Source organism: Dermochelys coriacea, chromosome 23, assembly GCF_009764565.3.
Source record: "Dermochelys coriacea isolate rDerCor1 chromosome 23, rDerCor1.pri.v4, whole genome shotgun sequence".
Classification (NCBI taxonomy): domain Eukaryota; kingdom Metazoa; phylum Chordata; order Testudines; family Dermochelyidae; genus Dermochelys; species Dermochelys coriacea.
The window spans coordinates 16,744,789-16,852,553 of NC_050090.1; the positions used below are offsets into that span (position 1 = coordinate 16,744,789).

The window sequence follows — 107,765 nt, forward strand, 5'->3', positions numbered from 1 at the left end:
TCCCGACCCGCAGCCCCCAGCCCTGCCAGCACCCCTCGCTCCTAATCCGCAGCCCCCAGCGCCGCCAGCGCCCCTCACTCCTGACCTGCAGCCCCCCCAGCTCTGGAAACAAGCCCCCCCAGAGCCTGGAGAGAACCCAGGAGTCCGGGCTCCCGGCCCCTGCCCAATTCCCTAGAAGCTGATACCATCTTCCTAGCATGAGTCTCTGACTAATGGGGCGTTGAATGACGTACAAGAAACATTGGGGGGGGGACACGGGGGGGGTGAATTCCTGGGCGGGGGGAAGCTGCTATAACAGCCCTAAAGTCCCTAAATCTCCAGGGTGCAGGCTAGTGGTTAGGGGGCGGTGGGGGCTGGGAGCCCGGACTCCTGGGTTCTCTCCCCGGCTCTGGGAGGGTCGTGGGGGCTGGTTTATTAGAGCAGGGGGGCTGGGAGCCAGGACTCCTGGGTTCTCTCCCCAGCTCTGGGAAGGGAGGGGAGTGGGGGTGATAGCACGGGGGGGGCCAATCACCCTCCCCATCCCGCTGGGGCTCAGAATCCAGCAAGATCTTTATTTATTCTGGCCGGACTCCAGGATCCGCCTTCTCTCTTTTACCTCGCCTGGGTGGTGGGGGGTCCAGCCACCTGCTGATTTTAAGCCCCACCCCAGACCCCCCATTACTCTGCCTGTCTCTCAACAGAGCCCCAGCTGTCATCTCTTGGGGGTCTGGCGCTTGAGCCTCCACCTCTCCAGGAAAGGGGGGGCTAGGGAAAGAACCCAGGAGATCGGGAGTGGGGGTATCTGTGGCTGGGTTTGTTCTGGGGGGTCCCAGACCAACAGGGGGTGAACCCCGAAAGAAAACTTCACCTACACCAGGTGGGTGTTCTGAGCACAGGTGAGTGCAGGGACCCTCTTTATAGGTTTGGAGGAGAGAACCCAGGAGTCCTGGCTCCAGCCCACTTGCTCCATCCCACCAGCCCTCTCCCAGAACTAGGGGTATCAGCAGAGTTGGGGGGACCCAGGGGGGCTGTAAGACAGGTGCAGAGCTGGGGGGGTAGGAAACCTAGTTGGAGGGGAAGGGGGCTAGTGGTTAGAGCAGCGGGGAGGGGGGACTGGGAGTCCGGACTCCTGGGTTTTCTCCCTGACTGTTACTGACTCACTGGGTGACCATGGCCACGTTATTTACTCTCCCTGTGCCTCAGTTTCCCTGTGTGAATGGGGGTCTCTGGCCCTTCCAGGGGCCCTGGCCGGGGTTCCTCCATGTCTCTGCCCAGAAGGGTCCAGTCTGGGGGAGCAGCCCCAGCTGACACCCCAGGCCCGGTTGCACTGGCAGACCAGTGGGTGGCTCAGCTGCACAACCAGGGGCCTGGCCGCGTCGTGCGGCGACACTGCTGGGGGTGACAGGGGCCCGCGCCGGCCGGTGGCTTTGCCGAAGGGCTGGTTGTGGTGGTGTGGCATTGGCCGGCTGTGTTCTAGTTCTCACCTCGGTGCCCAGCCCTGCATTGTGTGTCGCATTCGTAATTTCACTGTCCCCCAACCCTGCAGCGTTCGCTCCCCTGGTACCGGCGCAGCCCGGGCTGCATCGTGAGCTTGTGTCGCACCCTTGGGTTGCCTTCCCCCAGGTTGTGTTTCCTTGCGGTGCCACGCTGGGTTCGCGTGGTGTGTTGTGCGGCTGAGTTGTGCCTCTGCACAAGGGTTTCGCTGCAGCGTTCCCTGGCATTCCACTGCGGTGCTGCATTGTTGGCTGGCCAGTGTGTGTCGCATTCTGCCCTTGCACTGGTTGTTTCTGCATTGTGCTAAGGTGTTGCCGTGTTCCCCAGCATTGCACTATTGTGTGGCACTGGATTGTTGCATGGCTTTGCACAGTTGATTCCCACCGTGTACCTCTGCTGCGCTATTATACGATGTTGTGGCGTGGAATTGCACCGTTACCTGACCGCGCAGGGTTGTTTGCACAGTTGTGGTGAGTTGTGCTGCATTGCTGTGTTGCATTCCTGCACAGTGCTGCATCGCAATGTTTAGTGACGTGGCACCGGGGGGCTCGCTGCCCCCCCTCTCTCCCTCCAGCCCGCCATGCCCAACGCCTCCCTGGCTCCCAACGCCTCCTTCCCAGATGCCCGCGACCCCGCCCTGGCTGCTGCCGAGGTGACCGTCTTGACCGTCATCTTCCTGATGGCCACGCTGAGCAACGGGCTGGTGCTGAGGGCGCTGGGCCGGCGCCGGGCTCGCTCCGCTCCCATGCACCGCTTCATGAGCCACCTGTGCCTGGCCGACCTGGCGGTGGCCCTCTTCCAGGTGCTGCCCCAGCTGCTGTGGGACGTCACCGACCGGTTCCTGGGCCCCGACCCCCTGTGCCGGGCCGTCAAGTACCTGCAGGTGGTGGCCATGTTCGCCTCGTCCTACGTCATCCTGGCCATGACCTATGACAGGCACCGGGCCATCTGCCGGCCGGCGGTGGCCTTGCGGCGGGGCCGGGTCAGCTGGAAGGCCCCGTTGGTGGCAGCGTGGGGATCCGCACTGCTCCTCAGCCTGCCCCAGCTCTTCATCTTCTCCAAGGTGCGGCTGCCTGAGGGAGCCAGCGACTGCTGGGCCACCTTCGCTGAGCCCTGGGGGGCCCGGGCCTACGTCAGTTGGGTCACCCTGATGGTCTTCGCCTTGCCCACCCTGTTCATCGCTGCCTGCCAAGCCCTGATCTTCCGGGAGGTGGCCAGGAGCCTGGGGCGGGGCCCCCGGGGAGCCCAGGGCAGGGGGGTCTCGGCGGCCGTGGCCAAGACACTGCGCATGACACTGGTCATTGTGTTGGTCTATGTGCTCTGCTGGGCCCCCTACTTCTGCGTCCAGCTCTGGGCCGTGTGGGACCCCTGGGCGCCTGTAGAAGGTGAGACACCCCCCCCAGGGCTGGAGACCAACCCCCCTGCCCCGCAGCCCTGACCTCTCCCCCAGGCCAGAGAACGACCCCCCACATCCCCCCAAATCCCCCCTGGCCCGGAGACCTCACCCACCCTGCATCCCACCACCGCCCCCAGGCTGGAGACTTTACCCCCCCACCCAGCCCAGACTCCAGCACACCCCCGAACCCCACCCAGTTCCCAGCCCAGAGACCTCACCAGGGGGCTGTGGGTCGGGAGTGAGGGGCACCAGTGAGACTGGGAGCTGTGGGTCGGGAGTGAGGGGCACTGGCAGGGCAGGGGGCTGTGGGTCGGGAGTGAGGGCACCGGCAGGGCAGGAGGCTGTGGGGCGGCAGTGAGGGGCACCAGTGAGACTGGGAGCTGTGGGTCGGGAGTGAGGGGCGCTGGCAAAGCCAGGGGCTACGGGTCGGGAGTGAGGGGCACCAGCAAGGCAGGGGGCTGCGGGTCGGCAGTGAGGGGCACCAGTGAGACTGGGAGCTATGGGTCGGGAGTGAGGGGCACTGGCAGGGCCAGGGGCTACGGGTCGGGAGTGAGGGGCACCGGCAGGGCAGGGGGCTGCGGGTCGGGAGTGAGGGGCACCAGTGAGACTGGGGGCTGGGGGTCGGGAGTGAGGGGCGCCAGCAGGGCAGGGGGCTGTGGGTCGGGACTGAGGGGCACCAGTGAGACTGGGGGCTGGGGGTCGGGAGTGAGGGGCGCCAGCAGGGCAGGGGGCTGTGGGTCGGGACTGAGGGGCACCAGTGAGACTGGGGGCTGGGGGTCGGGAGTGAGGGGCACCGGCAGGGCAGGGGGCTGCGGGTCGGCAGTCAGGGGCACCAGTGAGACTGGGAACTGTGGGTCCGGAGTGAGGGGCACCAGCAGGGCAGGGGGCTGTGGGTCGGGAGTGAGGGGCACCGGCAGGGCAGGGAGCTGCGGGTTGGGAGTGAGGGGCACCAGTGAGACTGGGAGCTGTGGGTAGGGAGTGAGGGGCACTGGCAGGGGGCTGTGGGTCAGGAGTGAGGGGCGCCAGCAGGGCAGGGGGCTGTGGGTCAGCAGTGAGGGGCACCAGTGAGACTGGGGGCTGTGGGTTCGGAGTGAGGGGCACCAGCAGGGCAGGGGGCTGTGGGTCGGGAGTGAGGGGCACCAGTGAGACTGGGAGCTGAGGGTCCGGAGTGAGGGGCACCGGCAGGGCAGGGGGCTGGGGGTCGGGAGTGAGGGGCACCGGCAGGGCAGGGGGCTGCGGGTTGGGAGTGAGGGGCACCGGCAGGGCAGGGGGCTGTGGGTCGGGAGTGAGGGGCACCGGCAGTGCAGGGGGCTGTGGGTCCGGAGTGAGGGGCACCGGCAGGGCAGGGGGCTGCAGGTTGAGAGTGAGGGGCACCGGCAGTGCAGAGGGCTGCAGGTTGAGAGTGAGGGGCACCGGCAGGGCAGGGGGCTGCGGGTCGGCAGTGAGGGGCACCAGTGAGACTGGGAGCTATGGGTCGGGAGTGAGGGGCACTGGCAGGGCCAGGGGCTACGGGTCGGGAGTGAGGGGCACCGGCAGGGCAGGGGGCTGCGGGTCGGGAGTGAGGGGCACCAGTGAGACTGGGGGCTGGGGGTCGGGAGTGAGGGGCGCCAGCAGGGCAGGGGGCTGTGGGTCGGGACTGAGGGGCACCAGTGAGACTGGGGGCTGGGGGTCGGGAGTGAGGGGCGCCAGCAGGGCAGGGGGCTGTGGGTCGGGACTGAGGGGCACCAGTGAGACTGGGGGCTGGGGGTCGGGAGTGAGGGGCACCGGCAGGGCAGGGGGCTGCGGGTCGGCAGTCAGGGGCACCAGTGAGACTGGGAACTGTGGGTCCGGAGTGAGGGGCACCAGCAGGGCAGGGGGCTGTGGGTCGGGAGTGAGGGGCACCGGCAGGGCAGGGGGCTGCGGGTTGGGAGTGAGGGGCACCAGTGAGACTGGGAGCTGTGGGTAGGGAGTGAGGGGCACTGGCAGGGGGCTGTGGGTCGGGAGTGAGGGGCGCCAGCAGGGCAGGGGGCTGTGGGTCAGCAGTGAGGGGCACCAGTGAGACTGGGGGCTGTGGGTTCGGAGTGAGGGGCACCAGCAGGGCAGGGGGCTGTGGGTCGGGAGTGAGGGGCACCAGTGAGACTGGGAGCTGAGGGTCCGGAGTGAGGGGCACCGGCAGGGCAGGGGGCTGGGGGTCGGGAGTGAGGGGCACCGGCAGGGCAGGGGGCTGCGGGTTGGGAGTGAGGGGCACCGGCAGGGCAGGGGGCTGTGGGTCGGGAGTGAGGGGCACCGGCAGTGCAGGGGGCTGTGGGTCCGGAGTGAGGGGCACCGGCAGGGCAGGGGGCTGCAGGTTGAGAGTGAGGGGCACCGGCAGGGCAGGGGGCTGCGGGTCGGCAGTGAGGAGCACCAGTGAGACTGGGGGCTGTGGGTTCGGAGTGAGGGGCGCCAGCAGGGCAGGGGGCTGCGGGTTGGGAGTGAGGGGCACCAGTGAGACTGGGGGCTGTGGGTTGGGAGTGAGGGGCACCAGCAGGGCAGGGGGCTGTGGGTCGGGAGTGAGGGGCACCAGTGAGACTGGGGGCTGTGGGTTGGGAGTGAGGGGCACCGGCAGTGCAGGGGGCTGTGGGTCCGGAGTGAGGGGCACCGGCAGTGCAGGGGGCTGTGGGTCGGCAGGGAGGGGCACCAGTGAGACTGGGAGCTGTGGGTCCGGAGTGAGGGGCACCGGCAGGGCAGGGGGCTGCTGGTAAGGAGGGAGGGGAGCCGGCAGGGCAGGGGGGAGTGAGGGGTGCTGGCAGGGCCAGGGGCTATGGGTTGGGAGTGAGGGGCACCGGCAGGACAGGGGGCTGTGGGTCCTGAGTGAGGGGCACCAGTGAGACTGGGAGCTGAGGGTCCGGAGTGAGGGGCACCGGCAGGGCAGGGGGCTGGGGGTCCGGAGTGAGGGGCAACAGCAGGGCAGGGGCTGTGGGTCGGGAGTGAGGGGCACCAGTGAGACTGGGAGCTGAGGGTCCGGAGTGAGGGGCACCGGCAGTGCAGGGAGCTGTGGGTCCGGAGTGAGGGGCACCGGCAGGGCAGGGGGCTGCGGGTTGGGAGTGAGGGGCACCAGCAGTGCAGGGGGCTGTGGCTCCGGAGTGAGGGGCACCGGCAGTGCAGGGGGCTGTGGGTCGGCAGTGAGGGGCACCAGTGAGACTGGGAGCTGTGGGTCCGGAGTGAGGGGCGCCGGCAGGGCAGGGGGCTGTGGGTCGGGAGTGAGGGGTACCGGCAGGGCAGGGGGCTGTGGGTCCGGAGTGAGGGGCACCGGCAGTGCAGGGGGCTGCGGCTTAGGAGGGAGGGGCACCGGCAGGGCAGGGGGCTGTGGGTCCGGAGTGAGGGGCACCGGCAGGGCAGGGGGCTGCTGGTAAGGAGGGAGGGGCACCGGCAGGGCAGAGGGGAGTGAGGGGCGCCGGCAGGGCTGGGGGGCTGCGGGTCGGGAGGGAGGGGCGCCAGCAGGACAGGGGGCTGTGGGTCGGGAGTGAGGGGCACCGGCAGGGCAGGGGGCTGTGGGTAGGGAGTGAGGGGCGCCGGCAGGGCAGGGGGCTGCGGGTCGGCAGTGAGGAGCACCAGTGAGACTGGGAGCTGTGGGTCCGGAGTGAGGGGCACCGGCAGGGAAGGGGGCTGTGGGTCGGGAGTGAGGGGCACCGGCAGGGCAGGGGGCTGTGGGTCGGGAGTGAGGGGCACCAGTGAGACTGGGAGCTGTGGGTCCGGAGTGAGGGGCACCGGCAGGGCAGGGGGCTGTGGGTCGGGAGTGAGGGGCACCGGCAGGGCAGGGGGCTGTGGGTCGGGAGTGAGGGGCACCCGTGAGACTGGGAGCTGTGGGTCCGGAGTGAGGGGCACCGGCAGGGCAGGGGGCTGTGGGTCCGGAGTGAGGGGCACCGGCAGGGCAGGGGGCTGCGGGTTGGGAGTGAGGGGCACCAGTGAGACTGGGAGCTGTGGGTCCGGAGTGAGGGGCACCGGCAGGGCAGGGGGCTGCTGGTAAGGAGGGAGGGGCGCCGGCAGGGCAGGGGGGAGTGAGGGGCGCCGGCAGGGCAGGGGGCTGCGGGTCGGCAGTGAGGAGCACCAGTGAGACTGGGGGCTGTGGGTCGGGAGTGAGGGGCACCAGTGAGACTGGGGGCTGTGGGTTCGGAGTGAGGGGCGCCAGCAGGGCAGGGGGCTGCGGGTTGGGAGTGAGGGGCACCAGTGAGACTGGGGGCTGTGGGTTGGGAGTGAGGGGCACCAGCAGGGCAGGGGGCTGTGGGTCGGGAGTGAGGGGCACCAGTGAGACTGGGAGCTGAGGGTCCGGAGTGAGGGGCACCGGCAGGGCAGGGGGCTGGGGGTCGGGAGTGAGGGGCACCGGCAGGGCAGGGGGCTGCAGGTTGGGAGTGAGGGGCACCAGCAGTGCAGGGGACTGTGGGTCGGGAGTGAGGGGCACCCGTGAGACTGGGAGCTGAGGGTCCGGAGTGAGGGGTACCGGCAGGGCAGGGGGCTGTGGGTCGGGAGTGAGGGGCACCGGCAGGGCAGGGGGCTGCAGGTTGGGAGTGAGGGGCACCAGCAGTGCAGGGGACTGTGGGTCGGGAGTGAGGGGCACCCGTGACATTGGGAGCTGTGGGTCCGGAGTGAGGGGCACTGGCAGTGCAGGGGGCTGTGGGTCCGGAGTGAGGGGCACCGGCAGGGCAGGGGACTGCGGGTTGGGAGTGAGGGGCACCAGTGAGACTGGGAGCTGTGGGTCCGGAGTGAGGGGCGCCGGCAGGGCAGGGGGCTGTGGGTCGGGAGTGAGGGGCACCCGTGAGACTGGGAGCTGTGGGTCCGGAGTGAGGGGCACCGGCAGTGCAGGGGGCTGTGGGTCCGGAGTGAGGGGCACCGGCAGGACAGGGGGCTGCGGGTTGGGAGTGAGGGGCACCAGTGAGACTGGGAGCTGTGGGTCCGGAGTGAGGGGCACCGGCAGGGCAGGGGGCTGTGGGTCCGGAGTGAGGGGCACCGGCAGGGCAGGGGGCTGCTGGTAAGGAGGGAGGGGCGCCGGCAGGGCAGGGGGGAGTGAGGGGCGCCGGCAGGGCTGGGGGGCTGCGGGTCGGGAGGGAGGGGCGCCAGCAGGGCAGGGGGCTGTGGGTCGGCAGTGAGGGGCACCAGTGAGACTGGGAGCTGTGGGTCCGGAGTGAGGGGCACCGGCAGGACAGGGGGCTGCGGGTTGGGAGTGAGGGGCACCAGTGAGACTGGGAGCTGTGGGTCCGGAGTGAGGGGCACCGGCAGGGCAGGGGGCTGTGGGTCCGGAGTGAGGGGCACCGGCAGGGCAGGGGGCTGCTGGTAAGGAGGGAGGGGCGCCGGCAGGGCAGGGGGGAGTGAGGGTCGCCGGCAGGGCAGGGGGCTGCGGGTCGGGAGTGAGGGGCACCCGTGAGACTGGGAGCTGTGGGTCCGGAGTGAGGGGCACCGGCAGGACAGGGGGCTGCGGGTTGGGAGTGAGGGGCACCAGTGAGACTGGGAGCTGTGGGTCCGGAGTGAGGGGCACCGGCAGGGCAGGGGGCTGTGGGTCCGGAGTGAGGGGCACCGGCAGGGCAGGGGGCTGCTGGTAAGGAGGGAGGGGCGCCGGCAGGGCAGGGGGGAGTGAGGGGCGCCGGCAGGGCTGGGGGGCTGCGGGTCGGGAGGGAGGGGCGCCAGCAGGGCAGGGGGCTGTGGGTCGGCAGTGAGGGGCACCAGTGAGACTGGGAGCTGTGGGTCCGGAGTGAGGGGCACCGGCAGGGCAGGGGGCTGCTGGTAAGGAGGGAGGGGCGCCGGCAGGGCAGGGGGGAGTGAGGGTCGCCGGCAGGGCAGGGGGCTGCGGGTCGGGAGGGAGGGGCGCCGGCGGGGCTGACCTCCCCCCCTTTCCCCCCCAGGACCAGCCTTCACCCTGCTGATGTTACTCGCCAGCCTGAACAGCTGCACGAACCCCTGGATTTACGGGGCTTTCAGCAACAGCGTCTCGGGGGAGCTGAGCCGGCTCGTGTGTCCCCGGCTGTCCCGGCGCCGCGCCGGGTCCCTGCCCAGCCACTCCCCGCTCACGGGTACCTCGGCCTGAGAGCCCCCCGCGGGCAGCCAGGGAGACGGGGGGCTCTCTGGGGACAGAAGTGGTGTCCTACAAGGTGGAGCAGCCTGGCGGGGGGGGTCTGGCTTTGGGGGGGATTGTTCTGGGGGTCTCGCAGTGGGAATCTGGGTGGGGGGGGTCACTCGGGTGAGGCCTGCATCCATTTGGGGGAGCAAAGGGAGCCCCCCATTTACCCCCACTTCCTGAGGGTCCAAATCTGCCTCTGTCAAAGTCACCCCAATAAAAATTGGGGAAGGAGAGAGAGGGTCTGTGATCACTGGGGCAAAGGGGGGAGCCGGGGGCTGCGGGTCGGAAGTGAGGGGCACTAGGGGCGGGGGGGGGGTAGGCGGACGGGGTGCAGTTTGCGCCGATCACCAGTTGACGGCGTCACAAATCAATTGACTTCGACCCGCTTTTGGATAAACCCACCTGCCCCTGCCCCCGGAGGCGGGAGGGAACCCAGGCGTCCGGGCTCCCAGCCCCCGCAGTGGGATCCCTGTCCGCCCTGCGCCCCTCGCCCAGGCCTCGGGCCTGCTTCTTTCACATCTGGGCAGGTGTGTGGTGGGGGGCCCAGCACCCTGAAAACCTTCCCCTGCCCCCGTCCCCGTCCCCACCCCCACCCCCCGGCTCCGTGCCCAGGCGCTGTCCCCACGAACTCGCCATGGGAGGGGCCCCCTTTGCGCGGGGCTGGGGACGTTAGGGACACCCCCAGCTGTGACAGCCCCATCCCCAGGAGCCACGGGGAGGGAGGGTTGGGGGCACTTCTATAGGGAAGCTCACAGCCTTAGCACATGGCCCTAGCTGCGCCCTCATGGGACCATGCCGCTGTCACTCTAGGCCACTTCGGCTTCTGATTGGCTGCTGGCAGGAATAGGCGGAAATCTAAGGGGGCAGGCGCTGACCGGCTGGTTAGAGGCCGGTGAAAGCGTCAATCGCGCTCATCCTGGCCTGTTATTGGTTGTGTCCACTCTGCCCCCGAGAGGGTGATTGGACAGCTCCTGTGCATTGTGCTCTGTGACTGGTTGAAAGGTGTGGAGGGGCAAGATCATAAGCAACTTCGGGGAATGAGATTGGTGGGGAGGCGGGACATGCGCCCCATCATTGTGTCCAATTGGCCGGCAACACCCGCCCGGCCTCGCGACATCAACCTTCCTCCTTCCGGCGGATTGGCTGAGCCTGCACCCAATGGACGGGGCGCGTGCTGCGATCCCGCCATACGATTGGCTGATCCTGGGGACGCGTGGGCGGGGCGTGACCCCTGCTCCGCTTCTCGATTGGCTGCAACCACCCTCTGCCGCCCCCCGACCCCTCGCACGGCCAGGGATTGGCCGGAGCCGCCCGGGGAGGCGGGTCCTGCCCTGGATCCGCCCCCTGGGTCTCGGCAGCCGCGCGGAGCCGCCGCCGAGAGACGCGGAGCCGGAGCCGGAGCCGGAGCCATGAACATCCGGAACGCGCGGGTGCGGGGGCGGGGCCGGGGCCGGACGCCTGGGTCCCCGGGGGGCTGGGGGCGGGGCCGGACGCCTGGGTCCCCGGGGGGGCGGGGCCGGACGCCTGGGTCCCCGGGGGGCTGGGGTGTGAGGGGGGGCAGTGCAGTGTCGGAGTGAGGAGGGGCTGGGGGCGGGGCCGGACGCCTGGGTCCCGCGCTGACCCCGCCCCCTCCCCCCGCAGCCCGAGGACCTGACGAACATGCAGCATTGCAACCTGCTCTGCCTGCCCGAGAACTACCAGATGAAATATTACTTCTACCACGGGCTGTCCTGGCCGCAGGTGCGCCCCGGACGCCTGGGTTCTCCCCTGGGGGGGCCGGGACGCCTGGGTTCTCCCCTGGGGGGTGGAGGGAGAGGAGGGGGGCCGGGACGCCTGGGTTCTCCCCTGGGGGGGGCGGGACGCCTGGGTTCTCCCCTGGGGGGGCCGGGACGCCTGGGTTCTCCCCTGGGGGGGCCGGGACGCCTGGGTTCTCCCCTGGGGGGTGGAGGGAGAGGAGGGGGGCCGGGACGCCTGGGTTCTCCCCTGGGGGGGCCGGGACGCCTGGGTTCTCCCCTGGGGGGTGGAGGGAGAGGAGGGGGGCCGGGACGCCTGCGTTCTCCCCTGGGGGGGCCGGGACGCCTGGGTTCTCCCCTGGGGGGGCCGGGACGCCTGGGTTCTCCCCTGGGGGGGGCCGGGACGCCTGGGTTCTCCCCTGGGGGGTGGAGGGAGAGGAGGGGGGGCCGGGACGCCTGGGTTCTCCCCTGGGGGGGGCGGGACGCCTGGGTTCTCCCCTGGGGGGGCCGGGACGCCTGGGTTCTCCCCTGGGGGGGCCGGGACGCCTGGGTTCTCCCCTGGGGGGGCCGGGACGCCTGGGTTCTCCCCTGGGGGGTGGAGGGAGAGGAGGGGGGCCGGGACGCCGGGTTCTCCCCTGGGGGGGCCGGGACGCCTGGGTTCTCCCCTGGGGGGTGGAGGGAGAGGAGGGGGGCCGGGACGCCTGCGTTCTCCCCTGGGGGGGCCGGGACGCCTGGGTTCTCCCCTGGGGGGGCCGGGACGCCTGGGTTCTCCCCTGGGGGGGCCGGGACGCCTGGGTTCTCCCCTGGGGGGTGGAGGGAGAGGAGGGGGGCCGGGACGCCTGGGTTCTCCCCTGGGGGGGCCGGGACGCCTGGGTTCTCCCCTGGGGGGTGGAGGGAGAGGAGGGGGGCCGGGACGCCTGCGTTCTCCCCTGGGGGGGCCGGGACGCCTGCGTTCTCCCCTGGGGGGGCCGGGACGCCTGGGTTCTCCCCTGGGGGGTGGAGGGAGAGGAGGGGGGCCGGGACGCCTGCGTTCTCCCCTGGGGGGGCCGGGACGCCTGGGTTCTCCCCTGGAGGCTGTTCCAGGGGAACCGCGGTTACAGGCAGGCAGGAAGGGACGTCTCCTGGGGCTAATTCCTCCTGGGCCCCCGATCTCACCCTGGCCCTTCTCCCCCAAGCTCTCCTACATCGCTGAGGACGAGAACGGCAAGATCGTGGGCTATGTGCTGGCCAAGATGTGAGTCATGGGGCCAGGGCATCAGCAGCCCCCCAGTTCCTCCCCCACCCTGGCCTCCCTTGTCCCTCCCCTGTCTTGGCTCCTCTCGTCCCCTGCCCTCTCAAACCCCCCACTCCTCCTTCCTGGTGCCTCTGCTTACTGCCCCTGCACCCTCCAAGCCCCCCACTGCCCCCCCACACTCCCTCTGCTCCTCCCTGCCCCGGTCCCCGTCACGCCCCGCCTTGTCTGCCCGTGGGGCTGTCTCGCCCCTCAGGCTCTGCACTGACCTGTTTCCTATTACCTTAGGGAGGAGGACCCCGACGACCTGCCCCATGGACACATCACCTCCCTGGTGCGTGGGGTGCTCCCTGGTGTGTGGGGGAGGGGCTGGAGGAGGGGTGGGCGCTGCCAGACTTGAGGGGGGTCTGGAGCGGAGGGGTGCCTGGGAGTTATTGGGGGGCTGGGCTGACTGGGGTGGGTGCTCCCTGTTCGAGGGGGGGCTGGGTGCAGGTTGAGATGCCCCCTCACTCACCTCTTGGTCCCCCTAGGCTGTGAAACGCTCCCACCGGCGCCTGGGGCTGGCACAGAAGCTGATGGACCAGGCGTCCCGCGCCATGATCGAGAACTTCAACGCCAAGTACGTCTCCCTGCACGTCCGCAAGAGGTGAGCCTTCCCCCCCGCGGGACCCCAACCCCCTGCCTGGCACCCCCATCCCCTACCCTGGGACCTTCCTGCCTCGGATCCCCTTTGTCACACTGCCAACCCCCCTGTAACAGGTTCCCCCCGGGGTCCCACTGAGCCTGTTGGTCCCACCTGTGCAGCGCCATACACGTGCTGAGATCAGCTCTGCCTGGGGGAGCTCGGCTAAGGAACTGCCCAGTTACTCAAGTGCCCCCCCCCCGACTGTAAACCCCCAATGGAACTGTCAGGCGCTGCCCCAGGAATTGCACAGCGCAAGCTCGTGACGGTTCCCCCTCCCGTGATGTGGAGAGGGAGGTGCCTGGCTTTCTGCCCCCAGGCAGGATTTCCACCCCCTGGTTTTAGAGCCAAACCAAGTGTATTAACTACAACAGAGAGTTTATAAGTGACTCTAAGGGAGAGCAGCAGATGGAAGCAGATCACCCAGCAACTAAACAAAGCCCCAAACTGAGCGTCCCACTTGCTAGGTGGGGTGTAAATCAGCCAATTCTCATCTGGGGCGATGAACCGGCCGGCAGGTTCTTATGGCACAAGCTGCCTTGGCTTTCCCAGGTTTTCATGCACAAGTCCCCTGGGCCCAGCACTTGCCCCTCAGGCGTTTCCAGGGGTGGTGGTGTAGGGAGAGCGAGGTCCCCCTATGATGTTACTGTTCCCCTGTCATGGGGTCCCCGAGCGATGCTCTGGAACTGCTCCCTACGAAGCCGGGCAGGACTCTGGGGGAGTCTCCTCTCGGGGAGCAGCCTGTCTGCAGGACACACAGCTCACCTGGCTCCCCCCTTCCTGGGTCTGACCCCGGAGCATTCAGCATCCACTGCCCCTCCGTGCACTTCCCACCGCAAGTCCGCCCAGGCGGGGTCCTGGGGGGCCAGAGGGTACTGCCCCCCAACTTTACAGTCAGATGGGACTCTCAGCCTGCCGGGGAAACAGAAGGTTTATTAGACGACAGGAACATGGTCTAACACAGAGCTTGTAGGTGCAGAGAACAGGACCCCTCAGCTGGGTCCATTTTGGGGAGCAGTGAGCCAGACAACCCCATCGGCACTTCACTCCATGTCCCCAGCCAGCCCCAAACTGACTCCCCCCCCCCAGCTCCCTCTTCTGGGCTTTGTCCCTTTCCTGGGCCAGGAGGTCACCGGATCCCTTTGTTCTCCAACCCTTTAGCTCTCACCTTGCAGGGGGAAGGGCCCAGGCCATCAGGTGCCAGGAAACAGGGTGTCGGCCATTCTCTGTGTCCAGACCCCTGCACCACCTGCCCTCTAGGGCTCTGCAAGGATCACGCACCCTTATCCCACCCCCTAGATACTTGAGAACTGCATGGGGGAAACTGAGGCACCCCCACACTATTCAGAGGAAGCATTAAGAACAGTCCCGCTTCGTCACACTCCCCTTTTCTATCTTCTCCCCACTTGCTGGAAAGCTCTTACCTGGGTCCCACACTTCCCATGGTGTAAGGCAATCGCGGAGAGGTTTCTAGTGGACCCAGTCCCTGGGGTGACACTGGTGTGTGGGTGCGTTTCCTCAACGAGCCTTTTTGCTGTCCTACCTGAAAGGCGGCTTGTCAGGAGATTGAAAGCAGGCGCGCACACGCACACGCACTCTGACGTGGAGAATGACACCCCCCTAAGGTGCACTGTGCACAACATCCGAATTCCATGACAATGGTGAATATTGGGGTGTCCCACCGCCAACCCTGTCTCCCACCCCCTGCCCTGCCGGTGACAGCTCAGCCCCCTGACTGCTGGGTCTGGGTCACCCCTGGAACCAGCTGTGTTTCCTCACCCAGCCCCTCAGAGCAAGTCTCCCCCACCCAGGTCTGAGCCCCTGTGTACCCCACCTCTGCCCAGAGAACCTGCATAGCTGGGTAATGGCCCCCTCCCCTACTGGTCCCTGCCTCCCTTTTTCTCCCTGCCCTCTCTCCCGGGGGGGGGGCCTGGACCAAATGACGCCTCATGTCCCCATTTACTGACACGCCCCCCCCCCCCGCTTCTCTTGCAGTAACCGGGCAGCTCTTCACCTCTACTCCAACACCCTCAACTTCCAGTGAGTGTGGGCTGGGGGGGTGGCTGGCAGGGGACAGAGGGAAGCGGGGGGGGCTGCCAAGAGGCCAGCAGCGGGGCTGGGGGGGGCAGGACAGTGTCTACCTGGCACCCCCCCATTGATAATGTGCTCCCCACACGCCCCCCAGGATCAGTGAGGTGGAACCCAAGTACTATGCTGACGGGGAAGATGCCTACGCCATGAAACGGGACCTGACCCACATGGCGGACGAGGTTCGGAGAACGTGTCCCCCCCCAGCCCCTCCCACCACAGAACCCCCCACCCTGCAGGGGCCCCTCACTCCCGACCCAACACCCCTGCCAGCCCAGCCCTGCCCCCCCACAGCACCTCCTGACCCAGAACCCCCCACCCTGCCAGGGCCCTGCCAGCCCAGCCCTGCCCCCCCAGCCCTGCTGGGGCCCCTGCCAGCCCAGCCCTGCCCCCAGCCCCTCCCAACCCAGAACCCCCCACCCTGCCGGGGCCCCTGCCAGCCCAGCCCTGCCCCCCCCACCAGGGCCCCTCACTCCCGACCCACCCCCCCCCAGCCCTGCCAGGGCCCCTCACTCTTGACCCACAGCCCCTGACAGCCCAGCCCCTCCCGATCCAGAACCCCCCACCCTGCCAGGGCCCCTGCCAGCCCGGCCCTCCCCCCGCCCCCCCCCCCACCCCAGCCCTGCCGGGGCCCCTGCCAGCCCAGCCCTGCCACCCCCCCCGCCGGGGCCCCTCACTCCAGACCCACAGCCCCCACAGCCCTGCCGGAGCCCCTCACTCCTGAGCCACAGCCCCTGCCAGCCCAGCCCTGCCCCCCCAGCCCCTCCTGACCAAGAACCCCCCAGCCCTGCCGGGGCCCCTCACTCCCATCCCACAGCCCCCACCCCCCCAGCCCTGCCAGGGCCCCTCACTCCTGACCCGCAGCCCCTGCCAGCCCGGCCCCGCCCCCATCTCCAAGCTCTGCCGGTGCCCCTCACTCCTGACCCACAGCCCCTGCCAGCCCAGCCCTGCCCTCCCAGCCCCTCCTGACCCAGAACCCCCCAGCCCTGCCGGGTTCCCTCACTCCCATCCCACAACCCCCACCCCCCAGCTCTGCCAGGGCCCCTCACTCCTGACCCGCAGCCCCTACCAGCCCGGCCCCACCCCCATCTCCAAGCTCTGCCGGTGCCCCTCACTCCTGACCCACAGCCCCTGCCAGCCCAGCCCTGCCCTCCCAGCCCCTCCTGACCCAGAACCCCCCAGCCCTGCCGGGGCCCCTCACTCCCATCCCACAGCCCCCACCCCCCCAGCTCTGCCAGGGCCCCTCACTCCTGACCCGCAGCCCCTGCCAGCCCGGCCCCACCCCCATCTCCAAGCTCTGCCGGTGCCCCTCACTTCCGACCTGCAGCCCCTGCTAGCCCAGCCCTGGGCTCCCCTGCAGCTCTGCCGGTGCCCCTCATTCTGACCCACAGCCCCTGCTGTCAGGCTCCCCTGAACCCTCCTCTCCCCACAGCTGAGGCGGCAGCTGGAGCTGAAGGAACGGAGCCGACAGCCGGCGCTGGAGCACAAGGCCAATCATGGGGGTGACTGCTGCCCGGGGGTGCCGGGGGGCCCCGAGGACAGCGGGGGAGACAGCAAGGACGTGAGCGAGGCCACAGAGAGCACAGATGTGAAGGACAGTTCTGAGGCCTCCGACTCGCCCTGCTAGGGCCCCGCTGTGGGGCACCCCGGCAGCTAGCTCAATAAAGGTCACTGCTGAGCCATGGGGTGTGTGTGGTCTCTGCCCTGCTGCTGGGAGGGTGCCTGGCAGGGAACAGCCCCTAGGGACCCCACCAATGGGGCAGCCTGTGACGAAGCGGGACTGTTCTTAATGTTTCCTCTGGATAGTGTGGGGGTGCCTCAGTTTCCCCGATGCAGTTCTCAAGTATCTAGGGGGTGGGATGGGGGTGTATGGTCATTGCAGAGCCCTAGAGGGCAGGTGGTGCAGGGGTCTGGACACAGAGAATGGCCGACACCCTGTTTCCTGGCACCTGATGGCCTGGGCCCTTCCCCCCTGCAAGGTGAGAGCTAAAGGGTTGGAGAACAAAGGGATCAGGTGACCTCCTGGCCCAGGAAAGGGACAAAGCCCAGAAGAGGGGGCTGGGGGGGAGTCAGTTGGGGTCTGGCTTGGGACGAGAAGTGAAGTGCAGACGTGGTTGTCTGGCTCACTGCCCCCCAAAATGGACCCAGCTGAGGGGTCCTGTTCTCTGCACCTACAAGCTCTGTGTTAGACCATGTTCCTGTCGTCTACTAAACCACCTGTTTCCCCTGCCGGCTGAGAGTCCCATCTGACTGCAAAGTTGGGGGGCAGGACCCTCTGGCTTCCCCAGGACCCCGCCTGGGCGGACTGGCTGTGGGAAGTGCACAGAGGGGCAGAGGATGCTGAATGCTCCGAGGTCATACCCAGGAAGCGGGGAGCCGGGTGAGCTGTGTGTCCTGCAGACAGGCTGCTCCCCAAGAGGAGACTCCCCCAGAGTCCTGCCCGGCTTCATAGGGAGCAGATCCAGAGCGTCGCCCGGGAACTCCGTGACACAGCCCCCCTTGGGGTCATGTGCCCCTGCTCTTGCAGCCTGTAGCTCCCTGGACTGGACCAGGGGAGCCCCAGCCCCCCAACTTCCTTGCTCTGGAGTGTCTCTACTGGCAGCATGAACACGGGGGCATGGGGGCGTCTGGACACAGCCTGGCCCCTCCTGAGGTATCAGAGTTGTGGAAGGTCCGCAGCCCCCTCACCACAGAGAGTCCTGCCTCCACTTCCCCCCATAACCACCCTGGGACCCCCTGCCCCAGGTTCCTGAGGAGGGGGCGTGGCCCAGGGTGGTTATGCACTGGGCACTGCAGGGCTAGGGGTTGTTGGCCCTCCCCAGCCGCCTTAACCATCTTCCATATGAGGGAAACTGAGGCACACACTGTATTCATACCCCCTATTACAGGAACTTCCCAGTCTATTGCTGTGGCACCCTAGAGCCCCTTCTCCAGCCCCCCTGCTGACTCCCCTTTTCTAGGACCCCCTGATCCAGCCCCCTGGGATCCTGTCCCAGGGCCCCCTGGAGATCCCGCTGTGGGCCTGGGCGACGTGATTGGCCAGCACCTTGGCATGTGGGCGGGGCTACGTTCCCTTCGCCCCGCCCCCGCGGCCCCGCATTCGCCCCGCCCACATGAGGGGCCGTGCGCGTCTCAGTGTCCCATTGGCGGGCGCTGATTGGCCGCGGCGCGCCCGCCCCTCCCGCTCCCCGCAGAAAGGGGCGGGGCCCTGCAGGAGGCTGGAGGCGGCGGCGATGGGCGAGTCCCGGGTCCTGTCCCGGGCCGAGGCGCTGCAGCTCGGGCCTGGCTGGAGACACGCCTGCCACGCCCTGCTCTACGCCCCCTGCCCTGGCCGCCTCTTCGGCCGCGTCCCGCTGCGCCACGCCGTGCTGGTGAGGGCTGGGGGGCTGAGTTAGGGGGGCCCTGGGAGCTGGGGGGCTCCTGGGGGGCTGAGCGGGGGGCTGGGGGGGCTGAGATGGGGAGTTCCGGGGAGCTGGGGGGCTGAGTTGGGGGTGTCCCCCTGGGGAGTTGCGAGGCTTGAGGGCCTCGGGGGGGGGCGAGCCTCAGATAGAGGCCCTTGTGGGGGGGCTTCAAGGGCAGAGAGAGACCTGGGTGGACGAATCTACGGGGAACTGTCTCAACTCCCCACCTCCCAGAGCCCCCCGTTAACCCTGCCCCCCAGATGCAGATGCGCTTCGACGGGCGGCTGGGGTTCCCGGGCGGGTTCGTGGACCCCCGGGACAGCTCGCTGGAGGCCGGACTGAACCGGGAGCTGCGGGAGGAGCTGGGGCCCGGGGCGGCCCCCCTGAGCCTGACCGAGGGCGACCATCTCGGGGCGCGCTTCGCCGAGACGCCCCAGCGCCTGGTGGCTCATTTCTACGCCAAGCGGCTCAGCCTGGAGCAGCTCCGGGCCCTGGAGGACGGAGCCACGAAAGCCGAGGACCACGGGCTGGAGGTGGGGGGCCCGCTGTGGGGAGCTCGGCTCGGCACCGCACTGTGGGGTTTGGAGGGGCTGGGCGGGGAGGGGGGCGCGGGGGGCTGGTGGCTGGGAGGGAGGTGCTGTGGGGTTTGGGGGGGCGCTGGGGGCCTGGGAGGGGGATGCTGTGGGGTTTGGGGGGGCTGGGCGGGGAGGGATCGCTGGGGGGCTGAGAGAGGGGTGCTGGGGGGTTTAGAGGGGCTGGGCGGGGGGGCCTTGCTGTCGCCGCTCATAGCCGGCCCGTCTCGTTGCAGGTCCTGGGGCTGGTGCGTGTCCCCCTCTACACGCTGCGGGACGGGGTGGGGGGGCTCCCCACTTTCCTCTCCAACAGCTTTGTCGCCAGCGCTCGGCAGCAGCTTCTCCAGGCGCTGGGGGCCCTGGGGCTGCTGTCCGAGGCCGAGCTCCGCCAGGCCGACGCCGTGTCCCGGAAAGGACTCTGACCCCCACCCCCGCAAAACGACTCCTGGTGGGGGGGCTGGACTCTGTATCCAGCCCCTGCCCCACACCCAACCTGTCCTGCGCTTGGGAGATGGGTGCAGGGCTGGGGCTCGGAGCCCCCAAAGGGAGCAGCCCCCCTACTTTTTGCATGGGGAGAGCGACCCAGGTGTCCGGGGGGGGATGGAAGTACAAGGGGGGAAGCTCTGACTGGGGAGGGGTTCAGGGGACAGCAGGTTCAGCCCCCCCCAAAAAAAATCCTAACGGGGGGCTGTGAAACTTCCCTTCCAGGCAGGAAGAGGTTAAAGCAACAAAGATACCCCTCTCACCCCCCCGGCTCGGTTTGTGGGTGAATCAAGGGGGGGGGGTCAGGTGCTGCGCGCGGGCGCACACACACACACCGCACAACTCCCCTGCTGACCCTTGGTGTTTCTGGGCGAGCCAACGCTAATAAACCGGCTGGGGGTGGGGGGGACAGTGCTGAGACAGGAGGGAAGTGGAACAGGTGGGGGGCAGGGATCCCTCCCCAGCCCTGCCGGTGCCCCTCACTCCCGACCCCCAGCCCTGTGTCAGTCTCTCAGGCTGGGGGTCTGTGGCTCTGTCCATGTCATGCGGAGAGAGTGGGGGTGGGCAGAAGGGAAGGGGGGGCCCTTCCCTCACCCCGAGCCCTGCGGGGGTGAGATGGGAGGGGTGTATCTGTCTAGGGAGTCTGTCTAGCCCCCCACAATCCTGACACACCCGCGTGGGGGAGGAATCATGGTGAATTCCTGTCCCCCCGTGGGGAGTGGAGTACAGGAGGGGGCAGGCTGGCGCGGGAGGCTGCAGCGCGCAAGGGGTTAAGGATGCTCCTTGACTTCCTCCTCCCGCTCCCCCAACAGGGTGGGGCTGGACGCGGGGGGCGGGGCGGACCGGGGGCGGGGCCAGGCGCATCCGCAGCGTGGGGCACTGAGGGACCCGCTGTTGAGCACCCAGAGGGGGGCGAAGGATCCTCCCCGCTCCCTTCCCCCCCCCAGCCCGGCTCGGCTCCCGCGCTCGGATCGGGCCCCCCGCGGGGCCGCCCCCCACGGCGCGGGATGAGCGCGCTGGGCAAGGCGCGCAAGGAGCGCTGGCCGCAGGCTGAATATGAGGCGCAGGCGAAAGGTGAGGGGGGGCCCAGGCTGCGCCCCCCTGGCTCTAGGACCGGGCTGCGGGGCGTGGCGGGGAAGGGGGCAGTGAGCTGGGGGGCGGATGTTGAGGGCGCTGGGGGACTAAAGGAGGCGCGGGGTGCAGGGGGGCGGAGACCAGAGGCGTTATGGGGGGCTGGGGCGCAGGAGGGCGGAAACCATAGGGGTTATGGGGGGCTGGGGCGCAGGGGGGCCGAAGAAGGCTGCGTTTTGGGGGGGCTGTAGTAGATGGGTGTTGAAAATTGGGGTAGAGGTGCGGGGGAGGGGCTCAGCCACAGCATTGGGAGGGGGCTTAATGGGCTGTCCCGAACCCCCCCCGCCCTACCTGGGCCCCCCCACTTCCCCCCACCCTGTGGCTTGGGGGGTCTCCTGATGGCTAGGTCCCCTCCCCCTGCTGAGGTCTGTTGGGTTACGGCAGGGGGGCAGGGAGCCCGAACTCCGGGGTTCTCTTCCGGCTCCAGGAGGTCAGTGGGGCTAGTGGGGGGCAGCCCACACCCCGGCCTCTCCCCGCAGCCAGGCAGATCGCATCAGCAGGTTTTACTGCAACTTCCCCCGCAGGTTCCGGCCTCTCGGCTCGGTTCAACTTCCTCACCCCCCCTTCCCCCTCCCCCCACATAACCCTGGGGAATCCCGGCAGAGTTCAGGGCCAGGAGAGAACCCAGGAGTCCTGGCTCCCAGCCCCCACTCCCCTCTCAGCGCCGGGGAGAGAACCCAGGAGTCCTGGCTCCCTGCGCCCCCTGCTCTAACCACTAGCCCCGCTCCCCTCCCAGGGCCGGGGAGAGAACCTAGGAGTCGGTTAGTTCTTCACTGTGGGGTGTGACCTGGTGCACGTGGCTGGGTGGGGTTGGGGGGAGCCCGGACTCCTGGGTGGGGGTGGGTGAGGGCTGGGGGGTGGCCCTGTGTGGGGTTGCAGGCGCCAGTCCCCTCCTGCTGTATATGGGGGTTGGAGTCTTTTGGGCAGGATGCGGGTCAGGGGAAGGTTACCCGGGGGGGGTCCCCAAATGTGGCCACAGCCCTGTGCCCCGAAGGGCAGGGGATGGACCACAGGCAGGGCCACCAGTGCCCGGCCTCGGCTCTTCCCCCCATCAGTGGGCCAGCTGCTGCCCGTGGGGAAAAAGGAAGGCAGGGGGGCAGGGAAAGGGGAATGTTCCAGCCCCTCGAGCCAGCCCCTGCCCCTGGGCCACATCCCGGCCAGTGCCCGCCCCAGCGAGGACAGTGCCCTGTGCCCCATTCCCTGCCCCCTGAGCCAGCCCTGGTGCCATGGGGGGCAGGTGCCTGCGGGGCTGGGCTCTTCCACTCCCATCAGCCAGCCAGCTGGGCTCGCAGACTTTCCTACTCCTGGGTCCCTTCCCTGCCCCTCCGTTCCTGGACTCCTGGGTCCCTTCCCTGTCCCTCCAGCCCTGCACTCCTGGGTCCCTTCCCTGCTCTGTCCTGCCCACTGCTGGCCCTGGACTCCTGGGTCCCTTCCCTGCCCCTCCGGCCCCAGACTCCTGGGTCCCTTCCCTGCTCCGTCCTGCCCACCGCTGGCCCCGAACTCCTGGGTCCCTTCCCTGCCCCTCCAGCCCTGGACTCCTGGGTCCCTTCCCTGCTCCGTCCTGCCCACCGCTGGCCCCAGACTCCTGGGTCCCTTCCTTGCCCCTCCAGCCCTGGACTCCTGGGTCCCTTCCCTGCTCCGTCCTGCCCACCGCTGGCCCCGGACTCCTGGGTCCCTTCCCTGCCCCTCCGGCCCTGGACTCCCGGGTCCCTTCCCTGCTCCCTGGGCTCCTGGGCACCCCCTGCTGACACTGCCCCCCTGCAGAGCTGCGTGGCCAGCTTGGTGAGCAGCAGCGGGGGCGGGAGGCCCAGGCTGAGGCCCGGCTGCAGCTGCTCCAGGACATGGGCGAGTTCCTGCGGCGAAAGTCCGAGCTGGAGCAGGAATATTCCCGGGGGCTGGAGAAGCTGTCGGAGAGATTCACCGCCCGGCTGCGCTGGGCCAAGGAGCACCCCAAGTGAGCTGCGGGTTGGGAGTGAGGGGCACCAGCGGGCTGGGGGGCTGCGGGTCAGGAGTGAGGGGCACTGGGGGGGTTGCAGGTCGGGAGTGAGGGGTACCGGGAGGCTGGGGGGGTTGCGGGTCAGGAGTGAGGGGCACCGGCAGGCTGGGGGGGCTGTGGGTCAGGAGTGAGGGGCACCAGCAGGGTTGGGGGTGCGGGTCGCGAGTGAGGGGCACCGGCGGGCTGGGGGGACTGGGGGGCTGCGGGATGGGAATGAGGGGCACCGGCGGGCTGGGGGGCTGCGGGACGGGAGTGAGGGGCGCTGGGGGGCTGCATGTCAGGAGTGAGGGGCACCGGCGGGCTGGGGGGCTGCGGGACGGGAGTGAGGGGCACTGGCAGGCTGGGGAGTCTGGGGGGCTGCGGGTCAGGAGTGAGGGGCACCGGCAGGCTGGGGGGGCTGCGGGACGGGAGTGAGGGACAGTGGCAGGCTGGGGGGGCTGTGGGACGGGAGTGAGGGGCATCGGTGGGCTGGGGGGGGCTGCGGGTCGGGAGTGAGGGGCACTGGCAGGCTGGGGGGCTGCGGGTTGGGAGTGGGGCACCGGCGGGCTGGGGGGCTGCGGGTCGGGAGTGGGGCACCAGCGGGCTGGGGGGGCTGGGGGGCTGCGGGTCAGGAGTGAGGGGCACCATTGTCCGTTCTCCCTAGGAGAGAGCAGGACCCGCCATCCCCTCTGCAGTGCTGGCAGCTGGTGCTGAAACAGACCCGCCAGGCCGGCCGGGACCACGGGGCCCTGAGCGATATTTATACGGGGCCCCTGACGCTGCACCTGGCCCAGCTCAGCGACGACCTGGGGCGCCTGGTTAAGAAGGTGGGGCTGCTCCCCCTCCCCCGGACTCCTGGGTCCTGTCCCTCCAGCGTGATGCTGTTCCCTCCCCCGTGGAGTCCTGGGGCTCCATCCAACTCCCTGGGTATAGGGGTCAGTGTGGGAAGGGAGGGGTTGATTGGGGCTAAAATTAGGGACCCCCGTCTCTAACTCTGCCCCCCGCCCCCTCCCAGAGCCGAGACTTGGAGCAGCAGATGCAGGACGAGCTGCTGACGATGATTTCCGAGCTGCAGATGGTGAGTGTGGAAAAAACCCCCCCCCGCACGTGGGGCCAGCCCGGGCAGGGGGGTCTCCAGGCTCCCCACTGACCCCCAACCCCTCCCAGGCTATGAAAACCTACCAGACGCACCACGCAGAGAGCCAGAGCGCCGAGAACAAGCTGCGGGACGCCGAGCGGCAGGAGGAAAAGAGGGGGGCCCGGCAGCCCGCCGAGCCAGGGGGCGCCGGGCAGGACAAGACCGGGCGGCGCGCCTCCCTCCGTAAGGGGGAGCGGCTGGTGGAGAAGGTGAGCAGGTGGGGGGAGGCGGCTTGGGGGTTATGGGGTTGGGGACTCGGAGGGGGGGTTTCCGGCTGCCCCCCCAGCTGACAGGTCTCTCCCCCCGCCAGCGTCAGGCCCGGTTCCTGGCAGCACAGTTGAAGTGCACGGCGGCGCGGAACGATTATCTCCTGCACTTGCGGGCCACCAACGCCGTGATCAGCAACTACTACCTGCGGGACGTCTCTGACATCCTCGACGTACGCGGGGACCCAGGCGTCCGGGCAGCTCCCCTGCAACCCTGCAGCATGGGGAATGGGACCCAGGCGTCCGAGAAGGCTGGATGCTCCAGGGGATTGAGGGGCACCGGCCGCCATGCGGGGGAGCCCAGGGCTGGGCTTACAGGGGCTGCGGGGCAGGAGAGAGGGGTGGGGTGGGGTGGGGCAGGGCTGGGCTCGGGGGGCTGCGGGTCGGGAGTGAGGGGTGGGGTGGGGGCTGGGCTCAGGGGGCTGTGGGTTGGGAGTGAGGGGAGGGGCTGGGCTGGGCTCAGGGGGCTGCAGGGCGGGAGCGAGGGGTGGGGCGGGGGCTGGGCTCGGGGGACTGCGGGTCGGGAGTGAGGGGAGGGGCTGGGCTGGGCTCGGGGGGCTGCGGGTCGGAGCGAGGGGAGGGGCTGGGGGCTGAGCTCGGGGGGCTACGGGTCAGGAGTGAGGGGCGCCAGCGGGGCGGGGCCGGGCGGGGGCTGAGCTGGGCCAGCCTTGGGGGCGCCGGGCTGGGGTTCAGGGGTGTGTCTCCCCACAGTGCTCGGACCTCGGTTTCCATCTCTCCCTGGGCCGCCTGCTGCGGACGTACCTGGCGGCCGAGGGCCGGGCCCAGAGCTCCTGGCAGGAGGGGCTGGGGGCTCTGGAGGGGGCCATGCTGGCCCTGGACCCCCCTGGGGACAAGGCCCGGCTGATGGAGGCCAACCCGGCCGCATACTGCCCCCCCCTGCGCTTCGAGTACCACCCCCATGAAGGCGATGAGGTGAGAGGGGGTTGGGGGGAAGGGGACAGGGGAGGGGAAGATGGGGGGTGGGGGGCAGTGGCAGGGGTAGATGGGCGGGTTGGGGGCGGGGAAGTTGGGGGGCTTGGGGAAAGGTGGGGGGTGGGTGTGGTGGCGGGGGAAGATATGGGGGATGGGGACAGCCGCCCCCCCAGCTGCATCGCCCCCTTTGGCTCCCCCCAGGTATCGGAGGTCCAGGCCGTGGGGTCCCTGTGCCCGGAGTTGCTGCTGCATCAGCAGGACATCGAGGCGCGGCTGAAGGACCTGAGCCTGGAGACCGAGGAGGTGGGGCCGGGGGGCCCTGCCGGGGGGACACGCTCAGGGGACCCTTGTCAGCTGGGACACATCAGCGCGGCTCCCTGCAGGGCACCTGTCGCCAGGGCAAGGAGCCTCCCCAGCTGCGGCCAGCCCCAGCCCCCTGGTCACCCCACAGCCCGCATGGGACACAGTTGGGGTATTAGCCTGGTGCCCTGAACCCCCCCCGAAGTCCCAGACCGGAGACTGACCCCTCCTCCAGCCTGTGGCCTCCTTCCTGGGAAAAGGGTCACCAGGTCATCCCCCAGCCAGGCCTTGATGCAGCACACAGGGAAACTGAGGCACACACGGTGCAAAGCAGAGTCACATCCAGCATGACCAGGGGAAAAACCACATTTCATTACAGAGAGCCGCTCACACCAATGGCCACTGCTGCAAAGGATTCTGGGAGCCAGTGCTGGGGTCCCCCCTCACCCTCCCCATGTCCCCCCAGGTGAACAAGACACTGCAGGCCACAATGAGCAGCTTGCGGGAGCTGCTGGGAGCCGAGGAGCCCGAGGTGCTGGAGGCCTTCAGGGGGCCTGGCTCGTCCGAGTCGCTGCGGGGGGCTGGTGCCGAGGGGCGCAGCGGGGCTAAGAGACGGGCCCAGCAGCTGGAGACAGAGACCTTCTATCTCACGGTATGGCCCTCCCCGGTGTGTGATCCCCCTGCCCCATGGCACCCCTCACCCCCGACCTGCAGACCCCCAGCACCCCTTGCTCCTGCCCCACAGCCCCCCCGCCCGTGTCCGTCACTCCCGCCCTGCCTGGCTCATCCTGTCTTCCCCCCGCAGAAGCTGGAGCTGTTCCTGACCCGACGGAGCATTGGGGCGAAGTTACAGTCGAAGCTGGAGATGCTGGGCGAGGCCATCGCGAAGGGTGAGCGGGGGCGGGGGGGAAGGACCCAGGCGTCCGGGTGTTAATTCTTTGTGATGGGTTCGGTCACAGAGATCCTCTGATGTGCTGAGATTACCTCTGGGCCCGTTTTCCCTCCAGCCTGGACTCCAGCACCCTGCCTTGTCGAGCCAGACCCACCAGCCTGCTGCAAACACAGACCCAGGGTCTGACCCACGAGTCCCAGAGCTGCAGACTTAACTGAGAACAGCTTAAGAAGTGCTCCTGTCTCCAGCACCGACACCCAGTTCCCAGTGGGGTCCAAACCCCAAATCAATCCATTTACTCTGTATAAAGTTTATACAGGGTAAACCCATAAATCGTCCGCCCTCTATAACATTGATAGAGAGATATGCACAGCTGTTTGCCGCCCCCCGCCCCCCAGGTTTTAATCACTTACTCTGGGTTAATTAATGAGCAAAAAGTGGTTTAATTAGGTAGGATTTAAGAGGTCCCAAGTAATAACAGACAGAACAAAGTGAGTCACCAAGCAAACGAAAACAACCCGCAAGTCTAAGCCTAGCACGTCAAGGAACCGAATTCAGGGGAATATGGTCCAGGAAGCTTCTTTCCCAGGCTAGACTCTGCCCTCGTCTGGGCCCGTCCTTCCTCCGGTGCAGCCCTTGTTCCTGCTCAGGGGGTAACTCGGGGATTTCTCATAACTCCAGCCCCCTTTGTTCTTTTCCACCCCCTGTTATAGCTTTAGCCCCAGGCAGGACCCCTTTGTCCCTCTCTGGGTCCCCACAACTCCTTCCAAATGGAAAAGCCCCAGGTTTAGGGTGGATTCTGGTACCAGATGACATGGTCCCATGTCCTGGGAGACCCCCCAAGCCTCAGAGCCATCCCCAGTCGCTGGTCCTGCCAAGCCACTGTCAATGGCCCGCACATCACAGCATCGCACCGGGACCTGAGCCACCGTTGGCATTTCTAGCGCCAGACCCCAGAGTGACACGTTCACACAAAGGGGGTGGCCACGCGCAGCGGATCACGAGCTCTGTAGTGACACTGCACAAGAGGCCTTTTGCACGACACATCATCCAGTTATGTTCTATTCACCCTCATTAGTGTATTTCCCTAAAATCCCCCCAAGTCACCCTCTGCCTCTCGCTTTCTCTGCAGCGGCCCCTGAGGACGGAGAGGAGCTCAGGTGAGGGGGGACCGGGGGGAGGCCAGGGGCGGGGGGGAAGATGAGGGTTGGGGGGGTCCCAAGGCTGGCAGGTCTAGCTCTCCCCCCCGTATCCTGGCCCCTTGGCAGCCGGGGGGGTCCCTGAATCCCCCACCTCAGTGTCTGACATGTTCTCCCCCTGCCACAGGGCCCCTCTGCGCGCCTCCCTCCCCCGTGTCCCGGCCGCATTCGCCTCCTTCCCCACAGACCTGGAGGACTTTGTGCAGGTACCAGACCCCCCCCTACATGCTGCCCCCCCTCGCTGCCCTCACCCCCCCGCTGGCCCCCATGCTACCCCCCCCAGCCTCTTGCTCTGCGTCCCACCCCTGCTGGCTCGGCCCCCGTTGGTCCCTGTGGGGTGGGGGGGGTCTCCTGCCCCCCAGCACTGGTGCCAGAAACTGCTCCTCGTGTGCTTTGCTGGAGCCTGGGGGGGTGGATCCAGTGTCCCCCAGCCCCTCCCCCATCTATGGGGCAGAGGCTGTAGGGGCCTGGGGTCTGATCTCTCTCCCCCCCAATCTGCAGAAATCTGGCCAGGCCATCCCGCTGGTGGTGGAGAGCTGCATCCGATTCATCAACCTGCACGGTAAGGGCCTGGGTCCCCCTCCCCTGTCCCGGATGCCTGGGTCCCCCTCCCCTGTCCCGGATGCCTGGGTCCCCCTCGCTCCGTCCCGGACGCCTGGGTCCCCTCCCTGGGGTTCTCTGCTGCCCCGTCCCATGCCGGATTCTCCCCGCAGGTCTCCAGCATGAGGGGATCTTTCGGGTGCCGGGGTCACAGATGCGGGTGACTGAAATCCAGGAGGCCTTCGAGAGAGGTGAGGGGGGGCTGGGTGGGGGGAGCTGGGTGGGAGACCGGAGGGAGCCGCCCCCCCTCACCACTGCCCCCCGGTTCCTCCCCCAGGCGAGGACCCCCTGGCGGGCGGCTCCTACCCCCGTGACCTGGACTCGGTGGCCGGGGTCCTGAAGTTGTTTTTTCGGGGGCTGCAGAAGCCCCTGATTCCGCCGGACGTCGTCCCGGAGCTGCTGGCGATGGCCCGTGAGTCCCCCCCCCCCATCTGTCCCCCTCATGTGTCCCACCCTCCATGGGCCCCCAGCCCCGCCCCACCCCCCCATGTGTCCCTCCAGCTCCATCCCACCCCCCCATGTCCCCCTCCCGGCCCACCTCCCTGACTCCCCTGTCCCCATCTCCTCCCATGGACCCCCCTCTGGCTGTTCTTTGCCCCCCTGGCTGACCCCCCCCTACCCCCCAGAGCTGGAGTGCCTGTCCGAGCGCATCTCCCACCTCCGCGCCCTCCTGGCCCGGCTCCCGGGGCCCGTGGTCGTTGTCCTGCGATATCTCTTTGCCTTCCTGAACCAGTGAGTGGCTGGGGACGCTGTGGGGTGGGGGGCTCGGCAGGGGGTGCCTTGGGGTGGGGGGTCGTGGCGGTTGGTGGGGGGCGCCATGGGGCAGGGGTGACTCAGGGAGGGGCGCCGTGGAGCGGGGGGCCTCGGCGGAGGGCGCCGTGGGGCGGGGGGGCTTGGCAGGCGAGGCGGGGGGCTCGGCAGGGGGCGCCGTGGGGTGGGGGGCTCAGCAAGGTGCTCTCCCCCCCAGCGTGTCCCAGTACAGCGAGGAGAACATGATGACCCCCTACAACCTGGCTGTCTGCTTCGGGCCCACGCTGGCGGCCACCCCACCCAGCCTGGACCCCGTCTCCACTCAGCCCCACGCCAACGAGGCCGTGAAGTGCCTGATCCTGCACCCCGAGGCCACCTTCCCCCCCCCCGACCAGCTGCCTGGCCCCCTGTACGAGAAGTGCCTGGCCCCGCCCGACGAGGACAGGTGAGTGGGGGGCAGGTGAGGGGGAGCCAGGGCGGGGGATGTGCTGGGCGTTTCCGCAGGGTGGGGGGCTCCTGGTGAGGGGCAGGGCCCTGATCTCACCACCTCTCTCGGCCCCCAGCGAGATGCTGCCCCTGGACCCCGCAGCTGAGGAGAGCGAGGGGGATGGGCCCCCCGAAACATCGGCCATGGCCAGCGAGGACGGTGAGCGGGGTGATGGGGGGGGGGTTGGGCCAGGGAGATCCCTTCCCCTCCCTCCCCCCCAGCTCTGGCATTGGAGAGGGTCCCACCCTCCAGGGGTCAGCCCCCCCAGCAGGTCCCATTGTCTGCACACGCCAGCCACCCAGCACCCCAAGGGGGCAGCAATGGGGGCTGCCGGCGGGAGGGGGTGGGGGACCCAAGGGGGCGCTGGCAGGGGCTGGGGGGTGAGGGTGGGAGGAGGTAGGGGGCCCTAGGCAGGTGCTGGTGGGAGGCATTGGGGTCCTGTGGGGGTTGGGGGGCTCTGGTGGGAGGGGCTGGGGGGCTCCGGCGTGGTCTGATGTGTGTCTCCCCCCAGACCCGGAGGCCCCCCCCGAGGCCGTGGCCCGGTTCTCCTACGAGGGGCGCTCGTCCCAGGAGCTCTCGTTCCAGCCCGGGGACCGGATCCGGCTGCTGGCCAAGGCCTCCCCAGACTGGTGGCGCGGGGAGCTGGGGGGCACCCGCGGCCTGGTGCCCCACAAGTACATCAGCCTGATCCCCAGGTGAAGGATGGGGGGGGCTGGGGGAGCGGAAACAGATGGGAGTTGGGGTCTAGCGATGGGGGGGCTGGGAGAGAACAATCCCCCTAACAGAGTCTGCTCTGCCCCCCAGCACCGAGAAAAGCCAGAGTCGCCGAACCTCGGGGTCGGACGGAGACACCGCGTCCCCCCCACCTGAGCCAACATCAGAATTAACCAGCAGGTGAGGGGGGGGTCCCAAGATACCCTGCCCCACCCCAGAGGGGACCCTGGATACCCGGCTTCCTGCCCTGACCCCGAGGGGTCCGCAGATACCTGGGCCCCTGCCCTGCCTCACCTCTGGGTACCCGGCCCCTGCCCAGATACCCATTCCCCTGCCCTGCCCCACCCTGGTTAACCAGCTCCCTGCCCCACCCCTGAGGGGTCCCTGGGTAACCCCCCATTTCTCCCGCAGGCTGCGGGTGAACTCGGAGGGCAGCCGGGGGCGCCAGCGACCCGGTACCAGCCCCATCCGCAAAGTGGCCTCCCCCTTCATCGATTCAGGGCGTCTGCTCTTCCCCCTTAATTCGTCCCCCTGGGCTTTTGACAGGTGAGATCCCCTGTCCTGGGCGAGGGGTCCCTGGGGAGCCAGCCCCACCACAAAGGTGGCTGCCCTTAATGGGGCCCCCCAAATCTCTCCCTTCTGTCTGCCAACACCCCCTTTCCTTCCCCCCAGGATGGAGCGGGGGGCTCTGGGGGTCGGATCTCCCGGTGGAGGTCGCCTGAATAGTGGAGAGAAACAAGGAGCACCAGAGAAGCATATGGAGATGGATAAGGTAAGTTTGGGGGGAAGCACCCCATTCCCTGCCCTTGGGGCCGGCCCCCACCCACTCATCTCTCTCCTTCCAGGCCGTGACGCGAAACATGGACTCCGTGTTCAAGGAGCTGCTCAGCAAAAGCGGGGGAAGGCAGGGGGGGCCCGAAGGTGTCCCCGAGACCCCAGATCCCCCTAGAACCGCCCCAGCCGGGAAGAGGGGCCCTGGCCCCCCCAAACCCGCCTTCGGTCTGCGCAGCAAAGGGCTCTTCAAAGCCTCCGGGAACGGGGAGTAAGCCCCCCCCACTGCTGCCCGACATCCTCCGGGCCACACCCACCCCCCCAGCCCTTGTGCCCATGGGGCTCCCCTCTGCAGGGGGCTCCCTTTGGGGATCCCTGCCCCGTGCTTTGAGCATAGCTTTGTACCCATGGGAGGGAGAAGCTGCTGTCCATTTGGGGGTCTCCCCCCACCCCAAATAAAGTTTGCTTAAATTCTCTTTGTGTCTGTTCGAGCCCGGACGCCTGGGTTCTCTCCCTGGCTCTGGGAGGGGAGTGGGGTCTAGGGGTTAGAGCATGGGGGGTGGGGAGAGTGAGCTGGGAGCCAGGCCTCTTGGGTTCTCTCCCCTATGCCCCGTTCCTAGGTGGGCCCCCCAAGGTGTGTGAGCACCCTTATTTTTTAACCCCTCACCCCCCGATCTGCATTTGAGGCCGCCCTGGAGATGCCATGTGATCACTAGCCCCACCCCTGACTCTGAGCCCCTCCCCCTCTGGCTGCAGCTTGGTGGAAGGGGGGTCCCCCCAACATTGGCCAGCAAAGTAGGAGGGGGGGCCGAGGTGTGGCTGCCAGCCATGAACCCAGTGCTACCGTAATGCTGCTAATAACGTGCAGCAGCAATTGTGCCCCCTCTGCTACCGTAATGCTTGTAATAATGGGCATTCTGTAATGGAGGAGGGGCGCCCTGATGTGTTATCGTAGTGCCCTGCTAATGCGCATATTACAATTGCCTGGCCTGGGTGTTACCGTAACACTTCTAATAATGTGCATTCGATGATTGCTGCCCATGTAGTACCATAATACTGGGCATTCAAACATTGGGGGCCCAGGCTACTGTCATGCTGCTAATATTTTGACTGCCATAATTGGGGCTGTGTCTAGGCTAGGTGCTACCATAATGCTGCTAACAATGCACCCTCTCCCTGCCCCATCTCAGTTGGGCTACCAGGTGCTGCAAGCCTTGGGGGGGAGCCAACTCCTGCCCCCTGTTGGTGGGGCACAGGGAGCGCAGTGCCCCAGGGCTCCTGGTGGTAAAGGGGGCCCAGGGGAGGATGCTTGCTGCTGCCATCCGCTGGCAAGCGGCAGGGAAGCCTCCAGGCCTCTTTTGCATACTGATTAAGCAACACTGGGCCGGTGGGCACCCGGATGTTGCTCTTCATAGCAGGTGACGGAGCTGTGCTGGTAATGCCTTTGCCAGGGGGTCACCCTACGCAAGGAGCAGGCTGGCCCGGCTGGGTCCTGCAGCCCAGAGACCAAACTGAGGGGCTCCCTAGAGTTGGGGGGGGGGAAATGCAAGGCCCTGGTGGGGTTGGCTCAGCGGCCTGTTGGCTCCTGTGGCTGCTCTGGGGCCCTGATCTACTCCATGAAGACCCCTGCAGTGGATCTGGGGAGCTGGGATGGAGCCAGCTCTGCTGCAATCAGCGGTGAGTCATTTCCCCTCCTCCGTAGGGCTGAGACTGGCTGTGCCTCAGTTTACCAGCTTTGCAGCAGGATCTGCAGCTGGCATGGCTGCCATTTCCCCAGGCTGGGTGGGCTCCCCACTGAGGTGGGATTAGTGGGTTTGTCTTTCCTGCAGCGTTGGCCTCAGGATCATGCCCCCTCCCCAGGGACGGGGGAAGTGAGTAGGTGGCTGCCATGCCTGGCGAAGGCATCCCGGGGGTGGCAGTGGGAAGGGCCGCAGCGTCTGGTAACGACTCTAGCTGGGTCGGGGGGCTCGGCCTGGCTGTGAGGGGCCAGAGCAGCATGGGGGGATTTATCTCTCCCTACTGCCCCCTGCTGGAGGGCTTGGGCTGCTCGGTGTGTCTGTTGGGGGGTGGAAGGACTGGGCAGGCAGGGCCCAGGCTGAGCAGAGTGTGAGGGGGGGGGTCGTTTCCGGTGGCGGCAGTGGTGGGTTTGGGGTGTGTGGCTGGGGAAGACGCCGTGTGTTGTAACTGGGCCCCGATCTCAGCGGGGATCTCCAAGCGCTGCCGTAGCACTGCTAATGCATGCTGTAATGGTGGGCCCTGATACCCCCATCACTCTCCTCTCCCATTGCTGCTCTCTGCAGCCCCCCCAATTCCGGTTCTCAGTGGGCCAGGACCGGCGCCCTAGGACCTGTGAGCCGGAGACACTGGGTCCCCGCCCCAGGGCAATCGTCCCACTGTGACTCTGCAATGGGGGTACTAAAGTGTCTTGTTCCCCCACCCCAGTGACCCCTTGTCCTGAGATGCTCCAGCCCCTTGGGGAGGGGGGCTGGCAGACCCTGTTAATAGAGGGGAGATCCCCTCTTGCCCCCCATGCTGGGGAGAGCCCCCTAAGGACAGCTGGGCTGAGCCAGGGCAATGGTCCATCCAGGCACTTCAGTGGAATGAACAGACCAGGGCAACTATTGCACCATCCGTCCCCCCGGCCCACTGCCAGTGTCCGGCACCGAGCGGTTCAGGGACACCTGGAGCAGGGGGCTGCGTCCCCAGCAGGCTCGGGACCAGCCACTGTTGGTCCCAGGCTCCAGGGACTGATTTCCTCCTTTTCTGAACCCAGTGATGCTTTCAGCCTTCACAACATCCCCTGGCAGTGAGTTCCCCAGGCCCACTGGCTGCAGTGAGACGAGGTATTTGCTGCTTCGGCTTGCTTGAAACCGGTTGCCTGTCGAGCTTCTTGGGCGACTCCCTGGTTCTTGCATTAGGGGAAGGAATAAATAACCTTCCCCACACCCCTGCTGATGAGCTGGCCCTCTGGGCCCCCCCCCAGCCCAGCATAACACGGGGAGGGGTTTATCCCAGCGCAGGAAACTCTCTGGCTGGGAGGGCGGGGCAAAGATGAGGCCCCGCCCCCGCCCCCACCCGCTCTCTGCTGCCCCACGCACTGCATGTGCAGTGGGGCGCGGTGCTCCCCCGTTGGCCGGCACTGGGAGGCAGCCAATGGCACAGCACGGCGGGGGGATAAAGCCGGGGGTGGCCGCTCCTCCAGAGCAGGGAAGGAAGGGGCGGGGCTGCCCCGGCACAGGACCCAGGCGTCCGAGAGCCCAACCCCTGCCAGCTCTGGGGTCACTCCGGGTCCGTTAACAAGCGCAGCCTCTCGCCTCGGAGCCTGGGCGCGGTAGGGACTGGACCGGGAGGGACCGGACCCTGTCCTATCGTAGGAACGCGTTTTCCATAGGAAACGTGATGGGGGGGGGCGCTGACAGCGTGTCATAAACTCAATTTACACTGCGGTAAAGGAGAAAACTCTCTGTAGGCACTTTCTTTACTGGCATCCCCGAGAAGAGGGGCGGGTGCTAGGGCTCCTGCAGCAGCTTCTCCAGCATCTCCTCGCACAGGTAGAGGGCACGTGGCACATGGAAGCAACCTGGGGAGGGACAAAGCCGGGTACAGAGTGTGTGAGATGGGCCAATGCTCTGTAAACAGCCCTTAAGCCAAACTCCAGTCCCTGCAACCCAGAGTCTGTATCACTCCTTGGGGGGTCCCCACCCTCAGTGTTCCAGCGGGTGAACAATTGATGAGTTTACCCTGTATCACAAGCTGCTTTCAGTTAAGCCTACAGCTATGAGGGGACGTGGTTCAGACTTGGGTCTGACTCCTTGACATGACGCATGTGTGACCCAATCCACCTCTCTCCCTTGCTTACCCTTGAAGGGCCCCCCCTTGATGGTGAGCGCCACCTTCCCGTCCTGTGCCAGGTAGCCAAACCACTCGCCGTGCTCTGGATCCCGGAACTGCAGCAGGAGGATGGTGATTTTCAGCAAAGCTCTGACAACTCTTCCTCTCCCCCCCCCGGCATTGGGACTGCAGGCGGGGGGGGGGGGGGATGATCCATGGGTCTTACACCAGCTGTGTAGCTCCAGGCTATTGCACTGATTTGGGGGGGGGTCCAGCTGCCGGCTGGTTAAGAAGACGCAGCTGATCTCCCGGAGGGGGCAGCCCACCCCCTGGGCGGCCCGATGAAGACACAGCAGCATGCATGGCCCGAGGACCGGGCACTCACCCGCTGGAAGGCGTACTCAGCCACCTGGTTGAAGAGGTGGAGCAGGGCGGGCTTGCGGCTGTGGGCATAGGCCATGAGAAAGGCCACCATGGCTTCAGCATGGGGCCACCACAGCTTCATGTTCCACTCCAGCTGGGGGGGCGAGAAAGGGGGCTCAGAAGGGTGGAGACCTGGCGGTGGGGTGGGGACCTGGGGCACCCTCCTACCTGTGTGGGGCAGAGCCCATCCACATCCTGGAAGGCGAAGAGCCCCCCGTGCTCAGGGTCCCAGCCAGCCTGGAAGGGCCGCACCATGAACCCCTCGATGGCTTGAGCCGCCAGCGCTGTGTCCCCCTGCCGCTGGGCGTATCGGAGCAGGAACCAGCCGGCCTCAATCGCGTGGCCTGGAGGGGACAGAATCAGCCGCAGAACCCAGGTGTCCGAGCTCCTGGCTGCGCTGCCCCCCCCCAGAAAGAACCCAGGCATCCCTCTGCTGCCCCCCGTCCAGGCTCACCTGGGTTCTGCTGCCGCCCCAGGCAGCCCGGCAGCTCCTTCCCGTCCTCCGAGACGTTCTCCAGCACGGCGCGGCCGTCCCTCTGCGGGGGGCGGGGGTTAGTGGCGGGAAGACCCCGGGGTGTATGTAGGCGGGGAGGGGACTCGGGGGTGCGGGGCCCCCCCATACCTGCAGGTGGTGGAGGAGGCGCTGGGCGCACCACCCCTCCAGCTCGGCCAGGGGGCCCCCGGCGCCGTCCCCGTCCCCGTCCCCCAGCTGCTCCGCCAGGCACAGCAGCATCATGGGCACGGCCAGCGGCTCGTGCGGTGTCGCGCCGGCCAGCAGGGGGCGTCCCAGCTCCGTCGGGTCCTCCCGCACCCAGCGCACCACGGCCTCCAGCAGCGCCCGCGCCTCCCGCTGCGGGGGGAGGGGGACAGGCCGTCAGAACCCAGGCGTCCGGGCAGCCCCCCCCCCCCCCCGCGCACTCACCCGGTAGCGGGGCTCCCCCGTGGCGCGGCCCAGCTCGTCCAGCCCCAGGGCGCAGAAGCTCTCGCTGAAGATGCTGCGCTGGAGCTTGGCGGGGCGCCCGTCCCGGCTCAGCGCGAAGGCGGCTTTGGGGGACCCCGGCCCCACGCGGGCGCAGCGCAGCAGAAACTCCCCACCTGCGGGGAAAGGACCCAGGCGTCCTGGCTCCGCTAGCCCCGCCCCCCGCCGTAGCCACAACCCCCCTCCCCCCACAGGGCTGCTCATGTGACACCGAGTCAGCTGATTACCAAAGATTCCCGCTCCGCCCCCCCGCCGCCCCCCCGCGGGGCTCACCGGCCCGGGCGGCCTCCAGCAGGTCGGGGCGTCGGAACCGGGGCACCGTGCGATACAGCCGGGCGTAGACCCACACCTGGGGGGACGGGGCTGGGTCAAGAACCTGGCAGCCCAGCCCGGCTCCCCCCGTTATCCAACGCCCCCCCCGGGCCCCCCGGCCCCACCTGCCGGCCCTGCAGCCAAACGAATTTCACATCGTCGTAAACGGACCCGTCCCGGCCCAGACAGGAGAAGAACCCGCTGCAGAGAGAGGGGGAGGGGTTAGAGCCCGGACGCCTGGGTTCTCGCCCACCTCGGGGGCGGGGGCAGCCCGGACGCCTGGGTTCCGCTCACCCGTGCTCGGGGTCGTGCGAGTGGCGCGCCCAGAAGCCGATGGCCGCGTCCAGCTCCCGGCCCAGCCGCCCCCGCCAGGCCTCGAGCAGCGCCCGCGTCTCCATCCTCCGCCCCGGGACCCAGGCGTCCGGCCGCCTCCACCCAGCGCTGGCGCTCACGTGACCCCACCAGCTGATCCCCGCCCCCCAGGGGCAGCAGGAACCGCCCCGTGACCCCCCCGGCTGGATAGGGACCCAACACCGCCCCCAGCCCAGCCCCGCCCCCATATCCGGCCGAGGGGACCCGCCGCCCCCACTTCAACTCCCCCCCCACGAAACACTCCAGGTTTCCCTTTACTTCAAAAATGTCTTTAATCGTTGAAAATCGCACAACCCGACAGACACAGCACGGGGGTGGGGGGGCACAGCGAAATACACTATCATACAACGAGGGGGGCTGCCCGTCCCACCTCAGCCTGGGGGCCTGGGCCTAGAGCCCCCCAGCTCCGCACCTCAAACTTGGGGGGTACCCCCATGGAATGTCGACCAGCAGGGCACAAGGGGGAGACGCAGGGGCTCCCCCATAAATGACCCAACGGACTAATTGCTCAGATGGCATTTAAACCTGTACTAGCCCCCCCCCCACCTGGAGGCGGCCCCCATCCCCTGTGGGGCCAGTGGCCCCAGGATTTTGTGTTTTTTTTTCTTGTTTTTCTTTTTTTCCTAAAAAAATGGTTTATACAAAAAAAGTTTTTTCCAAGAGGAGGCAGGAGGCCCCCTGCTCCAGGGGAGGAGACAGCAGCTCCCATTCGGGGGGGGGTCAAGCTAGGGGCCCCCCCTCAAATACCTGCAGGGGGACCCTGCTATTCACGACAGCTACAGCATCCCCTCTCCTCTACAACTCTGACACTACAGGGGAACTGGGGGTCTGTACAGAGGTGAGAGCTGGGAGGGAGCACCCCCAAATCTGCAGCCCTCGCCCCCCGCACGATAGTGGGGAGGACAAAAGAACTTCATTCCAGCAACTGCAACATGTAAAAAAAACCCAATTCCCCCCACCCCCGGCAAATCAGAGTCCAGGGCACCCCAGCCCCCCCTGCCCCAGCCAAGGGTCTGGGGGAGGAGCACGGTTCAGTGACCCCCCGGCCTCACAGTCCAGCCCCAATGAAATGTGCTTTCCTTGGCGAGCAGGGGCGTGGGGAGCCGGTGCCGAGGTGGGGGGCCTCCTTCACTGCCCGTCGGCCTTCGGCTTCTTTGGAGCAGATTTCCTGGGGGCGGGGAGAGAAAAATGGGGGGGGAGGGGTGAGAGCTGACCGGGGCCCCATGGGAACCAGCCCCTCCCCCGACCAGTACAGCACCTGGTGTGTCCCCACCCACCCCGTGGAAAACCCCCCCATGCCCCAGGCCCTGATGCCCCCCCAGCACCACCCACTTTCTCACCCCCTGCCCCGCCGGTCCCCACCCCGGCACTCACATGTCGGGAGAGGAGAGCGGCCGCTTGCTGGCCGGCTTGGCCATGGAGCCGTCCTTACTGGACTCTGGAGCACCGGAGAAGGGGGTTAGAGACTCAAAGAGCATCGTCAGCCCCCACTCCCCTGAGAGAGAACCCAGGTGTCCTGGCTCCCAGCCCCTCCCCACCCCACTCTGCCAGATGAGAATGGAACCCCGGCATCCCCCGGCCCCGGACCAGTCCCCCCGGCCCGGCTCACCTTGCAGCCACCGGACCTGCGTGGCAGGCCCGTAGCCCTTCTCGTTACGGGCGGCGATTCGGAAGATGATAGCCGGCTTGGTGGTGTAGTCGATGTGGGCGTTGGCCAGGCTGCCCGACTGCACGAGGCACGAGGGACTGGGCCCGCAGTAGACCCGCATGAAGGCCAGCTGGGCTGGTGCCGTGCCCTTGGGCTCGCCCGCCTGGGTGCTCTGGATGGCCAGGTACACCGAGTACTCCACGATCTTCCCCGAGGTCACCGAGGGCGGCTCCCATGTCAGGTGGGCCCCGTCGGGGCTCTGCGAGAGAGGGCACCCTGGGGTGAGGGGCCAGGCCCGGGGCGAGGGGGGCAGGCCGGCGGCCGGCCGGGGGCGAGGGGGGCAGGCTGGCGGCCGGCCGGGGCAGGCCCGGGGCGAGGGGGGCAGGGCACCCACCTTGCTGATCTTGATGGCACAGGGCGCACCCGGGAAGCCGGGCAGGCAGGTCTTGAAGGCGGAGATGTCGGAGAAGGGGCCGCGCCCGCAGGCGTTCAGCCCGGCCACCCGGAACTTGTAGGCCGTGCCCGGCTGCAGCTCCTGTTTCTTCAGCTGCGTGTAGTCGGGGACGGTGCCCGAGTCATCCTGGGGAATGAGCCCAGAGTCAGTGGGGGCGGGGGGACATCTGGGGCCGTGGCTACCATGGTGGTGGCAGCAGGAGACACGTCACAGTAGGTGATGGCAGTGGGGGGCAGGGAGATGGTGCCAGAGGCACACGGACACTCAGAGTGGTGGGGCACAGGGACGGCATCAGGTCAGGCCGTGGGGCACAGGGACACTCCCAGGAGTGGGTAGGTGTTTCGTTGGGGGGCAGGCTGTGAACAAGGGGACACTCATGTTGCTGGGGGACTGGCCATGGGTGCAGGGGGTGGGGACACGTTTCACTGGGGGCAGGCCGAGGACAGGGGGGACGACATCACTGAGGGGTGCATTGTTGGGGGGCAGGTGGGGGTGTGTAATGAAGTGGGAATGTTCTTCATGTCTTCTCTGAATACTGGGTGGGTGCCTCAGTTTCCCCTAGGCCTTTCTTAAGGATCTAGGTGGGGGGGGATCAGGGGGGTGATTGTAGCAGAGCCCTAGGGGGCCGGGGTGATGGGGTCTGCACAGAGAATGGCCGACACCCCATCTCCTTGGCCTGGGCTGGAGAACAAAGAGATCTGGTGGCCTCCTGGCCCGGGAGAGAGAGAGAGAGAAGCCAGAGGAGGGGCTGGGGGGAGTCTTGGTTTGGGGCTGGCTGGGGAGATGGGGGGAGGCCCACCCCCAAGAGGGACCCGATTGAGGGGTCCTGTCTCCTGGACCCACAAGCTCTGTTGGGACCTGTGTTTCTGGCTGGCTGAGTGTCCCGGGGAATCACAGGAAGTGGGGGGTGCAGAGCCCTGACTTCCCCACACTATGACAGGGGGACACTCACGTCACTAGGGGGCGCGTCGTTGAGGGGCAGGAAGTAATGGGTCACCATCATGTTGGTGCCTTTGATGACACCCACGTCGAACCACTGGTTTTCCTTCTTCACCAGCAGCTTCTGGGGCTGCACCGAGGGGTCCGGCTTCTGGGGGGAGAGAGGGGTCAGACCCCTTCCCTGGGCTTAGACCTCCATGTGCTCATCCTCCCAGCTCCCCCCACATGGCTCAGTCCCCCAGCTCCCTGCCCCACGGCTCAGACCCCCACGTGCTCATCCTTGCAGCTCCTTCAGCCCCTGCCCCATGGCTCAACCCCCAGCTCCCTGCCCCCTGGCTCAGACCCCCACGTGCTCATCCTCACAGCTCCCCCAGCGCCTGCCCCATAGCTCAGCCCTCCCGCTCCCCGCCCCATGGCACAGTCCCTGCCCGACCCTGCACTCACCATCGGGGCAGGCTCAATGCCATTGGCCACCTCGGCCAGGGTGGCGGCCGCCTGCAGCTTGGCTGGGCTGGGCCCCACCACAGGCTGTGGGGCTACGAATGTGTTGGACGGAGCCAGGCCTGGAGAAACGGCAGGAGGGGCACTGAGTGCGTCCAGCCCCACTGCTGGGAGAGAATCCCGGTGTCCTGCCTCCCCTCCCCCACCCCCGGCGCCTCGCGACCCCCCCCGGCATCCAGCCGCCCCCAGCGTCCTGCGCCCAGCCCCCTGCACCCCCAGGAGAGATCCCGGGCACCCCATGCCCCCCCAGCATCCAGCCGCCCCCAGCCCCCCAGGAGAGATCCCGTGTGCCCCGCACCCCCTGCAATCGGAGAGAACTTGGGCGGCCCCCGGCCAGGGGAGCTCCTGGGGGCCCCCCGGCCTGTCCCACCCCATGGCGCACTCACCCTCGCTGGGCGCAGCGGGCAGGAGGGCGACGGTGCTGCTGACAGCGCTGGCCAGCTCGCTCAGCCCGTTGCTCTCGGCGGCCGGGTCGTTGAGGCTGTCGGCGGGCGCCAGGGCCTCAGTGGGCAGGGGGGCGCCGTGGGGCTGCTGGGCCACGGCCGCCACCTGGGCCTCCTGCAGCTGCTGCTGCTGCTGCACCAGGGCGGCCAGCTCCTGCGGCGTCAGCACGATGGGGATGGCTGTGGGCTGCCCCTCAGCACCCTCGCCCCCCAGTGCCCCCAGCTCCGCCGGCCCTGTGCCCGCCTCGCCCGTCTCCATGGGCTCCCCCGCACCTGCAAGGCACACAGCTCAGCTGGGGGGTCGGGGGCAGCCGGGGAGGGGCAGCAGGGGGCTGGATCCAGCAGAGGAGGGGGATAAGGAGGAGGAGCCAGCAGGGGCTGCAGGGACACTCATGCAGGGGGCAAGGGGCCAGCGTGAGGGTCCCGGGTGGCACTCACCCAGCACGGCCTGTTGGGCCAAGGCCCAGAGAGCGGGTGGGGGGCCTGGGGGGGCACTCACCCAGCACGGCCTGTTGGGCGGCCTGCAGGGCCAAGGCCCAGGGAGGGGGTGGGGAGCAGATGGGGGGAGCGGCGGGACCTGGGGGGGCACTCACCCAGCACAGCCTGTTGGGCAGCCTGCAGCATGGCCTGCAGGGCCAAGGCCCGGGGAGGGGGTGGGGAGCGGGTGGGGGGAGCGGCGGGACCTGGGGGGCACTCACCCAGCACGGCCTGTTGGGCGGCCTGCAGCACGGCCTGCAGGGCCAGGCTGTGGGCCTGCTCGGCGGCTGCGGCGTGAGCTGCGGCCTCAGCAGCGGCCGTCACCGCCAGCTCCTCGGGCGTCAGCCCCGTGACCAGCAGCGCGGCGCCCGCCTGCCCCTCAGCCAGCAGCTCCTGGGGCAGGGCCAGCGGCTCTGCGGCAGGGGCGGGCGGCGGGGGGCCAGGCGGGGGGCCCGGGGTGGGGGGCTCAGCCGGGGGCTCGGGGAGCTGGGGCTGCGCTGGCTCCGCACAGGGGGGCGCGGGCGGCTCTGCAGGGGGGGGCGGCGCCGGCTCCTCCGCGGGTGGCTCTGCCAGCGACGAGATGCTCTGCAAGGGTGGGGGGGGTTAATGCAGCAGCCAGGTGTCCCCCCCGCCCCACATTTCTGAGTGCTGGTTCCAGAGCCCCCCAGTTCCACCCACCAGACCGAACCCCCCCCCCCCGAGCTGAGCAGAGAACCCAGGCACCCTGACTCCCCACCCCTCCCCCACCCCCGGAGAGAACCCAGGTGCCCTGGCTCCCCCCGGCCCCCATCCCGCCCCCGGAGAGAACCCATGCGCCCTGGCTCCCCCCCCCGCCCCCACCGAGAACCCAGGTGCCCTGGCTCCCCCCCTGCCCCACCCCACCCCCGGAGAGAACCCAGGGGCCCTGGCTGCCCACCCCCCGGGGCTCCTGGCTCTCACTGGTATGGCGGGGCCCGGCACAGGCGTGGACTGCGTCACGGTGGTCACGGCACGGCTCTGCACGGTGGAGACGCTGCTGGGGCTGGGGGGGGCCTCGCCTTGTGCCCCCTCGGGCTGCCCCTGCCCGTTAGTACCCAGCGGCTGGTCTGAAAGGGGGCAGAGATCAGAGCCCGGGAGCCCCACGCTCCCCCCATCCCAGAGCCAGCCAGAGCCCCCCTCCCACAGGGACAAGCCCCCTACCCCATTCCCAGCCCGCCCCATCCCAGAGCCCCCCTTCTGCAGGGACAAGCCCGACCGACTGACCCATGTTCAACTGCTGTTCACATGGAACCCTTCTCCACTTCGGCCTTCAAAGTTCTCGTTTGAATATTTGCTACCACCACCACCAAGATCTGCACCTGCGGCGGCTCCACCCGGGCCCGCGCCCTAGGCTTCAAGGCTCGTCGCGGCGTACCCCTGCCCAGCCCGGATCAGAGCCACTGACCCCCACCAGGGACAGGCCTCCTGCCCCAGTCTCAGTCCCCCCCTTGGGGTGGGATCAGTCAGAGCCCCTACAGGAGACAGGCCCCACGCCCTGCCCCCCAAGTCGTCAGCCCCCACCCCTCGTGCTCACCATGGTTGGCACCCATGCTGGAGGTCACGGTAGTGGCTGTGTGGGTTGTGCCCGTCTCGTGTGTTTCGCAGGGGGGGTTGGAGCAGATGCGAGGGACCGGATTTGTGGGAAGCAACTGGGGCTGGCTGGGCCCTGCCCCCCCTGTCTCCTGGGGGGCAGAAGAGGGGGGCTCGGTGCCAGCTCCCCCCATGCTGGCCGCCATGGTGGTGCCGGTGGCTGTGGTCTGCTGTGTCTCGCAGGGCGCGCTGGCAGGGGCATGCTGGGCCCCCTCAGCCTGGCCCATCCCCACATTACATGTGGCCGTGGTGGCAGTGTTGGTAGTGCCTGTCTCGTGCATCTCGCATGGGGGGTTGGTGCACACTCGCCCAGCACCCACGCTGGATGTTGCCATGGTGGCCGTGTTGGTAGTGCCCGTCTCGCACGGGGGGTTGGTGCACACCTGCCCCGCGCCCACGCTGGATGTGGCTGTGGTGGCCGTGTTGGTGGTGCCCGTCTCGTGCGTCTCGCACGGGGGGTTGGTGCACACTCGACCAGCGCCCATGCTGGATGTGGCCGTGGTGGCAGTGTTGATGGTGCCCGTCTCGTGCATCTCGCACGGGGGGTTGGTGCACACTCGACCAGCGCCCATGGTAGATGTGGCCGTGGTGGCCGTGTTAGTGGTGCCGGTCTCGTGCGTCTCGCACGGAGGGTTGGTGCACACTCGCCGGGTGCCCATGCTTGACGTGCCCACGGTGGTGGTGCCCGTCTCACAAGGGTCATTGACGCGTGATTGCTGCCCAGACTCCACGTCTGGCGCTACCATCCTCACGCCACACGGCTGCTCCGTGGGCACATCCGCTTTGGCCGACATTGTTGTGTGAGTGGCACAAGTCTGCTGGGTTTGGCACGGGGGGGCTCTTGGCTGGCCCCGGCCCACCGTCCGGCTGGCCCCGGCCCATGAGCGACCGGGCTGTGGTGGCGGTGTTGGTGGTGTGAGTCTGGTGAGCCTCACAGGGCCGGCCAGCCGGCGCCGGGGATTGTGCATTGGTGCCAGGAACCGCCAGGGGAGGATTCACCATTCTGGCACTGCACGGCTGCTCTGTGGGAACGCCAGCTTTGGCCGACATCGTGGTGCCAGTGGCACTGGTATGCTGTGTTTGGCACGGCGGGTTGGGTGGGGCTACCAGGCTGCCATCTGGCTGTTCCCGCCCCATGAGCGACCGGGCTGTGGTAGCCGTGTTGGTGGTGCCCGTCTCGTGCATCTCACATGGGGGGTTGCTGCACACTCGCCCGGCGCCCAGGTTGGACATGGCCATGGTAGCTGTGTGGGTGGTGCCCGTCTCGTGCGTCTCGCATGGGGGGTTGCTGCACACTCGCCCGGCGCCCATGCTGGATGTGGCCGTGGTAGCTGTGTGAGTGGTCCCCGTCTCGTGCGTCTCACACGGGGGGTTGGAGCAGACACGCACTAACCCACCGTTGGGCTGTCCAGCCTCCTGGCCCTCGCACACGAAGTGCACGGGCTGGGTTAGGCCGCCCACGTTGGCCACGACGGTGGCTGTGGCAGTGTTGGTGGTGCCGGTCTCATGGGTCTCGCAGGGTGGGTTGGAGCACACCAGGGTGACGGTGCCAGGCTGCGGGTCGCCCTGCCCCACGTCGGCGATGGTCACCGTGGCCGTGGGCTGCTCCGTGGTGGGCGAGGCCAGGATGGAGACTGGCAGGTCGTGCACCGGCTGGGCATCCACTCCGCTGGGCGTCGTGATCAGCGTCACCTGCGTGGGCTGCGAGACGGGCTGGGGGCCGGGAGATGGGCTGGGTGAGGGGCCGGGCCCATGCCCCACAGACGCAGCAGCCCACTGCCACCCTGTGCCCGGCACCCCTGCCCCGCACCCGCACTGCCCCCCTTCCTGTGCCCGGCACCCCCCCCCCCGCACCCTTCACCACACTGTGCCCAGCACCCCCCGGCGTCCCACTGCCCCCCTTCCCCGCATCTACTGCTACCCTGTGCCCGGCATCCCCCCTCCGCACCCCACTGCCCCGTGTCCCACTGTCACCCTGTGCTCAGCACCCCCCCCATGCACCCCAGTACCCCCCTTCCCCGCCTCCCACTGCTACCCTGTGCTCGGCACCCCCCCGCCATGCACCCCACTGCCCCCGTGTTTGGCGTCTCCCTGGAGGGGAAAGGCCCCGCATCCGGTGTCCCCCGGTGGCGCAGGCCCTACCTGCATGGTGATGGTGGGCGTGCCCAGCCCGCTGGCGGCCGTCATGGTGGTCTGCGCGGCGGAGACTGTGATGGCGGCTGGGTTGATCACTTGGCTGGACAGGGTGGCGATGGTTCCCAGCGTGGTGATGGGAGTGGCCAGCGAGGCGTTGGTGCTGTGGCCCCCTGCGCCAGCCAGGCTGGTGGAGACGGTGCCCGTCACGGTGCCCAAGGTGGTGACACCTGAGGGAAGGGAGAGCCGGTCAGTGCCGCGAGATGGCTCTGCAGCCCGGCCCCCTCCCGCAGCCCCCCTTACCCGTAGTTCCTTTCACCACCAGCGTGGTAACAGTGGGCTTGACAGCGGAGACGGTGACGGGCGTGACCAGCCGCACGCCGCCCATGGGCACGGTGCGCAGGATGGTGCCGGGCTGGCCAGGAGCTCCCTTCAGGACCACCTGCCGGGGGGGGGGGGGGGGAGGGAAAGAGAGGTGGTGAGAGGCTGGGGCGGTGGCTGGCCCCCTGGCCGTCCCTGCACCCCCAAATCCCCCGCTCACCTGCGTGACGCCCTGCTGCCCGTGGGCTGTGCCCAGCTTGGGCACCGCTGTGATGATCTTGGCGGGGGCACCTGTGCCTGAGGTCATGACCTTGGTGGTGATGATGGTGATGGGGGACTTGATGCCAGGGCTGCTGGTCACACCTGTGGGGAGCCGGGAGGGGTCAGTGCAGAGCTCTGGGACAGCCCCATGGCCATGGAGCCCCCCCAACCCCTGCTCCGCTCCCCAGCAAGGTCCCCCCACGCCCTCACTGCCCCCCAGCTCAAATACTACCCCGTCCCCCAGAGCAGCCAGCCTCGGATGTCTCTGGGTCATTCCCCTCCACCCCCAACAGCCCTTTGCCCCTCCCAATTCAACGCCCCCATGCACCCAGCCCCAGCCTGTCTCGCCCGCAGGCAGCCTCCCAGCCCGACCCCCCACTGGCGGTCGTTACCTGTGGCCCCGGACTGGGTGATGATGGCCGACATGGGGATGGTTTTGATGATGGTGGTGGTGCCCGGCTTGGTTGTGCTGGGCGAGACGCTGCTGATACCCAAGATGGTGGGCTTGGGGCCGGCGCCGCCCGCCTGCGTGGTGGTGATGATGGTGGTGGGCTTCCCGTCCGCTGACGTCACCAGTTTTAGGATGGTGCCCGCCGGCAGGGGGCCCTTGGTCTGGTGGAGCACAGAGCAGGCAAGAAAGGGTTAACGCAGCTTGGCACTCGCAGAGAGCAGAGCGCTCAGGACTCCTGGATCCTACTAAGAAGTGGGGAAGGGACTGGGAGCCAGGACTCCTGGGTTCTCCCCCCGGCTCTGAGAGGGGAGCAGGGTCCAGTGGTCAGAGCAGGAGGGGCTGGGAGCCAGGAGGTCTGGGTTCCCACCTCAGCCCTGGAAGGGGAGTGAGGTCCAGTGGTCAAAGTAGGGGGGCTGGGAGCCAGGATACCCAAATTCCCTCCTCAGCCCTGGAAGGGGAGTGAGGTCCAGTGGTCAGAGCGGGGGGGGGGGGGCTGGGAGCCAGGATACCCAAGTTCCTGAGGGGCAGGGAAGAAGAAACTATATGGGGAGGGTCTGGTGGTTAGAGCAGAGGGGGTACTGGGAGCCAGGGCGCCTGGGTTCTCTCCCCGGTCCTGGGAGGGGAGTGGGGTCCTGTGATCAAAGCAGGGGGCTGGGTCCCGTTCCCAGCGCTGCCCCTCCCCGTCTCGGAGGAAGTGCTCACCTGGATGATCTGGGTGACGGGGCCGCTGGAGGCCTGGCCGGTCACGGCCGAGGTCTGCACTGGCTTGGTCTGCACGACCGACATCACTTTGCCCAGGTTCGAGATCTGCCAGGGGAGAGAGGATGAGCAGTGCCCCCCATGCCCCCTCCCCACAGCATTCCAGGAGAGAGGCACCCCCCTCCTGCCTCCCCACACAGCCACATGGCCACCCCACTTTTGCCCCAAACAGCTGGCACAACTGGACCCCACCCTGTGGCAGGTGAGCCTGGGCCCTTAGTAGACCTGGCGCCTGCCAGGTATCATGAGACACCTCCCAGCTCTGGGAGGGGACGGGCCTGGGAACCAGGACACCTGGGTTCTCTCCCCGGCTCTGGGAGGGGAGCGGGGTGTGGTGGTTAGAGCCGGGGGGGCTGGGAGCTAGGACACCTGGGTTCACGTCACAGCGGGGCTGCCCGGGCCTTGCCCTCCTGGCACTTACCAGTGCGCTGCCCCCCGGCACGGAGATGGGGCTCTTCACCAGGGTGATGGTCTTGGTGACACCGCCCACCACGGTGGTCATGACCTGCGCTTGCTGGGCCACGGTAACCGTGCCTGACTTGTGCACTGTGATGATGGGCCGCGTGGCCGCGTTGGTCGTGGACGACACCGAGGTGCCCACCTGGGCTGCTGCCGTCTTCAGCATTCGGGTGGCCGGGTTACTCACCTGATGTGGGGAGACATGCACCCTTAGCAGGACGCCTGGGGTCTTGCCCCAGTTGCGGGGCAGGGCAGCGGGGCCAGGCGTCTCTTACCATGACAGGGGCGGAGGCCACCTTGACCGTGCTGGGCAGCGTGGCGGTGCCCGGGGAGACAGCCACGGTCTTGACGATGGTGGCGCCAGCTGGCACGCTCAGCACGGTGGGCGCGGAGGAGGGAGGGATCTTCTGTGTGGCAGCAGCGGCGGCTGCCAGGGCAGCCATGCCGCTCATCTGGGGGCTGCTGCCGATCACCTGAGGGCAGAGGGAAGCGGTCAGGGGCGCCCCACGGATGGGACTGGGCTCCTCCGCAGCGGAGGGTACTTACCGTGCCCTGGGTGCTCTGTGTGGGCACCACCATGCGCACGCCGGCCGGCAGGGATGTCACCGTCACCGGGGCCTTGCCCGCCTGGCCGGCCGATCGCACTGTCACCAGGGGGGGCCCCGGGGGCGCCTGGGGCCCCGTCACCTTCAGCACGGCCGGGACACCTGCCAGGGCAAGGGCAATGTGAGATGTGGAGGGAAACCCCAGCCCTACAATGGGCCCCTGCCACCCACCCCAATGGGACTCTGGGACCCTGCCCCACCCCCAGTAGGAGTCCGGGCCCCTGGAAGTCTGGACCCCTGCCCCCCCCCATAAACCCGCAATGGGAGTCTGGCTCCTGCCCACCCCCGGCGAGGGTCTGAGGTCCGGCCCCACTCACCCTGCGTGCGTGCGGGGCTGGCCACGGGCAGGGGCGTGCCAGGCACAGAGGGCAGCAGCTGGATGGTGGTGGTGGGCGTGGGGGCAGCGGCCTGGGGCAGCAGAGTGATGCCCATCTGGGCCAGGGGCTGGCTGGCAGGCGGCGCGGGCGCGGCGGCGGCTGGGGCGGGGCTCTTGGGTGGGTTGGCGGGCACGGAGGGCACTGGGGCAGGGGCAGGCGAGGCGGCCGCCGGGATGTCGTACTTCTGCAGCTGCAGCAGGTAGGTGTCAGCGGTGGGCACCGAGCCCCAGCTCACTTCCAGCGAGTTGGTGTTGGCCCGCACCAGCTGCACCCGTGAGGGTGCTGGGGGCTTCTCTGGGGGTAGAGATGGGGGTCAGGCGCGGGCAGCCCTGGAGCCCCCACCCAGCCGGACCCCCCAGCCCAGCCCCAGATCCCCCAGCTTGCACCCTCCCACACCAAGTGGCTCCCACCAGCCACCCCCTCCCTCCCCCAAGTACATAAGCAGCTTCTCCCGCCCACACAGCCCCACCTCTCGGGCCAGGGGCTCCCACACCCATGGAAGGGGCTCTCCCCTCGGGTGGCATCGCGCAGGGCTGGCCATGTGGACAAGCCCTGTCACTGCTGCCTGCCTGCCCCTTTTCCAGTTCTCATAGCTCCATGGGGCTGGGGCGACCAGACCCACCCGCAGCCTTCATGGGCCAAGGGGGAGCCCCCCCGCAGCCGGGGAAGCCCCCGGCTGGCCGAGGAGACGGTCTGCTGAACCCGGGGAGTAGCAGCGTCCGGAACCTGCCCGGCGCATCAGAACCCGCTCACGCTGCAGCCTGCTCCTTCGCCCACAGCAGCCCCCCCGGCCCAGGAACCCTGCTCTCTGCCCAGCCCCTCCCCTGCCCAGGGATCCTGCTCAGCGACTCTCAGCTCCCTGCACTGCAAACTGCCCCCCTGCCCCCGGGAATGCTGCCCGCCGCCTGGCACTCACCCGTCTCCAGGTACCACAGGTCCTTGCAGCACACCTGGTTATTCCAGGCCTTGCGGTAGCCGTCGCGCCCGCTCCAGATGTAGAGGCGGGTGTTGATGGACACGGCGCAGTGCCCCGCCCGGGCCCGCGGGATGTTGTCCTCCAGCGTGTCCATGAGGATCGGCTCCCAGGCCATGGAGTCTGTGGGGAGGGGGACAGCTCACCCTGGGGCCCAGGGGGTCTGCCTCCAGCGGGGTGAGGCAGGCCAGCGTGTGGGGGAGGGGGAGCCAGGGGGGCCCCTTACCCAGGGTGAGGCAGGCCAGTGTGTGGGGGAGGGGGAGCCGGGAGGGTTCGGGGGGGCCCCTTACCCAGGGTGAGGCAGGCCAGCGTGTGGGGGAGGGGGAGCTGGGGGGCTCTGGGGGGGCCCCTTACCCAGGGTGAGGCAGGCCAGCGTGAGGGGGAGCCAGGGGGGCTCTGGGGGTCCCCTTACCAAGGTTGAGGCAGGCCAGCGTGTTGGTGCACTTCCACTCCTTCTCGTGCGTGGCCACTTTGACGTCGTCCATGACGAGGGGCACCCAGCCCCCGAAGACGTACATCCTGGGGGGAGGAGGGGATCAGAGCTGCGCCATGGGGGGCAGGGGCTCGGGGAATGGGGGGGGGCTTACTTGTTGCCAATGGTGGTGGCAGAGTGCAGGCTGCGGGGGAGGGGCGCCACACCGCTCAGGCTGGGCTTGTTCCACGTCAGGGTCTCTATGGGGATGAGAACAGAGACCCTGAGACCCAGCCTGCACCCCCCCCTTCCCCCCAGCGTCCAACCCCCCCGCCCCGGAACCAGGAGAGTACCCAGCAGCCCCCCTCGCATCCCTCCCTGAACCAAGAGAGAACCCAGGCGTCCAGCCTGCCGCCCCCGCCCCGTACACCCTCCCGCCCCTGGAAAGAACCCAGGCGTCCTGACTCCCAGCCCCACCCCCACCCCTAGAGAGAACCCAGGCGTCCTGACTCCCAGCCCCACCCCCACCCCCAGATAGATCCCAGGCGTCCTGACTCCCGGCCCCACCCCCACCCCCAGAGAACCCAGGCGTCCTGACTCCCAGCGCCAGCCCGTACACCCTCCCGCCCCTGCGAGGGAACCCAGGCGTCCTGCCTGCCGTACCGATGTCCAGCGTCCAGAGGTCGCCGAGTCGGCAGCCGCTCATGCCCCCATAGATGACGAGCTTGGATTTCTTGTTGTCCCTCTCGGTGTACACCACGGCGGTGTGGGACTCGCGGGGCGGGGGCAGCACCCCGTACGTGATGGGGATGTCCCAGGCCACCACGCCGGAGCCGGGGCGCAGCTCCAGGATGTACAGGTCATTCAGGTACCTGCGGGGGGCACAGGCTCGTCACAGGATCCGGGACAGAGCTGTGACCTGCACTTCCACATCTCACGGCTAGAGGGCAGCCTCTCCCCAGAGCCAAGCACAGAACCCAGGCGTCCTGGCTGGAGGAGGGCACCCTAATCCACCAGACGCCTCCCCCTCCAGGCGTCCTGGCAATCCTCCTTCACCCCTGGAGCAGGGAGAGCACCCAGATGTCCTGGCACTCACCTGGGAATGTTGTTCTTGGGGTCCTCGCTGTCATTTGCCAACCCCCCAAACAGGTAGCACTTGTTGCCCACGAGAGAGAAGCTGTGGCCCAGGCGGGGGCAGGGGGGCGGCCCGTTCTTGGGGGTCTTGGCCTTGAGTCTCTTCCACTCCCAGCGACTGGCCTGCAAAGGGGATTCCCAGCGACGGGGGGGGGGGGGGGGAGGAGGGTGTCATTGCAATGTAGGCTTCTTCTTCATCAGTCCAGCCCGGACATGGAAGCAAGGGCTGGGGGGGCTCTGCTCAGAGCCCCACTCCTCCCTACTCCTGCGCACCCCACTCTGACCCCACAACCCTCCCAGAGCTGGGGAGAGAACCCAGGAGTCCGGGCTCCTAGCCCCACCCTGCTCTGACCCATCCGACCCCCTCCCCCCGAGAGCTGGGAGAGAACCCAAGAGTCCGGGCTCCCAGCCCCCTGCCCGGACCCCAGCATCCGGGCCCTACCTGCAGCTCGTAGAGGTCGCTGCTGTACTTGCCGTACTCCACCATGCCCCCCGAAGACCAGCAGCCGGGTGCCGTCGCACACGAAGCCGTAGGCAGCGCAGCCGGGGGGAATGTCGCCCCGCACCGCCGGGATGAACCACTGGTTGGTGGCTGGGGGGGGAGAAGTAGGGTATGAGTGGGGGGAGCACCAGGGCTGGACAGAAAGTCCAGCCTACAAAGCGCCTCCTGTCGGCCAGGGTTCCCCTCTCTCCCCCCTCCCCCGCCAGCAGCTCCAGAAGGGGCAGAACAGATACCTCCACCTGAACCCAGAGGTCGGGGATTGGGGGGATGCAGAGCTCCGAGCAGTGGGGGTCGAACCCAGGTATTCAGGAATGGGGGGGGATGCAGAGCTCGGGGAGGGGGAGGGAGACATGCAGAGCTCTGAGCAGGGTGGGTTGAACCCAGGTGTCCAGGGCACACTGACGTTGGGGTGCCCCTGTCGCACTGGACACTGCAGCCCGTCCCGAGAGTCCGAACTGGTCATTGTTGCCCCTTGATCCCAGACAGGGAAACTAAGGCAGAGAGCTGGGAAGGGACTTAGCCATTGTCACATAGAGAGCCTGCAGCAGAGAACCCAGGAGTCCTGGCTCCCAGCCCCGCAGCTCTAACCACCAGACCCCACTTCCCTCCCAACAGAACTCAGGAGTCCTGCCCCCCATAGCCCTACCCACAACCCTTTGCTTCCCCTGCACCTGAGCTGTGGGAAAAAGAGCCACCCGGCAAGCGGCTTCCTGAATGAGACTCTAGAGACAACCCCATAAGAGTGGGATAATGGGGGTGGGGGGAAAGGGGAGCTCGGACTCCTGGGTTCTCTCAAAGAGATGAGCACAAAGAGGAGTTGGTGCGGGGAGGGGCTGGCACCCCATTCGGAAAGCCCCTTGCTGAATACCCGGGGGGATGGATGGACGGCAGAGCCCTGCCTCTCCCCCTGCAACCCAGCACCCCCCCAGGACAGCCCCCGCTTGCCACAATCCCCAGACCCCATGAGCACCGGGTGCCTGTGGCTGGGGGAGAGATGGCATTTTCTTCACTCTCTCCCAGCGTCCTCAGCCCCCGCGGGCAGGCTTCCCCCAGCGCCTCCCCCTCCAGCTCCCCCCCTCCCCCCGCGGGCAGGCTTCCCCCAGCGCCTCCCCCTCCAGCTCCCCCCTCCCCCCGCGGGCAGGCTTCCCCCAGCGCCTCCCCCTCCAGCTCCCCCCTCCCCCCGCGGGCAGGCCAGGGTTAAAGCAGCCACCGCGGCAGCATTTGAAAGTTGACTGGGCGGAGGAGGGTTTTGCCGCCAAGTGTGAGGGCTGGTTGGGGGGGAGGGGGGGCTGGGGGCGAGGCTGCCGGCGGGGGGGCGGGTGTTGCTGTCTGCCATGCCCCCCGCCGGGGGTGGGGCTGGGGCTCGGAGCCCGGAGCACCCGCTGACAGCCGCGGGGCACGGCTCAGGCCCCCCCGTGCGAGGCGGGTTCCGGGCCCAGGGGGCCCAGGGGGGCCCGGGGGGCCCGGGGGCCGGCCCAGGGAGGGCGCCCGCCGCCCCCCACCTGTGTTGTAGACGTGCAGCTCGTCGACGATCCCCTCGTTGCCGCCCCCGAAGACGACGATCAGCTCCTTGATGGCCACGGCGCGGTGGCCGTGGCGGGGCCGGGGCACGGGGCCCGACCAGCCCACCACCCGCTTCCAGCGGGGCTGCAGGAGCGCGGGGCCGCCGGGGGCCGCCGGCGCGGCCGCTGCCATGGCCCCTCTCGCTGTCCTGCAAGGGCGGGGGGTTAGGGGGGCCGGGGGGGGCAAGGGCAGCTCTCTTGCCTCCCCCCCGGGAGACCGGGGCGCTCGGCCACCGGGGCCGCTACGCAGCGCCCCTCCCCCCTCCCGCCGGCCGGGCCGCCGCCGCCCCTCCCCCCCCTCCCGCCGGCCGGGCCGCTGCCGCCCCTCCCCCCTCTCCCGCCGGCCGGGACAGCGCCCCCGCCCCCTCCCCCTCCCCCTCCCGGCTCAGCGCCCGGCCCTGGGAGCCGCCATCTTGTGCAGCCGGGGGAAAATGGCGGCCGCGGAGAAGGAGCCGCCGCCTCCCCCCGGCCGGCCCCAGCCCCGCGCGCGCCGCCCGCTCTGACCCCTCCCGGCCCCCGGCCCCGCGGCGGCGCCCGGCCCCGGCCCCGCTGTACGGCACCGGACGGGGGCGGGAAGCGGCTCCTGGACGCCAGGCGCCTTCACGCCGCCCTGGGAGCCGCCATCTTGCGCCTGCTGTGTGAGGGGAGCCGCTCTTCCTTCCTCCTGCCCGGCTCGGCCTCGGCCTCGGCGGCGGCCGGGGGCGGGGGCGGGGCGCGCCGTACGGACTCCTCCCACTGGGCGCCGCCATCTTGGGGGCGGGCTCGCTGGGGGCCGCCATCTTGGGCGGGAGGACAGCCCCTAAACCAACGTGCCCCCCCACAGCTAGAGGGACCCCCAAAAATACAAGCCTGTACGGCACGCATGGGCGCCGCCATCTTGGGCGGGAGGAACATCCCCCCCCCTCACGGCTAAGGGGAGCCCACCCCAACATCCCCCCACATACAAGGTTGTACCCGGGGCATGGGCGCTGCCAGCCAGGATGGGGAAGACAGCCCAAGCCCCTGGTAGTTTTATTCCCCTCCCCACTGTTAGGAACCATTGGGTGCCTCGGTTCTTCAGCTAAAGGGGAGCCCACCTCCCAGAACTCAAAGGGAGTATGGCGGGCTGGGCAAGAGCATCGCCATCGCCATCACCATCGCCACCTGGGGGTGGGCTCACTGGGCGTCGCCATCTGGGATAGAAGCCAGGTGCCCCCCCCCGCCCCGTGTCTTGTCTCTTTTAAAATGCCAACAGTCCCAAGATGTCAACACCCCGTCATGTATCCCAGCACGTCTCACGTGGGAGCCCAAGGCCGCGAGCAGCTTTCAGGGGGGTACAAGCCAGGCAGACCTTAGACTCTATGGGGCCCAGGGCAGAAAGGCCAGGCCCCGGTAACTTAGCTTCAGAGAACCCCCTCTGGTGTGAGGCCCCAGGAATTGCCCAGCCTGCTACCCCCTAATGCCAGCCTGGGCTTTTCCCTGTAGAGCAGCTGTTGTGACCCAGGTGGGCCGTTCCCTTTTATAGCATGTTGGGGGGGGACACAGAGACCCCCGGCCATGCACTGATCTCGGCTTGACGTGTGCGCGGCCATCTTGAACAGATAAACCCGTTGTTATTTTTAAGCCCAACCACCCCCTGCTGAACTCCCCCTCCCTCCCTCCCTCCCTCCCTCCCTGACGGTCCCCCTTGGGATGATGGGGACCCCCACCCCAAAACACAAGGCCCTACTTTGAGCTCAGCTTGACACGAATTGGACGGGAAGAACCCCCCCCCCTCGCCCCTGAATGAAAAACTTCCCCCTCCCGCTCTGGCAGATAGGGCCCCCCACCCCGCAACAGGGGGCCCCTACTTGGCACGAGCAGCGCCAGCTCGGTTGGAAGGAGACTCCCCCCCCCCACCCCTTGGCCTCTTTATTTCAAAAACCCACAGAGCCCCCTGTCTCAACCACTGCTTCGTGCCTCAGTTTCCCCCACCCCGAAATGCCAGGCTGGGCCGTCTTAGATGGGGAAACCAACCCCCTTTCAAGCTGCTCCCTCCCCATTGTTATTCCCAGGGGCGCCTCAGTCCCCCTCCCCGGGCCCCCGCAGCAGAGCCGCGCGGGCAGCTTCACTCTACCCCTCCCCCCATGGGCGCCGCCATCTTGGGCACTAAGACTCCGCCCTGCCCCGAGGTCCGCGCCCCCCCCCCCAGTCAGCGCCCCGCGCAGGGTGGGGGCCGCCTACCCCCAAAGCAGCGCCGCTGTGCGGCGGGCTCCCTCGGCCGTGGGCGCCGCCATCTTGGCTCCGCCCTCCCATGGGGGCCGCCATTTTGGTTCCCTCCCCCATTGGGAGGGGAACAAAGGGGAAGTCCCCGGCTGGGAGTTCATAGGGGCGGGCATCGAGCTGGACTTTGAGCTGCCTCACTTTTCATTTCACGCTGTCTTGGGAGCGGGAGCCGCCGCCGCCGCCGCCGCCGCCTTGGACTCCCCCCACCCCCTCAATGCCCGGATGTGACTCTTCTCAGGGCTATTCAAAATGGCGCCAGCAGAAATGCCCGGATGAGCCTGCCGCTTGCGTAACGATAACTAAGACGGCGGCCGCTGAACCAAGATGGCTCCCGCTCAAATGCCCGGATGAAGGCGGATCAGCGGGAATCCCTGTCCAAGATGGCCACCCTCTCAATGCCCGGATGTGGCGGGCAGTCTCCAAGAGGGCGGAGCCACGGGTGCCCGGATGTCAGGCATCCCACTTTGTGGCATACAAGATGGCGGCTCGCTGAGCGGTATGACAAGAAATCACCAAGATGGCGACCGTCGTCGACAGGACCCAAGATGTCGCCTTCATTCAATGCCCGGATGTCGCTCCCTCAGCCGGAGGGAAACAAGATGGCTACAGCCGCCTCCACCCCTCAGGTTGCACCTTCCCCCGCGCCCCCGAAGGCCAGCGCAGGATGGCGAGCTGTTACTTACCCGGATGTTCGTTGCTTTCCAAGATGGCGGCCTAAGGGCGTGGATGTGGCCGTTTTTCAAGATGGCGACCACCTCCTACCCGCAGGTGGCTGCTCAAGATGGCGGCCGAAGGGCCCGCCTGCCGTTGCTAGGTGACCAAACGCGTAAAGGTCTTACAACAATACCTGTGCGCAGCGGTGCGCGGACTCCAGTCGCCGCCGGCGGGGCGGGAGGTCTACCCGCGGCGTGGGGAGCCGGCGGATACCAGCCCCCTGGGAGCCGCCATTTTGGACCTTTCTCCTCCACACCAGACGAAAGATGGCGGCGTCTCTACGACCCGGATGTGATGTCTTTTACGCGTGCGCAGAATGCTCTCTCTGTCGTCCCGTGCTCAAATACACATGCGCTTAGTGTTCATTCCGCCAAGCTGTCCCATTGCGCAGGCGTATCCTGGAGCCCAAACCTGGCGCGTGCGCACCACGATCCCACCCTTTTCCTCTGCGCAGGCGTAACTTTTTCTTCAGGTTCTTTCGCTCCCCTCCTTCCCGCACGAGCGGCTGTTTTAGTACCCGGATGTTGGCAGACCTTTGCCCTCCCCCACCCTCATTGGTCACCTCAACACGAGGTTAAACCCGCTTCCCCTCAGCACGCGCCCCGCTGCCATTTGCGGAGTGGGGCTTGAATTGGGGCCTGGACACAGAGATGCCCCTGGTCACGCCTCAGCGCCAAGACGGCCACCAGCCAACTCCCTGGACGCCGCACCCACCGCCGGGCCCCCGCCCGGCCCACCTCAGCACCAAGCTGCCGGCCAGCGCCGAGATGGCCCCCGCCAGGCCCGCCCCGGAGCCGAGATGGCCCCCGGGCTCCCGCCAAGCCCGCCCCAGGGCTGAGATGGCTCCCGCCAAGCCCGCCCCAGCGCCAAGATGGCCGCCGGGGTCCCGCTATGCCCGCCCCAGGGCCGAGATGGCACCTGTCAGGCCCGCCCCAGGGCCACGATGGCCCCCGCCAGGCCCACCCCAGGGCCGAGATGGCCCCCGGGCTCCCGCCAAGCCCGCCCCAGCGCCAAGATGGCCGCCGGGTTCCCGCTATGCCCGCCCCAGGGCCGAGATGGCACCTGTCAGGCCCGCCCCAGGGCCACGATGGCCCCCGCCAGGCCCACCCCAGGGCCGAGATGGCCCCCGGGCTCCCGCCAAGCCCGCCCCAGCGCCAAGATGGCCGCCGGGTTCCCGCTATGCCCGCCCCAGGGCCGAGATGGCACCTGTCAGGCCCGCCCCAGGGCCACGATGGCCCCCGCCAGGCCCACCCCAGGGCCGAGATGGCCCCTGGGCTGCCGCCAAGCCCCCCCAGGGCCAAGATGGCTGCCGAGCTCCCGCCAAGCCCACCCCAATGCCAAGATGGCTCCCGCCAAGCCCGCCCCAGGGCTGAGATGACTCCCGCCAAGCCCGCCCCAGCGCCAAGATGGCCGCCGGGTTCCCGCTATGCCCGCCCCAGGGCCGAGATGGCACCTGTCAGGCCCGCCCCAGAGCCGAGATGGCCCCTGGGCTCCCGCCAAGCCCCCCCAGGGCCAAGATGGCTGCCGAGCTCCCGCCAAGCCCACCCCAATGCCGAGATGGCTCCCACCAAGCCCGCCCCAGCGCCAAGATGGCCGCCGGGTTCCCACTATGCCCGCCCCAGGGCCGAGATGGCCCCCGTCAGGCCCGCCCCAGGGCCACGATGGCCCCCGTCAGGCCCGCCCCAGGGCCACGATGGCCCCCGCCAGGCCCGCCCCAGAGCCGAGATGGCCCCCGGGCTCCCGCCAAGCCCGCCCCAGGGCTGAGATGGCTCCCGCCAAGCCCGCCCCAGCGCCAAGATGGCCGCCGGGTTCCCGCTATGCCCGCCCCAGGGCCGAGATGGCACCTGTCAGGCCCGCCCCAGGGCCACGATGGCCCCCGCCAGGCCCACCCCAGGGCCGAGATGGCCCCCGGGCTCCCGCCAAGCCCGCCCCAGCGCCAAGATGGCCGCCGGGTTCCCGCTATGCCCGCCCCAGGGCCGAGATGGCACCTGTCAGGCCCGCCCCAGGGCCACGATGGCCCCCGCCAGGCCCACCCCAGGGCCGAGATGGCCCCTGGGCTGCCGCCAAGCCCCCCCAGGGCCAAGATGGCTGCCGAGCTCCCGCCAAGCCCACCCCAATGCCAAGATGGCTCCCGCCAAGCCCGCCCCAGGGCTGAGATGACTCCCGCCAAGCCCGCCCCAGCGCCAAGATGGCCGCCGGGTTCCCGCTATGCCCGCCCCAGGGCCGAGATGGCACCTGTCAGGCCTGCCCCAGAGCCGAGATGGCCCCTGGGCTCCCGCCAAGCCCCCCCAGGGCCAAGATGGCTGCCGAGCTCCCGCCAAGCCCACCCCAATGCCGAGATGGCTCCCACCAAGCCCGCCCCAGCGCCAAGATGGCCGCCGGGTTCCCACTATGCCCGCCCCAGGGCCGAGATGGCCCCCGTCAGGCCCGCCCCAGGGCCACGATGGCCCCCGTCAGGCCCTACCCAGGGCCACGATGGCCCCCGCCAGGCCCGCCCCAGAGCCGAGATGGCCCCCGGGCTCCCGCCAAGCCCGCCCCAGGGCTGAGATGGCTCCCGCCAAGCCCGCCCCAGCGCCAAGATGGCCGCCGGGTTCCCGCTATGCCCGCCCCAGGGCCGAGATGGCACCTGTCAGGCCCGCCCCAGGGCCACGATGGCCCCCGCCAGGCCCACCCCAGGGCCGAGATGGCCCCCGGGCTCCCGCCAAGCCCACCCCAGGGCCGAGATGGCCCCCGGGCTCCCGCCAAGCCCGCCCCAGGGCTGAGATGGCTCCCGCCAAGCCCGCCCCAGCGCCAAGATGGCCGCCGGGTTCCCGCTATGCCCGCCCCAGGGCCGAGATGGCACCTGTCAGGCCCACCCCAGGGCCACGATGGCCCCCGCCAGGCCCACCCCAGGGCCGAGATGGCCCCTGGGCTGCCGCCAAGCCCCCCCAGGGCCAAGATGGCTGCCGAGCTCCCGCCAAGCCCACCCCAATGCCAAGATGGCTCCCGCCAAGCCCGCCCCAGGGCTGAGATGACTCCCGCCAAGCCCGCCCCAGCGCCAAGATGGCCGCCGGGTTCCCGCTATGCCCGCCCCAGGGCCGAGATGGCACCTGTCAGGCCCGCCCCAGAGCCGAGATGGCCCCTGGGCTCCCGCCAAGCCCCCCCAGGGCCAAGATGGCTGCCGAGCTCCCGCCAAGCCCACCCCAATGCCGAGATGGCTCCCACCAAGCCCGCCCCAGCGCCAAGATGGCCGCCGGGTTCCCACTATGCCCGCCCCAGGGCCGAGATGGCCCCCGTCAGGCCCGCCCCAGGGCCACGATGGCCCCCGCCAGGCCCGCCCCAGAGCCGAGATGGCCCCCGGGCTCCCGCCAAGCCCGCCCCAGGGCTGAGATGACTCCCGCCAAGCCAGTCCCAGGGCCAAGATGGCCCCTGCCAAGCCAGTCCCAGGGCCAAGATGGCCCCTGCCAAGCCCACCCCAGGGCCAAGATGGCCCCCGCCAAGCCCACCCCAGGGCCAAGATGGCCCCCAGGCTCCCGCCAAGCCCGCCCCAGGGCTGAGATGACTCCCACCAAGCCAGTCCCAGGGCCAAGATGGCTCCTGCCAAGCCCACCCCAGGGCCAAGATGGCCCCCAGGCTCCCGCCAAGCCCGCCCCAGGGCTGAGATGACTCCCGCCAAGCCAGTCCCAGGGCCAAGATGGCCCCTGCCAAGCCAGTCCCAGGGCCAAGATGGCCCCTGCCAAGCCCACCCCAGGGCCAAGATGGCCCCCGCCAAGCCCACCCCAGGGCCAGATGGCCCCCAGGCTCCCGCCAAGCCCGCCCCAGGGCTGAGATGACTCCCACCAAGCCAGTCCCAGGGCCAAGATGGCTCCTGCCAAGCCCACCCCAGGGCCAAGATGGCCCCCAGGCTCCCACCAAGCCCGCCCCAGGGCTGAGATGACTCCCACCAAGCCCGTCCCAGGGCCAGGATGGTTCCTGCCAAGCCTACCCCAGGGCCAAGATGGCCCCGGGCTCCCGCCAAGCCCGCCCCAGGGCTGAGATGACTCCCGCCAAGCCCGCCCCAGGGCCAAGATGGCTGCCAGGCTCCCGCCAAGCTCGCCTCCAGTGTGGCCAACTTTCATGGTTGTGTTGTGAGTCACATGACAATTGTTCTCCTTAAAGTCTCTGCTCCTGGAGTTGCATGGATCTGTGGTGAGTTCAGCCGTCGTTCTCCGTGGGGGTGGTGAACGCTTCCCAAGGTGCCCGAAAGGCTCAGAGAACAGATGTCAAATCACCAGACCCCCAGGTCTATTATTTTTACATAACGCCATGACTTCCGGGGAGCTCTGTCGTTATTTTTGGACATTTGGGGTTGGCAATACTGTGCCTCGGCGCCAAGATGGCCACCGGGCCCACGCCAAGCCCGCCTCAGCGCCAAGATGGCAGCATGGGATGGGTGGGGAAGTACAGCTGGCTGGACATCTTAGCCAAGCAGCCCTAGCAGGTTGCCCCAGCTGCGCTCCAGGCCCCACAGTGGGTTGGGGCCCTCTGGGCTGGGACGCCCTGGCATCAGGCAGAAACCAGCCCCCAACTAGAGACGTAGACCCTGAAAGCTCAGGGACGACGAGAGGGATTGGGCGGCCGTACGGGGCAAATTATGGGGGGGTAAAGCATGGGAGGAGGGGGGTACAGACGCCCCCCCAGCCCTGGTCATCACCATGAGTGGGGTGGGGGCTCAGGCCCAGACAGGCAGTTGCAGGGGGCTGGTCCTGGCTGGAGCGAGGGGTCGTGTCCCTAGGTCAGTGTCCATGGGTCTAAGTTGGGGAGCTGTGTCCGCAGGGGGACATCCCCAGCACCTGCCCCACTATCCCACCCGCATCACTGACCCACATGCCCCTCCACCCTGGCGTCAGCCCTGTCAGCCTGCCCACCTCGCTGACCCACATATGCCCCCATGCCAACACCACTGATCCAAACGCCCCTCCACCCCGGCCCTGCCAGCCCGCCCACAGTGCTGACCCACATACACCCCCACACGGGTGCTGGCCCTGCGAGCACCACCGACCCACGCACCCCTCCCAAAGCCATCAGCGAAGGGTCAGGGATGGCTGGTCACCCCCGGAGGGGAGGCCAGCAGTTCTTTGCAAGGAGAGCCCCCACCCCAAAATCCCAGAATGGGGGGGGGGGCTGTCTGGTAACTATGGCAACTGGCCCAGCCAGATCACTGGTGTGTCTAGGGTGACCAGATGTCCCGCTATTTGGGTCTTTTTCTTATATAGGCTCCTATTACCTCCCACCCCCTTGTGCCGATTTTTCACATTTGCTGTCTGGTCACCCTAGTGGGGGCAGGCAGGGCCGGGTTAGCAGGGACTGAAGTCAGGAGCAAGGGGCACAAGCAGGGCTGCGGGTCGGGAGTGAGGGGCACCGGCAGAGCTGGGGGTGTGGGGGGCAGGGCTGGGCTAGCAGGGGCTGCGGGTCGGGAGCGAGGGGCACCGGCAGGGCTGGGGGGGACAGAGCTAGGCTAGCAGGGGCTCCGGGTCGGGAGTGAGGGGCACCGGCAGAGCTGGGGGGGCAGGGGCAGGGCTAAGCTAGCAGGGGCTCCGGGTCGGGAGTGAGGGGCACCGGCAGAGCTGGGGGGGCAGGGGCAGGGGCAGGGCTAAGCTAGCAGGGGCTGTGGGTCGGGAGGGGCACCGGCAGAACTGGGGGGGCAGGGGCGGGGCACCAGGCCAGGCCTGCACAGAGGTTTGGCACAACAGTGATTAAGGCAACCGGGGGAGGGGACAGCAGCTCAGCCAATGGCTGCACTGCCTTGGCCCGAGGCCGTGGAGGCGGCTGGGGGATGCCAGGCTTGGCCATGGGGCCCGAGAACCGTGCAGCACTCCTGCACGTATGCGGGGCCAGTGTTCTGTGCCTGGCCGTGGTGGCCACTGGTGGCCTGGACAGGGTGGCTATGGAGGTGGGGTACAGGCACTTCGCAGAGCCCCCTGTGCCCTAGCTGTCCCCCACCCTGGCCATGCCCTGCAACTGGCTGGTGAACCTGGGCTACGTGGCGCTGGTTCCCCTGGGCTGGCTGCGGGCACCGCCGCTACCTGCAGGCCGTCTTTGCCCTGACCTACGCCCCCGTCCAGTGGGCCTGGCTCTGGACCCAGCACCCATGGGCGGCTGTGCTGAACCAGGGGTCACACTGCCCATCTTCGCCTGGGCTGGATTCTGGTGCCATTGCCTGGCACGGGGCTGGCAGCACGGCCATGGGGGCCTCGCTGCTGAGCTACAGGCTGGCGGTGGTCCACGCCCGTGGCTTCGAGGTGGCCCTGGCAGCCCACGTGGCAGGCGCAGTGGTACCGGGGGCTCGGCCTGGACCACAGCAGCCGGTTTTGCCGCCTGCCTGGGCTTTGTGCTGCTGAAGCTGGGAGCCGCCTGGCTGGCCCAGCGGGCCCCGTTCCAGCGACTCAATGGCCACTTCTGGTCCAAGGTGTGTGACGTGCTGCAATTCCACACGCCTGGGAAGGGGCCCCCCCGAGACCCCAGCCCACCCTGCCCCGCAGTCCCTTCCCTGCCGACAGCGCCCTGCCCGCCCCGCTCCTGGGGCCAGGACAGCAGGCCCCCTCCCCACGGCTGGGGTGCAGCATCCAAGCAGAATAAAGAGATTTGCATGGAAGATTTCTGCACATGCGTTACTGAAGGGGACGCGGTGCTGGGGGGGGAGGGGGGGGCTGTGCAGGGAGCAGGTCCTGGGGCTTAGCAGTGAATGCTCTGGCTGGGCGCAGGGGGGCTGACTAGACAGGCTGCACCCCAGCAGCCAGTGAGGGGTCCCCCCTATAAATGCCCTCCCCGGGCACAGACTAAAAATATATAAAATGTTTTATTTTTCCCACTGACGGTTCTGCGACCCCCCACCCCCAGGAAGCCAGCTGTGGGGCGGGGGGTGTCTGTGCCCCAGACACCCAAGTCCCATGGAGCAAGGGGGAGCCACATGGTGGGCCCAAGCCACTAAGTACCAAGGTGCCACCTCCCCCTGCAGTTCAAAGGCACCTTCCCGGCTGCCTGGGCCCCATGTCCACTGCAGGGGGGTTGGGGGAGGAGAGTGTCTCCCCCTCCATTCAAAGTCACCTCCCCAGACGCCTGGGTCCCTGGATCGAGGGGGGGGTTCTAGCAGCCTGGAGGTGCGTTTCGGGGTGGGGCTTGCCCCCGCATCGAAGAGAACTTCATCCTTCCACGTCTGTCTGTCCTTCTCAGGGCTCAAAATCATCACTCTCCTCAGGCAGATGGGGGGCCGAGCCTGCAGGGGAGGGGAGAGGGGTCAGAGCCATGGGGGGGGGGGGAAGGAGACAGAGACCCGACCCAGGGCCCCCCAGGCACTGAAATAGCCACCCTCTGGGCAAAGGAGCTTGAGGGGGGAGTTTTACACCAGCCCCCCCACAAGCCCAGCACTGCAGCGGGGGGGGGGGGTGCATTCAGGGCCTGCTGGGAGGAGTGGAGTTACCTGCTGGAAGCTCAGAGGCCAGCACCCCCAGGCTGTCCAGCGCCCCCTGCTGGTACAGCGCCAGCCGCTCCATGATGCGCTGCCGGGCCGGGTTGATGTGAATCTGGGGGTGCAGGGACGGGGCGACTCCTGCAGAGAGAGCAGAGGTCAGGGCACCCTGCCTGGGTCAAAGGTCACTAGACAGCATGGGACAAAGGGCCATGTCAGCTGGAGTCATGGGTCACCCAGGGCAGGGTTCAGCGGGAGCAAACATGGGGGGGTGGGGAAGCAGAGAACACTGTGTGCCTCAGTTTCCCCATGTGCTCTGTGTGTGTGTGTGTGTGTGTGTGTGTGTGTGTGTGTAATGAGGGAGTGAGAGGGGCGTTTGTTGCTGCAGGGGACCAGGTGTGACCTCACCTGCAGCCAGGACCCCAGATACTGGCCTGGAGATGGGGGACCCAGTCACTAGTGCCCAGGAACAGCCGCTTCTGGCCAGGGGGGCAAGGGGCTGAGGGGCCTGGCGACCGGTTCCGGTGGGGGGCTGGAGGACAGGCCCAGCTGGGGTCCTCCAAGGCCCCACCGCCTCCTCCATTCCCCTCCCCCTTGCTCGCTCTCCCTCCCCCACCCTCACTCAAGGAGCTTGGGGATGAGGGGTTGGGGTGCGGGGCCATTGCAGGCTTCAGGAGGGGGCTCTGGGCCAGGGATGAGGGGTTCAGGGTGCAAGCTCCGGCTAAGGGATTCAGGGTCCCAGCAGCACTTACCGCAGCTCTCTGCTGCCCTCGTGCCTGCAGCTCCCATTAGTTGTGGTTCCCAGCCAATGGGAACTGCGGAGCCGGCGCTGGGGGTGGAGGCAGCGCAGGGAGCCTCCCTGGCTGCCAAGCACCTCAGGGCTGCAGGGACCTACCAGCCGCCCCCGGGGACCGCATGGAGCCACAACCGGAGCTGCCAGGGTCCCTTTTCCAGCGGTGGAAGCCCCGGAGCCCAGAGGAGGGGACACCCCGATGGGCCCACAGCAGAGCCAGGCTGCTGGGGGCTCAAGGTTGCAGTCCCAGGGAGGCCCCTAGTGAGAGCAGACCCCCAAGAGGTCTGGGACAGGGGGGGGTCAGCAGTCACCCACAATGACAGGACTCACCCAACCAGCTGCCCCCCTCCTCTGACAGGCTCTCGTCACTCTCCACAGGCTGGTTGGGGGGCAGCTCCGGGGCCCTGGGGAGCGAGTCCCCCTGGGGACTCGAGGGGGGATCCCAGGGCAGGGACTTCTGTAGCCGCTCTAGGTCCTCATACACCTGGGGGGGCAGGCAGAGCCAGGGTGAGAATTCAGGCATCCTGGCTCCCAGCCCCCCCTGCTCTAACCCACCAGACCCCACTCCCCTGCCAGAGCCGGAGAGAACCCAGGAGTCCGGTACCTGGGCCATGGGCGGGCGCCGTTTGCTGCGTTTGTGGAGGCAGCGGGTCGCCAGCCGGCCCAGCTCCGGGCCCAGCTCCTCCGGACACGGCCCGACCCGCGAGTCCACGTGGTTCCGGAAGATCCTGGTGCCAACCCGAGTCGCCCAAGCGTCCTGGTCCAGGCCTGTCACCGCCAGCTGCGATCGCCCAGGACCCTCGCCCCCCTCAGCCGCCTCCTCCATGACCAGATCCTTCTGTGGGGTGGGGGGGGGGGGGTCAGGAGTGAGGGGCACCGGCAGGGCTGGGGCATCAGCTGGGCTGGGGGGGTAGCCCAGGGCTGGGATGCTGGGGAGGGCAGGTCAGGAGTGAGGGGTACCGGCAGGGCTGGGGGGGGCAGTGAGGGGGGGCACGTCAGCATCTCACCAGGAACTTTGTCCGTCCACGTCCGTCGGTCTCCAGGGCCCGTCTCCCCGTCAGTGTTTCCAGCAGCACCTATGGGGCCGAGGGGGTTGCTGAAGGCTCCAGCATGGGAGGTTGGGGGGGGGGAGGGTAGCAGGAAGTTCCCCCCCTCATTTGTGCCCCAGGTTGGGTTAGTCTGAGCTCTTAGGGGGAAGGGTCCGGGAGTTCCTGCTCCGTTTCCTCCCACCCAGATATCTGACCCCCCCAACCAAGAAAAAAAGGGGAGTGACCCCTGAGGTTGTGGGGGTTCTAGTGGAGGGGCCTCAGGCAGTGGGCAGGTACTCACCACGCCATAGCTGTAGGTGTCGATAGCGGGGGACAGGGCCCCGCTCTGCACGTACTCAGGGGGCAGGTAGGCCAGGGTGCCCCGCACCGTCTGGGTCCGCCCCATGCTGGTGCTGAGCCCCCCGCTCCCCGCCCGGCCCCGCCCGGCCCGCGCCAGCCCAAAGTCGCCCAGCCGGGGGCGCAGGGCCTGGTCCAGCAGGATGTTCGAGCTGGGGGGGGGAGGAGACATGGGGTGAGACATGGCCCCGGCAATGCCCCCTGCTGCCCTCTTCCCTGCGCCCCCTTCAGCTCCAGAGACATCCCCAGCCCCCCACTAGCCCCCTCACCTCTTGATGTCCCCGTGGATCAGGCTGGGTGTGTCACGGTGCAGGAACTGGACGGCTCGCGCTGTCCCCACCAGCACCTCCAGCCGCTGGGCCCACGCCAGGGGGGGGCGCCCGCCCTGGGGGAGCAGAGGGGATCAATGGGGGAGGGGCCCCCCCTCACACTGGGAGGTGGGGCCATGTCCTGCTTCCCTTATGGCGGGGGAGGAGGGGGCACAAGGCTGCGTCCCCAGGCAATGGGGCTGGGGGAGCCCTGGAGCCCAGGCAGCTCGGCAGGCTGAGCCCCAGGGGGGTCTGGGAGCCAAATGACCCGACTGGAGAATCCTGCCCCGGGGGTCCAGCCCAGCCCCTCCTCCCCAGCCCCCACCCTTGGCTTGCTGCTCGGGGGGTGGCTCCCTGGGGTGGGGGCGGGGGTTACCTGGCCACTCAGCCGATCCTCCAGGGAGCCGTTGGGCATGAAAACGTAGACGAGGCAGAAATGGTCCTGCTCGGCGCAGAACCCCCCGAACTCTACAATGTTGGGGTGCCGGAACCTGGGGGCGGGAGTTAGTGGGGGAGGGTCACCCCAAATTCCTGGCGCCAGGGTGAGTGCAAAGCATTCTGGGTAGATCCCAGGGCACTGGCCCCACTGGAGCGCCTCACTCCCGCCCCGCAGCCCCCCACCCCCACTGCCCATGCCCCTCACTGCCTGCGAGGGCATGGGGATTTCCCCGTATCACGGCGTCTGCGAGTCTCCTCCGGACGAGCACCGGGCAGGGCAGGGGCCCGCAGCTGGAAGGAGTCAGTCTCGGGGGGCGACCAGAGCCCTGGCCCTGGGCTCCCTCCCCCCAGGTTGGGCTTGGCTGAAAGTCACCGATTTCGGTGCTACCAAGCTCTGTTCTAGGCCACGTTCCTGTCGATGAACACACCGTTCACGTCTAGGGGGCAGGGCCCCCTGGCCCCCGCCCGGGGGGACTCGCTGCAGGAAGCGCATGGTGGGGCAGGGGAGGCTGGAGGCTCCGGGGTCAGACCCAGGACGGTGGGAGCCAGGGGAGCTTTTGCCCTGCAGACAGGCTTCTCCCCGAGAGGAGGGTCCCCTGAGTCCTGCCCCGCCCGGCCCCCCTCACTCCCGACCCACAGCTCCCCCTCACCGAGACAGTTTCTCCACCTCGGTGAGGAAGCTGCTCCGGATGCTGCTCCAATCTAGCTCCGCGTCCTGGGGAAATGGGGGGTTAATGAGAGTCAGGTCACCAGCCCCACAACCCCAGGAGACACAGGGAAGGGGAGGGGGCAGAGTAAAGAATTCTGGGGCAGGCCCCAGCGCCAGTGGGGGGCTCAAAGGATTGTGGGTAGATCAGTGGACAGGGGAATGCAAAGGATGCTGGGTAGGGGCCCCCATACCCCCCCCATACCTCCTTGAGCCGCTTGACCGCGTAGTCGGTGTTGCGCAGCCGGGCCCGGTACACGCAGCCGAACCCGCCTTCCCCGACCTTATGCTGCTCCGCGAAGCCATCCGTGGCCCGCACCAGCTCCGCCAGGGGCCAGGCAAAGGGCTGGGGGGCGGGGCCCAGCCCCAGGGGGGCGGGGCCCTGGGACTCCACCCCCTGCAGGGGGAGAGACACACACAGAGGCAGCTCAGGCCCCCCCAAGCAACAGACACCCCAGCCCAGAGCGCTAAGGATTCTGGGTGGGACCCAATCAGAGCCCTCCGCCCCCTGCCACCATGGGCAATACCCCCCACAACTCCTGCCACCCAGGGATCTCCCCCATTATCCATCCCTGCCTCCCTGCTCAGGGGTCCTCCTCCCCCCCTCCGTCCAAGCATCCCCCACCTTCCCATCTCGGTACCTGCTCGGCCTGGGGGGCTGCGGGCAGGGGGCCAAGACCCTGGGTCCTGGTGCTGAGCAGGCTGCTGGGTGGGGGGCCAGGCAGAGGCAGCGACGGGAAGGAGGGCTCTAGGGAGGGGGGAGGCTCTGGGGGGGAGAAACAGGGAATTGGTTAGCAGGGGAATGGGGAGAGCTCCACCCCCTCCCCCCCGAGATTCAATTCCCCACCCCCAGTGGGAGGGCACAGAGTTTACCTGGCGGGGGCTGGGGGGGTGGTTTGGGGGGGTCCCAGGTATCGGTCCAAGCTCTGCTGTCACCGGTGGGGGGGTGGGGGGCTGGAGGTGCTGAGGGAAGAAACGGGGGTCTCAGGACAGGGGGCTCGGAGGGAGGCTGCCCTGGGAAACAAAACGGGGGGTTAAAGATAGGAGCACAAAGGAACCTGACTCCACCAATCTGTCAGCCCTAAACTCTGCCCCCCATATACCCTCACCCCTCATAGGGACCCCGAGATCCCACCACCCCCAGGCCAGGGCCGGGCTAGCGGGGGCCGTGGGTCGGGAGCAGGGCGCACCGGCAGGGCTGGGGGGGGCGGGGGCTGCGGGTCGGGGGCGGGGGGCACCGGCAGGGCTGGGGGGCGCTCACAGCTGGCCAGCAGGTCGCGAGCCCGGTACAGCTCCAGCTGGTCCAGCAGCGCCAGCAGCTCCCCGACGCGGGCGTTTCGGTTCGTCCAGGCCCAGAGCAGCCGCTGGGTCCGTCCGTCCGTCCCCTCGCACAGACGCAGCTCGACCTGGTCCCGCGCGATCCGCGAGGCTGCGGGGGAGGGGCGGGTGTCAGGCCCCGGCCCCCCGGTCCCCCCGTCGGCGCCCCCTCCCCCCCCAGTGCGGCCCAGCGCCCCCCGTCGGCGCCCCCTCCCCCCCAGTGCGGCCCAGCCCCCCCATCCCCCCGTCGGCGCCCCCTCCCCCCCAGTGCGGCCCAGCGCCCCCCGGTCCCCCCGTCGGCGCCCCCCCCCCCCCCCAGTGCGGCCCAGCGCCCCCCGGTCCCCCCGTCGGCGCCCCCTCCCCCCCAGTGCGGCCCAGCGCCCCCCGTCGGCGCCCCCTCCCCCCCAGTGCGGCCCAGCGCCCCCCGGTCCCCCCGTCGGCGCCCCCTCCCCCCCCCAGTGCGGCCCAGCGCCCCCCGTCGGCGCCCCCTCCCCCCCAGTGCGGCCCAGCGCCCCCCGGTCCCCCCGTCGGCGCCCCCTCCCCCCCCAGTGCGGCCCAGCGCCCCCCGTCGGCGCCCCCTCCCCCCCCAGTGCGGCCCAGCCCCCCGGTCCCCCCGTCGGCGCCCCCTCCCCCCCCAGTGCGGCCCAGCGCCCCCCGTCGGCGCCCCCTCCCCCCCAGTGCGGCCCAGCCCCCCCATCCCCCCGTCGGCGCCCCCTCCCCCCCAGTGCGGCCCAGCGCCCCCCGGTCCCCCCGTCGGCGCCCCCTCCCCCCCCAGTGCGGCCCAGCCCCCCGGTCCCCCCGTCGGCGCCCCCTCCCCCCCAGTGCGGCCCAGCCCCCCGGTCCCCCCCGTCGGCGCCCCCTCCCCCCCAGTGCGGCCCAGCCCCCCCCGGTCCCCCCGTCGGCGCCCCCTCCCCCCCCAGTGCGGCCCAGCCCCCCGGTCCCCCCGTCGGCGCCCCCTCCCCCCCCAGTGCGGCCCAGCCCCCCCCCGTCCCCCCGTCGGCGCCCCCTCCCCCCCCAGTGCGGCCCAGCCCCCCGTCGGCGCCCCCTCCCCCCCAGTGCGGCCCAGCCCCCCCATCCCCCCGTCGGCGCCCCCTCCCCCCCAGTGCGGCCCAGCGCCCCCCGGTCCCCCCGTCGGCGCCCCCTCCCCCCCAGTGCGGCCCAGCGCCCCCATCCCCCCGTCGGCGCCCCCTCCCCCCTAGTGCGGCCCAGCGCCCCCCGTCGGCGCCCCCTCCCCCCTAGTGCGGCCCAGCGCCCCCCGTCGGCGCCCCCTCCCCCCTAGTGCGGCCCCCGTCGGCGCCCCCAGTGCGGCCCAGACCCCGTGCACCCCAGCCCTGGCCCCCAGGACCCCCCTCCCCCGCCAGGGTACCCCGACCCCTCCCGCGCCAGTGCACCCAGGGCCCCCGTACCGAAGCGCTCCCAGTCCGCCCGGTCCAGCGCGTCCATCAGGCGGCAGAGGCCGCAGACCAGCCAGGCCGGGAGCTCGTAGAGGAACCGCCCGGAGCCGGAGCCGGTCCCGGCCATGCCCCAGTCGCCGGGCACTTCCCCTTTAAGACGGCACGTTTAAACGTCGGATGCGCATGCGCACTCCGGAGACCGGCCGCTTCTCGACGTCATCTTGGAAGTGGCAAATTCTACGCAAAGAGCGATATGCCGCCATGTTGGGTGTGGCGGAGTCCCCAACCAGGCCCATTGTGTTGACGGTAGCGCCGCCATATTGGGTGTGGAAGGTTGGTCGCACGTCGCCATTCTGAGCTGCGCACAACCAGCTGAGCGTGTGTGCGCCGCCATCTTGAGTGTGGCACGAGTCAGTGGCTCTGCTGCAAGCGCTTCGCAGCCCCCCACGATGGCCGAGAGATAGAGGCAGCCAGGCTGCAGCAAGGCATTACGGGAGAGGGAGGGAGTAGGGGAGGGGTTATGGCGAAGGGAGGAGCTGTTGAGGAGCAGAGATCGAGAAGGGGAGGGGCTATGAAAGGGGCGGGGCTACAAGAGGGGGCGGAGTGATGGGGAGAGGTGGGGGTGGTGTTTATGGGGGGGTTGAGGGAGGAGGTAGAGTAGGGGGATTATAGGGAGAAGCTGGTTGTGGGGAGAAATGGGGCAGGGCTAGGGCAGTGTCTGTGGGGAGGGATTGGGGGAGGAGGCAGGGCAGGGGGATTGTAGGGAGATGGTTGTGGGGCGCAATGGGGCAGGGCTCTGGGAGGGTTGGAGCGGTGTCTGTGAGGAGGGGGCTTTGAAGCAGTGTCTGTGGGGAGGGATTGGGGGAGGAGGCAGGGCAGGGGGATTGTAGGGAGAAGCTGGTTGTGGGGAGGAGGGTTTGGGGTGGGGTCTGTGGGGAGCAATGGGGCAGGGTGATGTGGGGCGTTGGAAACAGTAGCTGTGGGGAGGGAGGCTGAGAGCCGTGGAGGAGGATCTATGGGAAGGGGGTGTGGCCCATCCCCCTGTATTAGTTCACCCCACAAAACCGTGATGTCAGCAGGCCATTATGATGTCAAAATGACACGTGGCCAAAGGATGCCTTGGCTGCAGGGACCCCCTGGGGATCCCAAGGAATGATGCATTTTGCTGCTATCCCGGATCCTTGGGTCCCCTTCCAAGTTTCAGTCTCTATCCCCAGCTCTGGGAGGGGAGCGGGGTCTCATGGGTCAGAGCAGGGAGGGCTGGGAGCCAGGACTCCTGGATTCTCTCTCTGGCTCTGGGAGGGGAGTGGGTTGGGGGGCAGGGGCTGGGATCCCAGACTCCTGAGTTCTAGGGGTAGTCCTACAGCCCTTCACAGTTCCTACATTGGTACTCCTGGATTCAACAAAACCCTCTGGCCAGCTGCTGGGACTGGGACCAATTGGCAGCCTAGGCTGATTCATTCATGCTGCCCCCCGTGGGCCCCTGATTCTTCAGTCTCTGACCACACTGCAATCAGAGGTGACTCTGGATTGAACCAGGGTAGCTGAGATCAGAATCCAGCCCTGCCCCTCTGTAATCAGGGGTGACTGTGCTATGGCCCCAGGGGAGCTGAGATCCAAATCTCGCTGTAGGAAGAGCCCTCAGGGTACGTCTACACTGCAGCTGGGGGAGCCTCCTAGCTCAGGAAGCCAGACTCGTGCTAGCTCAGCTCAAGCCCCACGTTGCTTTTTGGGCCCCACTAGCTTGACCCGAGCTAGCATGAGACTGTCGACATGGGCTGAGCAGTTCACTCCCAGCTGCAGTGTAGACGCACCCTCCACGGCCTGTTCAGCTGAGACTCCAGTTTGCCCTCCATCCTCAGAAGGGGTCACTGGGGGCCAGTTCCCTCGGAGCCGTCATGTTGTTAGGGAAGCAATCTGGAAGGCCCAGTCACCCCATCTGCTACACTGCTCCATCCCCAAGTGATCTGCATCCCTGCACCGGGGACGGGGGACAGACTTGCCTGTATAATGAATGAGCTCAAACAAACCTTGGATTAAATTGACACAGATTTATAGATCAATTCTAGCACAGAGTACAGTACTTACCAACAAGGAGATGCAAACTATAGCACTGAGATAACGTATGCTGAGTACTTGAGTTGAGTTTGGACCTGATTTTACATCGATAGAGAGATTTTGAAAATCAAAAAGATCTCTGCCTTGGGTTTACATGGATAAAGAGTTTGAGTCTGAAAACCAAAAGTCCGTGCAGAGCATTGTGGTGGCTGCTTTCCAATTGCCAAGGCTTAAACAACACAAAGACACTCAAAAAGAATAGACATTTGTAGGGTTTTTTGTTTTTCTTGTAAATTTATAAGGCAAACTTTTTTATATAATAAATAAGGTACAATGATTAATCTGTGTGGACTTCTTTGAAACATATACATGTACATTCAGATGGATTTTGTTGTTTTCGCTTTTTTTAACTGAAATGATACAAATTTTTCCTTTAATAAATTGCTTTTTTTTCCTTTTTTTAAATCTCTTGTTTTAAATAGAGTCAGTGCTTTCAGACGTTTTGGCTGTACACAAAAAACTAGAAAAGAACAACGTGTCCAAGATTTATTTCAGGAAAACAATCTACTTTGGGGTCTTTTTGTAAAGCAATTGTCCCAAATATACAACCAACAGATGCAGAGAACTGAAAATATATATATGTAATATATATGATTAAGATGGGTTTGGAACAAAATAGATTTTTAAAAAGGAAGAAATAATAGGTTACTTCCAAACCAATCCTCAAGCAAAACACCTCTTCAGATCAGCTGAGAGGCTCCCCCTTCTGCCTGGAATTGAAAATCTGATGCTTAAGATTTAAGACATCTTGAGTCAAATTCCCCAGCCGTGTCCCAATCAGCTGCTATTTAGCATTAATTCAACTCCAGAATGTTGCTAACAAAACTGTTTTGGCCGGAGCTAATGTAACGAGCCAGGTTTCCCCTCGGTGACGGGATATGAGTTGGGAATCTCACAGGATCCTTTTTTATTGCCATTATGGGATTCAGATCCAGGATCCATCGGATTCCTTTGCCATGGGACCAAGTCAACCCCTAGCTATGCCCATGAAGATGCCAACTGTGGAAGAGAGTCACCTTTCCTTGTTAGTTCACCTGATAAGATCAGAAGTCATTTATTTTAAAATAGACCCTTGAAAATGGCACAAGTCTGGGATCCATCCAACCCAGCATCAAGCTTGTGTAGTGTGGCCATGACCCAGCGCAGGTAATCGGAACGGAGTGTTGCTCCACCTTCTGGAGTTGCCTTTCATTTGAATCCTCGAAAAGTTACAAATTCTCCCAGAACTCTGATAGCAAAATCCATGTATTTATTTATTTTATTTATTACAGTTTCTTGTTGTGTTTAAACCAACCTTTGCATTGCGGGGATGGGAGAGATAAAAGATTCTAGGATTCACTTTAAGATGGAGTTAAAATCCATCTTAAACTAGGGGCTGTTGGCTTTTCCCCCTTGGTTTCTCATCCAAATTTGGGGGCGCTGTCCACTCAAAAGTTAGTCCATTTTGCCAAAGGGTTTGCCCCAGCCATTGGTGGCAGCTTCACAATGTTCCTGGTTTTTTAAATAACCCCAGGTTTCTCTCTTTCCACCTGCTGTCAAACAAACCCATGCTCTCGTTCAAACAGGAATTCATTCAGGGAGGTTCTGGCCTGGGAATCTATGAACAAGACACCCATGAAATGAATGATACAACCAGCTTTGTCAACTGCCTGGAGAATTATTTAAGGGGGCGTTGGCTTGAACCTCCCAGGTTGGGGTTCTGATCAGCCTTGGTGCAGCTCCATTGGGTCAATGAGCCCAGACTCCCCAGCAGGTGTCAATCGGCATTGCTTCGTTGACAGAGCAATGGAAATGCTACCAGCGGGGCCATAGATTTTATAGCCGACTGGCTCTCTTTAATGGTAATTGTTTTTATTCCAACTCTTCACTTTGATGTGGGATTTGTTAAAGATATAATCATTGCATGGTTTAAAATCCTAGATAGAAAGCTGGCTAGATCGTTTGGCTCAATGGGTAGTGATCAACAGTTCAATGTCTAGTTGGCAGCCGGTATCAAGTGGAGTGCCCCAGGGTCAGTCCTCGGGCCGGTTTTGTTCAACATCTTTATTAATGATCTGGAGGATGGCGTGGATTGCACCCTCAGCAAGTTCGCAGAGGACACTAAGCTGAGGGGAGAGGTAGATACGCTGGAGGGTAGGGATAGGATACAGAGGGGCCTAGACAAATTGGAGGATTGGGCCAAAAGAAATCTGATGAGGTTCAACAAGGACAAGTGCAGAGTCCTGCACTTAGGAAGAATCCCATGCGCAGCTACAGGCTGGGGACCGACTGGCTAAGCAGCAGTTCTGCAGAAAAGGACCTAGGGGTTACAGTGGACGAGGAGCTGGCTATGAATCAGCAGTGTGCCCTTGTTGTCAAGGAGGCTAATGGCCTATTGGGCTGCATTAGTAGGAGCATTGCCAGCAGATCGAGGGAAGTGATTATTCCCCTCTATTCAACACTGGTGAGGCCACATCTGGAGTATTGTGTCCAATTTTGGGGCCCCCACTACAGAAAGGATGTGGCCAAATTGAGAGAGTCCAGTGGAGGGCAACAAAATGATTAGGGGGCTGGGGCACATGATTTACGAGGAGAGGCTGAGGGAACTGGGCTTGTTTAGTCTGGAGAAGAGAAGAGTGAGGGGGGATTTGACAGCAGCCTTCAACTCCCTGAAGGGGGGTTCCAAAGAGGATGGAGCTCGGCTGTTCTCAGTGGGAGCAGATGACAGAACAAGGAGCAATGGTCTCAAGTTGCAGTGGGGGAGGTCTAGGTTGGATATTAGGAAACACTATTTCCCTAGGAGGGTGGTGAAGCCCTGGAATGGGTTCCCTAGGGAAGTGTGGAATCTCCATCCTTAGAGGTTTTTAAGGCCCAGCTTGACAAAGCCCTGGCTGGGATGATTTAGTTGGTGTTAGTCCTGCCATGAGCAGGGGATTGGACTAGAACCTCCTAAGGCCCTTTCCAACCCTAATTGTCTATGAGTCTATGTCATGGCCAGAAGATGCTGCCACTCTGCCCAAGGCCGGAGACTCACCCCAGCAGTTCCTCCATCCCAAATAGAGCAATTAGAAAAAGGAACACAACTGTGACTGAATATGGCACATGGTGGACACTGCATGACCCATCTCTCTGAGTGGTCGACTCCCTTGTTAAAAGTCTGCACCTCATGCCCACCTGGCCCATGGCGAGCATCAACGCCCAGGCGCCTCATCTTGTTCTGCCTTTGGTCATTAGATCTAAGAGGTGTCTACTCTCCGGGCTTGGCAGCAGGTAAGTATCTAATGGTAAGTTCCTCAGGGAACTAGGCAGGCCTCCATTTGCACTTCAAGAGCAAATAAGAGTGTAGATTTTTGTTGCAAGTGGGAGCAAAACATATTTAGATTGGAAGCTCTCAGGGGCTCTCTGATTTTCTTTTTTAAAGCATCATGGTGGAAAAGTGTGTTTGGGACAATTACTTTCCAGGAACGTTCACGACACAGACCTGCAGACCATCGCAAAAGGAAACCAGGAAACACAGGAGACTTCACCGACATTCCTCTCTCTCATTTTTTTTTTTTAAACTCGACTGGGCAAGACTAAAAGAAATGACACACAAATATAAAGTCTCGAAACACCACGGGTTTTGTCCCCCCCCCCCCCAAAAAAAAAAAAAACGACTAGCAGAGGCAGGGAAAACTAAAAGTGAACCAAAATCCCAATTCTCTGTGTCTCTCTCTCTCTGGAATTTTCAACAAGATAAAAGATCAACTTGTTTAAAACCAAAAAGGCAAAAAAAGTAACAAAACATCCTCTTGCTAGAAAGAGTCGGATATACACGGGGAGTTTACATCTGTATACAAAGGGCAAGCACTCAGCATATACTGATTAACAGTCCTGGTAATATTTGGTCATATGACAATCACTACTGAGTCTTGAAAGCGGAAAGATGTTGTCTGACGGAAGCAGAGGAAAAAGGATGCGGCCCCTGACCCTCAGGAGGGCGAGAAGTTTACCAATGTATTTAAGTTTTTGCACTCAACAGATTGCATGTGGGTGGTGGAGGAATCCCACAGCATCTCCTCTATTCCCATCCAGGGTGAAATCCCAGCCCAAGGGTTGGGGAGCGGGGAGTGGGTGGGGGGGGGGTTGGATCCGGAAGAGGGCAGGAGGACAACTGTGGTGGAAGCATCTGGACACTTCGGGATCTTCCCGCCCCCTCCCCTTGGAAGTTGAATGCTCGGGCTACTCGTCTTTTGGAAGAACAGCAATTCAAAACTGCTACCTCCCGAGCGGCTATTGCTAACTTAAATGAAAGGGTGGGAGCCAGAATGGTCTTTAAGTATAGCCCCAGATTGCAAGCCATCGTGGGCACAACACCCTGCTCCCGTCAGTGGGGAAATATTGAGGAACACAAAGACCAGGTCTTCCTAGCTCCAGAGGGACCTCCAGTTACGTCACCCAGCGGGTATGTGTGCATTGCCTAAGGAATCAGTCCAGTCTATGCCAGTTGGCCACGTGGCTGCTCAAAGTGCTCATGTGCTCCATTGCGACGACGGAGGGCCGGGTGGCCAGCAGGCAGTCATGCCCACTCGACGCCAGCCGGAGACGCGTTGTTCTACGGTTGACCGAGCGTCCAAAGAGGAAGCAGCGATGCACGCAGGGCAGTTTGGCTCACCCAAGATGCACACGGGGTTGGTGAGAGCAATGAAGGGCATGATCCTGAACCCATTGGGGTCCCAATTCTGCCACTATGGGATTTCCCGGCCCACAGCAGCCAGGATCCAAGCAGTCTACTCATTGCTATGGATGCTTCCAAGGGCATCCCCCCGCCAGGATCAAAGACATTCAGGAATTGAAACACAAGCAGAGGAGTGCAAAAAACCCAACCCTAGAGCATTAGCTGCCCCCTTCGTCCCTCCACTCTGGAGCCGGGGTGGGGGTCCCTTTAGAGAGAGAACCAGAAACACTAAGATCACAGCTCTGGTCACAGAGAAAGCTACTGCCAGGCAGGTTGGAAGGGTCTGTTTATTGTCCCTTACCCTGTGCTAGTAAGTAGCAGGGATACTGTAAAAGAAGCAAGAGGGAGATTGCACTCCCCCCCAGCCAGGTGCTTTGGGGGGAATTTTTTAAATCCCCCTCAGTCGCTGTTGTCAGTCACAAGCAGAAAGAGAGGAACAAAAAGAAAAAAGAAAAGAAAAGAAAAAGAAAAGCAATTCAATCCCCACTGATTTATAATGCAATATACAGGTAAGTATATAAAAATCTGATGCTTCGGGGCATTATGGGGGTGCGTTTAAAAATAAATCAGAAAACCAAAAGGAAATCATGTCCCCCCCACCTTGAAAAGAGAAACCAAGCCCAAACGTTAGGTCTCCCATTAAACTCTAGATGGTATCAGCTGATGGCAGGGAGCAATTTCACGTGGGGGTGGGTTGAGTGGCAAAGCTAGCATGGGGGTGGGAAACGGGGCTCAGAGTCTTCATTGGGGAGGGTCTGGGGATAGAACAGCTGAGCTGGCCATGTAGGAACAAGAATGGGGTGAAAATACCATCCAAGCACTGCCCCCTTTGGCTTCCTGCTCTTGGGGGTCCCAATGAAATCGCACTTCAACCACCAACCCTTGTTTTTTTTTGCACGTGACAGGCTGGGAAAAGGGGGATGTCCAGGGGGCTACAGGCTACTGGCTGCTCCAAATTTTATAGCCAGAGAGTGGGGTTCCCCAAGTTTCTAACGCAGGGAACATTCTGGTCTGGCCCTGCCGCAGCTCAGATGCCAACCGGCAGATGTGAAGTTTCATCATGGTGGGTGTAAGATCCCTTGCCCCCCCCAAGCTGGTGCCACTCAGATAAATCGCTAGACCCTTATTGTTAGGGGAAGGGAAACCTAAGCAAAAATAAAGAGACATTCAGTGACTAGCCAGGCCCCCCTCCTTAAAGTGCAAAAGTACTGATCTCCTCAAGCCGCTGGCCAGCTGCAGGACAGGCAGGGCTGCCAGGAAAGGGGATTTGGAGCCAGGGTTCTAAGGAGGCAGAATCCAGGTTTTGCCCCAGATGTCTAGACAGCCAAATCCAGCCCCATTTGCACCGGATGGGGTGGTGGAGTGACCCCCCGCTCCCTGGTGTCCGTACCAGCCCTGGGCAAGCCGAGCAGAACAGCTCAGATTGCTAGGTTCTGCTGGAGGCTGCTTGGAAACCTGGCTCAGCGCGGAAGGACGGGGGCACCTTTCCTGGCCAGGGTTAGGATGCCCTGCAATAAAACCACCCCACTTCAGTGCTAAGGTACCTTGGGGCTTCCCTTCTGTCCCAGCCCTAGTGCTTCCACGGGCAGGCCCGGGGCTGGACTGTGTGGGGATGGCTGCCACGGACCAGGGCAAAGCCGGAGCAGCCACGGGAAAGCCTCAGGCCCTGCCCCGGCGCTGCCTGTCCCCCAGCCAGATCACTCTGTGCGAAGGGGCTGCCTAGACTCCCGTGGCCCCTTCTGGCCCACGATCAGCTGATCAGTCCTGGCAGGGAGCCGCCCCGGGCTGACCCTTCTAGGGGGCTGGATCCCTCCACCCTGTGAGCAAGTGCTGCTGGGGAGGGTAAAGTGCTACAAACAGGGCACGGCGGGCTGGGCCGGGCCTGACCCCCAGCACATGTGAACTGGGGCTCAAGAGAGCAGCAGGCAGGGGGCCGAGCTGTACAGTTTGTTCCCTGGGGGCAGGACTAATTAACACACCCCAGCCCTGCCATGGGGCCAAGCTTCCCCCCCCGTGTCACTAGATCCCTCCACCAGGGAGGCAGGTCACCCAGGGGGTCCCCTTTCCACCCACCGAGCACATCAAAGCCTCCGGCCAGCCCTAGCGTGGGACCCGGGTGTGGTGCATGGGACCCCTCCCCCCCAGGATCTGGGGGCAGCCAGGCACTGCGGGAAACCACAGAAATTAGGCCTTTTTCTGCTGGGTTTCGGGGGATTTTTTTTTTTTAAATCAAAACTAGAGGTACCTCTCCCCGGGTCAGGTCTGGCCACCCCCAGAAAAGCGTTGCTGGGAAACTGGGACCCAGCTCAATGAGCAGAAGGTGAGAAACGGGAGGAAGTTTTATTTACTCCCTGGAATGGATTCTGAGATCCGCTTCCGCACGGTGAATCCAGAGTCACCCGTTTGCAATGGGGCCGGGACGTATTATGATCTTAGTCTCCACCATGGTCAATCTGGAGTCAGCCCTGATTGCAATGGGCAGGGCTCAATTCTTATTTTAGCTACCACCGGCGTTAATCTGGAGTCACCTCGATTGCAATGGGGGCAGGGCCAGATTCTGATCTCAGCTCCCAGTCCGGAGTCACCCTTGATTGTAAAGAGGGCAGGGCCAGATTCTAATCTTAGCTCTCTGTGGTCAATCCAGAGTCACTCTCGATTGCAATAGGGACAGGGCTGGATTCTGATTTTAGCTCCCCTGTCAGTCAATGCAGAGTCACTCCTGATTGCAATGGGTCAGGGCCACTTTCTGATCTCAGCTCCCCTGCAGTCAATCCACAGTCACTCCCGCTTGCAACGGGGACAGAGCTGGATTCTGATTTTCGCTCCCCTGCGGTCAATGCAGAGTCACTCCTGATTGTAATGGGGGAGGGCTGGGTTACAATCTGGTGGAGTTGTACCGCATTACCATACACAGAACAGAACTCAGTCTCTGGTGTATTTCTCTCTTGGCCGCAAGCTTTGAGCAGAGGGGATCGGCCCCTCCCCATTTCACTCACCTTGCGGAGGGGGGGAGGAATTTATTTTAACCCTTTGTGTCCATCATTAAAAAAAAAGGCACAGCCCTCCTTGGGGATTTTTTCAGCTAGGTTTTCCCTTCCCGTCTGCTCCCCCCTGCCCGGCAGTACAAGCCACACCCCTGGGTCTGGGTGGGGGGCAGCTGGGGGAGAGCACAGCTATGAATGGAGGGCCCTGGATTTCCCCCTCCCGGACCAGCCCCATTATAAACCTGCTGATGTGCAGGGCTTTGCCCTCCCCGCCCCCCCAGTACCGATCCAAGAGTTACAGGTAGTTTCACACATGACCCCCCCCACCCCCAGCCGGCCAAAGGCTGGTTAGTGCAAATGGTTTCCTAAGCTAGTAACATTGAGAAAGAAGTGGAAGAACGTTGTCGTTCCTCGGCCCCTCCGGCCCAGCCCCCCCACCCTGCAGGAGGAACAGGCTCTGAGTGCCCCCGCTGGGGGAGAGGGGCTGGTTCCCCCTCTCTCACACACGATACATGGGCCCTACCAAAACGAACACGGATCGATACTGAAGAACGGACAACGACGTTGCATGGCACTGGAGAGGGAGAAGGAGAGGGGGATCTACACACACGGTCCCCCCCTTCATCCCCGCCTGGTGGGGGGGTATTCAGGAGCTGGGGGGGCAGCCCCACCGAACAGCTGGCCTGGTCAGTAGTATACGCAGCAAAGCATCTAGGAAGGAGCTGGGGGGGGCACCCCTCTCTTATAGAAAAAGTGCAAAGTGGCTTCCAACCCGGGGGGAGGGGGGTTTCCACACCCCTCACTGTGCTTCTTGGTATTAAAAACGGGGAGGGGGGAGAACTGGGGGGGTGGAAGCCAGGGGGTGCCGTGGGGCAAGGGAGGTGCTTTGCCGGAGCCCTACCCGGGAGCAGCTGCCTCTCGTCTTGGGGGGTGTGTGTGTGTGTATGTGTGTGTGTGTCTGTCTGTCCGTCCATCCCGCTAGCCGTGGGCCGCCCAAAGTCAGCTGACGCGCTCCGAGACCGGCGTCCTGGTATCCACGGCCTCGTCCCTGCTGCTGGGCCGGGGCAGGGCGGCGGGCGGGGGCGCCGAGGAGGAGGTGGACACAGCGTCTTTGCGCTCCCCTTCCCCTCGGTGTTTGTAGAGCGGGGCGGGCGGCTGAGTCTTAGCCGGCTCCTGGGGGCAGCCGTCACTCTCTGGCTGCCCCTTGCTGCTCAAGTCCTGCGCCTCGGGGGGGCTCACGCTGTCCTTGGGGCTGGGGGGGGGCCGGGCCAGAGGCTCGGGGGGCGGCTGGTGGGGCGGCTGTGGCTCCTTCCGGCTGGGGGAGGGGGAGGTAGGGGCAGCATGGCCCCCTCGCCCCTTGGGGCTGCTCTCTTTGCTCCGGCGCCCGGGACGGGGCCCCTTGGGGCTGCGCTCAGGGGGCGGGGGGGCCACCTCCAGGGCCACGGCCTCGCGGGTCTTGCGCTTCTTGATGGGCAGCACCGTCTCCTGCACGGCCTGGAAGGACGGCTCCTTCACCACCTTCTTCTTGGCCTCGGCCACTGCTGGCCCCACGGGCCCCGCCGCCACCCCCGGCTTGCGCCCCCGCTTCTTGGGCAGCGTCTGGGGGTCCGACTCCAACTTCCGCTTGCGCCCGGGCCGCCGCCCGCCCGCCCCTGGGGCTGCTGAGGTGGTGGCCGAGCCCCCCGCCCCCCCGGCGCCCCCCGGCGCCCCCGCCTGGAACGGCATCTTGACCAGCAGCTTGCCGGAGCTCTTCTCGATCACCCGCTTGACCTGCACGCCCTCCGAGGCGGCAGCCTTGGGCCGGGCCGAGCCGCTGCCCTTAGGCCTGCCCCGCCCGCGCCCCGTCCCAGGGCCCTTCTGAGCTTTGGCCTTCTTGGGGGGCCTCTGCTCTCGCCGCGAGGGGCTGCCCCGGCCTGTCACCGTGAAGTCGAAATCGTTGGGGTCCAGAGAGGTGTCTCCTACCTTTTCGAAGTAGGCGATGAGCTCCACCTTGGAGCGGAAGGCCTTGCCCTGGGGGCTGTGGGTCAGAAGAACAAGGGTTAATAGGATTCACATCCCCCCAAACGGGCGCAAGGAAGTGGGGGAGCAGGGGATCCCCCGCACCCTGTCCAAGACAGGAAGGGGGGCTGATGACAGCCTCCCCCAGAACACCAGCTCTGGGGGATCAGTTCCCCCAGTTTGTCCAGCTGCTGCTCAGCAGGGGATTGGGGGAGTCTGGAGAAGATGTGCAGGACATATGGGGGGCCCCACTATCCGGGGGCTCTGGCTTCAGCTTTTGGGGATCAAGGGTCCCACTGGCCTCATACTGGGAGTTCTGGCTACTGTTCAAGGCACTTGTGTCTTTTGCCAGCCAATGGGCAAGGCTGGGAGCTCAGGTCTCTCCTGGGGCGTCTTTAACCAGACACCACGGTGATACTACAAGTCCCAGCAGACACTGCTCAGAGCAGCACTGCTTGCTGGGGGCTGTAGTCCTGCCCCCCCATCAGAGGCCCAATGCATGCTGGGAACCATAGTGCCCCACCACCACCAGAAACCCAGTGCATGCTGGGAGCCATATGCTCTGTCCCCGCTCCCACCAGAGACCCAGTGCATGCTGGGAGCTGTAGTCCCCCCCCCCACCAGTGACCCAGTGCATGCTGGGGGACGAAGTCCTGCCCCTGCCCCACTCACTTGATCAGGTAGACATCGTACTTTCCTGCCGAGCGGCCTGACTTCCTTTGCTTGAGCTTGCGAGTCCAGCCCTCAGGCAGCGTGGGGTCGTCGTACATGGGGCCGCGGTCCCGGATGATGGAGCGCCGCTGCTTGGGAGAGGCTGAGGCCTCGGGGGCAGCCGGGGCGGTCCCGGCTCCTTCGGACGTCTCCGCCTTGCCCGCCTCGGCCGGCTCGGCTTCCCTCTGCTTCTCCTTCTTCATCTTTTTGGCCTTTGGGGACTTGTCCTTGAGGCCCTGCAGATTTTGGTCCTCAGATTTTTCTTCCCTGGGGGGGATCAAAGAGCTGTGTCAAGGCCAGGGGGTGTATCCGGGAGGACTCCCAGTCAACTCCCCCATAAATATCCCCCTGGCTCCTGGGCCTGCCAGGGTCTGTGTGTGCGCGCGCGTGCAGAGCCCGGCATGAACCCGATCTCGGTCTGGGGAGGCGGGGTGTTTGTGCAGTGCCTAGTGTAACCCCGATCTCGCTCTGGGGGTGTCTGTGCAGCACCCGGCATGACCCCGATCTCGGTCTGGGGGTGTCTGTGCAGTGCCTGGTGTAACCCCGATCTCGCTCTGGGGGTGTCTGTGCAGCACCCGGCATGACCCGATCTCGGTCTGGGGGTGTCTGTGCAGTGCCTGGTGTAACCCCGATCTCAGTCTGTGGGGGCAGGGTGTCTGTGCAGAGCCCGGCCTGACCCCGATCTCGGTCTGGGGGGGCAGGGTGTCTGTGCAGATCCTGGTGTAACCCCGATCTCGGTCTGGGGGGGTGGGGTGTCTGTGCTGAGCCCGGCGTGCCCCAATCTCAGTCTGGAGGTGTCTGTGCAGCACTCTGCCTGACCCTGATCTCGGTCTGGGGGGGTCAGTGCAGCACCCAGCATGTCAGGGGGTCCTGATCGCTGATGCTCCCACAACAGTTACACACCCAACAGTGACCAGAGGATGGGCCTGGGCAGGCCCCAGCCGGCTGGAAGGAAAGCCTGGACCACCAGTGTCTCCTGTCGCACCCACCTGTGCCCAGACTCAGAGTTCAGTCCAGAAGCAGGGAACGGGGCAGGTGTCTGTTGGCAGAGGGGTCTATCAGCCAGAGGGCAGGACGGGAACCTCTGACTGGCAGCAAATAAAGTGTCGATTTATAAAGAGAAAGGGGGACTGATCTCTGAGAGCAGCTGATTTCAGGACTCACTCGGACTCCCGAAATCTTTACTGGATGTGGCTTCATTAGCCCGTTTTTCGACAGAACAGATCCAGGCAAGAAATCGCTGGTCAGTCCAAACTGAAACGTCTGGCAGGAACGGGACGTTTCTGACTGAGAAGTCTTGAAATGAATCATTTGGACTCTCTCATTTCAACACGCTCAAAATAACAGATTGTAATATCACTAATACAGCTGAGACATTGAATATGCGTGTTTTGTAAGATATGACGTTCTGCCATCCAAACCAAGCATCCAATGAGATTCTAGTTTTAGGCGCTCGCTGCATTTCTCTGAGTTAAGACTTTCAGATATTATAGTTGATTTATTCTATTCAATAACATGCTGTAGATGCTATTAACTCTTTTCTATGCTGTGTTTGACATCACAAGGCTCCAGTAAGGTTTGGGAGTCTTCTTTCATTTCAGGTTTCAGAGTAGCAGCCGTGTTAGTCTGTATTCGCAAAAAGAAAAGGAGTACTTGTGGCACCTTAGAGACTAACAAATTTATTAGAGCATAAGCTTTCGTGAGCTACAGCTCACTTCATCGGATGCATCGTGTAGCTCACGAAAGCTTATGCTCTAATAAATTTGTTAGTCTCTAAGGTGCCACAAGTACTCCTTTTCTTCTTTCATTTCACTTTGTTTAGGCTTCAGAGATGGTTTCAATCCTAGCTCAAGTCCCTACTGTCACGTAGGCATAACTGGGAAAGTTAAAAAGAGACGAAAATGGCTGAGAACTTAACAGCTGGACAGTTGCAGGCTGCTCACGGCAGCGCTGCCCGAACCTGGCATTATTCTGAACAACAAGCGCTCAGCCCTGCCCAGAGCTTGTCCCATCACTTTACGCTGACTCACCAGCCCCTCGAAGAGTCAGGGCCCCCCCCCACATACAGGTGACAACCTGGCAACCCTCCCATAGCTTCATAGGACACGTATAAAATGTTTTGACATCAATAGCTGTCAATCTGATACGGTCAAAATGTGCTAGACTCTTATTTTGCTTCATTTAGACTTTTAGATATGCTATTTCTACATATTTTATTTAAATTATTTACAAGATTTATGATGTTTTCACATTATAGAAACAAACCTATTGGATAAGGTTAAAGCGTTTTCAACTCATTTCATTCAAACTTTTAGATTGTATATTTATACATACATTCTATATTTAATATATTATATCGTGGTATATTTAAAATAAAACATTTGAACATCAAAATGAAACTACACAGTAAATATGTTTAGACTGCTGGTTCATTTCATTTTGTTTAGACTTAGGTGATTAAATGATATCTATTTGAATATGTACATTTAGACTTTCAGATAAGATTAACCTATTTATATAGTTAATATGGGCATTTAATATTTTATATTATATTGTTTTGACATAATCTAAACAAAATGATAAATTAAGGTAAAATGGCTTTAGACTTATCAGAATATTAATTTTAGTACTGTGTATGTTTATGAATATTTATATCTAACAATTTATATTATCAAAACCATTTGATAAGGCAAAAATGTTTCATTTAGACTTTTATTAGAATTTTTTTCTTTACAGTTGTAATGTTATATTTTACAGCTATTAAATATTTTTAAAATTGCTTAATACATGACATCAAAATATTCAATAAGGTTAAAACATTTAATTAATAGACTAGTCATTTTTACATGGTTATATTTTTATATCTATATATTTAATATTTTATATTAAACAACTTGAGAAGGTAAATGTGTTTTGTTTAGACTTATATTAGAAAACTATTCATTTTAATATCTTCGTTTTACATATCGTTAATTCTATTTTATGTAACCATTTTCTGGGATTGAAATGATTGGATGTTTCCAAATTGACATTTTTCAGAATTTCTGTGGCCATGTCATCTGTTTCGGAGGTCAAACCCTGCTTCAAATGGGCTGGATTTCCCATGGAGCACAAACCCCGTTTTCTGGCCAGTTCTAACCACACATTACGGGGTGGATGCTGGGTTGCTGGCTCATGGAACGGCGGCTGGGCTGATCCAAGGAACAGAGACGATGGATCTCCTGAGAGGACAGTGAGCCTAAAACACAGTCCGAGGGGGGCTGGTGGCTCCGCCTAAGTACCTCAGGGAGGGAGACGCTCTACTGCAGCTGAAGGACAATGTTGACACAAGAACAAATGGGGCAAAACTGGCCATGGATGAATGGAGGCAGGGCCCTTGCAGGTTTCCAGCCTCGAGCAGGAGCGGGGCAAACGAGAACGCGTTATGAAGGGAAGACATGCCATGGTAACCTCGAGGACATGTTCTCCAGTCCTCTGTTCTAGCTCTGGCGTGTTTCATTTCTGCTGAGGTCTCCCCGCCTAAATCAGCAGCAAACCCGGCTGCCGAGATAAATGCAGAGGAGGAGGATAGGGAGAAAATAGGAACCGTCTAGCTGCTCCGAGCTACAATTAACACTGCCGAACCCCCTCTACAAGTTGGTAAACAGCAGGCGCTTGTTGCCGCTCTGCTTCCTGGAAACCCAGTGGTGATATGGGAGCCTCCGGCGTGACGCTGAGGACGGCCAACGCTCTTCAGGCCCGGCGCTGCGGATTCGCCATACGCCAGGGCTGGGGGGGATCAGGGCCAGCAGGCTCAGAGCCGTATTCTCACATTAGCCCCAAGCCCTGAGACGCACACTGGCAGGTGATCTACGGCTGGGGGCATGGCCTAATTCATGGCCAAAACCTAGTCACCCACTTGCGAGTTGGGGTTTGAGCATGTGGGATGGAGGGGTGACTCCAGCAGGATCCCATTTTTATAAATTGGGAAACCAAGACACAGAATCTGTTCCTGTGTGAGGTTTAGGGGCTCTGTGCCATACCCTCCACCAAACTGCAAGCTGGTCAGTCAGCCTAGAGGGATCAGACAGAGGGGACGAGTCCAACAGGGAGAGATGTGCTCCCAAGCCACATGCAGGCCCCCAGCCCTTGCTCTGGGCACCTCCGTGGCCAGTTGCCACCGGCCGGAAGCCGAGGGGGCCCAGCTGGCAGAGAAGAGAACAAACCATGGCTGGCTCAGTTCCCCTTTAAAGAGGGAGCTCGGCTCACCAGCACACCTGGGCAGATGCCATGGGTTACATCCAGGCCAGCTGCACCCACTCACTGCGATTGGCACAGGCTCTGGGCAGACTCAGGCAGGGGCCTGCGTCCTCCTGGAAAAGGCAATTTCCGACTTGCAGTGCATGGCCACAAGTCTGTTTGGGGAGGAGGTTTGTCCTTCCCCTTAATGAGACGAGCTTAATGCCGGCACTCCGATGCTGCGTGCTCCTGGCTGGTTGGGGCTGTATTTGCATCAGATCCGCTCGGCAATGTGGATGATGCTAGCCAGCTCTGCCCCAGGATGGGTGCATCTCAGCGGGGCCGGATGTGTGTGGGGAGGTCACTCTGCCCCAGAGGTGGCTGCCTCTCAAGGTAGAATGAAGCACTTGGCCTTCCCTTGGCTTAGCCCCTTGGGGACCGGGGAAACCCTCGATAATTGTTCATCACACGCATGGCCCTGAACAAACACTTGGCCAGCTGGGGGCTGATGGGCTGGGCACTGCTACCCCGCACTGGCGGTTAGCACAGCAACCGTGATCAGGGTCCTGTTGTGCCAACACTCCCCCCCGGCCCCCATTCAGCCATGATTGGGGCCTCCGGCAGTTGACAATGGTGTTGGCGCTCAGGGGGGGGCAGGGGTCTCACCTCAGCCCCGCTCCAGGGGTCAGAGTGACTGGCACATCTGGGGCTTTATGGCAAATGCTCCCCACAAAGCCGGCAGGATCCATGGGGGGGGGCAGCTAACGACGCCTGCTCGCAAGCCCCCACGGAGAGTCCCCCCCACATTGTGCGGGTGTGCAAATCCCCCCAGCCCGAGATAAGGACCCCCCCAGCACTGCGGGGAGTGATGGGCCCTGCCCAGAGGAGCTCGTGGTCTAACCCGCAGAGGAGGGCAGAGGGATCTGGGGCAGGGCCAGGAATGTCTGGTGTTCCAGCCTAAGCCTTTCCCCTCTCGGCAGCACTGGGGGACTGCAGCCAGGCCCAGCCTCAGGGCAGGGGGCCAGTGCAGCACTCGGCACGATGGGGAGCCCGACCCTCCAGGGGTCCCTGGGAGGTGGTGCTCGGTGGTGGCCCCCACTCCTTTGGACCAGCCAGGGAGAAACACGCCCCACGGCCAGCACGGAGCCCAGCCAGGCAGAGGTGAATGCTGCTGGACTGCCCCCTCCAGCAGTTCCCCCAACGGGCACATGGTGGCGCTCGGGGCTCACAGACCAGCTGGCTCTGGCCACATCAGCTGGGAATGCCAGGCCTGCAGCGGATCACACGCCCTCCCCTTAGACACCAACTTCCCACCATTATCTGGGGGGGGTCCACTGGGCACTGCAGGGCCCCCCCAGGCTGAGATCTGAGCATGCTGGATGCTGCACAGTCCCTGACCAAGATGGAGGCTCCCCCCCATAACAGGAACCACAGACACACCTCCCAACCAAAATCAGAGCCCCCGTATGCACCGGGCGCTGCACAGTGCCCCTGAGCTCAGTTCGGGGGGGGGGGGGGAGCTTTGTGCAGCCCCCAGCGTGACGGGGACCTTGAGCTCGATGGGGGGGGGGGGCTGTGCAGTGCCTGGCGTGACGGGGACCCTGAGCTTGGTTGGGGGCAGGGGGTGTGCAGTGCCCGGCGCGATGGGGACCCTGAGCTCTGATCCCGCACGCAATACTGGAATCCAAATGACCTCAAGTCCCCACACGGAAGCCCAGCCCGTGTCCCTTGGCCAGAAGCGGAGTGGAGCAGCAAGAGGCTGCAAGGAGGCGGGTTCTCTGGCTGGGAGGGGAGCGGGGAGCCTCGAGAGGGAAGTGCCCCATGCAACCCAGGCAAGGGGCGGCAGGGAGGGACAGACTGACACAGACACGCTGCACTTAGCGACGCAACAGAAGCCAGCCAGATCCTGGCCATATCTCGACGGGCCCATCCGTTGGTACGTGGGCACCACTCTTCACTTCAGGCAAACGCGCTGTGGCCCATGATGCGGAGCCAATTCCAGACCTGTGGCCCCTGGACCCCTGGGTCCGCTGCCATCATCCCAGGGGTCCGTAACCACAGCCCAGTGGTTCTCAACCTGGGGGCTAACTAGGTCTCCGATTTCCAGAGGGGGCCGTACCTCCAGCCAAAAAGCTTTAGGGGTCTGCAAATGACAAAAGGTTGAGGACCCAGCTCCCGATGCACGCGGAAGAGTTAAGTTTTTGTCAGGGACTGTCAAGTTCCACGCACAGCCGCAGACGGAGGAGAGAGATCGTCCCCACGACAAGCACAAGGACCGGCACTGGAAGGACACTTACTTAGTGTGTTTTCACGGTTAGACGGCTCCAGCTCTTTGAATTTCAACATCTGGCACTACAGAACTGTTGTCTGACTCCCCCGCCCCAAGTTCCTGCATCTGGGACAATTTAAAAGGATAACCCTCAATATCATAACCCCCAACAATCAAATTCTGCCCAACCCAGTGACAGCCGGAGAGCTGGGGCCCAGGGAACTAAGCTTGAGCTGAGAACTGCCAGGCACTTGGGTCAGCAGGACCATTGGGGATGCTGGGACCCCAGTCAGCCACAGCGCAGCGGCCTGATGGCAGGAAGAGCGTGGGGCCAGGACGCTGGACTGGGGAACTGTGCTTGATTCCTGGCTCTGCCACACGCCCTTGGGTGCATCTCCCTGCCCTGTCCTGGGTTTCCTGCCTGTAAAATGATGATCATCCTGATCAAATCAAGCTTGTAATGCTCATATAAGAAAGCAATGGGCATGGCCTTACAATCTCAGCAGGAAGCCAGGCCCAGTATAAACACCTGGGTGGCTCTGGAAATGAGTTACTAAATAATGGTTGTCATTAGGTTTCAGAGTTAACACCTGGACCATGCGGAGCTGTTCCCTTCCCGGAGCGATCAGCTCAGACACGTCACTCTATCAGTCCTTACGCCGCTTCTCATTGCTACTCTCCGCCCAAAGCCAAGGCCTGGATTTTCAGAAGGGATAAGCAATCTGGAGAAGGGAAGCCATGTTTGTTCTCTGCTCGCTTGAAGGCATCCGACTTAGAACCACAAGTCACTCTAGAAACCCCAGCCTGCATTTCTCACGAGGACTTCGCTCCACTGGGGAGGCCCTGTTTGGCCAAGCGCCCCAGTTCTAACAGCAGCCAGCCAGCACGTGCCAGGGCCAGCATCGTGGCTCATGCACATAAGCAAGGCTCGGTCAGAGGTGCCCAGCCCGGCCTCATCGCACCCAGACCTTTGGGCTCGACAGCCTGCACGTGCACACGCTCCTTCGGCCCCGGGGGCAGAGAAGCTGCCAGATCCACCACCCGCCGCTGAGCCGTCAACAAGTGACTCCAAACCTCAGCCCTGACACGATGCTGATGCTTCCGCTCACTTGTGTCGAAGGCTGGTGAGAAGGACGCTCCCGTCACCATATGGCGCACAAGAGTCAATGCACTGTATGGCGCACGGTTTGGAGAGGCACACACAGGACGACCCCCTCCGTCTCTTCACTACACTCCTAGACGAACACAGATCTGGCCTGCACAGCATCCGGCCCCGATTTCGGGTGGGGGTCTGGTTAACGCCTGGGACAGTGGGGGTGCCAATCTCAGTCGGGGGGGGGAGGTCTGTGCAGCGCCCAGTGCAAGGGGCCCCCCCGATTGCAGGTTGATGGGGGCTGTGCAGAGTCCCATGCAATGGGGGGCAGGGGGGGTCTGTGCAGCGCCCTGTGCAAGGGGACCTCAATCTCAGTCGGGGGGTCTGTGCAGCACCCCATGCAATGGGCCCCCTCGATTTCAGGTTGAGGAGGCTGTGCAGAGTCCCATACAAGGGAGGGCAGGGGGGTCTGTGCAGCGCCCCGTGCAAGGGGACCCCCAATTTCCCGTGCTGTCCCTCTGATCCGTTCTGTGCAGGGACATGCTGAGACGCGATGCTCGAATGCGCCAGGCCACGGAGGGTTCCCACACAGCTCCTGCCACCTCCTTGCAACTGGAGTGGCAGCGCAGACGGAGGGAGAAAAGGCCGCAGCAGCCCTGGCTGCGTGGCCACACGTCCCCGCGGGAGACGTCGGGCTGAGGGAAGCCAACCCGCTGCACACCCAGAGTGGCCAGGGCTGCGTGCAGTGCCCTGGCATTAGAGAAAGGAGGCTCTTTGCTAAGGAGCCAAGCGTGAGGGAGCAATTAGGGCTCCCCGGATGGACGCTGGGTATGGATGGGACCAAGCGCCGGCTGCGGCCCGACGGACTGGAGCATGTTTTGCCCTCTCAGGCACTGGGGCTTTGCCCAGGCCCCGAAGCAGTCCCCGAGCCGCACTGCTGTCCGCCCCCCATACCAGCGTGGGGGGGGAGGGGAAAACGGAGCCAGGTCGCCATGGAGACCAGATCTTTCAGTAACAACCCTGGGGCAGCCTCTCACCATCCAGATCCCAGAGCTCCATCCCGGGAAATTCCCAGCCAGGACACCTGGGTTCCCCTCCTGGTTCTGCCGCACTGCCCCAAGAGAACGGCCCTTCCTTTCTCCTGTGCTTTGCCTGGGCTCTTTAGACTGGTGGCTGGTCAGAAAATGGGGGGCTGGCCTTTTCCCAACATAGCAGGGCCCCAGTCTCGGTTGGAAGGCAGCTGTTCAACATGGTCTGTGGGGGGGTGATCTCGTTCGGGGGTATCTGTGCAGCACCCCACATTATGGGGGTCCCCTGATCTCACTCAGGAGGGGCTGGCGCTATTGTCACACAAATCACCAGGTCAGTAACATGCTCCCCAGCTTTGCACAGGCGGGAGGGTGGGACAGAAGGGCTCACTGACCCCCACCTGACCAGGATCAGCCAGTGCACTGACTGATGACAGGGCCCACCTGACTCCCCCCCCCCCCAGCCTGAGGAGCGACACAAGCGTGTCCCCCCCCCCTTCATTCTCTCCACAGAGGTGTGAACACTGAGGATAGAACCCAGGAGTCCAGCTCTAACCAACTAGACCCCCACCCAGAGCCAGGGGAGAACCCAGGAGTCCTGCCTCCTCAGCCCCCCGGGCTTCTTCTGCAGCTCCTGAGAGTCCCAGCCCAGGCCAAGAACCTCACTGCGCTAGGCGCTGTACAAAAGCAATCGCTCACAGTGATGGGAGGCGGCTATAAAAAGGGCCAATCCTACCCTAGGATGGTTTTCCAGGAGATCTTGGGAAGTATTGATGCCGTTGGCATTGGGAAGAGCCTCATCTGGAATCCTGGGCCTAAATTCTGGACACCCCAGAGGACTGCAGACTGGACTGGCACAGAGCCAGGCGGCCAGGAGGGCCTGAGGAACAGAGGGATGATCTTACGAGATACTTGTGAGGAAGAGCAGGGCTTGGGTAGCCTGAACCGAAGACAGAGGCAATCTGGTAGCCCTCCGTAAATTTCGTGAAGGTGGGGGGCGCCCCAGGGCAGGGGACGAACTAGTTGATCCAAGAACAAAGGGGGATAAACTGGCCAGGGACCAGCCGGTCTGAAAACGGGAACGTTTCTAACTGTTGGGTCTAGGAAGAGCCAGGGGAAAACATCCTCACCCGCTGGAAGCTGGATACGTTTATTGATGAGGGGGCCTCAGTGAGCGAGGCCAGATCCAGTCCTGCACTCCCATGTCGGGATACCCTGGAACTCGTTAAATCAATAACAGCGTCAAGCCGGACAGGTGCAAGAGATGCCCAAGGAAGCTCAGCCAGACGCCTGCCTTGCTCCCATAATGCTTCCCACGGTCATGGCGCCCAGCAAGTGCTTGCCATGTGGCTTTAAATACAGAATCCGTTCCTTTGGCCAAGGGGTCCTATGTGATGGACCCCAGGTAAGAACCGCTCCCCAGGGCTCTGGGGAAGTAGTGGATTGAATCTGGATCTAGACGCCAGGCCAGAAGGGATTCAATCACCAGCTGAACCTCCTGTATAGCCCACGTCGATCCAGTGCACCCAGACTGCATCTTGCATTTCTTCCTGACAGGCTTCCAGCCTTGGAGGACAAGGTGGAGCGCCTGCCGACAACGGTAATGCAGAGATGAATTCTGCTCATCATTTCCACGCCTCTTCCGAGGGCTGGCCACGGCGGGGGGAAGAAACCCACCCCACTGGTGCACGTTGGCCAGCCCTGGATTGCTCCTGCCACATTCCACAACAAAACCACCAGTGCTCAGCTCATAAAAACCTGGACCCAGACCGAAAGGCGCCCAGTCCAACCCAAACCTGCCCTACACCTCCGGCGCTCGCTCTTCAGTACTTCAGTGGCTCCTGTAATCCTAGGATCTGAGCCCCCCACAATCATTAATTCATGAGAGTCCCGATGGAATGTTTTGCCATCAAAAATGCTGTTTTGTCAAAAAGAAAACTTTCCACAAGAGCATGTTGATTTGATGGAGTTTCATCTGGGAGGCAAGGAGAGGGGGCTTGAAACAAAGCATTTCAACCCCAGGGGAACAGCTACATGTCTCATTCTGAAATGTAGTTTATGTTCTAAATTACAGATGGCTCCATTTTTCATTTCAAAATGTATTTTAGTTTATATTCTAAATTATAATACAAGATCCAATTGCAACTGATTTTAATTGGAACAAAACATTTTTGACCTTATAGGAATATTTCAATTTTATTTTATATTCTAGATTATAACAACGTATGATTTAAAAAATCGAAATGGTACCAAAGCATTTCGACGTGGTGAGAGCACTCTGATTTCAGTATTGCTCTTCGGAAGGAAAAATCAAACGTCCAACTACAAACTGGGAAACAACGGCTAGCTGGCCCGTCTGCGGCACAGGAGCTGGGGGTTAGAGCAGATCCCAAATTACACGTGAGCCACCAGTGCGAAGCAGTTGGGAAAAGAGCTAATACCGTTCTCAGGAGTGTCAGATGTACCCCACCGGAAGGAACTGTCCCACTCTGCGCGGTCTCAGCTGGAGCAGTGTCCGGTACTGGGCACCACTCGTTAGGAAGGATATGGACAAATTGGAGAGAGGCCAGAGGAGAGCAACAAAACCAATCAGCGGTTTAGGAAACCTGCCTTGTGAGGAAAGGTTAAAAACACTGGCATGTTTAGTCTGGAGACCAGAGGACTGAGAACAGCCTTCAAATCCATTAAGGGCTGTGATAAAGAGGATGGGGATCAATTGTACTCCATGGCCACTGACAGTAGGAAAAGAAGCAATGGGCTTAATTCGCAGAAGGGAGCTGAGAGCAGATGCTAGGAAATGCTTTGTAACTCTGACAGTTCAGCTCTGGAATCAGCTGCCACGGGAGGTTGTGGGATCCCCAATGTCGGGGGTTTTAAGAACAGGTTGGACAAACCCATCAGGGATGCTCTGGGTTTCCTTGGTCCTGCCGCAGGGCTGCACTAGATGACTTTGCAAGGTCCTTTTCAGTCCTACCGCTCAGTGATTCTATGATTTTTCATATAGGGAATAATTTGATTGTATATTCTAAACAATAGAATATACGTTGTAAATCGGAAGACGACTTTTCAACCTCGGGCCATTTCAATTGTTCATTTTCCAACGTATCGTATTTCGTATTCTAAACTATAATGAAAGACAACTGAAAAATGCTGAAATCCAAAGGAGACATTTTGATTTCATCAGAACGTGTCCATTCTTCATTTCTCTAGTTATTGTATCAATTCAAACGAACAATTAAAAAGGTGAAAATCGGAACAAAACATCTGGACTTGATTGGAACGTTCCAACCAACCCGGAACAAAGCAATTCCCAAATTTCATTTGGTGGAAACCTGCTGCTGTTTTACAACAAGACCAGATTTCAAGATGGCGGAATTTCCTGCAAACCAGAACCTGAGGCTCCTGCTGGAGCCCTGGATTTCTCCCCGCATGCCCTGGGACGGACGCCACTGCAAAATAGCGCCCCGACTGCCCGAAGAGACAAAGCAACTTGTTTACGCAGGAAGCCTATGGCGTTTAACAGTCGTGAACCTGGCCACTGCCCAAAGCATTGGGCCGGCCTCCCAGGCCAGGGCTGACTCACTGTGCGTGCACAGCGCCTGGCGCACTAAGGCCCACCGGTCATGAATCTAGGTTACCCAGCGTCAGGCCTGGATATCATGGTGATACCATGATCAAGTCCTAGCAGTGGTAGTGAGGCAGTGGGGTATTGTCAGAACTCCTGGGTTCTTTTCCCGGCTCTGCCAGTTGCTGTGTGACCTCAGTCACCTCACCTCCCTGATCTGTGCCTCACTTTCCCATCCTGCTGCTTTGTCTGTTTAAACTATCTGCTCTTCGGGGGAAGGGCAATCCTTCACTGTGTGCGCAGGCATGTGCAGCACCCAGCACAATGGGGGCCCCCCCATCTCCGGTGCCTCCAGGCGCTGCCTGTTTGCCCTAATTCTGCTGACTGACTTTTCAGCTGGGGCATAAAAAAGCATAAGGGGCTGAGCCTCGGGCCCTCGGAAAGGCGTCGTTCCTCGGCTGCTAGCGTGGTGTTTCCCCAGCTGGAAAGGGCGGCTGTAACTCACAAGAGTGACTCAGTGACATGGTGTCAGGCTCGCTCCCTGGGTGGCCTTTCAACTCAGCCCTGAGCTTGCACCCCCAGCAGAGCGGCCGGAGCCGCCCCGGTGCAGGAGCTGCGGGGACCTGACCCGGGAAACCCACACACCGGCAGCTGGGAGTGCAGCGCGGCAAGGAAGGTAAGATACGACTGGCCGCGGCTTGAAACTTTTCCTTCCTTTCCGCTGCACCCCAGGCAAAGCTGAGGCCTGCCTTCCACACGCCTGGCTCAAAGGGCTCCTACTAGTTACTTGGCACCTGAAAGGTGGGCCCAGGTGCCTCCACATTTTCAGGGTGCCCGACTTGAGACCCTTTTGAAAGGGCCCTGGTCACCAGCCCTCTGAAAAAAAGGCCCCTCTGGGCCCAAAAAATAAAGACATCTAAAATCACTGGTTTTTAAAACCTCTGCACACGTGTCCCCCTGAGGAGAGACTGGGGACCCCCCTGCATCAAGTGCCGCACAGATCCCCCCACAGACTGGGACCCCCTGCATCAGGTGCTGTACAGATCCCACCCCAGACTGGGGCCCCCCAGCATCAGGTGCTGCACAGATCCCCCATACACACAGACTGGGGCCCCCCTGCATCAGGTGCTGCATAGATTCCCCCCCAACAGACTGGGGTCCCCTGCACCAGGTGTTGCACAGACCCCCCCCGACTGAAACTGCCCCCCCCAGCATGCTGGGAGCTGCACAGACAGAAATTGGACCCCCCCACTCTGCCAGGAATAGCACATACCCTGCCCTCAACTGAGATCAGGGCTCTCCCCATGACACTGACACCCTGCTGCCCCAAGATCTGACCTCCCCTTCACTGCACTGGGCTCTCCAACCTGAACAGTCCTCGACCTAGTTAATTATCAACCAGGCAAGACAAAGAGTGGGGAAGGGAAACTGAGGCACCGGGCGGGGCAGGGACTTGCTCAGTCACCCAGCAGGGCAGAGGCACAAGCTGGGAACGACCTCCTTGTCAGTGACATGGGCTGCATGTGGAGTCCATGGCACCTCCGCGGGCCACAGAGAGAAACCAAAGGGCGTCCTCCACGCGGGGCGACCTCACTCAGCCAGCCACGCCACAGTCAGAGAACGGCACGGGGCCGGACAGAGCCGCCTTGAGGGCCAGATCCAGCTCCACAGACTGGAGACCTGGACGAAAAATGACCTGAACACGCCTGAGGGGTGGCCAACTAAGGCAAAAACCAACCAGACCCTCCTGCTGGTTTGAAAACAGAGCAACAGACCCCACAGCCCACTGCCGGAGCCCACCGCCAGCCAGGAAGGAGCTTGGCTATTTGCTTGGCAGGGGGCTGCCCCGCGCGAACTGCGGGGTCCTGCGCCCCCCCTCCCCAAAGAGCAGCACACCACCAGCGCTGAGCAAATGGCAGCATTGTGAGGGGAATGTCACCAGGCCCCTGGCTGCGATTGGGGGACCCGCCATCTCTGCTGGGTGCCGCACAGACCCCCCCCCGGCTGCAATCGGGGGGCCCCCCCATCTCCGCTGGGTGCAGCACAGACCCCCTCTGCCAGCTGCAATCAGGGGACCCGCCATCTCTGCTGGGAGCCACACAGACCCCGCCTCCAGCTGCGATTCAGGGACACGCCCTCCATGCTGGGTGCTGCACAGATACCCACTCCTTGGCTGCGATTGGGCACTCTTTTGCATCCGGCTCCCCAAACAAGCCTGGGGATCCCTGTTCATGCCGGTGCACACAGACCACCCCCGAGATTGGGGGGACCCCTCTGCACTGACCTCCACCTATGCTGTGATCAGGGGCTCCTTGATTGTTCCGGCCAATTTGCCAAAGGTCCCAGGGCAACTCGGTGTCAGCGCCGCAAACAGCGACCCCCGAGCCTGGCAAAGCCGGACGCAACTGTGGCGCTTTCCGAGCGGCGAGAGACATTCCCAGTGACCCAAAGCTGAGGGGCTGGCAGACGCTGTCCCCAGCACAGAAGGCGGGAGAGACAGCGTCTTCCTTCCCCACCCCGTAGCCAGCTCAATGGCCGCTCGATTCACACTCCTCTTTTCAGCAGCTCGGGCAATTCCTCGCCCACAGAAAGGGACAAAATAAAGCATCCCCAGGCCTTTTGTGCCAGCAGCTTTTTAAAATTCAAGGCGGAGGGCTCACAGAAAGGGGCAGGAGCTCACTGCGCCGCAGAGGGGAGCGTGTGGGCACGGCGGGTGTCCAGACGAAAGGAGGCCCAGAGCGCTGTTTTCAAGAGGGTGCCTGAGATCAACAGTAGCGGCAAAGAGAAGTCTGGTCCCACGGATCGGCGCCGAAAACGGGGCCTCTGCACAGGGGGCTCAGGGAGAGTGACAAGCAGCCGCCTTGGGTAGGTGGGCTGCCTGAGGGCTGGGCTGCCAGGACATGGCAGGAGGGGCAGCGGCGCGCGCACTCCTCGAAGGAGGCTGGGCGGGAATCGTACAAGGAACATGCTCAGACACGGAGCCAGCGACGGGAGGGGGCTTTCTGCACATGCCGCCCTGCCTGGGGACACCCAGCTGCCAGCTCCAGCCACTTCCTCAGCGCACAAGACGTTTAAACCTGACTCTTGGAGAAGAAAGAAATGCGGGGGGTGAGGGGGGTTGACATGCGTGCGCGCCCCGCTGCCCCCAACTAAACCCCAGTGCCAAATCCCCGCATCAACACAGGCAGGACACAATCTGCCCCTGGGGGAACAGCCTCACTTCCCTCCGGTAACCACGGGACTTCTGCAAGGCTCAGATTCCGAAGGGCCGGATCCTGGCTGGCTACAATCGGCCGGAGCCCCACCGGAGGTGACGGGCCGGATCCCGGCTGGCTACAATCGGCCGGAGCTCCCACGTTAAGTTACAGCCATTCGGTCAGCCTGCAACAGCTGCAAGATCCAACCTGTAGATTTTAAGATATTTAAGTTATTGTCTGAACTTAACTTCTGCATCACCCAGGCTGCAACTCTGTGGTGGCAGGCACCTACTTCACCCTCCAACGTACAGGAGCAGAGTCAATGCCCTTCGCTGAACTGCCTTCCAGCTTGCATGGGCTGGCAGCGATGTTGCGGGTACCCTGGCCATGTCCCAGTTCATGGCACTGCCTCAGGCGCGACCCCACCCTGCTGCAGCCTGACCCCCTGCCCACAGAGATCACTGGCTTTATCTGTCAGGGGGATGGATTTGAACTGCCAATGAAAAGCATGGCCTAAAACCCCCCTCATGCCACATGTGCGACTAACTAGGGCCGGTGCTAACCAGAAGCAGGCCGTGTGTCACGCTGCAAACTGGTCGAGGAGCCTAATGAGCTCCCATTGCCGCTCCGGGGCAGTGGCCACCCTGGGCTTTGCAGCTGAGAAGGGACTTGGAAGTTGAACACCTGGGGCCAGGAATTTGCTGGAGTTTGCCGGGACGCAGGCATGCTCTCTGTGGTCCAGGCTCTCCGCCTTACTGCACCGGGCTCCGCAGGCACCCCTCAGCCGAGACTGGGGTCCCCCGGTCAAGCCAGGCACCGCACAGCCCCTCTCATCTATAGCTGGGATCCACACTGCACCAGGCACTGTACAGAACCTCTCGTCTGGTACTGGGGTCCCTGTTGTGCTGGCTGCTGCACAGGCCCCCCCATCTGAGGGCTCTGGGGTCCCAGCATTGCACCAGGTGCTGCATAGACCCTGACTGAGATCAGAGCTGCACACACCACCCGCCTTGTGTGAGGTGCTGCACAGAGTCCTGCCCCCCCAGGTGAGATCAGTGCCCACCCACATCCCCGATACTGCAGACACCCCCGGAAGAGACTGGGGCCCCCCCATCACGCCAGGCACTGCACAGACCCGCTGAGAGACCATCCCTGACCCTAAGATCTGCCAGTCTCAGGAGGAAAGGAAGGGCCGTATCCCACCCTTCAGCATCTCAGGGGACACGCTCTAGTGGGACGAGTGAGACTGGCCTGCACAGCAGCTCCGACGCCTGGGGCCTTCCACTGTCATAATAAGAACAATTAATGCTTGAGGCCATTAACGGGGAGGGCAGGGTCTGGTATAGAGGGGCCCTGATCTCAGTTGGGCAGTGGGGTATCAGAGAGACAATGGGGCTGGGTACGGGGGTCTGCACAACCCCCAGCACAATGGGGCCCCCCAACCTGGGTTGGGGCCCATGCAGCGCCCGGCAAACCAAGGGGCCCCCCGACCTGGGTTGGGGCCCGTGCAGCGCCAAGCACACCGGGGCACATTCTCAGTCGTGAGTTCTAAGCCCCCCCCGTGACATAAATCTGTCATAAAATCGTAACCACGCAAATGCCACTGCATACGCTGGCTGACTGAACCCAGTGCAGCAACTTCCACACCAAGCAGGGACAAGTGTTCATTTCAGGATGAAACAGACAGCGTGCAGGAAGGTGAAATTCACTGTCCTGAGACCTGGGTCATGGAAGTGACTCAGAGGAGAGGCCAGGGCGAGAACCCAGGCATCCTACAGCCCGGGCCAGCGCCAACATTTCAAACAAGTTTCACTTTCTGCTCCCTGCCTCTCCCCATGGCAGAGAGCTGGTTCGCAGCCGCACCGGACCCGAAGCTGCTATTTGCAGAGAAAACTTACAAAAGAATTTTAATATTCTGCTTTCAAACCCCTCAAACTCACAGATTTCAGGGGATGGGGGAGCAAAGGAACACTTCTCCCGTGCTGCCGCATCCAAGCATTGAACGCCAACGCCATGCAGGGGCGGGAAGGGCTCTCTCAGAGCACCGGCTTGGCGGACAGAGTTGAGCCAACAGACGTGGTGGGCTCGAGGTAAACACGAGTTAAAGAGCTTTGTGATCCAAGCCGGTTCCGGCCTGTTTTTCACAAGGGAGGACTGAGATCACCGCTGGGATCAAGCCCTCTGTGTCGCAAGCAAAAAAGGAAAAGGAGTACTTGTGGCACCTTAGAGACTAACAAATTTTGTCTCTAAGGTGCCACAAGTACTCCTTTTCTTTTTGCGAATACAGACTAACTGTAGTAGTAGTATGGCTGCTACTCTGAAACCAAGCAAAAAAGGAGGCGCTCGCAAATGGCGGCTGGGCTCTCTGGGTTTCCCTGAGAACTCCAAAGCAGCATGCCCCAGCCCCGAGCCATCTGACGCTGCACTTGTGGACGTTCACATACACAGTCACAAGTGGCTTGCAGAGTCAGGCCTGATTTCCTACCTCCGACTCGGTCCAGCCGATCCCAAACCACTCCCTATACGATACTTTCACACAGCCACAGATTTAGACGCCTGCCTTGGGAACCTCCTGGCTGTGTTTGCCACCATACCTCGTAGGAGCTTCTTCAGATTCACAAATGAAAAAGGCCTGGTGAGAGCAGAATGGGAGTCTGGCCCAGCAAAGTTCACGGAGGCGACAAGAACAAACCCTAAGCTTTGGGCACAATTTGGAGCACCTTCTACCAAGCCAGCCTCCAAACTGCTGGCTCCTGGAGCAGAAAGAAAGGTGGCCAGCTGCGGCCACCCCAAGCACACACGGAGAGTGCCGGACGGATGAAGATCCCCCAGCAATCCAGATAAACGGCACCAGGTGATCCCCTGCAATAAAGACATACCGGCACCGGCTGCACAGCACAGAGAAGGGACCGTTCAGCAGCCCTTCAGCCTCCAAAAATATAATCCCTGCGGCCCAGCCAAAACCACCAGAAGCCTGGTTTTATCTGCTGCCTACCGGGCTCCCGCGGCTCACCTGCCCACCGCTGGCAAGAGGGCTCCGCCCTCCAGTGCCTGCTCCACACCTTCGATATACCATGAGTGCCCTTAACAAACCAACGTACACCAGGTGGCTACTCCCTAACGCACGCACTCTTATCGATCACTGCTATTACAGCAGTCACCAGAGGGGGGCCCCTGTTGTGCCAGGCAAGCCCTCACTGACCGAGAGTCGGGGTCCCCCATCAAGTCAGATGATGGATGGGCTCCTCTCAACAGAGATTGGGGGTCCCCTCATTGCTGCTGACAAACATTGGGGACCCTTTTCGCACCAGGCATAGCACAGGCTCCCCTCCCTTCCTGATGGGAGCCTGTTGCTCTGGGCGGGTCCCAACCCACCCAACTAGCGTAGCCAACTCTTGGGAATTCAATCACAAGTCTCACGACACGTGGTGGGTTTTCTCCCCCAAAGCCCCAGCTCCTGGGGTCATTTGAGTATGGGCAGAATGTCAGACTTCAATTAATTTCCAGTGCTCACAAGTCTGGAGAAATCCTCGAGAAACCTGACACCCAGCAGTACAAACCTTCAAAAGCCCCATATTTGGGCAGGGGCAAAAGAGTTTGGGATTTTTACATGGATCTGGTTTTTGGTACGTTTGGGGGTAGACACCGGGAAAGCTGCAGCGTATACCCCTGCTGAGAGAGAGACAGCAAACATCCCACCAGGAATGCAGCTGCTGGCCCCTGTTTGTGCCTCTCATGGACGGGATGTAACATTTCAATGACCTCCCTTTCAAACGCCCCTTAAGAGCGTGTGGCGAACATGGGCTGGAGGGGGGGCCAGTTGATGGCTCCTGCTTCAGGGGTTTTGCCAACTGCTCTCCTTTAGTCTTCCCTAAGCTGTTATGAGTGGCTGGACTTCTCACGGCCCAGAGAAACCACGGCCCTGCCCATCTCAGGCACTTGGGACATTTTGCCAGTGCTCGGATCCCTTCTCCAAAGGCATTAAAACCCCAGGGGGCTAAGCAAGCAGACAGAGTGTCACACTAACAACTAATGGGTCTGGCTCAGGGGTCTCCGCACAGCCCAGCCCAGGGTGTTAAAACCAGGATCCCAGCTCCCAGGTATAACAGCCAGAATAAGCCCTTCTCCCGCAGTCCTGACCCGGCACTATCAGCACTTCAGTTGACCAACTGGTTCTTCTTTGGACACCACATCTCCAAGACACAGCATCAAGACGTAACTTGACATCAAAACGAAACAGATGCAGACAGCTAGGAGCTGATTGGCAGGTTTTTGCCAAATAAGAGATCAGTCTCCATAAAACTGGGCTTCCACAGCCAATTCATGTCCTTTCCCTTTTGAAAACCACCCTGCCTGTAACCATTTCCTCCTGGTGCAGCTTCATGCTAGTTCCCTAAATGCCAATTCAAAATATTTAAGCTTAACGGTCGCATGGGAGTGAACATCTCTTCATGCTCCCAGCACGAAAGAACAGCTTCTTACATGATCTTCCGCCAATCACATCAATGCTCAACATTTATCCCATGTTCACTAATTAAAGCGGGGCAGAACAACACAGTCTCAGCCCCACAGAGCTTACAATGTGTGGCAAAAGTGTGGAAAGCACTATGCAAATCATTACCACCCCAATCTGGGCCCTTGGTACAGACTATATGTTAATACTGCCTCGATTACACACACTCCCTGATTCACCAGACCCTGAATAACCCCAACTCCCAGGCAATCCAAGTGGCTCGTGCTAGTTGCGAGCGTAACTCCTATTGCACTCTCAGAGTAAGTTTCTCCCCAGAGACAGGTGCTTTTCTGTCTCCACTGGAGATCCCGGCTCCTGTATGCCCGATTCCGACGCCATGCACGGAGCGAGAATTCATGTCCTATGAGTACTTGTGGCACCTTAGAGACTAACAAATTTATTTGAGCATAAGCTTTTGTGAGCTACCGCTCACTTCATCGGATGCATCCGATGAAGTGAGCTGTAGCTCACGAAAGCTTATGCTCAAATACGTTTGTTAGTCTCTAAGGTGCCACAAGTACTCCTTTTCTTTTTGCGAATACAGACTAACACGGATGCTACTCTGAAACATGTCCTATGAGTGTCACGCTCAAACAATCCCCTCCTGCAAAATCCCGTGATTTTGTTGAGTAAACAGTGATCCCGTCAGGACCGGCGTGGGAGGTCATCCCCATGCTACACAGAAGAGTGGGGAAAACCAATGGAAGAGGAAGCCTGAAGCCAGGAGACTGGGGTGAACAATTTGTGCCCAAGGAGGGAAAATGTCATGAAGGTGACCCCAGCGGACAGGGCTCAGGTGACAGTCTGCACGGGGATTACCAGAAGGGCTGGTGGGAATACAGGGGGACAACAGGGCTGGGAAGCTGCAGGAGTTGGCACAAGATGGACAATGCTTTGCTGCTTTGAACTTGACGCTGCCCGGCAATAATGCCTTAGCCTGAGCATGCCACGACATCCTGAGCTGGCTTACATGGGGAGGCGAAGCGTTTGCACAAGCATGCAGGCCACGGCACTTTGGGGCCCTGGTGTGGGTGATGTGAGCAATATTGGGGGAAACTGGGGGGCTGGCATGAGTCGGCAACTCCTTGGGGCTGGCATGGACCCAGACAGGGTGGCATGGCGGTGTTATGGGGTTAACATGAGCCCACAATACTGAGGAACCTGGCGCGAGTCTGCAGCACCTCGAGGCTGGAGCTGGTGTGAGCATGAGCAGAGGTGTGCTAGGGGGCTGGCATGCGCAGGACTGGGGCAGGACCTCAGCACCAGGGTGGGCAGATCCAAAAGACTAAAGGGGTGTCAAAAGCAGAGCCTGGACAGCTCCTGGGCACCAGGGGCTTGAGCGTGGGCAGGGAAAGGGGTCACCAGGAGAAGAAACAGGGTGACCTGGGAGTGGAATTGGCCTGGTGGAGCTGAGACAACAACAAGCTGGCAAGGGAGCTGGTAATGAGTGGGGCTGGGGGGGCATCGCAGGACTTGATGTGAAAGGGAATCAGGCAGCAACATGGTGTCCAGGAGGGACAGGAGATGTTGGTGTGAGCCAGGCTGTGCAGCACCATGTGCAGTAGTGGGGGGCCTGGCACGGGTGGGGGCATGATAGTGCCATGGAGGACTGGCATGAGCAGAAACAAAGCTGCCATCAGTAGAGTTGGTGTGAGTGGAAACAGAGCACCACCACAATTCTGTGCAAGGGGGGCTGGCGTGAGCAGGCCTGGGGGGCACCACAGTGCCAGGAAGGGATGAGCAGTAATAGGGCAGCACTGAGGGGAGGAACTGGTGCTAGTGGGGTGCTCCGGGGGAGCGGGACTGAGCGGCTCCGGAGAGAAGGGGCTGGTGTGAGTAGGGGCAACACAGAGTTGAGAGTTGTCACAAGAGGGACCCGGAGCAACACCAGGTTGGCGTAAGGGGCACCAAGGGGAAGCGTTGGCATGAAAGGGGGCTGGGCCACACGGGGTGGTTGTTGTGAGTGGCACTAGAATCGTGCAGCTCACATCAACACCTCCGAGGGGGCTTGGCGTCAGCTGGGCTGTGGGAGGTCAGCACTCAGGAATTGGCAGTAGCTGGCCAAGTTGGCGTGAGCTGAGTCAGAGGTTGGCGTGGGATAGGCCGTAGGGCTCGGCACTAGAGGGCTGGTGTGAGCCGGACTGCGGGGATTGGCATGAGCCGGGCAGGTCGGTGTGAGACAGGCCCAGGGGGAGGACCAGCACTAAGGGGATGGCGTGAGCCAGGTGGGTCGGCACCAAGGGGGCTGGCATGTAGTAGGCCGGGGAGTCGGCACTGAGGGGGTTGACGTGAGCAAGGTGGGTTAGCACCCAGAAGGGTGGCGCGAGTCGGGCCGTCATTGGTAGGGTTGGTGCGAGTCGGGCCAGAGGGACATTGGCAGGGCTGGCTAGCACAAGCCAGACAGGCTGGCCTCTAGGGAGACTGGCGCGACACGGGCCGGGCCGGGGGAGGCTGGCGCAATTCGGGGGCCGGGCCAGGCCAGGCCAAGGGGGCCGGCGGGTCTCGGGGGCCGGGCCGGCGCGAATCGGGGGCCGGGCCGGGCAGGTTGGCGCGAATCGGGGGCTGGGTTGGACCGAGGGGGTTGGCGCGACTCGGGGGCCGGGCCGGGCCGGGCCGAGGGGGATGGCGCGACTCGGGGGCCGGGCCGGGCCGAGGGGGATGGCGCGACCCGGGGGCCGGGCCGGGCCGGGCCGAGGGGGTTGGCGCGACCCAGGGGCCGGGCCGGGCCGGGCCGAGGGGGTTGGCGCGACCCGGGGGCCGGGCCGGGCGGGTTGGCGCGACTCGGGAGCCAGGCCGGGCCGAGGGGCTTGGCGCGACTCGGGAGCCAGGCCGGTCGGGTTGGCGCGAATCGGGGACCGGGCCGGGGGGGTTGGCGCGACTCGGGGGCCGGGCCGGGGCGGGCGGGTTGGCGCGACTCGGGGGCCGGGCCGGGCCGGCGCGGGCGGCTTGGCGCGACTCGGGGGCCGGGCCGGGCCGGGCCGGGCGGCTTGGCGCGACTCGGGGGCCGGGCCGGGCCGGGCCGCGCGGCTTGGCGCGACTCGGGGGCCGGGCCGGGCCGGCGCGGGCGGCTTGGCGCGACTCGGGGGCCGGGCCGGGCCGGGCCGGGCGGCTTGGCGCGACTCGGGGGCCGGGCCGCGCGGCTTGGCGCGACTCGGGGGCCGGGCCGGGCCGCTTGGCGCGACTCGGGGGCCGGGCCGGGCCGGGCCGGGCCGCTTGGCGCGACTCGGGGGCCGGGCCGGGCCGGGCCGGGCCGCTTGGCGCGACTCGGGGGCCGGGCCGGGCCGGGCCGGGCCGCTTGGCGCGACTCGGGGGCCGGGCCGGCGCGGGCCGGGCGGGTTGGCGCGACTCGGGGGCCGGGCCGGCGCGGGCCGGGCGGGTTGGCGCGACTCGGGGGCCGGGCCGGCGCGGGCCGGGCGGGTTGGCGCGACTCGGGGGCCGGGCCGGCGCGGGCCGGGCCGCGTGGCGCGACTCGGGGGCCGGGCCGGGCCGGGCCGGGCCGCTTGGCGCGACTCGGGGGCCGGGCCGGGCCGGGCCGGGCCGCTTGGCGCGACTCGGGGGCCGGGCCGGGCCGGGCCGGGCCGCTTGGCGCGACTCGGGGGCCGGGCCGGGCCGGGCCGGGCCGCTTGGCGCGACTCGGGGGCCGGGCCGGGCCGGGCCGGGCCGCTTGGCGCGACTCGGGGGCCGGGCCGGGCCGGGCCGGGCCGCTTGGCGCGACTCGGGGGCCGGGCCGGCGCGGGCCGGGCGGGTTGGCGCGACTCGGGGGCCGGGCCGGGCCGGGCGGGTTGGCGCGACTCGGGGGCCGGGCCGGGCCGGGCGGGTTGGCGCGACTCGGGGGCCGGGCCGGGCCGGGCGGGTTGGCGCGACTCGGGGGCCGGGCCGGGCCGGGCGGGTTGGCGCGACTCGGGGGCTGGGCCGGGCCGGGCGGGTTGGCGCGACTCGGGGGCCGGGCCGGGCCGGGCCGGGCCGGTTGGCGCGACTCGGGGGCCGGGCCGGGCCGGGCGGGTTGGCGCGACTCGGGGGCCGGGCCGGGCCGGGCGGGTTGGCGCGACTCGGGGGCCGGGCCGGGGGGCGTGAGAGGTTGTTGGCAGGCGGGAGCCAGCAGGTCGGCACGGCGGGGGGGTGGGGAGGGGGTTTTGCACGAGCCCGGCCGTTGGCACTGCGAGGGGGGGAGGGGCGGTGGTAGCGCGACAGGGTCAGGTTGGCGCGAGCTGCCCTTTGACCTCCCTGCCCCCAGCTTCTTCCCTCCGTCCCCAGGTGAGGGGCGGCCCCGCCCCGGGAAGCGGGGGCCGCTGTGACGCACTCGGGACCCCCCCGGGCGCGCGCGAGGGGGAGGAGGGACCGCCGCGAGCGGGAAGGAACCAACGGCCGCAGCCCCCCTCGCGCGCTCCCCCTCCTCTCCTGGCGCGGGGCCCGCGGGATGGGCCCGTCCGACTCCCTCCGCGCGAGGGGGGCGAATGGTCCCGTCCCCGCCTCTCCCCTCCCTTCCCCGGCCACTCACAATCTCTCCTCGTCTCCGCTCGGCGCCGCCGCCATTTTCTTCGCAGCGAAGAACCCGCGGGGAGTGAGGGGGGGTGGGGGGGAATAGACCGAGCCGGAGAGGAAACCCGGAGCGACGGGCCCCGCCCCTCCACTACCATTGGACAACGAAGCTGTCGCTCACTGTGCCGCCGCTCGCTCATTGGACTGCGCCGTTGGCCCCTACAGGCGGGGTCGGCGCGCTCCCGGCGACCGTTGGAATTGGCGCGAAGCGCTGTCAGTTACAACGTTCTAAAGAGGGCGGGGCTGAGGAAGCGCGCGCGGATCCTGATTGGGCCCCGGCTGCCTCTCTGCTCGTCCATTGGTCCTGCAGTCCATCGGTCACTTTCCAAAGGGGGCGGGGAGCGGCCTCAGACTACGGAGGTTTGAAATTTAACGGTTTTAACGGTTTTTCCCCTCAACCGTCACCACCACCACCACTCCTTCCAACGGCCTCTTCCGGCGCAGGCGAGACTCCTGCCTCCCACGCACCTCCCTGCTGCTCCAGCTCAGTCAGCAATCCCTGCCTGGGCATTGCCACACCCACTCTGTGGCCTCCCAGTCAAAGAAGGCTGCCCTAGGCCCCCCCAACATGGCTGCCCGGGCCCCCCACTCACGCCAAGGCCGCCCTGGCTTCTCCCAACATGCCCACCCAGTCACGCCAATAATGCCCTGGCTCCCCGCAACATGGTCGCCCCTGGTCCCCCCAACATGGCCACCCGTCACACCAAGGCTGCCCGGTTCCCGAACATGGCTGCCCAGTCATGTCAAGGCCGCCCTGGGCCCCCCAACATGGCTGCCCGGGCCCCCCACTCACGCCAAGGCCGCCCTGGCTTCTCCCAACATGCCCACCCAGTCACGCCAATAATGCCCTGCCTCCCCCAACATGGTCACCCGTCACACCAAGGCTGACCGGTTCCCGAACATGTCCGCCCAGTCATGTCAAGGCCGCCCTGGGCCACCCAACATGGCTGCCTAGTCACACTTAAGGTCACCCTTGCTTCCCCCAACATGACTTCCCTATCATGCCAAGGCTGCCCTGGCTCCCCCCAACATGGCCACACCATCATGCCAAGGCTACCCCAGCTACCCCCAACATGACTGCGCCATCACGCCAAGGCTGCCCTGGCTACCTCCAACATGGTCGCCCCACCATGCCGACGCTGTCCCGGGACCCCCAACATATCCGCAGTCACATCAAGGCTGCTCTCTCCCACAACCACACCCCCCAGCCATGGCCACCCACTCATTCCACCACATCCCGTCCTCCCTAGGGCTCTGCAAGTCCCCCATGACGCTAGGGTCATGCTCAGACCATCTGCCCCGGCCTCACAGTCACGATGGCTCTGCCCCGTCCCTTCCATCAGCCCTAGCTCAAGGCCTCACAGTTGTGCCAAGGCCACCCTATGCCCCCAATTGCCCCAGGAGGGAAATGTTGCTGCACCCAGCTCCAACCCCCAACCTCATATGGCAGGCCTCAGACACCATTTTGTGCCACCCATGGCTATGGGGGGCTGTGGCTGAGGCCATCCCGCCAATGCGTGAGAAACCCATTCCCCTGGCTGTGGCACCCACTGATCAGACTATCGGGGGCGCTGACACCTGTACAGATGCCTCAACATGCCACCTTGTCTAGCTCAGAGATGCCAACCTTCTGGAGGTGCCCGGCCTGGTCGGTAATAACCCAAGCCCAATAGCAGAGGGCTCTCCAGTCCCAATCGGAACCTGGGCCCTAAACTGGTATATGGGCCACGCTTGGCTAAGGCGTGAGGCATTGGGGCAAAGGGGTGGGGACTGGGAGCCAGGACTCCTGGGTTCTGTCCCTGGCTCCGGGAGGTGAATGGGGGCTGGTGGGTCAGAGCAGAGGCGGCCATCCGCGTCCTCAGACAAAGCAGCTGCCCCAGACGGCCTTTAGCC

General features: G+C 64.7%; 9 protein-coding genes across 19 annotated transcripts; 5 read left to right on the plus strand and 4 right to left on the minus strand.

Annotated features, from left to right (window-relative positions):
• The first annotated feature begins 547 nt into the window (after positions 1–547).
• On the plus strand, positions 548–8,997 carry AVPR2 (arginine vasopressin receptor 2). The gene is made up of 3 exons (XM_038381988.2): positions 548–875; positions 2,048–2,858; positions 8,722–8,997. The coding sequence occupies exons 2-3, from the start codon at positions 2,054–2,056 to the stop codon at positions 8,901–8,903; spliced, it is 987 nt and encodes a 328-aa protein (XP_038237916.1). The 5' UTR covers positions 548–875; positions 2,048–2,053; the 3' UTR covers positions 8,904–8,997.
• Positions 8,998–10,217: 1,220 nt separating this feature from the next.
• Positions 10,218–16,354, plus strand: NAA10 (N-alpha-acetyltransferase 10, NatA catalytic subunit). Its single transcript, XM_038381844.2, has 8 exons — positions 10,218–10,366; positions 10,578–10,676; positions 11,845–11,903; positions 12,189–12,234; positions 12,431–12,546; positions 14,578–14,622; positions 14,768–14,852; positions 16,103–16,354. The coding sequence occupies exons 1-8, from the start codon at positions 10,346–10,348 to the stop codon at positions 16,295–16,297; spliced, it is 666 nt and encodes a 221-aa protein (XP_038237772.1). The 5' UTR covers positions 10,218–10,345; the 3' UTR covers positions 16,298–16,354.
• Positions 16,355–17,761: 1,407 nt separating this feature from the next.
• NUDT16 (nudix hydrolase 16) lies at positions 17,762–19,077 on the plus strand. The gene is made up of 3 exons (XM_038381419.2): positions 17,762–18,041; positions 18,332–18,604; positions 18,880–19,077. The coding sequence occupies exons 1-3, from the start codon at positions 17,784–17,786 to the stop codon at positions 19,063–19,065; spliced, it is 717 nt and encodes a 238-aa protein (XP_038237347.2). The 5' UTR covers positions 17,762–17,783; the 3' UTR covers positions 19,066–19,077.
• Positions 19,078–19,976: 899 nt separating this feature from the next.
• On the plus strand, positions 19,977–30,641 carry ARHGAP4 (Rho GTPase activating protein 4). The gene is made up of 23 exons (XM_038382052.2): positions 19,977–20,200; positions 22,022–22,211; positions 22,897–23,059; positions 23,248–23,310; positions 23,400–23,579; positions 23,681–23,809; positions 24,348–24,569; positions 24,771–24,872; positions 25,336–25,521; positions 25,675–25,759; positions 26,894–26,921; positions 27,088–27,166; positions 27,462–27,522; positions 27,674–27,751; positions 27,838–27,972; positions 28,187–28,292; positions 28,528–28,755; positions 28,874–28,956; positions 29,309–29,492; positions 29,602–29,691; positions 29,923–30,057; positions 30,184–30,283; positions 30,357–30,641. The coding sequence occupies exons 1-23, from the start codon at positions 20,134–20,136 to the stop codon at positions 30,555–30,557; spliced, it is 2,895 nt and encodes a 964-aa protein (XP_038237980.2). The 5' UTR covers positions 19,977–20,133; the 3' UTR covers positions 30,558–30,641.
• A 3,049-nt stretch (positions 30,642–33,690) lies between these two features.
• LOC119847525 (renin binding protein) lies at positions 33,691–36,287 on the minus strand. Of its 5 annotated transcripts, XM_038382387.2 has the most exons (10): positions 36,122–36,285; positions 35,953–36,028; positions 35,789–35,864; positions 35,459–35,631; positions 35,159–35,386; positions 34,991–35,072; positions 34,705–34,880; positions 34,499–34,630; positions 34,142–34,229; positions 33,730–33,862 (listed from the first exon to the last, which is right to left on the minus strand). In XM_038382387.2, exons 1-10 carry the CDS (start codon positions 36,223–36,225, stop codon positions 33,792–33,794), a joined length of 1,206 nt encoding a protein of 401 aa, XP_038238315.1. In that variant the 5' UTR covers positions 36,226–36,285; the 3' UTR covers positions 33,730–33,791. The 5 variants fall into 5 exon arrangements, with proteins under 5 accessions (XP_043357265.1, XP_038238315.1, XP_038238317.1 ...); XM_038382389.1 differs by lacking the exon at positions 34,499–34,630 and having other exon boundaries at positions 36,122–36,286; XM_038382388.1 differs by lacking the exon at positions 34,142–34,229 and having other exon boundaries at positions 36,122–36,286.
• Positions 36,288–36,452: 165 nt separating this feature from the next.
• HCFC1 (host cell factor C1) lies at positions 36,453–54,488 on the minus strand. Its single transcript, XM_043501322.1, is given in 30 exon segments — positions 36,453–37,367; positions 37,574–37,637; positions 37,809–38,106; positions 38,242–38,427; positions 39,254–39,391; positions 39,685–39,803; positions 40,128–40,457; positions 40,883–41,246; positions 41,601–41,746; positions 42,214–42,598; positions 42,686–42,857; positions 43,432–43,982; positions 44,412–44,632; positions 44,706–44,844; positions 44,944–45,086; positions 45,377–45,596; positions 46,138–46,242; positions 46,616–46,840; positions 46,929–47,126; positions 47,200–47,360; positions 47,576–47,929; positions 48,552–48,731; positions 49,021–49,127; positions 49,196–49,280; positions 49,684–49,892; positions 50,117–50,277; positions 50,597–50,647; positions 50,649–50,746; positions 52,159–52,367; positions 54,421–54,488. Coding segments are annotated over 30 exon segments (5,712 nt in total). The 5' UTR covers positions 54,474–54,488; the 3' UTR covers positions 36,453–37,327.
• Positions 54,489–60,874: 6,386 nt separating this feature from the next.
• Positions 60,875–61,873, plus strand: TMEM187 (transmembrane protein 187). The gene is given in 5 exon segments (XM_038381420.2): positions 60,875–61,176; positions 61,178–61,305; positions 61,308–61,380; positions 61,382–61,455; positions 61,458–61,873. Coding segments are annotated over 5 exon segments (897 nt in total). The 5' UTR covers positions 60,875–60,970.
• A 101-nt stretch (positions 61,874–61,974) lies between these two features.
• Positions 61,975–69,175, minus strand: IRAK1 (interleukin 1 receptor associated kinase 1). Of its 6 annotated transcripts, none has more exons than XM_038381425.2 (14): positions 68,956–69,147; positions 67,494–67,661; positions 67,106–67,195; positions 66,874–66,998; positions 66,438–66,629; positions 66,177–66,241; positions 65,465–65,579; positions 65,050–65,165; positions 64,725–64,932; positions 64,403–64,471; positions 64,000–64,233; positions 63,726–63,879; positions 62,615–62,743; positions 61,975–62,410 (listed from the first exon to the last, which is right to left on the minus strand). In XM_038381425.2, the coding sequence occupies exons 1-14, from the start codon at positions 69,068–69,070 to the stop codon at positions 62,364–62,366; spliced, it is 1,827 nt and encodes a 608-aa protein (XP_038237353.1). In that variant the 5' UTR covers positions 69,071–69,147; the 3' UTR covers positions 61,975–62,363. The 6 variants fall into 6 exon arrangements, with proteins under 6 accessions (XP_038237353.1, XP_038237351.1, XP_043357261.1 ...); XM_038381423.2 differs by having other exon boundaries at positions 67,106–67,246; positions 68,956–69,146; XM_043501326.1 differs by having other exon boundaries at positions 66,874–66,980; positions 68,956–69,145.
• A 3,151-nt stretch (positions 69,176–72,326) lies between these two features.
• MECP2 (methyl-CpG binding protein 2) lies at positions 72,327–105,928 on the minus strand. Of its 2 annotated transcripts, none has more exons than XM_043501328.1 (4): positions 105,832–105,928; positions 81,412–81,717; positions 79,643–80,758; positions 72,327–76,902 (listed from the first exon to the last, which is right to left on the minus strand). In XM_043501328.1, the coding sequence occupies exons 1-3, from the start codon at positions 105,864–105,866 to the stop codon at positions 79,741–79,743; spliced, it is 1,359 nt and encodes a 452-aa protein (XP_043357263.1). In that variant the 5' UTR covers positions 105,867–105,928; the 3' UTR covers positions 72,327–76,902; positions 79,643–79,740. The 2 variants fall into 2 exon arrangements, with proteins under 2 accessions (XP_043357263.1, XP_043357264.1); XM_043501329.1 differs by lacking the exon at positions 105,832–105,928 and adding an exon at positions 99,306–101,689.
• Positions 105,929–107,765: the final 1,837 nt, after the last annotated feature.

Bases quoted from the DNA above. Each gene is read 5' to 3' on its own strand.
- AVPR2 (XM_038381988.2), top strand. From the start codon at position 2,054: ATGCCCAACGCCTCCCTGGCTCCCAACGCCTCCTTCCCAGATGCCCGC. The intron at 2,859-8,721 runs GTGAGACACCCC...TTTCCCCCCCAG, and splicing joins CCCCTGGGCGCCTGTAGAAG to GACCAGCCTTCACCCTGCTG.
- NUDT16 (XM_038381419.2), top strand. From the start codon at position 17,784: ATGAGGGGCCGTGCGCGTCTCAGTGTCCCATTGGCGGGCGCTGATTGG. The intron at 18,042-18,331 runs GTGAGGGCTGGG...CCTGCCCCCCAG, and splicing joins CGCTGCGCCACGCCGTGCTG to ATGCAGATGCGCTTCGACGG. The intron at 18,605-18,879 runs GTGGGGGGCCCG...GTCTCGTTGCAG, and splicing joins CCGAGGACCACGGGCTGGAG to GTCCTGGGGCTGGTGCGTGT.
- ARHGAP4 (XM_038382052.2), top strand. From the start codon at position 20,134: ATGAGCGCGCTGGGCAAGGCGCGCAAGGAGCGCTGGCCGCAGGCTGAA. The intron at 28,957-29,308 runs GTGAGCGGGGTG...GTCTCCCCCCAG, and splicing joins GGCCATGGCCAGCGAGGACG to ACCCGGAGGCCCCCCCCGAG. The intron at 29,493-29,601 runs GTGAAGGATGGG...TCTGCCCCCCAG, and splicing joins TACATCAGCCTGATCCCCAG to CACCGAGAAAAGCCAGAGTC.
- NAA10 (XM_038381844.2), top strand. From the start codon at position 10,346: ATGAACATCCGGAACGCGCGG. The intron at 10,677-11,844 runs GTGCGCCCCGGA...TTCTCCCCCAAG, and splicing joins ACGGGCTGTCCTGGCCGCAG to CTCTCCTACATCGCTGAGGA. The intron at 12,547-14,577 runs GTGAGCCTTCCC...CTTCTCTTGCAG, and splicing joins TCCCTGCACGTCCGCAAGAG to TAACCGGGCAGCTCTTCACC.
- IRAK1 (XM_038381423.2), bottom strand. From the start codon at position 69,070: ATGGCCGGGACCGGCTCCGGCTCCGGGCGGTTCCTCTACGAGCTCCCG. The intron at 65,580-66,176 runs GTGAGGGGGAGC...TCCCGCCCCCAG, and splicing joins GAGGTGGAGAAACTGTCTCG to GTTCCGGCACCCCAACATTG. The intron at 62,411-62,614 runs GTAACTCCACTC...CCTCCCCTGCAG, and splicing joins GGCCTCTGAGCTTCCAGCAG to GCTCGGCCCCCCATCTGCCT.
- LOC119847525 (XM_038382387.2), bottom strand. From the start codon at position 36,225: ATGGAGACGCGGGCGCTGCTCGAGGCCTGGCGGGGGCGGCTGGGCCGG. The intron at 35,865-35,952 runs GTGGGGCCGGGG...CCGTCCCCCCAG, and splicing joins TTTGGCTGCAGGGCCGGCAG to GTGTGGGTCTACGCCCGGCT. The intron at 34,881-34,990 runs GTGAGCCTGGAC...TGTCCCCTCCAG, and splicing joins GGGGCGGCAGCAGAACCCAG to GCCACGCGATTGAGGCCGGC.
- MECP2 (XM_043501328.1), bottom strand. From the start codon at position 105,866: ATGGCGGCGGCGCCGAGCGGAGACGAGGAGAGATT. The intron at 81,718-105,831 runs GTGAGTGGCCGG...GATCCCCCCCAG, and splicing joins AGCGGAGACGAGGAGAGATT to GGAAGAAAAATCTGAGGACC. The intron at 80,759-81,411 runs GTGAGTGGGGCA...TCTGACCCACAG, and splicing joins TACGATGTCTACCTGATCAA to CCCCCAGGGCAAGGCCTTCC.